This window comes from Piliocolobus tephrosceles, chromosome 7, assembly GCF_002776525.5.
Source record: "Piliocolobus tephrosceles isolate RC106 chromosome 7, ASM277652v3, whole genome shotgun sequence".
Taxonomy (NCBI): domain Eukaryota; kingdom Metazoa; phylum Chordata; class Mammalia; order Primates; family Cercopithecidae; genus Piliocolobus; species Piliocolobus tephrosceles.
Window position 1 is genome coordinate 96,983,469 of NC_045440.1, and position 126,822 is coordinate 97,110,290.

The 126,822-nt window shown below is 42.4% G+C and overlaps 3 protein-coding genes across 6 annotated transcripts; 1 reads left to right on the forward strand and 2 right to left on the reverse strand.

Annotated features, from left to right (window-relative positions):
* Window positions 1-9,210: 9,210 nt before the first annotated feature.
* Window positions 9,211-14,345, reverse strand: LOC111520885 (cytochrome b-c1 complex subunit 7). 2 transcript variants are annotated; one of them, XM_023183978.2, is made up of 4 exons: window positions 14,228-14,345; window positions 11,821-11,892; window positions 10,494-10,660; window positions 9,211-9,835 (listed from the first exon to the last, which is right to left on the reverse strand). In XM_023183978.2, the coding sequence occupies exons 1-4, from the start codon at window positions 14,244-14,246 to the stop codon at window positions 9,758-9,760; spliced, it is 336 nt and encodes a 111-aa protein (XP_023039746.1). In that variant the 5' UTR covers window positions 14,247-14,345; the 3' UTR covers window positions 9,211-9,757. The 2 variants fall into 2 exon arrangements, with proteins under 2 accessions (XP_023039746.1, XP_023039747.1); XM_023183979.1 differs by lacking the exon at window positions 9,211-9,835 and adding an exon at window positions 9,981-10,328 and having other exon boundaries at window positions 14,228-14,315.
* A 4,110-nt stretch (window positions 14,346-18,455) lies between these two features.
* MTERF3 (mitochondrial transcription termination factor 3) lies at window positions 18,456-49,918 on the reverse strand. 2 transcript variants are annotated; one of them, XM_023183965.2, is made up of 8 exons: window positions 49,783-49,918; window positions 46,590-46,933; window positions 45,204-45,356; window positions 30,960-31,149; window positions 25,690-25,837; window positions 25,243-25,314; window positions 23,310-23,471; window positions 18,456-18,723 (listed from the first exon to the last, which is right to left on the reverse strand). In XM_023183965.2, exons 2-8 carry the CDS (start codon window positions 46,921-46,923, stop codon window positions 18,529-18,531), a joined length of 1,254 nt encoding a protein of 417 aa, XP_023039733.1. In that variant the 5' UTR covers window positions 46,924-46,933; window positions 49,783-49,918; the 3' UTR covers window positions 18,456-18,528. The 2 variants fall into 2 exon arrangements, with proteins under 2 accessions (XP_023039733.1, XP_023039732.2); XM_023183964.2 differs by having other exon boundaries at window positions 49,658-49,908.
* Window positions 49,919-49,967: 49 nt separating this feature from the next.
* PTDSS1 (phosphatidylserine synthase 1) lies at window positions 49,968-119,589 on the forward strand. Of its 2 annotated transcripts, XM_023183966.2 has the most exons (13): window positions 49,968-50,502; window positions 61,664-61,755; window positions 72,555-72,599; window positions 75,477-75,601; window positions 83,605-83,763; window positions 88,185-88,336; window positions 92,531-92,672; window positions 94,736-94,848; window positions 97,852-97,917; window positions 104,443-104,542; window positions 114,669-114,737; window positions 115,483-115,552; window positions 118,497-119,589. In XM_023183966.2, exons 1-13 carry the CDS (start codon window positions 50,324-50,326, stop codon window positions 118,604-118,606), a joined length of 1,422 nt encoding a protein of 473 aa, XP_023039734.1. In that variant the 5' UTR covers window positions 49,968-50,323; the 3' UTR covers window positions 118,607-119,589. The 2 variants fall into 2 exon arrangements, with proteins under 2 accessions (XP_023039734.1, XP_023039735.1); XM_023183967.3 differs by lacking the exon at window positions 75,477-75,601 and having other exon boundaries at window positions 50,163-50,502.
* The last annotated feature ends 7,233 nt before the right edge of the window (window positions 119,590-126,822 follow it).

The window sequence follows — 126,822 nt, forward strand, 5'->3', positions numbered from 1 at the left end:
AAAATCTTGATGGTCTGCTAAACCTGGCTTTATCCAGGCTGATGTAGAACATGCATTTGAGACGCTTGAGCTGAGGAGGTCTCTCTCCCTTGCATGACAGGGAGCCTTAAATGATTTTCTCCCCTCCCTACCAACCATGTTTCCTGACTCAATTTTTTAAGCCTTTGGACTCTATCCTACCAAAATTCAAAAGCACAAGTGCACAAAGATATTCACTGCAGCACTGTTTGTAATAACATTCAATTGGAAGCAATCCAAATGTCAATCAACAGGCAAGTAGTTGAATAAATTGTGGTACATCCATAATCCAAAGTTGTATGCATTTCTTAAAAAGAATGAGGTAGTTTATACGTACTACTTGCCTTATAATCATATTTCACTGTTAAAAACCCTCCAGGGCCTGCAGTTGCATTTGAATAAAATTTAAACTCTGTCTTCTGGTCTAAAATGCCCTCCATGGGGTGGTTGTGCCTACCTTTCTGACCTGAGGGTTGGCACTCTCCCTTCTCCATTTGGATTCAGCACAGTGGCCTTCTCCTTCGACTCCGTCTCAGCCACCCCCAGCTCATTCCTACCACAGGCCCTTTGCACTCACTGTCCTCTTTGCCAAGAATGTTCTTTCCTAGATCAATGTTTATCAGCCTCAATTACACATTTAGACCATCTGCATCCCAGGCTGCTTCCCAAACCAATTAATGCAGAAGCTCTGGGGGTGGGACCCAAGCATCAGGTTATTTGGGGTTTGTTTGCTTGTTTGTTTTGAAGCTTGCCAGGTGATTCTCTGCACAGCCCACCTAAAGAACCAGGGCTTCCTGTGATGGCTCCTCTCCAACATTCAAATGTCATCTCCTCAGAGACAGCATGATCACTCTGCTTTCACAACTAAAGGTTTCGTTTAAGAAATAGAGTTTAGAAAGAAAAGTATAAACAGAAGATGAGTACAAAATGGAATTGAATTTGTAAAAATAAGGGTAAGTGTGGGACAGCATTGTTGAAAGACAAAATAAAAAATAAAATAACCTGATTAAAGCATGGGCAAAGGACCTGAATAGACATCTTCCTAAAGAAGACATGAAAATGGCCAAGAGGTAGGTAAAAAGGCGCTCAATATCACTAATCATCAGGGAAATGCAAATTAAAACCACGATGAAATATTCTCTTACACCTATGAGGATAACTACTATGAAAAAGACAGGAGATAACAAGTGTTGGTGAGGGTGTAGAGAAAAGACAATCCTTGTGCACTGCTGGGGGGAATGTAGATTCACACAGCCATTATGGAAAACAGTATGGACATTCCTCAGAAAATTAAAAGTAGAACTACCATGCAATCGAGCAATCCCAGTTCTGGATATATACCTCCAAAAAATGAAACCACTATCTCAGAAGGTATCTGTGCCCACATGTTCAATGCAGCATAATTCACAATAGTAAAGATATGGAAACAACCAGCGTCTGCCTACAGATGAATGAATGAAAAAATTGTCACACACACACACACACACACAATGGTATGTTATTGAGCCTTAAAAAATAATAAGATACTGCCATTTGTGACAACATGGATGACCTGGGAGACATTATGCTAGGTGAAATAAGCCAGACACAGAAAAGGAAATACTGCATGATCTTACTTATTTGTGCAATCTAAAACACGTCGAATACATAGAAACAGAGAAGAATGGTGGTTTCCAGAGTGGGGAGGATCAGGAAATGGGGAGAGGTAGGTTAAAGGATACAAACTTGCAATTATATAAGATGAACAGGTCTAGAGATCTCATGTACGGCATGGTGACTATAGTTAATTAATTATATTGTAAACTGAAAATTTGCTAAGAGTGTAGATTTTAGGTGCTCACCAGACACACATACACACAAAGTAACTATTGTGGTAATGGATATTTTAATTTGCTTGCCTGTAGTAATCATTTCACTACATATATGTACATCAAAACACTGTGCTGTACACCTTAAATAAAAAAGACAACATAGCAATTTCAAGGAAGACAGAATTTAAGTTTCCATTTGCTCACTTGCAAAGTGTGATCTTGTACCCATGACCCAGCATCTCTGAGCCTCTCTGAAAAGAGGATAATTGTACTCACCTTGGAAAAATTTTCAAGAAATAGATGAAACCTGAAATGGCCCACAGTGAACACTAGGTAACTAGTATTCATTATTGTTAAATAAGAAATGATTGGTTGAAGCAGTAAGTGTGTTGCTAAGTCAAAGAAAACAGAAATGTCAAGTGCCTGGGGATGACAGAGCTTCTCCCAGTAGGCAGAATTTAATGTTTGTCTTAGAGTAAATCTAGAATTTAGACAAACAGAGAGCATGGTGAGGATTGCAAGTGGCATTGTGGGGGACTGAGAATAGAAGGAACAAAGGCTAGAGGTAGAATTTTGCAGAATGTGTTTGGGGAAGAGGGAGTTAAAACAGGAGGAAAGAGAACACAATGTTTTCAGAATGGACATACCTTCTGTTTTCTATCATATGGCATCTTTTTAGCACTGGCATTTACCTGCATTAAATTGTGTAGAAGAGTAAATCTCTGATTGGAAGCAGATCTATCATGGGTAGAGGCAGACAGGTGGGGGTGGTAGAAGCCAGGCTTTGGAAGGCCACTCCCTTCAACAGGAACTAGCGTGGTCTTCTGGAGTCTGACTCTGGGGCATGAGTTAGCTAACCGCAAAGAAGCAAGCTTTGGTTTTCCAGGAACAGACCACACACCAGTTCCAAGTGGCAGCACTTGGTTCTCTCATGGGACAACCCAGCCATTTTCAAGGGCAGCCCAGTTCTGTGTGAATCAGGGTCCCGGCAGGAAGGTGTGGCGCACCCAATCAGGCAAACCAAAGAATGTCCAGTGAAGGGACAATTAACAAAGGGCAGGCAAGGTCAAGGAGAACCAACTTTGACAGGGACAGCACGGTGGGGAGGGATGGAAGGGAGAGCTGTAGGAATCTTGAGAGGGGCTGCCTGACAGGAGCTGTTGCTTTCTTCAGAGGAACGTGGGCTGGGGAATAAATATCCCTGTCTCTCTCATCTGCCCTCTCTTGCAGGTGGTCACCTTCCCCAACACTGGCTGGCCAAGACCAGGCCAGAAGCCAGAAGGCAAAAGTGTCTGTTTGTGCAGTCTTTACATCAGTTTATCTCTCCTGGGGTACAGAACTGAATCCAGAAGGGACAACAGTAGATTTGGAATACGTAGCACAGCCGACATCTCACAGAATGACAAGCCCACGGAAGGGGCTGATTACCAGGCTGCATTACCCTTAACAGACCCCTGTTGGTGGAGCCCCTCTGGACCTCTCTCTTTTATCCTTCCTCACATCCACCTCCTAAACATCTAACTGATATCCAGTCTGGCCAACGGGACCTTCTAATATCTCTCAAAAATATACTCTGCTCACACCATATACCTAAACTCCACAGGTATACGGAAGGAAGGGAAGGAAGATTTATGGTTTTGTTTCTTATACCTAAAAGTACTGGATGAAACCCTTGCTGGATAGTTATGAAACCTTGGAGTAAAGAGAGGACTTCTCAAAGCATGACCTCACAGGCAAAACCACAAAGGAGAGGACTGAGAATTTGTGCTACATAAAAATCAGAAACCTCCATTTGACAAAACCCACCATGAGCAAAGTTGAAAAGGCATCCAAAAAACCTCAAATAAAATTCAAACAATGAAATAAAATATCATTTCAGCAAATTTAAGTAAAAATTTATCTAAACATATAAAGTCCTCATACAAATAGATAAGAACTGACCCACGTTTGGGAAGGGGGAAGAGGGAGCTAAGAGGAAAACTGAACAAATAAGGAAAAGGCTGTGAAAAGTAAAAATAGGCCCATAGGCAAAGGACATGAACAAGACTGATGAAAGAGAAATAACAACTTGATCACAGCATATGGAAAAAAGTCTAGCTACTCAATCCAAGAAATTCAAGTTTAAACAAGAAACTCTCCAACCGAATTCACAATGATTGTTTTTAATGAGAGCACTCAGTGCAGGCAGGAATGTAATAAAGGGACCCTCGTGATTGCTTAGATGAATATAAATTATTATAAACTTTTGAAAAGCAAATTGGAAGTCCAGTATTGAAAAACTTCAAATATTCATCCCCTTTGCCCCAACATTTTCACTTCCCAGAATCTATCCAAACACTCTGCTGCTCACAGGATGAAGTCCAGGCATCTCAATATGGCGTTCATCTTTCAAGTTGCATCTCCCATGTCTCTCCAGCTGACATTTGCTACTCCATCAGTGCAAAACTGCCTGTCCTTACCTAGACATACACCCTGCCCTTCCATGCCTTTCAGCATTTCCGGCTCATTTTCTTCTGCTTGGAAAGCCCTTCACTTTCTTCTTGGCTTGGCTAACTTTGCTTACTCTTCTGGAATCAGCCACATTATCGGAGGCCCCGATTCCCATCCAGGTTGAGTTAATTTACTGTCTCCATGTTTCCATAGTAGCCAGTACATGTTTTTTGTGGACAATTCACACAGTATGTACATATATATTTACATTTTCATGTATCTGATTACATACCTGTCTCTACCATCTCGGTTTTCCTCTGTATTCCCTACGCTGGCGGTTTTTAGCTGGGGGCAATTCTGCTCCCCCAGGGGACATTTCCAGACAATGTCTCGAAACATTTTTGGTTGTTACAATTGGAGGCGGGAGGTGTTACTGATATCTACTGTGTAGAAGCCAGGCGTGCTGCTAAATATCCTATAACATACAGAGGAGGCCCCCACAACGAGAATTATCTAGCCCCAGATTTCAACAGTGATGAGGCTGCTATATTCTACCTAGCTTCTGCCTAGCCTGGAATATAAACACATACATCAATTAAAAAACCCCACAAAACTATATGATGAACAAACATAAAATGTACTTTCAAAACCCAATTTCTTCTTCCACACAATGGGCATAATTATAGCTATGCCAGAAGGTTGCAGGAAGGATTAAAAGAGACAACATACGAACAGTGCCTAGTACAAAGCTAGTATTCCATCAATATTGGTTCATCCCAGCAATAAAGTGCGTAAGTTAAATCACAGACCCAGAATGTTTTGGTACTGAAATGAGTCTTAAAGACTTTTTAGTCAAAGCTCTTCATTTTATAGCTGAGGAAGCCAGTCTTTAGACTAATGACTTGCCTAAATCATTGGCCTCAGATCAGTGTTTCCAGCTTAGTGGCAAACCACATTTTAAATGCATGCATAAGAGAGAAATTGTAAGCTGACTCCTTTGTAAAACAAATAATTATCATTTTTTGGTTTGGCTTGTGAATACAATTGTCATAGATATGTAAAAAATTTTCTTAAAATATTTAGAATACTAACAGAATAATTATTCAACTGGATAATGTTACCAGAAGTTTTCAGGGGTTTATTTTAACATTACATTTTTACATGTATGCAAAAATAGGCACATGTATTCAAATAAAAAGTTCAATAAATAATACACTCCTTCTCTGTAGGAGATATAATCAGAATCCAGAATGACAATTTAAATAGTTTATCATAAGCCTCTGGAATATGAACAGGCTTTCTGACATCTATGCTAAAAATTAACCACCTTATAACGATTCAGTTCTTCTTCCCTGCTCAATTGCTAATACAATAAAATTTCTTAGCAAAATACAACTTAGAGGCACTATCCGACCTGAGATGTCAGATTCTAACATGTTACGGCTTTTAATATGAACACCAGTATAACCAGAATGTAAACAAATTATGGCATATAAATTAAAACATTTAAAATATTTTAACATCTATAGACTTTATTAGGTGTTCCTTATACAGTCATCTGGTATGTTTAAAGAGTGTGCAATCATATAAAAGGAAATATGGTCATAACTGATTGAAGTAATAAAATCGTGAAACTAACATCTCATAATTCATTGCACAACATATATTAGATTTCATTACATCAGTATATAGCTTAGTAGTAAATTCTCCTGATGGCCATAAACCTCTAAGGTGTTGTCATCCTGAAAAATGAAGGAGGGGAGGGAGTTGGTGGGGTGCAGAATGGAGAAATCTTCCATAGTGCTGGTGTGATGTACCGTAAGTTGTCAAGTTATAGGGCATCGCCACCTAGTGGCAGAATTTCATGCTTTGTTCTAACAAAGGGACTTCCCTTGTTTTCCAAAGAGCTATACGTCTTATTCACTTTCTAAACATCCTTCTCTGTTGCTGTCCCTCCTAAAATCCATGCCTCCTGCCATATAGTGTAAATCCATCTGCTCTTCATCCATCAAGCTGTCAAGGATTTGGTTATGACAATTTTTATGTTCACCTAACTTTTTAATTCCAAGTACTTTGGTTATTTTCAAAGCTACACACAGGATGCCCGTATTTTTCCATATTTTTAAAACTCCATCCTATTTGTGAAGGATTATTACTTTGGGCTTTGGCCCAGTTTTTATTCTTACTGCTGAATCTTTTCATAAGTCAAAATTAGTGCAGTTAATGCTTTAAAAGGGAGTCCTTAAAGTAAATAGCTAAATGAAATCATTACCAAAATGTACACTGGGATTTATTAAGATTCTAGAATTTAAAAACAGGAAAAGGTGCCATCAGCGAAAATTCCATCACTAACATTTTGGTACCACTCATAGAGCTTCACATAAATATTCAGACCATGATAGCTCAGTGCAGGAATGTTACCACATATTTCCATACAATCTGGAACCAGGACCAGAGCTGGCAATTGGGGGTCCAAAGGTCCAATATCCCTTACGCTGCTTCCTCTACCTTGACAACAGGAAGGCTGAGTGATGCTAGGTAGTGCACTACAACAGTGAACGTAAGCCAGCCATCTGTTTTTCTGCAAAGTATAGTAAAACAGAAAAACAGAACATAGACCACTTCAGAGTAAACAAACATATCCTTCTTCAAGATGTAGGAAAACCAGATATTCAAAACCAATCTCAAACTTTAAACAATAAAAGATATCAAACATTTTAAACTGTACAAAGCAAATCAGCAGGATTTTAATGTTGGCAGTTTTAAAATGTCACCCATCCAAAACACAAAACAGGGAGATAGCCAAGTCTTAGCTCCATTCTAATCAAAGCTGTCATGATAGCCAAGTCTTAGCTCCATCCTAATCAAAGCTGTCATGCAGATCCAGTTCCACTCTTCTCATCTCCAGCAGGTACTTCACTCAAGGAGGTGACACCCAAGGGGAGTAGACGGACAAGAAACAAGAGTGCCACATAGAAGGAAGAGAGGAGACCTTGCACCTTAGCTACTGGTTAGCTATTCGACTTTGGTGATATTCAGCGTTTCCCAAGTTATTTTTTCTCACTTCTCATCACATAATTTACATTATGCATACTATGTGCTAGAAACTGTTAGTGCTTGACATGTAGTCAGTTAATTTTCACAACTGTGTAAAGTAGGTTTCTATCATTAGCTCTATCTTAGGGCCAAACAAACTGAAGCACGGAGAGGTTAAATTGTATTCCTAAAGCACTACACAGTGAGCAAATAAGATTCAGACCTGTGCAGTCTAACCCAGAATTAGCTCTGAATCACTCTACCATTCTGTCTACAGGACAAGCCTGTGTATTTCCGGCACTCTCATGGTGATTTTTCGCACAGGACAGCTTTTGATAAAAGAAAGGCTCTCTCTTTCAAATGAAAGGACTTCACTGATGGATTAACAAATTCTCACCCATTCACCTATGTGAGCCAAATACTAGATCTACTTTCTTAGTCTTCATAACAAGCAGGACGATAACCATAATTTACAATGAACACAAAACATTGATACAGTGTTCAAAGAACTTTTGCACACTTGTTCTCATTTAGAAGAATGAAGTAATCTGGAAACATAGAATAGGCATACACTTTGGCTTTAGGAAGAACTCTTACAGAATCAGAGGTTGCCCTATGTAATACCACACTTTTTACCTTGAGCAGGTGGATAGCCTGGGGGTTCCTGTTATACCTCAATCTTGGTCAGTTCTATTTGTTCCCGTCCTTCAGCAGTGCCCTTAGGCTTGCTTTAAACATTAACAGCATTCATAAGCATGGTTTCTAGGGTCAGAGCCCAGCCTCCCTCCACCCACCTGGCTCCCTACACACCTTAACAGTACTCTTTGACATGCCTCAGTTCTAGTCTCCTTGTAATGGTACATGGTAGATGTCTGAATGAATAGACCAGAGTCCTGCAAAAGTGATCTTGAAATCACAATTAAAAGAGCCTTTGGAGATATCTACTCAGGAAAATTTTCTGAATAAATGCTTTTAAAAGGGGTTCTAGACAGCCCATCTTCTTGGCCTCCTTCTGCAAAGTAGGACATTAAAACCTTGTCACAATGTGACCTGAGCAAAACCATTATCAAGTAATCTTGTTGTCTTGAACCAGACAAAAGAAAATTGACATGATTTAAGGATAGGTTTAGAAAAATAATCTGACTAGCAAAAAAAAAAAAAAAAAGAAAAAAAAAACAGGGGGAAGCGGGTTCCTAGGGAATTTAAGAGGCTAATATTTTAGCAAAAATTTGAAGATACTCGTCACGATACACACATTTCTCATTGCTTTACAAATTTTAAATGTAACACAAATTTGTTTCTCACACTGTTTTGTTATTTGAGGTAAGGCATTCCTGCCACACACAGCAATGACTTGTCCTGGAAAACCAGGGAGGCTGCAGGTCCTACTGTTCCTTCTTTACTAGCTGTGGCTCCGCACTCTCACCTCCACCAAAGAAAGCATTTCAGAATTTAGGAGTGGAAATGACAACATTGAATAATTCTAATTTCCTTTTTTTTTTTTTGGAGACAGAGCCACTGTCGCTCAGGCTGAAGTGCAGTAGTGTGATCTAGGTTCACTGCAATCTCCGCCTCCCGGGGTCAAGCAATTCTGCCTCAGCATCCCGAGTAGCTGCAATTATAGGTGCCTACCACCACGCCTAGCTAATTTTTTATATTTTTAGTAGAGACAGGGTTTCAGCGTGTTGGCCAGGCTGGTCTCGAATTCCTTCCTTCAGGTGACCTGCCCGCCTCAGTCTCCCAAAGTGCTGGGATTACAGGCATGACTCACCATGCCTAGCCAATGATTCTAATTTATATTTTAACAAATTATCCTATGATCTTAAAACTTTTAACTGATTAGTATCCAACCCTTAAACTTCTTAACAATTATTTCCAAAGTGGAAAAGTCACTGGGCTATGGGGACAAGTATGATTTGTATTTATACTTCCATTTTTCTAATGTCTACTTTTTGTTTTCTAGTACACGTTAGCACAGCAGTATATATATTACTTAAGTATGCCTATGTTGGGGTGAATACATAATTTATTTTTAAATGATAGGATGCAAAATCAAATCTATTTGGATAGCAGTGAAGAGGCTATTTCTCAATCCTGGCAAACTAGGGGGTGCACTCCCCCTTCTTTTATTCAGTAGCTTCCACAAGGGTATAACTTACGGAAGTTATATCCTTCCATAAACTGATAGGCTATCCAACCAGTGAGGAAAACTGATAAAGTGGCCTCTGAGCTCCAGGTAGCAGTTAAACACAACTAAAAATATCTTGAAAGTTTGGAAAAAAATTTAACAGTAAATGGATTCAGTAGTTATTCAGTGTAAGGTTTGGAATTCAAAAACTCCAGCCATTACAATAGACATTTATTTAAAGTAAAACATCTGCAGACCAAATAAATCTTAAAATTGTTTGTTTCAAGTATAACCATCTTCATAACAGCTGCATTCACAGACTTCAACTACATGATTACTTCTTTGCCCACTCTTCTCTTTCTTTTCTTTCCCGAATAACCTCTTTCAGATACGGTTCAAGGTAGAAATTTTCCTAAAGAATGAATGAAATATTATATATTACCATCGTGTACTGATATATCCCAAACACTCAACAGGTCTTCAATAACAAGAAAAAAAAAAAAAAGTACTTTTTAATTTCCAATTTTAGAAAACATATTCTCAACCTAAGAACTATCTGCTTTTTAAAATGTCAAATCTGTGGTGATAGTGTGGTAAGTTGCTTTGATAGGTTATGAGAGGGAAGTCTTTTTGGGAAGAAAAAGAAATGAGTGTCTACAGGCCTTTGCCTAGTTTCAATGCAGTTCAAGGGGTGAGAGTTTGCTTCACAGAAGCTCTTCTTGGGATCTGGAGGGCCACTCAATGGGCTGATCTTTTCATCTAAGTAGAAAGCAGAGTGCAGAGGTAGAACAACAATGACCTGGGTGGCAACAGACCTGGATTTTAGTCCTGGCTCTCTATATTAGTGACTTGCTTAGTGATTTCAGAAGAATCATTCCACATGTAAGAGTCAATGTGGTTTTCTTCTAAAACGGAAATAACATTTGCTTTATTAACCTCACCAAACTATTGACAGAATATTTATTTGACATGACTCAGAAAACTCTAACACCATGCAAATGAACATGTTTCTCGTTTCTAAAACTCAATCCTTAATGAGCAACATTGTCAGGTAGATAAAGCTGTGCTACCTCTTCATATTTGGTCCACTGCTCTTTAGGCAAGATCTGATGCTTCAGGCTCAGGTCCAGTGCCCTCTTAATTCGAAACATCCTGTCATTATAAAGGTTCTCAGGAAGCCTTCTTATGGCTTCTTTTACGTCTTCATCCTCATATATTGTATCATCTCGCATTAACCCTATGATAGACGACAAAGTTAGATAGCACATGCATCTCAAAAATCACGTTTTTTTAAAATTAGTAAAATATCTTTATGACTTATAACTTACAACTTTTCGTGAACTATCGAATTCAAATCACTAGGTTCAATGGAAATTCAATGCACTTCATACATTAGGTTGGTGCAAAAGTAATTGTGGTTTTGCCATTAAAAGTAATGAGTAATTACTTGATACAATGGGTTATTTCTTGAACTAGACTATGGAAACAATATATGAGCCTCTTAAAATCCAATGCCACAAAATTCTTATTTTATCTAAACCATTTACAAAATATTTTAAATGTTTACTTTGTTTTTAAACACATTAATAAACCACATCTCTACTTTCTCATAGTTTAAATCTGAGATCAAGGTATTAATGAACCTTAAAACGATAGTATACTAAGGAATCAGTGACTTTTGCTTACACTTTCTTCAAGCTTCAATAGCAAAAGATGAAGTTCATGGCAAATTACAAAGTTCTAAAAAAGCTTAGGAAACATATGATCGCATGGATATGAGAAAATTTTAATATTTGAAAAATCTCTACTTTCAGTGTTTATAAAACTTAAAATTTTAAGTGGAAGGCCGGGCGCATTGGCGCATACCTGTAATCCCAGCACTTTGGAAGGCTGAGGCAGGTGGATCACCTGAGGTCAGGAGCTCGCCACCAGTCTAACATGGTAATACCCTGTCTCTACTACATACAAAAAAAATTAGCCAGGCATGGTGGCACACGCCTGTAATCCCACCTACTCAGGAGGCTGAGGCAGGAGAATCACTTGAACCCGGGAGGTGGAGGTTGCAGTGAACCAAGATTGCGCCACTGCACTCCAGCCTGGTGACAGAGCAAGACTCTGTCTCAAATAAATAAAATTTTAAGTGGTAGAGTTGGGAGAGGGGGTGTAGAAGGAAAATGTTTTACTACTTAAATCATTACCAAGTCAAACATTTTAGAGGCTTTCATCCCTCTCCTCTCAAAAAAAATTTTAAAAAGGAACTGGATTTAACATAATGTGATTTAATTTTAAAATCTTCTGATGTATACAAGAACTGAAATATTTTTTGGAACCACAGTAACACTTGTAAAAGCAATACTCTCAGAAAAAAAAGAAAAATTAAAAAGCACAGATGCTTACCCAGTTTATTGAATCCTGCAGCATTGTAATACCATTTTCGAATACCATCCAGCCACTTGCCTGATGCTGAAACTGATAATTGTCACACTGTTAGCTGCTACAATTATACTATATGAACACACTGATGGGCAAGCAACCAGTACTCAGTTATCTTGCTGATGAATGCAAACATAGAAAGAAATTTCCTTTTACAAGTATATACTATGTACAGCAAGAATTTAATCAAAAAAGAATTAGATTTAAAAGAAAAAAGTCTATAAACTGTTGATAAAAATTGCTTATTTTATTTATGAGCAAAAGTGGCTGCAGGAAAATGGTGGCAAGTCATGGAAGAAGAGGGTAAACTCAAACACTGAATGTACAAAAGATCCATAGGTACATCGTGTGCCCTTATGCCTGCCCTGTTACCTTCAGAAATGAAGGGGTGAGAGATAGGAAAAGGACTTGAAAATTTCTATCATTTGTAGTTTCATAAATAGATCACAGGAAATAATTGTAAACTTTTCATTTCAAAGGAGCTGGAGTTGTATGAAAAGAGTGAGATTTCAGCATAGGCTGGCAGGTCTAAATGACCCTCATCCTGTAAAAATTTTACTCGACATTACAGTTATTTCATTTGGCTACATTCTTTAAAAATATATGTATTTTGGGGAGGATTTTGATACCATTAGTCATTTAAACATTAATATGGATTAGTAAAAAAAGTCCATTTACCTCCACCTAAGCAACTAAGTTCCCCCCAAGGGAATAGATATTGAAAACGGATGAGAAATGGGTAATTTTAAAATTCTTTGGGGAACAGGGCTGAGTCTGATGAAGTAACCCAGCAGGGTCCATGTACAGCAGGACCGTACCTGACATTTTAGGAGAGACATTTTACAAAAGGGGAGGTAGAACAAGTTTATATTTTCTTTTAAAATTTTGTCTAGCGTTAGCCCCTTACCAAGGAAGGAAAGCAAACTCTCTTTTCCCTCAACCCTCCTTGCCTGCAAAGTCAGTGCACTACAGATTACGTGGCTTCAGCAAATCTCCTTGGAAATTAAGAGTCATGTATAAAACTGCTGCTAGAAAAACAAGTATCAGTCAACAATCTACAAACATACTTGTGGAAGACATTATTTTTAACCACCTATCAGTGACTATAATAATATTCACTAAACACTTATTGTGCACCAAACACTTTCCTATTTGCTTTACCAACATTAGTTGATTTATTTACATGTCTCTTACTACAGCAAGGGAAGCAGACTTACAGAAGTGATCCCACCCAAGGTCAGAGTTAGCTAATGGGAGTTGAGATCTGGTCTATGTAGTTCCCAAACACGCACAGAATCAGTGTCTTGAATTTAGTAAGACTCCTTCAATATCTGCTAAATTAATAAAATAATTATTTAAAAAGTCTCCCCCACCCCCCAAAAGCTCAATGGCAATTAGGTTAGCGGATGTTTCTGGCAACCTGGTGTTTCCTAACAGCTTCACAATTGCTGGGGGCAGGGAGAAAAGGATCAATATTTTTTAAAAGCTACTCCAACTTGGTTGCATTGCAGTGAGACGAGATTGTGCCACTGCACTCCAGCCTGGGCGACAAAGCAAGACTCCGCCTCAAAGAAAAAAAAAAAAAAAAAAAAAAAACCCCAATTTTCCCCCCCCAGGGGAAAGAAAAACAAAAAAAAAAAAAAAAAAAAAAAAAAACAGGGAAACCCAACTTAATGTTCAAGTTGTTTTAAATATTCCAGTAATATCTGCATTCTATTCCACAATAAATGCGTTTGAACCTACAATAAATTCAAATTTCTCCAAACCTACTGATCAAGCTGACGTTCTAGATAATCCAAGGTTAACGTGAAGCGTCGCTCGTATCCCTTGCTCAACTGTCTCTGATTCGCAGTTTGAGAAGCGCGAGGGGTGCAATGAAATTTCCAATTCTACTTCCTTGGGTCACTTTGCCTCAGTTACCTTATCAGCGTAAACGGGAAATTAATATCTCCCTCGTGGCACTGGCAGGAAAATTTATAGGGCCAATGTACACGATAGAGCACCTGGGTCATAGCACTGAGTTCATTCTGGTTGAAAGTCATCCACTAGTTATCTTCTTGTGACCTTTAACTTTTCTAAGGCCGAGGGGAAGGGCTTCCGAGCACAGGCAGCTGAAACTCCAGGGCTGTCAGAGCCACCGCGGGCACCTTCACAAACAGCGGGTTAACACCCCAACCCTATACAGGCAAGCCCGGCCTGGGAACAAACGAGTGGGGAAGCACGTCCTTTTGGCTGGACTGAAGCCGCCACTTTCCCTTCCGCGACAACCTTGGTCACTTACAAAGAAGAGAGAAAACGGAGCGAGCTGCAGCGAAAATAAACGGTGGAGCGCGACGATGCCCGCCAAGAAAAAGACCCCCCATTAACTTACCCGCCTGCTTGCCAGCCATTTTGACCAGAAAATAGAGCGTTGCCTTCTGGGTAAGTCATAGAGGACACCCTGGGCCCAGTCCGCAGGCGCGTTACGCCACCTAGCGAACCGAGAAACGCCGCTTGCGCAGGCGCAGTTCTGACGGCTGTCTTTCAGTTCCTGCGTGTGCACTTCTCGGCCAGGGTGAGGCCAATGGCGTAAGCGGGGAATTTTGCGTGCTACATTCCAAGCAGTATTATAGGTTGTGATGTGATAGGAAGAACACAGCTCAGGAATTAGGAGACAGAGGCTTAAAGCTGGGTTCTGTTACTTGCTGTTAATAGCTGTGAGAGCGTGGGCAGTATGAATTCAGCTCTTTGTGCCAGGGAGGAAGCTAAATGTTTTAAGAGCATCGTCTTATTTTCTATTGAGGGACTGATGGATGCGCCATCCCAAAAATATATGGAATTGGTACACTGATTATTTCGAGTTGAAAATGTTGGAGAATTGTAGTTTCAGAAAGGGTTTGATGACCCATCTCTTCCTGCATGCAGCAAGCCATAAAGCTTCCTCCAGGATCCCTCTGGAGTACCCTTCCCTTACCAGAGGGAGAAAATAGCACCCATCACCAGAGACTGGAAACTGGGAGCTGTTTTGGACCTGAATATACTTTCCGAAATAACCCTTATCTTCCACTACGTTTACACCCCACCACACCCACGTTTCTCCTAATGACTCCCCAAGAAATTTACTGCCCCTAGCCAGATTCCCTTTCTTCTGATTTGTAGTTCGTGTAAAAAGTATAAAGGCATCTTATATTGGCCACTTCACTCTCTTGTGAGGATCCCCATGCACATGTAAAACTAGTAAAATTAGTGTGCTTTTCTCTTGTTAATCTGCCTTGTGTCAGTTTGGTTCCTAGATCCAACCAAAGAGCCCACATAAGAACAAAGGGGTGATCTCTCACTCCCCTGCACTGTCATTTAATTCTAAAAGTACTGTAATTATCTCATTGTAGATAGGAGAAAGCTGAGGCTCAGAAAGGTTGAATAACTTGTCCAAGAGGACATGACTAGAAGAGTCCAGGTTCTTCCAGAATCTGAAAATCCAGATGCAAACTTGGGGCTCCTTAATTCTAGGGCCATATGCTACACTACTAACCCAGGAAAGACACCAAGCCTTTCAGGCCTTGGGTTTCTCCAGCTGAAGATCTACATCTAGCTATTTTAGTGGGAGGTAAGGTCAGAAAAGGTTTTGGGTTTTTCATTTGTTTGTTTGTTTGTTTGGGTGTTTTTTTTTTTTTTTTTTTGGCCACCTCTTTTTTTGTTGTTCAGCCTCTATCACCCAGGCTGAATGGCACAATCTTGGCTCACTGCAACTTCTGCCTCCGGGGTTCAAACGATTCGTGCCTCAGCCTCCTGAGTAGCTGGGACTATAGGTGTACGTGCCACCATGCTCACTAATTTTTGTATTTTTAGTAGAGACGGGGTTTCACCGTGTTGGCCAGGCTGGTATCAAACTCTTAACCTCAAGTGATGCACCCACGTCAGCCTCCCAAAATACTGGATTACAGGCGTGAGCCATCACGCCCAGAAGAAAAGGGTTTTAAAGATTAAATCTAAGATGTATTGCAGAATTTGCACACAATTTAAAGACAAAAGAGAAGTATATAGATTTGCTAACTTTTAAGGTCTCAGCCCCAACATGTGAAGTCTTAGGCATAAACATCTAGAGACAGAAAACAATTGGGGGGAACTGGCATGACTGATAGTCACTGGTGAACTTCTACCATTACTCGGTGATATCTTTTTTCCCCTCAGTTTTAAGCTCAGAGCTGGGACAATATAGAATAGAACCTTGTCTTGCCGTAAGTTCAAAAGGTTAGATTTAATGATCTTAGTCACATTCCAGTTCTAAGATTCTATTGATTTTCCTTTTCCTTCTATCTCCATGCTGCTACAATTCTTCTATTGGTCAGTCCTGTATGCAGCACTAAAGCTTATGAATGATCTCTTCTATCTTACACTAGCCAAAGTGAAGTCTGAAAGATGTGAAGAAATGCAATACATATGTACATTGGCAATTGCCCTGCAGAGGGTAGGTACTCAATAAACTCTCCTCCCTTCTACCCTTTACATTTTAGCTTGCCGGTTTCAGGTGAAGGTGACAAGAAAAGACATATCAAAAGATCAGAAACCCAAAATTGTCACAAAATCCAGCTCCTAAGGAATTAAGCTAGAGACTGAATGTTTGCTGGTAGTCATTAATGTTGATTCAAAAACTATTTTTGGTTTTCTTTCCTCCCAGCACAGGATTAGGGATTGCCTTTCTCTGCCCTCAAAGTTAGGCATGGCCATGTGATACTTCAGCCAAGAAAAATGTGATAACTTTTTAAGAGCAATTCTTCACGTTCCTTTCCTTTTCCATAGACTGGCAACACTCCAGAAATGATGGAGACAGGATACATCAACCTGTATCACTAAAGAAGATGTGGAGCAGAGCCTTTGTGGTCCTAAGAGACATGTGTAAAATAAAACCTTTTGTAGTTTTTCAATCATTTGAGGTTTTAGGATTGTTCATTGTATCAGCACAACTTGCCTATTCTGACTGATAAGGTTGTTCAGTGGGTTATTCATAAAGGCAAAATGCGGTTGTGAGCCATACAAAGAGAGGACAGGATGGTTCCATGGTGTCCCCAGCTTATTTTTTATTGTTTCCTGTTTGTTGATCTCATCCATTGGAGAACTCCATGAAAGCACCTATCTATGTCACACTCACCACTGTATTCTAGGAACTCAAATGTCGGTTGCATGAATAAAATATGTAACAGGAAAGCCACTATACCTGGCCCTGATGAATTAGTTTTTCATGAGGTTTTTTGAAGGGCATCCAGCACACCACAAAACCCTCAGCACAACAAACTACCCCGAAAGTTAGTGACTTAAAACACTTTCTCCCAATTCTGAATTCAGCTGGGTCGTTCTGCTTAGTGTAGTGTCTGCTAAGGCTGGGACATCCCAGATAACTTCTTCGTGCATGTCTGGTACTCAGTTGGCATGGCTGAAAAAGCTGGGGTTTGGCCAGACATGTTTCTCTCCACCTAGTTTCTCCAGCAGAGTAACCAGACCTCTCTATACCGTAGCTTAGGGTGCCAAGAGCAAATGTTCCAAGACGGCAAGCCCTGATGTGCAAATTCTTATCATGCCTGTGCTTGACAAATGTCCCCTGGGCCAAATCACATTGGCCCAGAGTCAGTGTGGGAGAGGACTAACTACACAAGAGTGCAAATACCAGGTGTGGTTCATGGGGGTCACCAGTGTTAACAGTCTACCCAATCTAGTGATCATAAGGCAGACAACTGAAGTTGCGATACTTCATTTTACAAATGAAAAAGCAAAGACTCAGAGATGAAATCACTTGCCCAGGATAACACATATCATAAATGGAAAACAAATCTTTGTTTACTGGTAATAAGTCAAAGGCTAGTTAAGCCTTTCACTATATCTCATTGCCCCTAATCTTTAAACTCCACTTTCCTTTTCCTGATTCTTAGCCAACTGTGAATATCTGTGTTCAAGAAGTTAACAATGTAGATAATCCAAAATGAAGTGTGTTTTGTGGCATTATCTGAGCTGTAGATACTAGATGACTAATGGAGTATGCTCTGGAAACTTGTAACAGTTCAAATGAAATAAAGCCATTTTATAATGAAACCACTTTTAAAATCCTGTTTTCATCTTCACTAGAATGACAAAGCACCAACTTAAAGTAAACCAACTCTCTCCCTTTCTCTGAACTTGCTGTATTTTCTTTTTTTTTTTTTTTTTTTTTGAGACGGAGTCTCACTCTGTCCTCCAGGCTGGAGTGCAGTGGCGCAATCTCGGCTCACTACAAGCTCCGCCTCCCGGGTTCATGCCATTCTCCTGCCTCAGCCTCCCGAGTAGCTGGGACTACAGGCGCCCGCCACCACGCCCGGCTAATTTTTTTTGTATTTTTAGTAGAGACAGGGTTTCACTGTGTTCGCCAGGATGGTCTCGATCTCCTGACCTTGTGATCCGCCTGCCTCGGCCTCCCAAAGTGCTGGGATTACAGGCGTGAGCCACCGCGCCCGGCCGTTACTTGCCGTATTTTCTAAGAAGGAAAAGGTAAACAAGAATTAAGTCACTAGGAACTTGATGAAAAATCTACCACAGTATATGTACCCAAATTTACAGTATCAAATAGTTTCCAGTATCAGTTGAGACCCAAGGCATTTAAAAATATATTCATTTATTCATATATATATTCACTTTACAATATTGCATTTTAACATACATAAAAATCTAAAGCGTTTTTAAGAATTTATCAAAGTCTTGTACTGATGCTTTGGCAATCTCTTCACAAAATATTTCATCAGGAATAGATACGAGTTTGTCCAAAGAGATGTAGTTAGGTTTTGCTGGATCATACTGTGCTCTTCCTAAATAGGTAAGAAACAAGTGTCTTTCTTTGATTTTAAACAGCCTTGTATTAAATACCTAGAAAAGAAAAAAAGTTTTTAAAAAACATTGCACATTGAAGGATGAAATATTAAAAAGTTTACTTGGCAAAAATTTTAATAGGTTAACCAATACAAAGTACTGACCATGTGTTCAGTAAGTAGGATAAATGCCAGAGGATTTAAATCCTTTATTTTCTGTTAAAAAACTAGAAAAAGGGATTCAAAATCAACATACAAAACAGTAATAAAATAATTAAGGGCTATAATGTGGGCAAAGAAGATTGAGTACTCCAGAGACAGAGGAGAATGTGTTAAAAAAGCAAATCTTCAGCCGGGCGCGGTGGCTCACGCCTGTAGTCCTAGCACTTTGGGAGGCTGAGGCAGGCAGATCATCTGAGGTCAGGAGTTCAAGATAAGCCTGGCCAACATGGCAAAACCCTATCTCTACTAAAAATACAAAAATTAGCTGGGCGTGGTAGCACATGCCTATAATCCCAGCTACTCGGGAGGTTGAGGCAGGAGAATTAGTTGAACCCAGGAGACAGAGGTTGCAGTGAGCCAAGATCCTGCCACCGCACTCCAGCCTGGGCAACAGAGTAAGACTCCGTCTCAAAAAAAAAAGCCTCACCCCAAAACTACTTAATCAGCAACTCTGAGAGCAGGACCCAGAAATCTGTCTTAACAAGCCCTCTAGATGATTCTGATATCTACCAAGTTTGAGAACCAATGTTAGAGATCAAGATGTTATTGTAACAAAAAATTATAAGATTTCATAATCTGTAACACCTCTCTCTTTTTTTAAATTCCCACACCTCCCCTTAACTAGAATCAAAATGAAATGAATCTGACCTCTGGGAGAGCAACTGGGAAAGTATGTCTTACTTGCCTCAAACTAAAACTCCTAAAAACTAGAGTGAGCAGCAGCAACTTTAGAAAGGAGTCAGAAGCAGGGAAGGCTCTACAGCCCACTGCAGAAAGGAGAGAAATGGGAGATCTGGCCAGACTTGAGCTACAGCCCTGAAGCCTGAGAGATCTGTGAGGCCCCCTAGCGAGGCACAGAGGAAGCCCTTTCAATATTATGCCTGCCTCAAACTCTCCTCTTGGCTGTTACAGACACAATGTGAACACAGGACATGATACACAACCCCTAGGCCTCTTTCCCTACATTCAAGTGAAAACGGTAACAGATCAGTTGGAAAGGACACTATGAAAAGCAATTGTTGAAAACCAAAGTACTGTGAGAAGAGTGACTAAAAAAAGTACAGGGTGCTACCTCAACATGGGATTGGCTTGCTTTTGGAACAGAACATCTCCCTTTTCAGTCTCTGCTATTCTGCCCTTGTTCTGATAATTAAATTCCCATGATCACAATATTATGGATAAATGAAGATGTAAGAAGTTTTATATATATATATAAAGTATGACTCCAATGCAGTGATTCTTGGCTTAAAAACTATCACCCAGCCAGGCACGGTGGCTCACACCTGTAATCCCAGCACTTTGGAGGCCAAGGTGGGCGGATCACAAGGTCAAGAGTTTGAGACCATCCTGGCCAACATGGTGAAACCTCATCTCTACTAAAAATCCAAAAATTAGCTGGGCATGGTGGCGGGCGCCTGTAGTCCCATCTACTCAGGAGGCTGAGGCAGGAGAATTGCTTGAACCTGGGAGGCGGAGGTTGTAGTGAGCTGAGATCATGCCACTGCATTCCAGCCTGGCAACAGAGCCAGACTCGGTCTCAAAAAAACCAAAAAACCAAAAACCAAAAAACAACTATCACTCAGCATACAGACAAAACCACAAACGGTTCTGGTGCTCCCAAACTATTACTAATTTCCTAAATATAATAACACTTCAAAGCATTTATTTAGCTTATGAGTAGATATTATGTTTACTTCTCCAGTGGTTCAAAGTTACTCCATCATTAAAGAGTTCTGTACTCTTTCAAGTCCAAAAGTTACTGCTCAGATTGAAGTGTTTCTCCCTTCTTTTTTTATGGGTGTGGTGGTGCAGGGGGAGGGTTGTTGGCCACCAGAGGCTACTTTGCCAATGGCACAAAAATTTCATCCCATTAATGACATATTAAATTCTTCGGAGTTAAAAAAGAGTGCCCCTAGCCTGAGAATTATTGGTCCCCTCTAATCCTAAGGTGGACTTCAGCTTTGCCTTCACAGAAGGTCACAGAGGAAGGGGAGAGCCAGGGTTTCGGGGGATACTGAATATAACCTCTTTCCTTAGCCTAGTGATTTCTTCACATTCATTACCCTAAAACTGCTTTTGTTATCCACTACCTTCCACGATCTCTTCTTTGAAATGACTAAATTACTTCTTTCCCCATTTTTAATTAATCCTAAGTCAGATCTGCCAACCAGGAATATTATCTGCATGAGAAAATTAGTTCCACGCCACTGAGATTTAAACACCAGCCAAAAATTTAAAGTCTATATCAGCCCGTTCGCAGCCTTACTGTCTGTTAATGTATTTTCTCATTAATAAGCTTTTTATTTTTCTGTTCTTTTTCCCCCAATAATTCCACCCAGACTCTAGGAATCTGAGAATCTCAATTTGGAAGCCACAATTCTACAATAGAGCTTCTCAGAAGCAAGGGTTTGGGGTGCCTAAAAATCTGTGTTTTTAAGTGATTTTGATACATCTGGTCAGCTTATAATTTCTTCTATTTGGAAAGCTCCTCTCCATCTTTCAAACACCACTCACTCTTCTACAGACAATTCAAATGTCACTTCTAGCAGATCCTGGTAAAAGGCTTGGGTTTTTAAACTGGACTGCTGGAGTTCTAATCGTGGTTGTGCCCCAACCTTGTTACTTGGGTAACCGTGGACAGGTTACTTAAATCTCTTTAAGCTTAAGTTCTTTATGTGTAAAATAGGGGTAATAATAACATCTACCTCACATGGTTGTTGTGAGAATTAACTGTGTTAATACAAATAAAGCAATAAAGATAGAGCTGGCACACAGTAAGTACTCGATTGCTGTTATTACTTCTATAATTCTCCTACCGCTTCTAAATCACACTGTAGGAGCTCGGATTAGGACTCTTTACCATCATATAAAGCAATTTTATTTTATTTAATTAATTTATATATTTTTTGAGACAGAGTTTTGCTCTGTTGCCCAGGCTGGAGTGCAGTGGCGCAATCTTGGCTCACTGCAAGCTCTGCCTCTCAGATTCATGCCATTCTCCTGCCTCAGCCTCCTCAGTAGCTGGGACTACAGGTGCCTGCCACTATGCCTGGCTAATTTTTTTTGTGTGTATGTGTTTTTAGTAGAGACGGGGTTTCACGTGTTAGGCAGGATGGTCTCAAACTCCTGACCTTGTGATCTGCCCAACTCGGCCTCCCAAAGTACTGGGATTACAGGCGTGAGCCACAGTGCCCGACCAAAGCAATTCTATTTTAAAACCTGTCTTCCACACTCGATTATAAGTTCCACAAGAACAGAGACCATGTCTGCTTGACTTTTGTATCCTCAGTGCCCAGTGTCTAGCACTGATGGATGCTCAGTGATATACTGGAAAAATGATAGACACCAAGGTTAGGAGGGGACAATATCATATATTTTTACCATCATCTATGGTCCCTGAATTACCCACCAACCCAGGAAAAAACAAATTGTCATTGCTTTTTTGTTGAAGATTATTTTACAATTGTTCCATGAGTCAAATTCACAAAATTGTAGGCTTCTAACACTTCTATAATGAGTATATTTACATTTGGTAAAATAGGAAAATCCTATATTAGAGACCCATTCCTCGTGAAGTATAATAGGCAAATAAATATAGCTGTATGTGAAGGAACTGGACCTAATGCAGTCTAGTTCTGAGAGCTGTATTAAGGTAATATTTCTTTTACCCATCTTTTTTCAAAAACAGGAACACACATGTTCTAGCAAATGGAGTAGAGGGATCACTTAAATAAAAATTCAGTTTGTCATTTATCCAATAAATACTGAGTGGCTATTTGCATAGGAAATAGGAAAAAAGGATTACTTTGATAAAATCCAATCATTCATTTGTTCATCAAATATTAATTGTGTGCCTCCCTTAGTGCCAGGTGTAGTTCTAGGCACTGGGGATTTGGCAGTGTATAAATCAGACAAAGTTTCTGCTTTTAAACAGTCAATATTCAAGATCAATATTCTTGTGAACAGCAGATAATATCACTCACTAGGTAAAGAATACAAGAGTTTGATTAGCTTAGAAAATATAATTACGGCTTGGACATTATGGCAAACTGGAACACTTTTATATTGGGATGGGGATCATTACAATATGGCTTATTGATTCATGGATTTAAATAAATTGTGACTAAAAAGTACATGTAGCAGTGAAAAGACCTTTAAGGAAAGTGATCTATTTCAAAGTTAAGTGGAGAAAAACATGAGAGAGACTACATTCGATTTGTTTTGCCTGATTCTAACAAACAGAACTAGAACTAGGTAGAAACTCCAGGGAAACAGACGAATCACTGATCTCTCCTCAGGAGATGTACATTTGTGCCCTGAAAGTTGTCAACTCTTCCCAGCGTACAGAACCACGCAGCTGGACAGCAGCTCCGAATGAAGTGCAATGGCAGCGCTTACAGAGAGAGCTGTGAGTGGCATTACCTGTGGGAACTTGACAATGATGTGGTGGGGAATGCTCATCACATTGTGCACAAAATCAAATGTCTCGGTAAGTTTCCTTTTATTTGCAGTTAACATCTTCGGGATTCTGGTGATCATATGTTGAATTTCGTTATGTTTAAAACCAAGTTCAAGATGGTAAACCTAAACGAAAGTAAATTTGCTATGAATAATAAGTAGAAATAGTTATTTTGGTACCATGGCAAGGCTGCGCTGATTCTTTTTGTTTTTGAGATGGAGCTCGCTCTGTTGCCTAAGCTTCAGTGCAGTGGCACAATCTCCTGCCTCAGTCTCCCAAGTAACTGGAACTACAGAGGAATGCCACCACACCTGACTAGTTCTTGTATTTTTAATAGAGCCAGGGTTTCACCATGTTGGCCAGGCTGATTTTGAACTCCTGACCTCAAGTGATCTACCCGCCTTGGCCTCCTGAAGTGCTTATAGGTATGAGCCACCGCGCCTGGCCAAGATTCTTTTTTTGAGACTGCGTCTCGCTCTGTCATCCAGGCTGGAGTACAGTGACACGATCTCAGCTTACTGCAACCTCTGTTTCTTGGATTCAAGTGATTCTTCTGCCTCAGACTTCTAAGTAGCTGGGATTACAGGTGCCCATCACCACGCCTGGCTAATTTTTGTATTTTTAGTAGAGATGAGGTTTCACCATGTTAGACAGGCTGGTCTCAAACTCTTGACTTCAAGTGATCTGCCCACCTCGGCTTCCCATGCTAGGGTTACGGGCATGAGCCACCGCACCTGGCCATGATTCTTCTAAACTTAAAATAACATTTTAAAATTTGGAGACAGCTATGCCAGTGCCTTCAGGGAATTACAGCTTCCGGCTCCTGGGGTCACCAGAATTTCAAACCCCTCTGCTGAGAAAGAGCTACACAGTGATCGTCATGAAGATCACCAATGGGGCAACCATAATTACGAGAGAGAATGAGTGACATGGGAGGGCTGCAGGTCAGAGGCATGGGCCCAACACCAAACAGATCCTTCAGCAGCAGGATCATCAAAATGCTTTTTGAGCTTTTGCTCCCAAGCACACCGACATATATGTTTGTCTGAAAAACGACATGTCAACATTCCAAGCAGAGATAAGGAACTAAACAACCAAACATGGGCCAGGTCCTCTACTTGCTTCCATAGTGTCCTGTGTGCACCCACCAAGTAACTGCCCCCATCACTCTGGATTTGATCCCCCACTAGACTGTAAGCTCCTTGGGAGGAGGAGCTGTCTCCCCAGCATGGCGCTTGGGCAGGAGCTCAATAAAGATTTCTTTAATGACTGCACTGTTCACCTCAGAAAACAGCCCTTACATAATATTTCAAATACTACTACAGCTTTATATACTAACTAGTCAGCTGCTCTTGGCTTCATGTTATTCTCTTGCAGGAAGGACAGTAAAGAGTGTCTGGTACATTCTGTGATAGAATGAGAGTTGGCAACTGGGACAGGTGCAAAGGAGAGCAATGTGTTGTCTGTTACTCTTTTCACAGAAGTCTTTTGGATCCAGCCTCCAAAACTCCCTGAGGCATACACAGACTGTCATGCTGGCCAACAGGAGTAGTTTCATAGACTGGTAACACTGCCCAGGTAACAAAGACGTCAGACTCCCACACTGGGCACAGAAACAGTTTCAGGGTACCACTTATATCCCTATCTATTGCTTTAGGATTGTGGGTATCAATGTCTGCAAGGTGATTTACTCATGTTAATACCTGGTCAACATGAAAATATTAACTGAAACAAACTGCTTGCTAGACATTTGTTAAAGACAATTTCCCATTGCTCTTTTTAGAAATAACTTATTTTAAAGTCTAGTTTTCTTTTAGATGACAGTAAAATCTATTCTCTTCAGAGGATTTTAACACTTAAAGAAACTGATTTCTCAAAAACCTAAAGTTGTCCTACCTTCATATTTTCTTTCACGGGTTCCAGACTTCCAGTTAGCAGCCTTGGGAGACGAACTACCAGATCTCTAGTCTGTAGTTGCAAACAAAACAATCTAGTATTACTATATGTGCATCTTTAACTAGTTTGGAAAATTAAGGCATTACTAACACACAAAGTTAAAACTTAAAATATGACCCAATCAGAAAAATGATAGGAACCCCAGGAATATATAATGTTAGTACTGTTTGGAAAAAAAGAAAACAAAAACTGAAGGAACCAGTTTGATTAAGTATTATAAAATGATGTAGCTCTATGTTTAAACTAGCAGGATAATTCATTTTTGTACAAAAAACACCAGAAATGTATATGATTCACATGGGCAGGGCATCTGTTAGGAACATGAGATTTATCAGCTACTAAAATGTACCAGACATGGAAATAAACAAATTCTCTCCTTTTCTTTACCTTCTTCACACTAAGTTCAAGTTCTTTCTGAAAAAATCCCAATCTGTTATCCAGTCTTTCCACCGAAAAGTTCAGCAAAAATGGTGCTTTTCTGACCATCTGTGCAACATCTGCTTTACTGAAATTTTTTGAATGCAGATAAGCCACCCTAGAGAAACATAAATACATACGCATGTGATAAACATTTACATTCTTTTTTTTTTTGAGACACAGTCTCATGCTGCTTTCCAAAATAATAGCTATTTTTAAAAAGGCTCCCACATCCTAAATTACTGACTAAATAAAAGCATTCTGTAACAATGGCAAAAATGGCAAAAACATGTTTAAAACAAAACAAGCATTCACCCAACTCTAGATGGTTTCCATTTATACTTAAAAACAGAAAATAATTCTGAAATCCACTAATAGGTATTAGTTGTGGTTTTGGCCATTACTTTCAATAGCAAAAACATGATTACTTTTGTACCAACCTTTAGATTCTCTTTTCAATTAATCTGGTTTATTACTTGGTAAGAAAGAATGAAATAGCTTCTGCTTGAGTTTTTTTTATTTTTTGGATAAGAACAGAAAAACACAAATTAAGAAAATAACACAAATTAAGAAAATTAAGGAAATAACGGTTACAACTGAGAGAAGCATTTTTTAGGTTAGTATATTTACTGAGCCCCTCCCTTCCCCTCTTCTATTCTTTTCTTTTCAGGAAGAGTGTCACTCTGTTGCCCAGGCTGGAGTGCAGTGGCATGATCTTGGCTCAATGCAACCTCCACCTCCCAGGTTCAAGTGACTCTCTTGCTTCAGCCTCCCAAGTAGCTGGGATTACAGGCATGCACCAGTAGACCCAGGTGATTTTTGTATTTTTAGTAGAGACGGGGTTTTACCACGTTGACCATGCTAGTCTCAAACTCCTAACTTCAAGTGAGCCACCCACCTCGGCTTCCCAGAGTGCTGGGATAACACTTGAGTGACCATGCCTGGCCTGAATATGCATTTTCATAAATAATTTTTACTACGGTCTTTCAATACGTATTTTCTTAACTGAGATATTTTCCTGCTAAGTTTTTGAAAATCAAACTATGTAAGTTAGTAAAATATAGAAACTTTGACTACAAAATCACATTTTTTAAAAAAATCTAAGAACATAGTAAAAGATAGTTTTACTAAATGTCTAAAATATATCAGGATATTATTTTAATTCTAACCAGAAAAACAAAAAAACTTGTGAGCCAGGTAAATTTTCCACGTTATGCTTGAGGAAACATGGATTCAGGGAAGTTAAATAACTTGTCTGAGATCATCACCTAATTACTGACAAAACTAAGATGTGAACTCAAGCATGCCTACATCTAAAGCCTATGGTATTTTTAAACTATATACCAAAACTTATATTACTTTATAATCAAATGACTATTACTCCTTTAAAAATAGTTAAAATATTTATAAATTTAAGTATATAAAAATTTTAAGTGCATGGGAAAACAAAACAAAACAAAACAAAAACACCCCACTATAAATGAAGTCAAAAGACAAGTGACAATCTAGGAAAAATATCTGCAACATGTCTCAGATACAGAACTAATTTTCTTAATATATAAAAGAACGTTTACCAAAAAAGAAAAAAGCCTGGTTAAAAAATAGCAAAGGATATATTACAGAAAAGGAAATGTAGACAGAAATTCAACATATGAAAAGATGCTCCAAACAACATTCCATGTTTCAACATTTGATGCTCCAAACCAACAAATAAAGTATTCTTTTTATCTATACAATGAACTGAAAGCAAAGTGTGATAGCACTGTATTTGTGAGGATAACAGGGAAGCTGGTACTTCTGTACACTGTTGGGGAGAGTATAAACCGGAAAACAACCCCTTGGAAGGATAATCTGGCGATATCTACTGAAGTTACAGATGAACATACCCTTTGACCTAGCATTTCCACTTTTAGAAATATGTCCTACAGAGAGACACCAATATGTGTGATTTTTCAGAAGTATACAAAGTAAGTCACTGCAGCCTTGTCCTAACAGTGGACTGGAAACATACTCCATGCTTATCAACAGGTTCTAGGGAGAGCCGCAGCATGGACTGTACTAGAGTTAAAAAGAATAGGCAGCACCAAGAAAAAATAATCTCCAAGATATAGTTAAGATAAGATACTGGGATACAGAATAGTATGTATAAATGCTACCAATTGTTATGTATTTGTATTCATGTGTGTATACATAGATATATGCTTCATAGAACATTCCTAGAAGGTTGAACAAAAAATCCTGATAAGAGTAGCTGTATCCATAGGTGGGTCCTGGAAGGCCAAGGGACAAAGTAGGAGAAAAGGAGGCATTACTTGTTGTTTTTTTGGCAGCAAGGTTTGGCATTTGATTAAAAAATTATCAAAACTACTGTCTACATTGTAATGATTTTTCCAATAAAAAATTAAAATATAAGGTCCACCCAACCAAAAAAAAAAGAGTATTTAAATAATTAAAATGCCAATTATTCATTTGAAAATTCTATAAGGATTTTTTAAATATAATTTTTTATTGAAAAAATAAGTACATGAAATCAGCTGTTATAGAAATAAGACTGCTGCATATATCAGAACTAGTAACAAAGTTCATTTAAATAAAGGTTCTCACACCCGTGCCTATTCAGTATTTTTTTTACTGTATACTCTTTTGAAGATATGTGGTTGCATGACCTATTACAAAATTCTAAGCAATTTTTATAAACGTTCTATAGCTTAATTTGATAGCCAGCCAGGTTTAGGAATCAATGGACTATGCTACCTATATGAGAATATTCCTCAATTGTTAGGAGCATGTATGGCTTGAGCAAGTAACTTAAGCTATTAAGCTTAAGTTTCCTTCAAAGAATTAAATGCAGAGACAGTATGTAGCAGTCAGAACCCTGGAGTTTGATTAACTGGAGTTGAAACCACTTATACTAATGGTGTGTAATCTTGGGCAAATTATTTAACCTCTCTGTGACTCCCATGTACAAAGGGGCTATTAACAATAACAGTGCAGCCTGGGAAATGATCCCTACCCTCCTGGTATTCATGCTTTCTTGGAATAAATCTTGAGCAAAAAGGCTGGTTTTTGACTGCAGAGGGAATTAGTGTTTCTGACAGCCAGGAAGACTAGAGCTGGATATGTCAGATGAGTTTTTTAGAATCATTCTCTCTCCCCTCTGTATTGTGATAGCCTATCTTTATTATATCAGAATATCACTCTCATGAAGGAAAAGACTGTCTCTGATGTCTAAAGTTTAGGCCAGTGTCTCGCATATAGAAGGGCTCAAATGTTCAATTTAATAAATGCGGTTTTTGTTTTGTGTTTTTTTTTCCTAATTCCGTGTAAAGACATTAGACTATGATGGTTTAAGGAACCGCAAAGCTCTCTGAAATGTAGTGAGAATCAACATCAGTGTGGAGAACAGTCTGGAGGGTCAAGACTAGAGGCAGCCCAATTAGGAGACTGTTGCAGTAATCTTGGTGTGATATGATGGGGAACTGAGGCAAAATAGTCAAAGCAAAGATTCAGAGAAATGTCATGACTGATTTGGGCTATGAGAAAGGAAGAACTGATGGACTTTCATGATTTATTAGATGTAGATGATAAAAGAAGAGAAGGCAAGTTAATACCAATATTTCTGAGTTGAGCAAAACGGTGTGAATCTGGGAATACAGACTGGCTTGGGTGACAGGTAGGGGTGATGATGAATTCAAAATGTTAACTTAGGGACAGGGGTTTTGTTCTCTGTGGTATTCCCAATGCCTAGCAGGATTCTTACCTTACGGATCAATATCTCACTGTATTTATTTTCACAAATTCAGTAATTCTTTGAATGTTGAATGAAGTACAGAGATGTTTATAACAGTGCTCTTTAAAGAAGAAAACAAGGAACAACCAAAATAGCCAACTTATGGAAATGATTAAGCAAATTACACAGTAATTTGCCACGACAATGTCAAACATCTAACAACAAAAATTGGCCAGACAAAAACTACAAAAGATCTTATCTTTAAGCATACTCTCAGATAAGTTAGCTATTCGTTGATTATTTTATTTTATTTTATTTTATTTTTTTTGAGACGGCGTCTTGCTCTGTCGCCCAGGCTGGAGTGCAGTGGCCGGATCTCAGCTCACTGCAAGCTCCACCTCCTGGGTTCACGCCATTCTCCTGCCTCAGCCTCCCGAGTAGCTGGGACTATAGGCGCCTGCCACCTCGCCCGGCTCGATTTTTTTGTATTTTTTTAGTAGAGACAGGGTTTCACCATGTTAGCCAGGATGGTCTCGATCTCCTGACCTCGTGATCTGCCCATCTCGGCCTCCCAAAGTGCTGGGATTACAGGCTTGAGCCACCGCGCCTGGCCGATTTTATTTTTTTAAGAAAAAAATTTATTACAGTTTCTAAGGAGAAAGAGTTAATTACTGACTCAGTAATAAGTTGAAAACATAAAAATAATAATGGGGCTGGGCAGGGTAGCTCATGCCTGTAAACTCCCAGCACTTTGGAGGCCAAGATGGGCAGATCCCTTGAGGTCAGGAGTTCGAGACCAGCCTGGCCACATGGTGAAACCCCATCTCTACTAAAAATACAAAAATTAGCCAGGCATGGTGGCTACCCATAATCACCCAGCTACTTGGGAGGCTGAGGCAGGAGAATCACTTGAACCCGGGAGGCAGAGGTTACAGTGAGCCAAAATTTTGCCCCTGAACTCCAGCCTGGGCAACAGGGCGAGACTCCATCTCAAATAATAATAATAATAATAGGTAGTTGAATAAAAGAACATTGTAAATAATTTATATCAAAAAAGGTCTATAACAAAAACTTTCATGTTCATTATCTCAGTAGACTCTTGTGCAGCAGAGACTTAAAAGAATAACTTCCACATATATCATATATTTCCTTCGTAACCACTTCTTGGGTTATATGATAATTTTTTTTTTTTTTTTTTTTTTTTTGAGACGGAGTCTCACTTTGTCGCCCAGACTGGAGTGCAGTGGCCAGATCTCGGCTCACTGCAAGCTCTGCCTCCCAGGTTTACGCCATTCTCCTGCCTCAGCCTCCCGAGTAGCTGGGACTATAGGCGCCCGCCACCTAACCCAGCTACTTTTTTATATGTTTTAGTAGAGACGGGGTTTCACCGTGTTAGCCAGGATGGTCTCGATCTCCTGACCTCGTGATCTGCCCGTCTCGGCCTCCCAAGGTGCTGAGATTACAGGCTTGAGCCACCGCACCCGGCTGATAATCCTTTTAAAAGTCCTACCTGATCTTCAGATTTTCAAGGTCTTCAGAGAAAATTGCATGATTTTTTGTCAGGAATGCTCCCAGTTGGTTATCCTCTATACCCACATCTTTAAGAAACAGGAGCATCTGCTTAATGTCTTTTTCAAAATCCAGTCTCAGAAGGAGGTTTGCTGCTTCTGTATGTTTTTCTATCTTGGACAAATCCACTCCTATAATAAATTATAAATACTGTTTGAAGATTACTTCTTAGTTCACCTGTTAAACTCATATACATAAGCACAAGAAATTACTGATGGAGATCAATACCTATCCAAAGGAGCACTGAGATAGATCAATAGAAACTTCTATATATTTTTAAACTAAGTTGGTTGCAGAAACAACATAGTATTTATTTTAAAAATCAAGAACAGAGGAAAATAGAGCATTTAGTGCTACATTTCCCCCCAAAACAAATTCGCTAAGTCATATTGGAGTAGGGTCATCATCTTTGTCTAAGGTGTCTTGAATATTGTTTCAGAATGTTTGTCAGTCCCTAATGAACCCCGTAGTAACTGGTAATTCTGCAGGGTAACAAACAATATGAATAAAATGTTACTGTCTCTGAAGATTTTATTATTTCCTTAGTTATAAGGATTATTTTAAAAATATATTTATGATTCCCATCATAGGGGGAATAAAAATGACCTTGTGCCTTACTCATCATCGTAATCTCTAGGTCTTTAGCACAGAGACAAGTGCCTTGAAGAAACTCAAGAAATGTTTGAGTGAGAACAAGTGAACACATAGCCCTTCAAGTATACAACAAAGCAGAAAATATACAACCTTAAACCTCCACATTTAAAACTTCTTAATGGCATCCACAATAAAAATAAATAAATCATCATATTCATTATAACTTCAAATATTAGAACCAAATGTGATTATAAATCCAAATTTCTTGATATTAAACAGGTATTGATGATAAGATGCCCATGAATAGCGAAGTAGATTAAATACACATAGACACAATGATATGGTTAGGCTGTGTCCCCACCCAAATCTCATCTTGAATTCCCATGTGGCATGGGAGGGACCTGGTGGAAGGTAACTGAATCATGGGGAGAGGTCTTTGCTGTGCTGCTGTGTGATACTGAGTAAGTCTCACAAGACCTGATGGTTTTAAACAGGGGGGTTTCCCAGCACAAGCTCCCTTCTCTTGGCTGCGGCCACATGAGACATGCCTTTCACTGTCCGGAGCCATGAGGCCCGGAGTTAGCCGACCTCTGTTGCTTGATCTCCGCAAAGCGGAGACAAAATGGCACATTTCCGGGTTCTTTATTATAAACTGCTCCCGCGCGCGCCCAGGCTTTTCCTGCGCGCGCTTAAAGCTTTTCCCACGCGCGCGCAAACATTTTCCTGCCCAGGAAGATATGCAGCCTACGGCGCAGATGCGATCCCGCGCCCGGGAAAATTACAAACCCACGGTGCATGCGCAATTGTAATTTGAGAAGACCCGGCCCCCCGTCACCGCCCTGGCCCAACCTCTTCCTCTGCCAGCCTATATAAGACATGACCCTGCATTCAATAAACGAGACTTGATCAGGCTATTTGTCTTGTCTCCATTTCTTGTGTTTTCTTGTCTCCTCCATTCCCACTCCCCCTTCCAGGGCCCGTTCGACTGTCCCGCGGGTTGGGAGACCTGGTGCCCGAACAGGGACCTGGACACGGGGGAAGAAGTGAGGAAGAAGGCACTAAAGTTGGCCGAAAGTAAAAGTGGAAGAAACTCCTCCGGACATCCGGGAACCTGCCGCGTTGGAACCGGAGGTAAGTAATAGTGTCTGATTATGGGACAAGAATTAAGCCAGCATCAGATTTATGTAGGGCAATTAAAAGAGGCTTTAAAAGCATGAGGAGTAAAGATTAAAAGTAATGATTTATTTAAATGTTTTGATTTTGTAAAGGATACCTGCCCTTGGCTTCCGCAAGAGGGAACCATTGACATAAAGAGGTGGTGTAGAGTGGGAGATTGTTTTCAAGATTACTATAGTACTTTTGGACCAGAAAAGGTTCCGATAACAGCCTTTTCTTATTGGAATCTGATCAAAGACATAATAGATAAAAAGGAAAAAGAAAAAGATCCTGAGGTAATGGCGGTGGTTACTCAGACTGAGGAAATATTAAGAGGCAGCTCCCAAACCAACCTCGAAAAATCCGTACCTAATAAAGATATAGACCTTATATCGCTACAAAGCGACGAGGAAGAGGCTGGGGTCCCCTCAATAACAAATATAGAAACATCAAATAAGGAAAAGGCAAAAAAATACCCAGTTTTACCTACAACTAATGAAAACAAAAGTAAAAATACCTTAACCCTTCAGAAGTAGACTGGGATAATTTGGAGGAAGGGGCAGCAAAATATCATAATTCTTACTGGCCACAAACTTTTACTTATCCTCCTCCCTATATTAAGGCTTCTGCCCCCGCAGTTATGGCAGTAGTAGACCCAAAAGAGGAGCTTAGAGAAAAGATTGCACAACTTGAAGAGCAAATAAAGCTCAAAGAACTACATCAGTCTTTAATCACTAGATTGCAGAAATTAAGGACAGGAAGTGAGAGCGTTCTATACCCTAAAGGAATAGAGAAACACTCACCCTCAGAGACCCGGACAGCATGTCCCAAAAGGAAGGTCGCTTGGTAGTAGGGATAGGGAGGATTCCTCTCCTCGAGACGTTTTTCCAGTAACTGAAACTACAGATGCGCAGGGCCGAGCCTGGAGACACCACAATGGGTTTGAATTTACTGTAATAAAAGAACTAAAAACCACTGTCTCGCAATACGGAGCTACTGCCCCATACACCCTGGCCATAGTCAAATCTGTGGCCGAAAATTGGCTCACTCCCATAGATTGGAATACCTTAGAGCAGTTCTTTCCGGAGGCGACCATCTGATTTGGAAGTCAGAATTTTATGAAAATTGTAGAGATACGGCCAAGAGAAACCAACAAGCCGGAAATGGTTGGGATTTTGATATGCTAACTGGCTCGGGTAACTACACAGAAACCAATGCTCAGATGCAGTACGATCCCGGACTGTTTTCTCAAATCCAAACAGCGGCTACCAAAGCCTGGAGAAAACTCCCTGTTAAAGGGGATCCAGGAGCCTCGCTCACGGGGGTCAAACAGGGGCCTGATGAGCCCTTTGCAGACTTTGTACATAGACTTTTAACCACGGCCAGCAGAATATTTGGAAATGCTGAGGCAGGGGTGGATTATGTAAAACAGCTAGCTTACGAAAACGCTAACCCGGCTTGTCAGGCAGCAATCAGACCTTATAGAAAGAAAACAGACTTAACAGGCTACATCCGCCTCTGTTCAGACATAGGGCCCTCATATCAACAGGGCTTGGCTATGGCTGCTGCCGTTAGTGGACAAACCGTAAAAGACTTCCTCGCTAGTAAAAATAAGAATAGCAAGGGGTACTTCAAGTGCGGAAAAATGGGACACTTCACTAGGGATTGTAAGGGAGAGCTAGCTAAGACCTTAGAGGCAAAAGCTCCAGGCCTCTGCCCTAGGTGTAAAAGAGGAAAACATTGGGCCAACGAATGTAAATCTAAAACTGACAATCAAGGAAATCCCCTAACACCTCAACAGGGAAACGGATTGAGGGGCCGGCCCCAGGCCCCGAAACAAGCTTATGGGGCTGTCAGTTTTATACCAACCAACAACAATCCGTTTCACAACTTAGTAGAGCAACCCAGGAAGCGCAGGATTGGACCTCTGTTCCGCCTCCCACACAGTATTAACCCCTGAAATGGGACCACAAGCCTTAGGTCCTGGGGTATATGGGCCCCTACCCTCAAACATGTTTGGATTAATCCTAGGAAGAGGCAGTGCCACTATAAAAGGCCTACAGGTCTTTCCGGGAATAGTTGATAATGATTATATAGGAGAAATCAAAATCATGGCCAAGGCTGTTGACAACATCATTGTCATTCCTCAAGGGGATAGAATAGCGCAGTTACTCCTGTTACCATCGCTAAAAACAGCTAATAAAGTCCAATCACCCCCTAAGGGGAAAGGGAGGATTCGGATCCTCAGACATCTACTGGGTACAGCCCATTACTAATCAAAAACCCTCTCTCACCTTATGGCTAGATGGAAAATTATTTACAGGACTAATAGACACAGGGGCCGATGTAACAATTATTAAACAGCAAGATTGGCCCGCCAGTTGGCCCACTTCAGAGACCTTAACAAATTTACGAGGAATCGGGCAAAGTAATAACCCTAGACAAAGTTCCAAATATCTCACCTGGAGAGATCAAGAAAGTAATTCCGGTCTCATTAAGCCATTTGTTATCCCTGATTTACCTGTTAACCTTTGGGGTAGAGATCTTCTCTCCCAAATGAGGGTCATGATGTGTAGTCCAAATGATATAGTTACTGCACAAATGTTGGCTCAGGGCTACCACCCTGGGAAAGGGTTAGGACAAAGAGAAGATGGCATTTTACAGCCAATCCCAGCCGTAGGAAAATTAGATAAAAGGGGGCTTGGAAATTTTTAACCGTGGCCATTGACATGCCTGCACCCCAAAAAAGTGCTGACCCAATCACTTGGAAGTCAGATGAACCCGTTTGGGTTGATCAATGGCCACTAACCAATGAGAAGCTTGCCGCTGCCCAACAGTTAGTGCAGGAACAATTAGAGGCAGGACACATTTCAGAAAGCAACTCTCCTTGGAACACCCCCATGTTCGTCATAAAAAAGAAATCTGGAAAGTGGAGACTCTTACAAGATTTGAGAGCAGTAAATGCTACTATGGTTCTTATGGGCGCCTTACAGCCAGGGCTACCTTCTCCAGTTGCAATCCCTCAAAGATATTTTAAAATTATCATAGACCTTAAAGATTGCTTTTTTACAATTCCCCTTCATCCCACTGACCAAAAACGATTCGCCTTTAGCTTACCATCTATAAATTTTAAAGAACCAATGAAGCGATACCCATGGAAAGTATTACCTCAAGGGATGGCCAACAGTCCCACCTTATGTCAGAAATATGTGGCTACAGCCATACACTCAGTTAGAGAGACATGGAAACAAATATACATTATACATTACATGGATGATATCCTAATAGCAGGAAAAATGGGAGAACAAGTTTTACAATGTTTTGCTCAACTCAAACAAGAACTAACCACAGCAGGATTACAAATAGCTCCAGAAAAAAATACAACTACAAGACCCTTACACATATTTAGGTTTTCAAATAAATGGACCTAAAATTACTAATCAAAAGGCAGTTATCCGTAAAGATAAGTTACAAACCCTCAATGATTTCCAAAAGCTTCTTGGAGACATAAATTGGCTTCGACCCTACTTAAAACTCACCACGGGAGACTTAAAACCTTTATTCGACACCCTGAGAGGTGACCCCAACCCTAAGTCCCTTAGGTCGTTATGAAAAGAAGCTCTTTTATCACTTAATAGGGTAGAGACGGCCATTGCTGAGCAATTTGTTACTAACATAAACTATTCACAGCCATTAACCTTTTTAATCTTTAACACAATTCTAACACCTACTGGTTTATTCTGGCAAAATAACCCTATTATGTGGGTCCATTTGCCTTCATCTCCCAAAAAGGTATTACTCCCCTATTATGATGCCATAGCAGATTTAATTATTCTAGGGAGAGACAATAGCAAAAAATATTTTGGAATTGAACCCTCTACGATCATACAACCTTATTCTAAGCCACAAATCCATTGGCTAATGCAAAACACTGAAACGTGGCCAATTGCTTGCGCCTCTTATGCTGGTAACTTAGATAACCATTACCCGCCAAATAAGCTTATCCAATTTTGTAAACTACATGCTTTTGTTTTCCCTCATGTCATCAGTAAAACGCCTTTAGACAATGCCTTATTAGTTTTCACTGATGGGTCATCCACAGGAACTGCTGCATATACCTTTGCTGACACCACTGTTAAATTCAAAACTAGTCATACCTCGGCTCAGTTAGTAGAATTGCAGGCCCTAATCGCGGTGCTGTCAGCCTTCCCTGATCAGGCTCTTAATATTTATACCGATAGTGCATACTTGGCTCATTCAATACCTTTACTTGAGACTGTAGCACAAATCAAACATGTGTCAGACACAGCCAAGTTATTTTTACGATGCCAACAATTAATACATAATAGATCAACTCCCTTCTTTCTTGGACACATTAGAGCTCATTCAGGATTACCAGGACCTCTATCTCAGGGCAACCAACTGGCTGATATGGCAACCAAGACGGTAGCCATAGCTACAAATACAAACCTAGCCCAAGCACAGGCTACTCATGCCTTACACCACCTTAATGCTCAAACTTTGAGACTGATGTTTAAAATAACTAGAGAACAAGCAAGACAAATAGTTAAACAATGTCAGACCTGTATAACATACCTGCCAGTCCCTCACTTAGGAATTAACCCAAGAGGACTAGTTCCCAACATGATCTGGCAAATGGATGTCACCCATTATTCAGAATTCGGTAACTTAAAATACATCCATGTATGTATAGATACATTTAGTGGATTTATACTAGCCACCTTACAAACAGGAGAAGCTACCAAACATGTCATAGCTCATTTACTACACTGTTTTTCCATAGTTGGAAAGCCTAAACAACTAAAAACAGACAATGGTCCTGGCTATACATCCAAAGCCTTTCAAGACTTCTGTCTTAAATTACAAATAAAACACATTACTGGAATTCCATATAACCCTCAAGGATAAGGAATAGTTGAAAGCGCACACCTATCCTTAAAAACCACCATTGACAAAATAAAAAAGGGAGAATGGTACCCTACTAAGGGCACCCCTAGAAATATCCTTAATCACACACTTTTTATTTTAAATTTTTTAAATTTGGATAACCTGAACAGATCAGCAGCCGATCGATTTTGGCATTCCGAGTCCAAAAAACAATTTGCCATGGTTAAATGGAAAGACCCCTTAGACAACACATGGCATGGTCCAGACCCAGTGTTAATCTGGGGAAGAGGCTCAGTTTGTGTTTTTTCTCAAACTCATGATGCAGCCAGATGACTACCAGAGCGACTGGTAAGACAGGTACCTAACAATAGCCAATCCAGGGAGTAATTTTCTCCCTGAGAGTACTCTTTTCCTCTATTGCAGAGATGAACTCCAACTACAAGCTCCTCTGAACCATGGTGCTGATTTGCCAAGCACTCCAGGTATATGCCGGTTTTGATAATCCCCATGAGGCCCGTAAATATATACGACAACGATACGGTAAGCCCTGTGATTGTTTGGGGGGATATGTGGCCTCCCTTCCAAATACATACATCTCAGCTGTGTCCTGCTCCGCTTACACAGCATACCTGTCTAGTGACTCTCTAAAGTGGAGGTGTGTGTCAACCCCAAGATTATTTAGTGGAGGGGATACCACAACCTGCCCTTGTGACACATTTGAGACTGCTATGCATAGTTCCTGCTACACTGCTTATCTAGAATGTACCTCTGGTGGTAAAACATACTATACTGCTATCTTAACAAGATTTAGAACCCCCACTATAGGGGCCAGTAGTGTCCCTACAGTTGTAGGAAATACCAATAACCTTATATCAGCTGGCTGTACTGGAATTGTAGGACAGCCTGTCTGCTGGAATATTCACCCCCCTCTTCATATCTCTGACGGAGGAGGACCACAAGACAAGGTCTGAGAAATTAGGGTAAACAAAAAACTTGAAGAGTTGCAAAGGTCCCTGTACCCGGAAATTCACTACCACCCCTTGGCCTTGCCCAAAGCCCGAGGGAAAGAGAAAATTGATGCCCAGACCTTTGACCTCCTCACTGCTACTCATAACCTGCTTAACAATTCCAACTCTAGCCTGGCTAATGATTACTGGGGGTGTCTGCAATCAGGAGATCCCGTTCCTCTTGCCATACCCAGCAATGACTTAACTTATACATCCAATACCCTTTGCACCATAATTCCTCCCCTTAAAGTACAACCTTTAGAATTTCCTAGTTCCTCTTGCATCTACTCCCCTCCCCTTAATAACACTTACGACCTTGATGTAGGATTCAATGAGTTTAATAATTGTTCCACCATAGCAAATATTTCCCAATCATTGTGTGCCCCAAACAGCTCAGTTTTTATATGTGGCAATAATAGGGCTTATACCTATTTACCTACTAACTGGACAGGACGCTGTGTCTTAGCCACACTTTTGCCAGACATAGACATTATCCCTGGAGATGAACCTGTACCTATCCCAGCTATAGATCACTTTTTAAGAAGAAACAAAAGGGCAATACAATTTATCCCCTTACTTGTAGGATTAGGCATAACTACTGCCGTAATAACTGGGACTACCAGTCTAGGGGTTTCTGTTACTTAATACACCAAATTGTCTCGCCAACTGATCTCAGATATGCAGGCCATCTCAAGTACTATACAAGATTTGCAAGATCAGGTAGATTCTCTGGCAGAAGTAGTGCTCCAAAATAGAAGAGGCCTGGATTTACTAACTGCAGAGCAGGGAGGCATCTGCTTGGCTTTACAGGAGAAGTGCTGTTTCTATGCCAACAAATCCGGGATCGTCAGAGATAAGATCAGGCGTCTACAAGAAGACCTAGAGAAACGACGAAAAGAAATAACTGATAACCCATTTTGGACTGGGTTCTATGGACTGCTTCCCTATCTTATGCCATTCCTGGGCCCCCTGCTTTGCCTATTGCTCCTACTCTCTGTAGGACCTTTGGTCTTCAATAAGCTCCTGACATTCCTTAAGCAACAAGTCGAGGCTATCCAAGCGAAGCCTATACAGGTCCATTATCATCGCCTAGAACAAGAAGATCACGGTGGTTCATATTCACACCCATTATGACCACCTTCCCTATGCGCTGAACTGGACAGCCAATGACGGGTAAGAGAGCATCATCTCTCACTAACCTAAGACAGGAGGGCCGTCATAAGCTACTGCCTAATCCCATGACGGGTACCAGTGATGAGATGTATTACTCCAACCTAAGATAGGCGCAGTTCCCGAGGGACAATCTTCTAGCCACAATTATATATAAAAAAAGGGGGACCTGTCCGGAGCTATGAGGCCCGGAGTTAGCCGACCTCTATTGCTTGATCTCCACAAAGTGGAGACAAAATGGCACATTTCCGGGTTCTTTATTATAAACTGCTCCTGCGCGCGCCTAGGCTTCTCCCGCGCGCGCCTAAAGCTTTTCCCGCGCGCGCAAACATTTTCCCGCCCAGGAAGATATGCAGCCTACGGGGCAGGTGCGATCCCGCGCCCGGGAAAAATTACAAACCCACGGCGCATGCGCAATTGTAATTTGAGAAGCCCCGGCCCCCCATCACCGCCCTGGCCCAACCTCTTCCTCTGCCAGCCTATATAAGGCATGACCCTGCATTCAATAAACGAGACTTGATCAGGCTATTTGTCTTGTCTCCATTTCTCGCGTTTGCTTGTCTCCTCCATTCCCACTCCCCCTTCCAGGGCCCGTTCGACTGTCCCGTGGATGGGGACATTTCACCTTCCGCCATAATTGTGAGGCCTCCCCAGCCACGTGGAACTGTAAGTCCATTAAACCTCTTCCTTTTGTAAATTGCCCAGTCTCAGGTATGTCTTTATCAGCAGTGTGAAAACAGACTAATACACACACTCACAGAATGAAGATCCAGAATAAACTAAAAAATGTTATTATACAATAATAATGCATTTCAGATCAAACAGATAGACTATTTGTTAAAATATATGGGACCACTAGCTATATTTTTTGAAAAAAAAAATTCTCTTTATATCTTATATGAAATTAATTCTAGATAAAGAATCTAAATATATATTAACTCTACTAGAAAAACACAGAATTTAAAAAAATTAAGTTTACAGAAAAGTATAAAACCTATGTGTAGAAAAAGGTCTGGAAAGCTATTCCACAAATTGGTAATAGTGGTTACTTTTAAGAAGTGGAACTGGGGATGAAGAGAGGGTAAAAGGTCCTTCTCTTATAATATCTGCACTTTTGACAACCAGATGTAATTCTTTTGTAATTTAAAAATAATATTAGTAGAAAAATAAATCCAATTATTAGATGGACAAATAAATAAGATGAAAACCAGTTCCAAAAATCTGTGATAAATGGGAGAACAGATGTTTTAAAAATAACATAAAGGGTTCAGACTTCACATTTAACTCAATATTACAGCTGACATGAACTGAAGTGCCTTGCTCAGCATGAGCTGTCACACCCTGACTGTGCTCAAACAGAAATCCTGAAAAGCTGCTTTTTTAGCAGCAGTAGGAGAGCAGAATCTCATCGGGAATGCACACTGCTCTCAATGCAAATAATTTGGGCTCACTTCATTTCATTAACTCGAAAAAACAGTCCCTGAATGCCCACTATGGACCAGGCACTTCTGTTAGGCACTGGGGTTATAAAAAAAGAATAGTAAACGATTCTAACCTCTAGGTGACCAGTCTAGTTGGGCTTTACCTCATCAGTTCAGTAATTACGAATATTACCATTGCATTCAGTTATGGTTACACATATTTAGTACATCAGTCAGGGTCTAGCAGGCTATACAACATGCCCTAGAAAGTACAAATGACGAGGACTTTAATGAAGGGACTCTATACAGCAGTGCGAGCAGCCTTAAGAGAACAAACAAGAGCCCTCCCAACATTAAAGAGACAAGGAGGCAAAATGTTACCAGGGCACAGAGGGACTACAGGCTATTAAGGAAGGGCTGCTCAAGAGAGCTGTTGTCATGGAGCGAGGCAAGTACAGGACCCAAAGAAGGGAAGGAACATGGGAAAAATATCCCCACCTGGCTCTTCCACCTTCTGTCCTATAGGTGCCTCCCGCTGGCTGAAGCTGCCAAGAAGCCAGCTGGCATAGGAACCCTGGTGCATAGGGGTTTGGCCTCCTGGGACACAGATCAGGCAGAAAATGGGTCTCAGAAGCAAACAGAGAAGCAACTAGGACTTGAGTACTCAAAAATACTGTCTGACCAAGCAAATAAGTCTCCCTTAAGTTACTATTATTTAAGTTACTTCTAACACATGCTGTTGAAGTATCAGCATACAGGTAAAGGAATGGCTGAAACATATTCCAAACCTGTAAGTATAATGTAAATTATTTAAAGGTAAGGACTGGGCCAGGCACGGTGGCTCATGCCTGTTATCCCAGCACTTTGGAAAGCCGAGGTGGGAGGAGAGCTTGAGCCCAAGAGTTTGAGACCAGCCTGGGCAACACAGTGACACTCCCCTCTACAAAAGAAAAAAAAATTAGCCGGGATGGCATGTGCCTAAAGTCCCAGCTACTTGGGGGGCTGAGTGGGAGGATCACTTGAGCCCAGGAGGTCAAGGCTGCAATGAGCCAAGACCATGTCACTGCACTCCAGCCTGGGAGACAGAGCAAGACCCTGTGTCAAAAAAAAAGATAAGACAGGGTCATCCTTTTCCTACCTCTGAATGTACATTTTTAAAATTATATTTATGGAGTACAACATGTTTTGACATCTGAATACATAGTGGAATGATTAAATCAAACTAATTAACATATTCATTACCTCACATACTCATCATTTTTTTTTGTGGTGAGAACACTTAAAATCTACTCTCTTAACAATTTTCAAGTATACATTATTATTAACTACCATCATCATGCTGGACAATAGATCTCCAGAACTTATGCCACCTGTCTAATTGACACTTTGTACCCTTTGCCCAACAACTCCCCATTCCTCTCCACCCCCGCTCCCCAGCTCCCTCTGCTCCTAAGAGTTCAACTTTTTTAGGTTTCATATATAAGTGAGATCATGTAGCATTAGTCATTCTGTGCTTATTTCACTTAGCATAGCATCCTCCAGGTTCATCCATGTTGTTGCAAATAACAGGATCTCCTTTTTCAAAGCTGACTAGTACTCCAATGTATAAATATACAACATTTTCTTTAACTATTCATCCACTGATGGACACTTAGGTTGATTCACAGAACACTTTATTTGCATCTCTCATGTAGGACTTATCACTTTGCCCTTCATCCTTGCATTAATATTTAGATGTTTCTGAGGACTTGAAGCTTCTTGAGAACAAAGGCCATTCTAAACATACAGGTAACATTTGGGTAACTGGGCACAGAGAGATGAGTATACAATTATAATGGAGTGTCATTAGTGCTAGGATCAAAGTAAGCAGGAAGTGAAATGAGAGCCTGAAGAGGGTCACTCTGTCTGCAGGGTCAAGAAGACACTTTAGAAGTTACTTGGACTTCAGTGATGTTCTCCAGTTGTTGGAGTTGGCTAAACAAAGGAGGGAAGTGGCAAGCCATGAGCTGAACAGGTAAGCAGAAGCCAAATCAGGACAAGCTTTGATGCCATAGGAAGGTTTTGAAGGATTTTAAGTAGGTCACTGACTTAGATATGCATTTCAGAAAGAACACTAACACTGTAAAGATATCAGAGCCAATACTGCTGAGGAGAAGACTATCAAGATAGGAGGCTCCTGCAGCCACTCAGTGACAAATGAGGACCTAAACAAGGTAGTGACTAAGGGATGACAGAAGTGGATGGATTTGAAAGAAATAGAGAGGGTAGCATAAATAGGATAAGGTGTTAAATTAAATGTAAAGAGGGAGGGGACAAAAGCAGTAAGAATCAAGGATAGGCTGAGTGCAGTGGCTCATGCCTATAATCTCAGCACTTTGGGAGGCCCAGGCAGGCAGATTGCTTGAGGCCAAGAGTTCAAGATCAGCCTGGCCAATAGGGTGAAACCTCGTCTCTACTAAAAATAAAAAAATAGCCAGGCATGGTGGCACATGCCTGTAATCCCAGCTACTAGGGAGGCTGAGGTAGGAGAATCACTTGAACCTGGGAGGCAGGTTGCAGTAAGCTGAGATGGCGCCACTGCACTCCAGCCTGGGAGACACAGTGAGACTCCATCTGGAAAAAAAAAAAAAAAAAAAAAAAAAATCAAGGATGACTCCCAAAGTTTCTAACAGCAAAGGTTTTTCTTTTTCCTCTCCTGTTAAAAATCAACTCCCAAAAATATGAGGAATGAGAAACAAAAAATAAGATCCTTCTCTGAGGAAATGAGATTATATCCCCACATATCTGAAAACAGATGAAGGCATGGCAACAGCCTTATCAGAGAGGAGAAAGACGACACTGAAATGCTTGCAAATGAGAATCTGGCAAGTGGTAAGTGATCAGTACCACGAAAAACTCCAAAGTCTCCAAAATTGTAGTCCCTAGAAATCTGAGAGATTAGAGGTGAGGTGCAGACTAAAAACTGGGGGATTCGGTGTGGAGAAATCTGACCTCCCCCAAATCCAGTTCCTCTCAATGCACCAGGAGAAAGGAGATTCATTATCTGGGAAAATCAAGTATGAGAAGTACCAAACCCAGAGAAAATGAGGAAAGCAAAAGTTTGTAATAAAATGCCAGACTAAAAATAAGATGACTAAATTAAAGTTTGGAGGGAGATCCCCTGGCTCCCTTCAGCTATCCAGATCCAAGTGCAACCTAATGGTCAACAAGCGAAGACAGCTATAGAGTAGGCCTAGAGAGAAACCATCCAAATCAGGAGGACAGTGGCTTCAGGAAGGAGGTCACAGTAGTGGGACAAGCAGGGAACAATCCACTCTGGAGAAATGGAATACATCATCTGATAGTGTTACCTGGGAAAAACTGTCCTGAGCTGCTATTGGAAGGTATGGAAAAGTTTAACCCCAGAAACAAACAAACAAAACAATTCATCAAATGAAGAACAAGGCAACTATTAATGCCGGAAAAATGAAAAGTTGTACAGGAAGTAAATAATGATAGCATACTTCTTGTTAGGGCAGATAGCAATATTTATAGTCATAATTTAACTACTAATGATTGATCTAAAACTGTAATTTATATTAGGAGAATTGAAAAGAAGACAGGAAAAGTACATGTGTACATACAAGAGATCAAATGATGTCTAAAGCTGATGAATCAAATAACAGCACTATAAACAATTATTTTAAAATGAGGAGGTTGAACACAAACAGAAACCGTGATACAAGTTAAGTAGATACATCTGGGGAATAGGATGCAAGATCAGCAAGGATGAGGCAGGGAATACAGTTTCTCACTAGAAGCCTTTTTATACTATTTGACTTTTGCTTATGTTTGTATACTACTTAGTATAGATTAAATTGTTAATTTAAAAAAGTAAAAAAAGTAATGAAGAGTACATACAAAAAGTACTTGTAGTTTAGTCAAACTTACCTAGAAGAACTAACTTCTGCAGAGTCTCAGAATGATCCACATAGTCTCGAAGTGTGAATGAAGCTGGTGGCAATGGAGGGTCTGCAATAATCTGAATAGCCTCCTCCTCTGAAATTGGCTGCATTGGAGACAATGGAGGCAATTCATCCAGTTCTTTGAAAGAGAGAAACAAATTAGTGCTCTAATATGCACACTTAAAACTATTTCTACAAAGACTGGCTCTTCCCTTGTTTGCTTCTTTCAATGGTTAAATCTCGGGATCATTTTAGAATTAAACAACCAAGAACACCCCAATTTTTCACCTTTTAAGAGGTAAGGTTACAACTATTTAGACAGACTAACTACTGTTCCTCCAAGATTAGAAATTTGTTGGTAAATTTCAAAGCACACAATGCCTTTCCCTCACTTAATTAGTAGGTGAGAATGCTAAAGATTACCTAACTTTCAAGCGCATTTTGAAAGAGATTGAGTTTACCATAGCCTGTTAACTTGGCCTAAAGTACACTTATGCCAACAGTCTGAATTGCATGGATTAAAGTAATCATATCCTAAAGTAATCATTGACCCAATGCCCTCCCCTTCAAATTACCCTCAAATACATCTTTAAGAGGGCTTCCATGACTGTTTCTACAACCTGTAGTCCTCTCTACAGGAGATGTGACTCTCTCTAGTACAGCGCTGATTCTGAAGTTGTTTTTGTTTTTTTAAAATCAAATGCAGTATGGAAGACACTTAGAACTACACAATACCTTAAGCTAAGGAATCAGGTCTGTGATCTCTTGTTCTGTTTTTTGCCTCTAATCATTAACTAGCCTTTCTCATCATTTATAGCCAGCATCTCCTCCCTGCCCTCTCCCCAGCTCTCTTTCCTTCATATTCTACTTAACCTTATATTATTTCATTACCAGTGAAATATTCCTAGAATAGGACCCATAGGAAGGAGAGGACTGACTAAAAAGTGACATGAGGGCACTTTCTGGAGTAATATAACTGTTTTACTTGTTGATTGCAGTAGTTGTTAGACACTAAATGCATGTCAAAATTCATAGAACTATATATCCCACAAGATGAATTTTACTTGATATAAATTATACCCTAATAAAACTAATTACCACTAGAATAATTTTGTTTTAAGAGTCTAAACAACAAAGTATTTAGAAAGCAAATGTTTTATATGTGTAGCTATAAACACAAGTTAGCCCACGAACTTTTTTTCTTAGCCAGTAAAATAAAGGCATGATAGAAGTTCATCAATAGAATCGGTATTATTCCTTTTCTTTCTTGGTACAAAATATTACCTGAAATGGGCTAGCAGAATGTAAACAGGTAGCTTGTTCAAATGGCCAAAGTAGAGAAAGGGAGACTTTTCTGAAAGTTCAGAATTACCTTCTAGAAACAGCTCAGAATCAAAGCTGGGTATCTTTTGTGTCTTCTGTGACTGTTCATCCATGGAAGGAAGCAGACTGCTTTGGGTAGAATTATTCTCTTGGCTACTTGAGCTAGTAGACTGGGAACTATTCCTTAAGGAGGAAGTCTTGTAAGTCTTAAATCCCCACTGGAGAAAGCAATTGTCAGAGGATATCTGAGGCTGAGCAGAAAAGCCATGTAACAATGTTCTTCCTGGTCTAGTAAAACATTTTGTGAGTTGTGCAGCATTAATGAGGCTCCTCAACTTAGCTGAGTTAAACCACCTGGGTATCTGTTGGGCTGACAAAGCCATTTTTCTTAGTCTACAAAGGAAAGATATAACCGTCAAAAGAAGAGAAATTTAATTTACTTAAATGTTTAAAACAGTATTCAAACAACAAAAAGTAAACTGGAAATTATTTTTTTCTAAATGAAAGGTGTTTAAATATAGTTAGTCTAAAATAGTGAGATGTTTCTTATGCACAGGAAAATCCAACAACAAGGCAATCTCAGTTACAACCCAATAGACAGGAACTTCTGAGTGGAAAAATAAAGATATACTTTACAATTTAAAAAAAAAATGCAACATCACTGGTGTAAGAAAAATACTTACACATCTGCAAATGTTCAAATGACAGCAGACCTCACTAATCTGTTAATTTAATAATTTAAAGAGAATAAGCTGATGCAATTAAGTGTTCTTGAAATTTGGTGTGAAGGATGTTTCTGCAGCAGATTGCTGATCAAAGTAATAATGAATTATTCCAATGCATTTTATATTTTATGTATATAAATTTGTCCCAAAATGAAAAAACAGAAATCTACTGTGTCCTAAATGAATCATCAAATTATTATTATTGATATATAGAACAGTGAAAGCAGTTTCTTGCTTCATTCTCAGGGCTGAACACTGTTGATTACTTCACAGATAAAGCTGTTCTTCCAAAGGGAATTGAACAAAACCAGTTTTGTCAAGTTTTGTTTCATTGTAGGAAGAAAAGAGCCTTCAGGAAGAAAAGAGCCTTCAAAAAGAAAAGGTCAAAACTAGCAAACAAAACCAAGTAACAGAAATAAATAAGCAACCTGCAATTAATACCTGTATATTTTGACTGAAAAAGTAGTTTTCAAAAAGATTTTTATCAGGAAAGGCTAGTGCTATGTTAAACTCCAGGAATATGAAGGGATTTATATTTAGCCAGCTAATAAGAAAGGTAAATTTGATGCATATAATCTTACATTAAATAACATTATCCATATAAAACACAGGATAGAGTCAGGATATAAGAAATGCTCAATAAATGGTAGCCATTATTATTGATTACACAACCAAATACAAATGAATTCTGCTGAATTAATTGCAGCCTACAACTTTATACTTTGTTTTTCTACATAGTGGAATTCGGCTTGTTTTATGCTCTAAATTAGACCAAATACTTGAGGGTCTAATCTCCTCTTGGAGATATGTAGTTTTGGGAAGTTTGCTGAAAGAGATTTTACGAAAGTGAAAGTCTCCTTTCATCCTGCAATTATTTATTATTATTATTTATTTATTTATTTCTGAGACGGAGTTTCGCCCTTGTGGCCCAGGCTGGAGTGCAATGGCACCATCTTGGCTTACTGCAACCTCTGCCTCCTGGGTTCAAGCGATTCTCGGCAGCTGCCTCAGCCTCCCGGGTAGCTGGGATTACCCGTGCCCGCCACTACACCTGGCTACTTTTTTGTATGTTTATAGAGATGGGGTTTCACCATGTTGGCCAGGCTGGCCTCGAACTCCTGATCTCACGTGATCCACCGACCTCGGCTTCCCAAAGTGCTGGGATTACAGGCGTGAGCCACTGCGCTCGGCCCATTTTGCAATGTATTTAGAAAAGAAATAAGTATTTTTGCGATGATTTTAGAAAAGAAATAAGTATTCACAATAACTTGCTGGGATAGGTGGTTTCTGTTAGATTTTGGTAGGAAATGGGCTTCCAAATGTGCCAAGTTTTCCCTCAAACCTACAACATTCATTCTCTGCACAGTAATCATAAGGGCACTAAATTGGAAGCCAGAAGACCTCGGTTGTGCTACCTTGACAAGGCTGTTTCTGGCAGCAGTGTAACAAAATGTCTAGCCCATGATGTGGCGTGGGTGTGGGGTCAATAACCAGTCTTCAAATAATGCTTTTTTTAAAAGGCTAAGGGTACAATACGATGATTCTTAAGGCCCCTATCACCTCTAACTTTTTTTGACGTCTAAGCACTTCATCCTACTTCAAACTTCTGAAATCCCAAATTCATCCTGAAGCCTTTCCACACTCAATACCCCTTAAAGATCAGGAAGATTCACTTTCAAATTTCATCCCGTCATTAAAAGATCTTTGTGCATACAACTAATGTTTATCCTTGCATTTTTATTTACAAGTGCACTATCTTCTCCACATTATTTCATTGCTGCCTAAACATCTTAACAATTGATTAACTGTTCATTCACGAGAGCAAGGCTGGGTCTCATCCCTGGATCCACCCTTCCAGGGACTATTCTCCACTCTCCCAGAGCCTTGTACTGCTCTAATGCTTGCGGAATGGAAATAAATCAATGGCAAGTACAGTTAACTCACTGGCTTACACAGTATGCAAAAGCGGGTAGGGGATGTGCAGATGTGTATAAAAGCCCTGTGAGGTGGTAACCGGAAGTCTTCTAACAAGTTCCTTTCATCAGGAAAATTAGAGAAAACCCTTAAAGAAACTCTTAAGTCTATTAACAATTCATATATACGGTTCTCAATGGCTGCCTAGTGCTTCGCTAGAAAAAGGCACTGAAATAGGGTTCAAGATTTCTACCTATGAAAGGCTATAAATGAAATCAGGAAAGAAAGGGAGGTATGGGGGTAGCTTCCTAATAAAGGGCCTCTCAATACTTCCTAGGCCATTTTAGCCCATTTCAGTTCCCCCAAACTTCCGCAGGAAGGCAGAGCCCCCTCCTGAGGCTTCTCACACCGCGCTAATTAGTCAACATGGTTGAGTTTTCACACCAGCCAGGGAAAAACACAAATCAAAACCAATCACCTTCGACTGGGCTGCGAAAACCTAAAGGCCCTTGAGGCCTTGGGGCGCGGTCTGGACGCGGGTGCGCCGGAACCTGAACTCCTGCCAGGACCGCGATCCTCGCGCTGAGACAGCTCCTGCTTTACCTGTGGCGAGGCCTGCGCCCCGTAGCGGGTGACCCCGGGACCGACCGACTCGCTGGGCCGCACGCCCCGTCCGGCAGCGCCGCACGCCGGCTCCTCAGCCTGCCCGGCCCAGCGCAGCCGCGCTCCCCGGCCCACGTGGGCTGCGGCCGGAGTGGGCGAGACCATGTGCCGGGCTGCGTGGGGAGACAGCGGGCTACGTGCGCGGAAAAGAGTCAGCCAGGGGCCGCAGATAGCCTTCTCCGGCTCGCTACTCCCTTGAAGTCCTGTGGACTTGGAGTCTGAAGGCTTCTCAAGTGCGTAGAGATGCCTCAGCCAGGATGACAGCGTGGGGACGGCCGGCGGCGCCCCTTGCCCCAGGCCGCGGTGGCGGCGCCGCGACCCCGCCCTCTCGCTCCTGTCCTTCCCTCCGCTCCCAGCCTTTGCTGGGCGCCAGACCCGGCTTCGCCGTCCGGCTATTAGCCCACTGTGGCTAGTTACCCCCGGGGTCCCGGCCTCCGCGGGCTGGGGCCGCCGCCACCGCGGCAGGACGGGGAGGCGGGCCATGGCGTCCTGCGTGGGGAGCCGGACCCTAAGCAAGGATGATGTGAACTACAAAATGCATTTCCGGATGATCAACGAGCAGCAAGTGGAGGACATCACCATTGACTTCTTCTACCGGCCGCATACCATCACCCTGCTCAGCTTCACCATCGTCAGCCTCATGTACTTCGCCTTTACCAGGTGGGGCGGTCCGGCCGCGCCGGGGGCGCGTCCAAGGGCTAGTCAAGAGGCGGGAGGCAGGGTGGCGGGGAGGGTGGCCCGGCATGGCTTTGAGTGAGGAAGTGGGCTGGCTGCTCCACTCACACGTATTGGCAGCCCGCCGCCCACGCAGCCCCTCCGCCCGCCCGGTGTCTCACAGTAAGCTAGCCTGCTCCCCCACCCCTCAGTGCCCCTTCTCCATACAGCACCTCCGGTTACACGGTGAACGCACGCGAGTCACCTAGCACGATCACCCCCCCACCCACCGCACTCAGCATCGCTCCACACAACATCACGACGCGGGCCCCTCCTCTGCACCGTTCCAGCCCCCGTCCCTACCCAGCACACCGCATGAATCATCTCCTATGCACCACTTTCAGCACACACCGCTACACATATAAAGCACCCCAATCCACAGCGCCTACAGGCACCATACACAGGCCCAGGACACAGCCTAGATCCCTTCCTGAGGAACTCCGGTATTCGGCACTATCCGTAACACATAAAAAATGCACATGTGTGCTACATACACGGTTTTTCCTGTGCAGCACTTCCCGTATGCATTGCACACAAGTCATCCATCCAGCATAACCCTTCCCCCAGCCTCAAACACTACCATCTGTACCATGGCACAAACTGCCACTCTAAACACACACATCACAGCGGACCTTTCCTTTCCAGCACAGCCCAATACCCATCATCTGGGTACATGACTGCACAGACACCAGCCCGCCACACATCACGCAGTGCATACCCTGCTCACTCATTTCCTAACATACGTACTGAAATGTGATCCTGTCCAGCAATTTTAATGGTGCCTGGTGTATACTAACTGCTATGTGTTAAATGAAACACATAAACCTCACACAGCATAACACATCTCTATTCCCCGGAAAACATACACACACATTCTAATATATACCTGTTCAGAGGAGCTGCTCAGCCCGAATCTTGAACACACCTCAGGTAACTCTGTGGCACTGCGCCTGTGGCCCCTTATTCCTAACCTAGGGAACTAATTCATCCTTGGTTCATAAGGGGGTACACACCGTGGTTCCTACTTAGAAGGATTTATACTTTCTGAATGAACCTCTTTAAAGAAAGGGAAGTCACGCCTCCCTCACCATTATGGCTTAAAAGGCCAACTTAGAGTAGTGTAGTTTTTGAGCCATACTGTTGTTTTCAAACCTGGCTGTGTGTCCTTAGTTAAGTTGCATAACCTTGCTCTGAGCGTCAGGGGCCACACTTGTAAAATGGGGATGAAATATCCACTTATATGGGGTTATGAAAATTAAATGAATGTGTGTGAACACGTTTAGCAGAGTCCCTGGAGCACAATGTACAATTCGTGTCAGTTACTTCTCTCCCAGCAATTTTATCCAGCAATCAAGGTTCTCTGTCAGGGTCAGCAGAACATGTGCAGGGATATATATATATTGGATAGTCACAAGGATTGAGAGAACTTCTAGTATTTGGGAGGGGGAACAGTTAAAGGATACTAAATGTATTGTGACATATGTGACAGCGCTGTACAACATAAAGTGAATTGTCTTCTACACAGTCGTTTGCGTACACACGCACAAGTGCTGGTGGTGCCTCCCTTGGGAATAACTGCAGTTTTTAAAATCCTCATAAAACTACTATCTTCCCACATCACACTTTTTCCTTACCTCTGGGATTCACTTGACTCTTGGTTCTTGTTATGTAAGTGTTTATCCTTTTGAGACAATCTACCTGAAGGTATAAAGCTTAACAATTACTTACTCTTTAATGATTGAGGGATCTTGCCACTATTACTATAAAATCTGCTAAGGCTGTGCAGCAGGATAAGACCAGATCTTTCCACAGTACCTGACCAGACATATTTCTAGCTTTGGAGAGAAATTAGTCATGTCCCTAACTATGGTTACTTTCAAATACTTCATTATGTTGCCTGATTTTATCTCTTAATAGCTGTGTGGCCACATACTTTTGCTAGGCCTCAGTTTCCTTATCTATGTGTAAAATGAAAATATCAATACATTAATCTGTCAGGATTATCTGTCATGAGGATTAAGTTCATCTTTTTAGATAATCTGTGTTTAGCTCAGTGCATGGGAAGTATTAAGTGCTTAATAAACATTAGTGGTTATTATGATGTGATTTCATTGTATGCTACTGTCTTCTAAGTTATATTTGTTATTGAATGAGGATGTCGTATGCTCTGTAATTGAGAAGGATAAAAGCATTGGAAAAATGGACATTAGGTAACATACATACCTGTTTCATGTTAGCTTCAGTTTAACTTCATCTTATGTGTGGGTTTGAAATAATGAAATTAGTGAGGGAGTTTCTCTGGAAATTAGAAAAATAATTATGGTATTTTGTTTTAAATCATGATTCTAGGTCCTTAAATAGATTTCTCTTCCTCTATTCTGATATAAAAAGTCACATTCTTCTGAAATTTCTTTTTACATCATATTCTGTCAAGGCAGTCAATAAATTGCAGCAGTGAAAGTATAAGAATTGAATGTGAATTTTAACAGCTTGTCCAAAATAATAGAAGAACCATAATCTGAACCTCAGACTGTGGCTTCGTCCAAAAATGTTAACAATTTTATTTCTTCCACTAATTTCATAAAGAGACAGAAATCACATAATGAATTAATAACAAGTTTCACTTTATATAAAATCATAAGCACCATTAATAGAATTAGTACTTACTAAATCTTACTCATTTTTTGTAATGATTTGTCACTTTTAAGTGGGGCATTACAATGATAGCTCTATCTTCCTCCATAAAGATGGAAAGTAACGACTTCTTAAATGAGAATTTATTCTATGCTCTTTTGTAATGATTAACTCCAGTACCTTATATTTATTTTATAAGGATTTTAGTTGGACAATTGTTCAGTGCAATTCTTTCAGTAAAACTTAAAAAATATGTCTTAAAGTTTGTTTTGCAAAGACTAGTTGTCTAAGAGAACAAGGAGATAGGATACTTTTGGGATGTTATGACATATAATGTTATGACATTATAACGAGTATGTGAGAAACAGTGCTTGGGTACTGTCTCATGCTTCAGAGATCCAGCAAGAATTAAAGATTACAGAGGATTAGATACCTTGCAGTGAAGTCTGAGACAGGTGTGGATTTGTCAAGTAGTTCTTTTGTTAGATGGCCCTTAGGCCAATTCCCTGTTAAACCGTAGTGTTTAAATCTCGTGTCTTTATCACCATCATTAAAAGTAAAGTTAGATACTACCTAATCATTTTCCTATTTGAAAAAGCTCATTTCTAGCCTGGGCAACATGGTGAAACCCTATCTCTACAAACAAAACAAAACAAAACAAAAATTAGCTGGGCGTGGTGGCATGCACCTGGAGGCTGAGGTAAGAGGATCACCTGAGCCTAGGAGGCAGAGGTTGCAGTGAGCTGTGATCATGCCACCACACTCCAGCCTCCACCCTACTCACTCAACAGAGTAAGACTCTGTCTCAAAGGAAAACCAAAAACTTATTTTCCCACATTTTAGAATAAGTAGGCTGGGCACAATGGCTTACACTGGTAATCCTCGCACTTTGGGAAGCCAAAGTGGGAGGATTGCTTGAGGCCAAGAGTCCAAGATCAACCTGGCTAACACAGCAAGACCCCATCTCTATTAAAACATAAATAGTATTTTTATAAATAAATGCTTGTGCATATGTCTTAGAAGTTTGTTAGCCAAAGTAGGGCAAGGAAAACTTTTGTCTCAAGCTCAGAGTATAATAATTACCTTTAAGATACCCTCATATTTACTCTGCATTCAGATGTTGGTAAACTTGGACATACTGAATGCCTTTAGTTTGAAAAACTCAAGCTTTAGATTTAGAAAACACCAGAATCTATTAATTCACATTCAAAGAAGCCCACCTCTCCTTAAGAGGCATCTGCCATTAAACAGTAGAATCAGCCTTTGTTAGCACTTGTCCAACAAAAATGGTTACTTACCTAGAGGAGATTGCCTTTCTGTGGATTTGTGTACTTAAGTGATCATCAATTTGTCTATGCTTCATTTCTCCTCGATTGAGAACTAAGGAGACAGACAAGGACAGGGAAATGGACAGACAGACTGATTGATTGATTGATTTGTTAATAATGATTTTTACTTAATTTCCCTTATTGGCTTTGGAACTCCAGTTCACCATCATATCATTGGGGCATACTTCTGGCCACCTGTATTGCATTGCTTATGGATACTTGCTAGCCTTCCCTGTTCTCTCCCTCTTGACCACATTAATTGCCAGTAGAAAATGTCTCCTGATACTGCTGATTCAGTTGTTTTGATCCTGTTTCGTTTGTATACATCATGTTCCTTCTCTCCCAGCAACAAAAGCCCTGCATGCCCTTGTTCCCTGACACTAGCAATCTTAAGTGCTAACTAGCCATTATGAGCTAGGATTAAACCAGCCCTGGAGGTGAGCATTGTGTCAGGTTGCACCTGAGGTCCAGTTATCAATGATTGTTAACATTTCTTTTCCCTGGTTACCATTTGAATTAAATTTTTTATTGAATTTAATGTTTTATATTTGTTCTTATACTTATTTCCAGAGTTTTATGTCCATAATACAATTTCTAATTTATTAAAGGGGGGGGGGAATGTGCCATATATTTCTTTGGGGTCCTCTGCAGTGAATGGGTACTTGGGTGACTTAAGTATTTTTTTGGCTTAGATGATGCCTCAGCTCACAGAGATTATATACCTAGGAACTGCTGCCTTTCAGACTCCTCTTTAGTAAGCAGCCTTAATTCAAGTTCATCTGTTGTGAATAAACTGTGTTTAGCATTTTAGATGTAGTTCTATTACCAGATGGAACACAATTTATCTTGTGACATCATTCCTATTGCCCCAGATTTCTGTAGAGAAGTTACAGTTTTTCAGTCTTAACTAATCCCAAAACCAGGACTAGTCCAGTCAGCCTGCACTGCTTCCTCAGCCCTGGCATCCCATTTACTTCAATTCAACAGTTCATAGTCCTCGTTGCCTCTAGCCTAGGTTTCTCCCAACCTGGAGTTCACCATCTGGTTTATCTTCAGCAGGTCTGATTGGGCCTTTACAGCTTTAGGGACTGTTCTCTTTCCATTCCCAAGCCTTTGCTCAGCAAACTCCCAACCCTTTGGGATAGCTGACTCCCAGGCCCTGGCTCCCCCTCCCTCTAGTGCTGCCCCTGTAATCTTTTTAGACAAAATCATGGTCCCATCTTTCCCTGTTTAAAAATCTCCGTTAGCCAATAAATACTTTAAAACATATCACCTTTCTCCTGCTTTAATTGATAACTTAGCTGTAATTCTTCACAAGGATTGTGACTTTCCATAAAATGAAATTAGTATGGTATGAAAGATAACACCAAAGCTAGTTGACATTGGTATTTCAGTAGATGCCTGTCACCTATAAGAAAGTACTAGCTGGACTCCAGGGTCCTTTGTAATGGAGTAAGTCTACTTTCCCACCTGTTTCCCTCCCTCCATACACAGCACACCCAACACCCAACACCCAACATGCCCTGACAGCTTACGTGTCCCACACATAGGCAGGGCTGCCATCTCTCAGACTGGAAGGCACCTCCCGCCACCTCCTGCCCACACATGATGCCACCCTTGGCGTCCTTCACAATCCATTTGGATGGTTCCCCTCCAAGATACCTTTCTCAATTGTTCCAAGAAGCACAGAGGAAGAAATGTTTATGTCCTTCCAAATACTTATTATTGTATCTCACATGTCATAATATTTGTTTCTGTGTCAGCTTCTTGAGGCCAGTAATCTTAATCATCCCAGGATAGACATCCAGTAAATGCTGAATGAATGGAATGCATGAAATCATTTATTCAATAAGAACTTTAAAATCACCTTTCTTTTCCTTAGTTGATATCTCACCCATAATTCTTGATGAGGATCATAACTTTCTATAAAATAGATGAATGTGGTATTAAAGGTAATACCTAAGCTACTTAACATTGGTCTACTGTGTAACCTGGGATTAAACTTTTTATCGGGAAAGATGATCCTTAACAGTGACTTATCTAAATATGAACCTGTAGGTCTTTATTTCAAGGACTCATATTAAGGGTAATGAGGGAGAAGATGGGAGGAGGAGAGGGACAATTAACCTAGAAGCCTTAGGAATCATAATAAAGGTTAGACATTCCTGGCTGCCTGACCCCAGGGAGAAAGACTTGTCTAAAAGATTATAGGCAAGTGAATGGAGTTTGCTTTGGTTTCTTGAAGTTACCACTCCTCTGGTCAAGTTCGTGTACTCAAATATTAAATTGAGACGGAATCGGAGTCGGAGTCCAGAAATTCTTTGGAGTGCAAACTTTTTTTTTTTTTTTTTTGAACTCAGGGCTTTCCTGACACTTTCCCTGCTGTTAAGACATTGTCTCTTTGGGTAGTTCCCTATCCTAGCTGAAACAATGCTCTGCAGAAGAAGCCAAGGTGTTTGAAAACTTGTTGGGCTTTTAGATATTTACTGATGGTCTCAATAGCCCTGTGTAGCCAACACTCTGCAAGGGGAGAGGGAAGTCGCTGCCAGTGGACCCTGTGGGTCAGGCTGAGACTCCCCGCTCATGTTACCTGAGTCACTGGCCTACTCTGCCATATCATCTTGCTCATTCTTACCACCTACTATGGCAAGTGGATGCCTGCTGTGTGCCAGGGCATTGTGCCAGGCACCAGAGCTACCTTGGGGAAATGAGGTAGGACTTGTGCCCTAGGGAGCTTTCTTACTTTAAGCTGTACATTTGGTATTTTCACAATATGTGGTCGGTGCTATGCTGGAGCATCGCCTAAGTTTAGCAGAGAGCGAGGAAGACTTTGCCTCCCTAAGCTTGTCTGTTTGTGTCCTTATTGGAGAATGTATAATAGCAGTCTTGACCTAGAGCCAACATTCCAGAAGTCCTCATACCTACTTCCACTCTGCCTCTATTTGTGTGTGACTGTGGGCAAGATAAACCAAGAGCTTAATTTTCCTCATCCTTCAAGCAAAGATAATATTTGCTCTGCCTTCCCTCACAGAACTGTGGAGCAGTTAAATAAAATACCAGCGGTGAAAATTCTTTGGAGTGTTCAGGGCACTGCAGACTGGGGCATTTTGTTGTTAGTAGCTGCAGTAGGAAAGAAGTCAAGGAGGTGTCACACACAGCATCACAATGGAAAGCTTTAAGTCTTCTTGTTTTTTGTTGCTGTGAACTGAAATATCTTAGTTGAGCAAGTACCCTTAGACCAGGAAGAGTCAAGATGAAGTTTGGGCAGCCCAGACCACAAGTCATGATCTCTCCTGAGAAGCAGGAACCACACTGCAGCCTCACAAAGCTGTAGGAGACAGTTACAACCCCACCAAGGGGCCAATCACAGGTGAATACCCGGGCTTTTTTGAGGTCTGTCAGAGACAGTTCCTATATATGAAAAACATTTCCTTCAGGGCAAGGCTATACTAAGATAATGTCTCATTGTCCTTTTTTATCTTGATCCACTCAAGAATAAGGGCCATGTCTCTTCATCTCCAACCTCAAAGAGTCCCTACCCAATGATAGGCATTAATTAGATGAAGGAATGAGTGGACATAAATGAAGGGCATTTAAACATTGTGAACTCATGATAATAACAGACACTTCCTCTATGCCAGGAACTGTTTTAAGTGCTTTACACGTTTTCAGTTATTTAATCCTCACACAAACCTATGAGGTAGAACTATTATCATCCTCTGTTTACTGAGGAGTAAACTGGGGCACCGAGAGGTTAAGTAATCTGCCCAGGGTCACACAGGCTGGTGGTCTGGCCCCAGCCTGTACCAGTCACTGCACTGTATGGTCTCCTGTAGGGGAAAGAGCTTGTACTTTGGGGCCAGGCCCTATCAGTAAAATGCAGATTATGATCATTTCCTGCTTTAGAGTGTTACGAAGATTCAGAGGGCTAACATGCAAAGCCACTAGAATATAGTGGCCGTCCATGGATACTAGATCTTGTCCCTCATTTGGGGTCCACTCATCTGGACTCTGCAGCCAAGTTCTGTTTCATGATTAACTATGGAAACCTCAGCATGTGGTTAAATCTCTGGATTATTCGGGATTCAGAGAAGAGGGACTCACAGCAGACCTTACAGAATGGCCCTGTGTGCTCAGGTTGCCCTGTGGCCAGAGGGGAGTTTGGCGTCCTCACCTGTCAGGGATTCTGTTGTTTTTGTGCACTACCACCACAGACTGGTAAGGGGCTATTCTAGATGAGGTGGGGACACCCTCTCTGCTCTCAAAACTCACAGTAGAGTGTGACATTGGGGCCTCTAGTCCGATAGGACTCACATGGCTTTGTAAACTCAGTCTCCTATCTCCTAATCTTTGATTGCAGAAGTTTGATCTTCCCATACTGCGTATTTTCAGTTTATCCAAAGACCTCACTGTCTTTCATTAATACATTTTTTTCCTAATTAGACAAATATAAAACTGCCAACTTTTCAGACCCAACTGCTAATTTATTCCATTTAATCAACAGTTTCCCCCCTCTGAAACTAGGCCATCCATTTGATCCTCTTTTTCTAATAAAATTGCTCAAAATTTACAAAACTGCCATTTCATTGGTTTTATATCCTAATATATTACCCATTTAGTTATAAATTTAGTGCTGATGTACATTTTCAAGCATTTTGATTGGTAGATAATTTTAAATAGAGACGAATTTACTGATTTGTCATAGCCATTTATTTGTGGTTAGTAATAACCCATTAATTAAAATTTTAATTAATGTTTTCAAAAAGAATGATGTATTCACATCGCTTGAAATCCAAGATACATCAAAGGGTATGTGGTGAATACCTCTCTCCATACTTCTCACCAACCCCTCATTTTTCCTCTTTGGAGAAAACCAGTGTCACCATTTTTTGGGTGGATTTCCAGTGACATCCTATGCAGGTATAAGCATACATTATAAGCTACATACCCATACACATTCCCCCACCTTGTTTTGCACAAGTAGTTGCTTATTATACTCACTATTCTGCAATTTGCTTTATTTACTTAGTGACATCTTTTAAATTATTATGAATCAGTTGATTCTTAAAAAGCTTCCTTGTTTTTTTTAATGGCTGCCTAGCTTTCCATTGCAAGACTGGACTGTAATTTCTTTACTTAGTCTCTTTTTGGTGGACATTTTGATTGCTTCCAACTTTTTAAGAATACACGTAATACCATAGTGCACAATGTGGGATATATGTCATTTTTGCATGAATGAGAGTTTATCTAAAGAATATATACCCGAAAGTAAAATTGCTGAGTCACAGAGTATATGCATTTGTAGACTTAAAATATTGGCAAATTGCCTCCATAAAGACAATTTATTTATACTGCTACCAGCAATGTATGAGCATATGCCTATTTTCCTGTTTCTTCATATCCTCCCCAGCTCAGTCATTAAAGGTTTACCTTTATCAATAAGGTAGATTTTAAAAACATTCTCTGTTTTAACTTACCATGAGTGAGGCTGACCATCTTTTCACTTCTGAGAGCCTTAGATTTTTTACTCTGTGAACGAACTCTTCATATCCTTTGCCCGAACTCTTCATGTCCTTTGCCCGTTTTTCAGTAAGGTAGGCTTTTAAAATAGTCTCTATTTTAACTTATCATGAGTGAGGTTGACCATCTTTTCAGTTCTGAGAGCGTTAGATTTTTCACTCTGTGAACAAACTATTCATATCCTTTGCCCATTTTTCAATAAGGTAGACTTTTAAAACAGTCTCTATTTTAACTTAACCATGAGTGAGGCTGACCGTCTTTTCACTTCTGAGAGCGTTAGATTTTTTACTCTCTGAACAAACTCTTTATATGCTTTGCCCATTTTTCTATTTAGACTTTTTTACTTTGTAAACAAACTTCATATCCTTTGCCTGTTTTTCTGTTTGTTTTTCTGTGTTCATTTGTTGTTCTTCCTGTTAGCTGATTTTGGGGAAAATGCTTTGCATATTAAGGAAATTAGTCTTTTGTCTTGATATGAGTTATAAATTTTTTTCCCCAAGTTGACCTCTTTTCCTTTGATTTTGTTACAGATTTCTTTGCCATGTGAATTTACCACTTCATGATTGTTGATTGCTTTGTTTTGTTTTGAGGTTCATTTTTTTTTTTTTAATTCTCCAATGTCTTCCAGTATTTTTTTGAATCTTTAATTTTAATTTTTTGAATCTTCCAGAATATATTTATTATAAAATATGAGTTACAATCAACCTTCTTTTCCTATGCAACAGTTGTTAATTTCAACCTTGCTTTTAATTTGTAACCTACATATTGTGTGTCCTGTCAATGTCTCTTATACCAACCCTGTGCCTCCTCTAACATAAGTCAGGCTGATTTAGGGTGACAGATCATTTTTTCATGAGACAGCTTGGCTTGGGGGAACAATCATTGTCTTCAGTGTCTAGCAGACCTGGTTTTGAATGCCAACTTAGCAATGTCTTACCTACACAACCTCAGACAAGTTACTTAATCTTTCTGAACTTTTGCAACCTCATTTTGTAAAATGTGGTTGATACTACTTCATTTTGCAAACTTGTGATCATTAGAGATAATGTTTATAAACTGCCTGGTCAGTGCCAGGCACACAGTGGATAGATAAATGGGAGCTATTACTGTTGTCATCATCATTCCCAATGTCAATAATGTGATGTCAGTCTGAATGAGGACATTGTGTCCCCTCAGTGTGCAGCCATTCTTAAGTAAAAATTGGTGTTCCTGGAAATTGGATGTTGGGCCTCCCTACCTAAGCCAGAAGGCATCATAAGTACCCTCATAAAGATCAGGCTGGCATTTTGAGGGCCACATTTATAACCTCTGGGCAGATATTCAATTGTTAGGTGTCTATTAAAAGTGCACTTCACTGGAAGGTGTAGTGTGTGTGATTATGTAGTCTGGTTTTATAATTAGATCTATGAAATTAGCAGTCAGCATTAGTTTGTTGGTTCCTTTTTGGACATGTAATGATCTAAGAAGTACTGTATGATCTGTATAATCTCTTACTTCAGAACCTATGTTCAATCCTGTCATACATGTAGCAGTCCCCTAGTTTTTAGAACATGGAAGTCTTCCTTCCTCTAGGTTTTCTATTTGGATCTGAAAGTAAATGCTCAATGTTGTTTTTCTATTTTCAGGGATGACTCTGTTCCAGAAGACAACATCTGGAGAGGCATCCTCTCTGTTATTTTCTTCTTTCTTATCATCAGTGTGTTAGCTTTCCCCAATGGTAAGTAACGTCATGCATTACCACATTTCTCCTATGTATTGTGCCTTTCTGGTTTTTTTGAGATGTGAGTCGTCTAGAAGATGGAGTAAAGAAATAATCTGAGTTTTGTGTAGTGGTTAGGGGCACAGGCTCTGGAGGCAGACTGCCCATTCTGCCACTTCCTAGCCCCAGGGAAGCCTCCCAAGAGTGCTGACAATGCTTCAGTTTCTTCTATAAAATGGAGATAACAGATAGGTACGGTTGTGAGGGTTAACTAAATGGGTGCACGTTAAACACTATGAACATGACTGACAAATTATAAGCTCTCAATAAATGTGGTTCTTTTTGTTGCTGTTTTTGTTATTATCAGTTGGGTCATAAAATACTCCATTACTGCTGAGTTCTTCTTTTTTGCTAAGGACAGGGTCGATGCTGTAGTGAGTATTACTTAAATAAGTTGTCCCAAGTGATCTTTTATCACCATAAGCTTTGCTGATTATGCATTTGGGATATGAATTTTCATCAGCAGGAAAAAAAGACAAGGATTACTATGAATTTTACCCCCGTCATGATTATGGAGTGAGTGAGGCAAAGCTTTTGTTTAAAAACCAAGTTTGGTGTTCTGCCATGCTCACAATTCATCCCTTTCCTCTGAATTCTTCCTTAAAAGTTGCTTTCTTTTTTCTTATTCCCTTTCAGTAACTGCCTACTAGAATATTCTCTACTTGTTCTCCGTAGCCATTTCTAAATGCTCACTCTTGTCTTATATATATATATATTTTAACACCTATGACATTTGGAAATTGTTCCAGTCTTTCTTAGGGTTATTCTCCATGGGCCGGCTCTACTCGGGTTTTAAATATCATGCTTTAAGATGCGTTTCTTCTGTAACTGTTCATGCTATTCAGTAGGCTATAATGTGTAATATAAGAAGCTCATTGTGAATGTTATCAGATGCTACCTGGAAATGTTCCATGTCAAGGCCTTCAGGCTTCCTAAGATGGTGGCAGTGGAATTTTATCCTATTTTTTTTGAGATACGAGTCATCTAGAGGATAGAGTAAAAACAACAGCCAGGTGTGGTGGCTCACGTCTGTAATCCCAGCATTTTGGGAGGCCGAGGTGGGTGGATCACCTGAGGTCGGGAGTTCGAGACCAGCCTGACCAACATGGAGAAACCCCGCCTCTACTAAAAATATAAAATTAGCCAGGTGTGATGACACATACCTGTAATCCCAGCTACTCGGGAGGCTGAGGCAGGAGATTTGAACCCGGGAGGCAGAGGTTGCAGTGAGCCGAGATCACGCCATTGCACTCCAGTCTGGGAACAAGGGTGAAACTCCATCTCAAAATAATAATAATACTACTAATAATAATGCGAGTTTTCCATCGTAATTATGAACATGGACTCTGGAGGCAGACTCATACGTAGCACTATGTTTACAAGAACGTAGTGGTTTTAGTATGTAGCAGACTAGCATAATAATCATGCTGTTAAAACCATGACTCTGAATCCCTCAGAGAATGAATTGTTCTACATAGCCAGGTTATTTGGGAGCTGAGTTTAGCTCTCCAGCCACTCAAGCTTTTAAGTTAAAAAGAATTTTCTAATGAAAATCTGCGTACCTTATGCAGATATGTCAAATGTAGTTTGGCTTTTCCATAAGGATTGATGGTGCTGGTAATACACAGTTATCAGGGTATGAAGACAAGTTGTGCATAATATGGGTAAGTCATGGAATAAAGGGGTGTTGACCCTGCTGTAGAATTTTTAATTTTTTTTTTTTATATTTAGAGATGGAGTCTTGCTCTGTTACCCAGGCTGGAGTGCAATAGCTATTCACAAGTGTGATTATAGGGCACTACATCCTCAAACTCCTGGGCTCAAGCAGTCCTTCTGCCTCAGCCTCCTGAGCAGCTGGGACTGCAGGGATACACCACCACACCCAGTTATTTTTTTATATTTTTTGTAGATAGTGATGGGGTCTCACCATGTTGCCCAGATGGTCTTAAACTCTTGGCATCAGGCAATCCTCCATCCTTAGCCACCTAAGTAGCTGGGATTCCTGCTATCAAATTTGCTAAAAAAAAATCCCTGATGTCAAACAGCTTTTTGGCTATTTGCCAACTTTCCCTTCCCTCTTGTTGAATTTTAGGTTAGAGGAGTGCTTGGGTGTTATGTAGACCCTCCTCTCCTTCAAGAGTCCCGTGTTGTATATGGCATAAGTGGCCAGCCAAGGGTGGGTTCCCTGAGCTCTGGACCCTGGCCTTTCCATACAAAGGTGGCCTAAGAATACAACTCAAAGCAAGGAAAGGGCGAACTCTATCTCAGGTTCCATACCAACACAAGGCTGACCACCACCAAAGCAGCCGTTTGGAGCCTCTGAAACATGACTAGGTGACTATTCAGATGGTAGTGACAGTTTATTCCCCTTCCCCTCAGCCATTCTGCCTTCTGTATCCTGTGATCTGCTGCCTCCTTCTTTGTCATCACTCAATGCCATGACCATTATTGGTCTGTGCCCTGTATTCTTACTTGTCTTTTATTTCCCTTATGTTCTGTGTCCTGTCTTTTTGTTCCCTTATCAGTCAATCAGAGCATGATACATGCATATGTCCTCAGGAAACTGATCAGTGCAAAGGTATCAGGTCTGTTCTTTAAGTCTTCAGCTTTCCTTGACCTGTGTTACTTGTTGCTTAGTTCTCAAGGGTTACTTTTTCATGGCTTTGACGGTTTCTTTTTGGCTCCTTTTAAAAATTTTGCTGTTTCTGAGCCCAGAGCTGTTTTAGAAGTGTGAGGATTCAAAAAGAGTAGTCTCTCAATAGCTGTGATTTTATAGCCGTCCCTTCTCTAAGTCTTTAGCAGGAGCTGAGTATTGGGGCTTCATTAGCAGATGTTTTTCTTGAGGTACAAAAGGCACTGAAGGTTAAGGGGATTAAATCTATTTGATGTAACACTTTGTGTGATTTCTTCTGGCTTTGCCTCTCTGTTCCCCAATGAAGTCCTCTAATCTTCAAAGTTGACTTTACCTGCTCAATCTCTCGTTGTGGAACCGTGCTTTCGTTTTGATTCTGGAAAGATAAAACTGAAGCTCGGTTTTCTTATCCTGGCTGCATGGACTTTACGATACACACAAAGGGAGGAGGAGCCACAGAGCTCATTTAGTTCAGTCAGCTCGGTTTACCAGTGAGAAGGCTGAAACATGCCACCATGTCCCCCAGCCTTTGATGTCAGCCTGCTGGCAGGGCACGAGCTGTGCATTTTCCTTCCGCGGTGCTGCTCTGGTCGTATCTCATATTAGGTCCACTGCGGTATGCTTTATCTCTGGCTTTCTCCATAGTATGTTTCTGTCTCCTCCTGTTTCTCTTTTTTTCTGTCAGTCTTTGGCTTGTCTTTTCCCCCAGGGTGGGGTCTTAGTTGGCCTGGACATAGCGTGCTTTGCATCCCACAAAGGAGGTGGGTGGTGACTGAGTCGATGCTCTGATGTGTTGTCTGTGACTGGCAGGAGCTGACACATTGATCTAAGCCTTCCTACTGTATCCTGTTTCTACTCTATTTCTGCCCTACCGTCTTTTTTTTTCCTCCCGGGCACATACGCGCGCGCACACACACACAAACACACCATTCACCGAAAGCCAGACCATGCTAACAATAAGGTTTCAGATGGGTATAGAAGGTATGAACAAGGAGGATGGCAGTTCAGTGTCCTGTGCAGGAGGGATTGGGACATTAGTCAGCAAAAGGAGGACTTGAATTCTCTAGAAGCCATGTATACATAGCAAACATACTGTGTTTACCTCATTTGTTTTCTAAAGATCTGTTTATTCACACCTTACCAAAGAGTAGTAAAACTAACTTTTCCACATGAAAGAATGTTACTGAATATTTTCAAATTAGGGATGGCTTTGGAAGGTGCCAGTGGAGATGGTGGGGAGTTGGGAGGGCCCTGGGCAGGGTGCCCGTGAGGTGCGTGGCCTCCCCTGTTAGAGCCCGCTCTCAGGCCACAGGCCTCCCCAGGAGCCCGTGCTGAACGGCTGCCTCTGTGACTGGAGTGTATGTGCCCCTTCTCATTCAGTCTTGTCCCCTTATTTTCCATTCTCCCCACCCTTGGCACATATTCTCAACTCAAGTAATGAAAATGAATGGGAGAAATGGAGCCCAAACGTGCCCTCTCCTTCACAGACAGTTTTGGGGAAGTGCCTGCAGTGGATAGCATGCCCGGAACAATTTTTTGGCAACTTGAAATGCATTTATCCTTGACCTGGTAAATGCTGCCCTGCATGGCTGTATATAGGCCAAAAGTGGATTGTGTCCATTTGTCTCATCAAGTATGTGTGAGTTCATATATGTTATTTATGTGGTAGACTTGGTCAACTCCTACAGGAAGGGAGCTTTGTGATTCTTTTCGAAGAGTCGAAATAACAAAGAAGGCCCTTGACTTTCTCCATAGGGTTTTATAATAGGATGCTTTTGGCTACAAGTGATAGAAAATGCATTTCAAAATGACTTAAACCCTAAGGAAATTCGTTATTTTCTTACATAACAAGACGTTCTGAGATAGGGTGGTTGGCAAGCTGACTAATTCAGCAGCTCAGTGACCTGTGAAGAGCCAGCTTCTTTACCCCTTTCTGTTCTGCCGTCTTCTAGCCTGCAGTCTGCCCTGCTGGCCTTGAGACAGCTCCTGCAGTGCCAGCCATATAGTGGCAGGCAGTGGCCAGCAGATGAAGAGATCATCTCGTCTTGTGTGTCTTTACTTGAGTAGAGACCCCTTTTCTAACGATCCTCCAGCACACTTACATGTCTTTGACTAGGACTGGGCCACATGTCTCTTCTCAATCAGTTCCAGGGACAGAAATTTATAGTGTGTAGAGGAGTAGATGTTCAACAGATATTTGTTGGCTAGAAGAATGACAGGGGACTAGGATTATCTCCGCTGGTTTAGAATCCACTCCTGAGTTATATGGCAGAGGAGTGGACACTCAAACAAAATTTTGTGTCACAATCAACAGGGTGAGTGGCAGGATTAGGTCCCAGGATGGTTCTTTGCTTCAATCCCGTAAGCAGATGTGGAGGGAGAGGACTGGCAGTGAGAGCAGGGGACGGAGAGGGTCTGATGTCCGCTTTTACACTTCTTCTCTCCTGCCCTCTTTGCCTCTTCAGTTGTCCTCTTCATTCTCTTTTGGCTTCCTTACAAAAATGTTTTAATTGCTACCTTCATCCCATTATAGCAACTGACACTCAAGTGTATGTGTAATTTTAACTATACCACCCTATCACTGGAGTGAAATTTAGAAACCTATTTGAGTCTCCAGTTGCCTGGAGATTTCTTTCAACGGGAGTCCTTCTGGTGTATGTTTCCTGTTTCTGAGAACTCTCTTTAACTGTTGTTCATCCCCTTTCCACCTTACCACGCCCCCGAAACTAGCTCAGCCTCATCTGTACTTCAAGTGCCTGGCCGACAGTAACTTCTCATTAACATATGTTGAATTAAGTAATAAATCCACCTGGAAAAAGTTCACAGAACAAGCCCTCCTTTTTTTCTTTTTGTTGTCTGCAAGAGAAACACCACTCAGCACTTTTTTTTTTTGAGACAGAGTCTTACTATGTTGTCCAGGCTGGAGTGCAGTGGCGCGATCTCTCCTCACTGTACCCGCCACCTCCCAGGCTCAAGCGATTCTTGTGCCTCAGCCTCCTGAGTAGCTGGAATTACAGGTGCACGCCACCACGCCCAGCTAACTTTTTTTTGTATTTTTAGTAGAGACAGGGTTTCACTATGTTGGCCAGGCTGGTCTCGAACTCCTGACCTCAGGTGATCCGCCTGCCTTGGCCTCCCAAAGTGCTGGGATTATAGGCATGAGCCACCTCACTCAGCTGCACTCAGCACTTTTTTAAGGTCTTTGAGGAGAGTGGAAAACTAGTATTTCTTATTTTTCCTGAGTTTATCATTGTCCTTTGACTTCTCTTTGCTAAAATAATGGTAATCATGTCTCCTTGATGTTTAAAAGTGATCCAAAAGGTCACTATCTTCTAAATTTAAAAACAAAAACAAAAAGAGTTCCTTTCTCCTTCCATCCTGTGTCCCCTGCTTCACTACTTTTTGTAAAAAAAAATTTTCCAGCCCAGCGCAGTGGCTGGTGGATCACTTGAGGTCAGGAGTTCAAGACCAGCCTGGCTAACACGGTGAAACCTCATCTCTACTAAAAATACAAAACTTAGCCAGGTGGGGTGGCGCATACCTGTAATCCCAGCTGTTCAGGAGGCTGAGGTAGGAGAATTGCATGAACCCAGGAGGTGGAGGTTGCAGTGAGTTGAGATTGTGCCACTGCACTCCAGTGTGGGTAACAGAGCAATACTCCATCTCAAATAAATAAATAAATAAATAAATAAATTTTCTTTTCCTTAGGTTTGAAAGTTGCCTAGAGATCATTTTTTTCACCTTCTCAAATTTCCCTCAAAGAACTCTAACTAATAATAATCAAAAGGAGAAGCTGACTAAGAGGGTCTGCCAGGAGGCCTCTGGCCTGAGGATACAAATGTTAGCTGTTGGACAGGCAATGTCTGATTTTTATTAAAAGAATTGTATTTCCCTAAGGTGAAGTCCTGTAAACTTAATTTTTTATAGGTATAACTGTTTCTGGTGAGTCAGGCAATGATCTTATTTTCTAATTTCTGACGTAGATTTTAAAATGCTAGCTCTTCTCATGATGAAGACATTTGGTTTCTATTTCTTTTGAAATTAATCTTGCTCTTAATATCTGATTGAAAATGATGTATTTTAGGTCAGGCGTGGTGGCTGACACCTGTAATCTCAGCACTTTGGTAGGCTGAGGTGGGTGGATCACTTGAGGTCAGGCGTTTGAGACCAGCCTGGCCAACATGGTGAAACCTTGTCTCTACTAAAAATACAAAAATTAGCTGGGCATGGTGGCGCGCACCTGTAATCCCAGCTACTAGGGAGGCTGAAGCAGGAGAATCACTTGAATCTGGGAGACGAAGCCTGCAGTGAGCTGAGATCGTGCCACTGCACTCCAGCTGCGTGACAGGGTGAGACTCCATCTCAAAAAGAAAAAAAAAAAAGAAAAGAAAAAGAAAATGATGTAGTCTAGGTGGAAGGAACAATAAAGAAAATAAAACACATAGTTTTTAAATGTCCCTCATAAGAAAACCAAAACCCAGCATTTGTTGCTGCACCACTGCCCTAAGAAGTCTTCCCCAATTCTCCAACATAAGCAAGACAGTAAGTAACCGCACCACAGATCCAAATTCTCCCAGGCAACTTTCATCAAATCCGATATAAAGCACAGATAAGGAGTAGGAACTCCTGTGGAAGGCAATCATGAGGCGGAGCCCTTCTAATAACCTCAGAACCATAACAATGGTCAGAAGGAAAGGAAGCCTGCCTTAACAAGACCACTGGGAAAGTAGTCAGTAGTCTGTTGGGAAACAAGATCTGTGAGGAAGGCATTGAGATGACATGAACGTTCATAGGATGCTACAGGTGGGGCTCATGCCGGGCAGGTGATGCTGTGGAAGGCGGGGCTCCTCCTCAGTTGTGTCCCTACCCCTGGCACATACACCCTTAGGCTCTGACTGGAGTGGCCAGGTGCAGGTAACCTAGTGAGCATAAGTATCAGGATTTATAATCTAGAACACGCCAGCCTCATCCTCGATTTTTTTTTTTTTTTTGAAAAAGTAAAATGATACTTTTGCTGCTGTCTGATGGTAAAGATTGCACTGTTAGTGTATAATGCTACGAAAATGTACTTTCTAAAATACCACTTTAAAAAATTAGAGTTTTTAAAAAAAATTCAGAGTTTTTTTCCCAGGAGGCCATGGGCAGTTATGACAAGCCTCACATAAAGATTTGATGGTTGAAATCAAACCTAGACTGGGTTTTGAAGTTAGTTACTGAAAGGCTCATCTTACATTCCAGGGCCTTATCTCACTTTTTGTAGGCAAGAGTTACCAGTGGTTCCCACCTCCCTGGATTAGGGTGGTCCCTGGCTTTTATCTTTAGAGCCATCAGTTCCCTTGCTCTTCCTGAGCCAGCTTATTGCATCAGCTCTAAACACCCCTAGCTTGTTTCTTTCCCCTCGGTCTCCTGGTTCTGAAACCAGTCCGGGCTCAACCCTCAGACACCCTCTCTAACCCTCTCCTCTTCCTGAGCTCACCCAGTTCTGTGAAAGTTCATAGGAAAGTCCCCAGGTGCTCCTTACGACTCAACCTGGTGACACAGGAGGCTCTGATGGAACTGAGGTAGATTCCATGAGCTGCATGACCTGGGGCAGGTTCCTCTGCCTCAGTATCCTTATCTGTAAAGTGGGAGTAATGATGACACCTTTGTCACTGAGTCCTTATGACACTGTGTGGGGGTGTCTCGTTCCACAGCCTGGTGCATAGTAAGTGCTCAGGAAGGTACTGCTGACTTCTGTCATTATGATTGCTCCTGAGAATAACATCATAGGATTTTTAAGTGCTGATTTTGTCACAAGCCAAATAATAGGTCATACAGTTTTAGAGTTGAACCTTATAAGAGGAAACTATACAGAAAACTAACGTCGCATTTTATGTCTAAAAAGTTAATTTTATGCTGTTATTTGCAACATAAAAACGAAGTAATATTTGCAAGCCAGGAGGCCAACAAAATGCAGAAGTCACTTACGGTGACAAGTCAAGAGCTATCACCTACCACGAGTAAAGAGGAGTATTTGGAAATGAAAATAACTGAAAAGATGACAGTTTTAGCCATGAGTTTCCCAATGACTTGACAAAACGTGATGGTTTCATATTACCTGGTGGGGGATCCTGGTTTATAACGTTCACTGTGACTTTCTGAGAAAGAAGCAGCTGATTTTGAAAAGGAATACAGGTATTCCTCACTGTCTGAGCCCTCGCTATTAGAACTCAGAAATCAAGCAGATTTAGATGAATTTTCAATAAACCCCTAACCATCTGAGTTCTCACTACCTGCCATCCAAAACACAGGGACCAAACACATTTGGATAAGGCAGAGTCTCTCATGAACCAAACTCACCATCCGAACTGCCACCTAGGAACTGATAGATATGAATGGTGGGGAGTTCTTATAACTGATTTTCGTAATAAGAACTTGACTCATCCAAAGAAAGTAGTTAAAATATGTTTCAGTGTGGTCTTTTTAAGAATATATAGATGATTTGGCCGGGCGCGGTGGCTCAAGCCTGTAATCCCAGCACTTTGGGAGGCCGAGACGGGCAGATCACGAGGTCAGGAGATCGAGACCATCCTGGCTAACACGGTGAAACCCCGTCTCTACTAAAAAATACAAAAAACTAGCCGGGCGACGTGGCGGGTGCCTGTAGTCCCAGCTACTCAGGGGGCTGAGGCAAGAGAATGGTGTAAACCCAGGAGGCGGAGCTTGCAGTGAGCTGAGATCCAGCCACAGCACTCCAGCCTGGGCCGCAGAGCGAGACTCCGTCTCAAAAAAAAGAATATATAGATGATTTTAGAATGAATTCAGAAATAAAAATTACAGTGAAATATTTGCCTCAGATAGGATTCAAGATTGCAAGCAACAGAAGCTGACTGTGCTCGTTAAAGAGCCTGTTAAAGACTAGGAGTGGCTCACAGTGTCATAGGCTTGCTTGGAAACCAGCCATAGTCTGAGCTTCCAGAAACAGGCACCACCCCCAGAACTGTTCTAAGGAGGAAACCCCAGCGAGCGTGGGCTATGGTCTGCCCCAGTGTCACTTCTGCAATGGATTCTAAGGGAGTGCCACTTTGGACGGCCACCACCTGACTACTGCCCCTACTGGCCAGGGCTAGAGAAACAGAGAGACTCGGTAGAGCTATGCCTACTCCCTTCACTGTCACTAGCTCCTGAGGCCAACACTGGCATGAGTGCCACTGCAGACCAGGCCCTACCTGTAAAGAAGGCTGGGAAACAAGCTCTGGTGTCTCTCCTGGGAACACGGGATTCATAACGTTGGAAATTCTGCAAGTGTAGGAAGGCTGTTCAAAAGGCGTGAGCAGCCCCGCACAGAACAGGTACTTACCAGAATGGTGCTTTTCCATAGCTGTGAGGTGTAAGGTCAAGGCTTAGCTTGCTTTCTTCTCCCTCTTCTGCTTTTTTACTGAAAAAAGAGAAAATATTGGCATATCACTTGTTGTAAGGGAAAGTTTTGTCCTATGAGACTTTTGTTTCAGTTGTGTGGAATCTGCTTGTGTCTGAACTGGATTGCCATGTCAGAGGTGTTTTGTCAGCACAGGTCATAATCAAAAGCCACACAGTGTTTCTTTTTCCTCCGTTATTTTTCAGTCTCTCTCTCTCTCTCTCTTTCTCTTTCTCTCTGTCTCTCTCATGCACACACACATATGCACACACACACATGCAAACGCACTCACACAATGATGACTGTGTTGTCCAGAACCTCTCTCCCTGGAGCTCCTGGACAGCTGGGACATTTTACTTGTTAAGGTACAATATGTATCACAGACATTTAAGCCTAGCCTGGTGACCCACTCACTGTCACAACATTGTTTCCATGGGAAATTATGTTCTGACTTCTCAAGACAAAGCTTTAAAAAAATCTTTGTGTGGAGAGTGGTGCCTGTGATGATTGTAGTGACAGTTGTTATAATGTGGAGAAAACATTTCAACCAAACTTTGACCTCAAAGTGTTTATGTGACAAAGAAAACAAAACAAAGCAAAAAAAAAATAATACTTTTAACAGTAGAGAGCTTTATCTTATTGTTATCTGTATGGAGATCAGCAGCACCTTAAGTTTTAGCCTTCTCTGAAACCAGTTCATTCTAACTTTATAATGTTATTTATCTGCAGGTCCGTTCACTCGACCTCATCCAGCCTTATGGCGAATGGTTTTTGGTGAGTTTTCATTAGCAGTGTAAAATGATGTTCTATTTTTTAAATCTTTTTTTCTGTTCATCACTTTAAGACTTTTACTTGCTACTCTTAATAGTTAAAACTTTATTCTAGCTTTTTACTTTTTGATGTTCCTAATATACGTGGTTTCTTAAAATTACTTGACACAAAATGAAGTGTTGATGATGACTTAAATTCTCTTACACGTGGACTGTTTCAACTCCACGTGCCTCCTTATGTTGTTGTCTCTTAATGTACACAGGATTTGACTTAAGCAAATATCTCTTGTTTTCCTTTGTGTGTTTTCGTATTGCTTTTTACTAGTGCAAGCCCAAGTACCTACTATGAGCACATTTGTCTTGTGAGCATCTGGGAGGGAACGAAAACAAAGCAATTCAGTTTCTTCAGTGTTACGAATGAGAGAGAACTCGGAAAGAGAAAGACTTCTGACAAAGAACCCTAATTTGAACTAAGGGTTACAAATAAGCATATAAATATTGGATGTCTTATTTTTACTTGATTTTATAGTCTAAATAGTGAAATCACCTAAATGGATTTAAAATGAATCTTCAGAACTTCGGATATTGGCTTCATCTGGCCTAAATAAGTCACCAAATGAATCATTTTAGGTTTGGTAAATGTAATCTTATGTAAAAATGTACAAGAACTCTAAGAAATTGCTATTTTGCTAAAGGCTGCCTATTATTCTTTCAGCCTTCAGAGCTTCTAGGTAACTCTTAGTCTCTTTGAACTGATTGGTGAGCTTTTCACTCAGCAGCCATTCACTGAGTGTGCTGTATAACAGGTGCTGCTCTGGGCCCTGAAGCCACCAGGGAAGACCAGACAGACAGGAGCCTGCCCTCAAGGAGCTGCCCTTCCACTTGGAGACAGGACAGTTAGTAAACAAACTATTACACAAATCAGTAATCAAAAAATGTCAACTATCTGAAGTTATTAGGAAGCTAGTTAAGACCGGGGGAGGTGACAGGAGCTGGTGTCTGCTTTAGCTTGAGGAGTGATGGGAGGCCTGAGGGAGTGATGCTGAGTCTGAAACTGTCATACAAAGAAGGATCCAAGCCTGCAAAGATTCTGGGGGAGGAGAGCATCCCAGGCGAAGGGAAAAGCTGCTAAAATAGCCCACAGCTAGAAACCGCTTCCAGGCCAGTGTGGCCCAAGCATAGTGAGCCCTGGGAGAAGAGTAGGAGAGAGGTCAGAGAGTCATCGGGCACAGATGTAATCATGGGGACTGTGGGCCAGGTAAAGAGCAGGGCATGAAGGGCAGGGGGAAATCACGGGAGGGTTTTTCCCAGAGTGACCTGATTCCATTTACGTTTTCAAAAAGATAGTCCTGGCTATAATATACATACCTCCCATTGATTTAATAGTGCTGTTTGAAGTTAAAAGTTATTTTCAGCTAGTTGGACACATCTGAATTCTTCCTATTTCAAATGATCTATGGTAGGTAATAAGCAGTTTTATTTCCTTCCTGAGAGCCTTTTGGGAGCATGGAGCCCTTTGATAATCCGATGAGACCTATAGATAGACCCATTCCCTATGTGTGCACCCGTGGACATTCACCATGCACAGTTCTGCGTATAGTGTCCAGGGCTTCACAGACCTCGAAGCCCAACCGAGAACTCCAGATTGAGAATCCCTGCACCACAGATTCTTTCTGTCTTAATGTAATTATTCAAGAGGATCATAATTATTAAAAAGTGTAGTGGGGGGCATTTGTGGTGAAAATCAGTAAAAAATGGGTGGTGCATAAGAGCAAACTGAAGGCAATTCTCATATCGACTTGCCTAAAAATGTGCATTCCCTGGGCCCTAGGATGCACAATTATGGGCTGGCCACATACCATCCGGGCCTCCTTTGAGCTCCCTGAGGCCTGGAGAGGGGTGGCCATTGGAAGGCCTGGCACTATAGCGCTTGCAGTGGATTTCATTCCAGCCACGGACGTGCTCTCCTCTGGAGTGGCTCACTGGAGATTAGCGCTGAGCCAAGTTTGGATGGACACTGTGATCCAAGGTCATTTGTATCACGGTCTCTAAATGTCCCACATAAACATTTTAATTCCAATGGGTTCAAGAGAAAGAAAAACCACAAAACCCCAGGTGATGGTTTCTGAAATCTCTCTAAAATGTATTGGACAGGCTTTTGCCTTCTAAAAGTGCATTGTTAACATTTCTTTTTTAAATTACACATAGTGATTATTAGGATAGCAATTATGAGATGACAGAACAATAAAATAATGCTTACAAGGGCTAATGTGGAGTGTAAGTCTCAAATAAGTGACCCTGGGCCACCTCTTGAACCTTACACCAGTAGTTCTGTCCACACACAGCCTTGCCCCCTCCAGTCCACTTAGTTGGCTTTTTAAAATGTTACCTAGATCATCTTATTTCCCCACTTAACTTACAATCAAATCTGAAACGTTGTCCGTGGCCTTTAAGCCTTTAAGCCCTGACTGTCACTTCAGGGTCACCTTGCTCCGTTCACCTCTCTGCTAGTGCTCTAGGCACATATTGGGTCCTAGACATTTCTCTTTTCAGAAACCGACCTGCACACCGTTCTCTACCTGAATGTCGCGTGCGATCCTCACACTCACCCCACACACCTTTTGCCTCGCGGTCCTTCAAGTCTCAATCTAAGTTAGCATCAGTTTCTCAGAGATAGTTTTATTGACCCCTCTCAATCTGAATTAGGACTGTGTATCAGACTATCTCATCAAAGGAAATCCCAGATTATAAGAGGAGTCTTAACAGGCTGTGCTGCAATCTTAGTGTCTGGTTTTGGCAATGCCATTCGAGTCTAATGTGTAACGTGTGTGTCTGACTATTGGATCTCTTCTAAACTTCAGCATGTTTTTGTTTCTCTCAGGACTCAGTGTGCTCTACTTCCTGTTCCTGGTATTCCTACTCTTCCTGAATTTCGAGCAGGTTAAATCTCTCATGTATTGGCTAGATCCAAATCTTCGATATGCCACAAGGGAAGCAGATGTCATGGTATGTACTTGTCAGCGGCCCCTTGGAGAAACTGGTAGATTCTTTCTTGGGTGTAAGAGGTGGTAGACTTGACATTTTGAATTGTTTCTTCTCTATATTTCCTGTGTAGTTACCTAGAAACCAGGTCTCTGGGAGGGTTGTTGAGTTGCATGGTTGTCCACAGGTGATAGAGTCCAGGGAAAGGAAATCCTCTCATTACGCAAAGGGGTCTGTGAGGAACAATACACACCTTATCGTCAGACAGCCTTGGGCGTGAATTCTGCCTCTGTTACTTGGTAGTTGTGGGACTTTGGGCAAAGTACTTGTTAGATTATTCCATTTTTTTGTAAGTTGAAATAGTAATACTTACTTGGGGGTTATTGTGAAGTGAACAAAGTAGTATTATCTGTGAGGCCTACTGCGAGGTCTGCCATGGTGCCCCCAACACCCCAGGCTCTGGGTCACGGCGGCTGCCCCTGCACCCGTCAGCGTCACCCTCAGCACCTGCACTCTCTGGCTCTGATGCCTTGGTCCTGCCCCACTGCTTGCCACAGAGAGGCCAGTTGTAATGATTTAGGCTATTTCATTTGTTACTATTATTTTTATTAAACCATACAAAAAAATTTTATTCTTGGCTAAAACGACTCTATTTTGGCTTTTGCTGAAGAGACTAATTATATGGGAAAAACCAATATTTTTCTCTTCACTGACAGTGAATGCTTCTGTGACCAGATGTGTGGGGTTTTCCCACACCAAGCAATTCTCCAACTTTCCTGACACCTGGAGTTAGCATCAGATCCCACTAGTTAAGGGCCCGTCCCATACGACTGCCCACATTTCAGATGCCATTCGCAAGTCCAGGCTGTCATCTGTGCTTCTGACCAATCAGCTACAAATCAGGGGTTCCCACAATATCCTCCTTGTGCATGATCATTTGCTATGATGACTCACAGAACTCAGGGAAATATTTAAGTTTGCCAGCTTATTGTAAAGGACATGATACGGGATACAGGCGAACGGCCAGATGGAGAGGTACCTAGGGCGAGGTCCAGCAGAGTCCTGAGGGCAGAAGCTTCTGTCTCTGTGGTGTTGGGGTACACCACCCTCCCAGCATGTGGATGTGTTCACTAACCTGGAAACTCTGAACCTGAGAGTTCAGAGATTTTTATGGAGACTATCACATAGGCTTGAACTTTTTTTTTTTTTTTTTGAGACAGAGTCTCACTCTGTTGCCTAGGCTGGAGTGCAGTGGCACAATCTCGGCTCACTGCAGCCTCTGTCTCCCAGGTTCAAGCAATTTTCCTGCCTCAGCCTCCCAAATAGCTAGGATTACAGGCACCTGCTACTACACCCGGCTAACTTTTGTATTTTTAGTAGAGACGGTGGTCTCACCATGTTGGACAGACTGGTCTCAAACTCCTGACCCCAAATGGTCTGCCTGCCTCGGCCTCCCAGAATGCAGGGATTACAGGCATAAGCCACCATACTTGGCCTTTTTTTTTTTCTGTTTTGAGATGGCGCCTCACTCTGTCGTCCAGGCTGGAGCACAGTGGCATGATCTCAGCTCACCGCAACCTTGGCCTCCCAGGTTCAAAGGATTCTCCTGCCTCAGCCACCTGAGGAACTAGGATTACAGGCATGTGCCACCACACTTGGCTGATTTTGTATTTTTAGTAGAGACAGAGTTTTAACATGTTGGCCAGGCTGGTCTCGAACTCCTGACCTCAAGTGATCAACCCATCTCAGCCTCCCAAAGTGCTGAAATTACAGGCGTGAGCCACCACACCCAGCCCATGATGAATTTTTATTTTTTTATTTTATTGTTTTATTTTTTAAAGACGGAGTCTCGCTCTGTCCCCCAGGCTGGAATGTAGTGGCACAATCTCGGCTCACTGTAACCTCCACCTCCCTGGTTCAAGCAATTCTCCTGCCTCAGCCTCCCAAATAGCTGGGACCACAGGCACCCACCACTACACCCAGCAAATTTTTGTATTTTTAGTAGAGACAGGGTTTCACCATGTTGGCCAGGCTGGTCTCAAACTCCTGAACTCAGGTGATTTGCCCTCCCAAAGTGCTGGGATTACAGGCATGAGCCACTGCACTCAGCCCCCCATGATCAATTTTTAACTCAATCTCCAGTCTTGCTCTCCTTCCCGGAAGATGGAGGGTGGGACTGAAAGTTCTAGGCTTCTAATCATGGTTTGGTCTTTCTGATAACCAGCCCCCACCCAGGAACTTACCAAGTCACCTCATTAGAACAAAAGATGCTCCTATCACCCAGGAAACTCCAAGGGATTAGGAACTCTGTGTCAGTAACTGGGGTCAAAGAATAGATATTAGAACAAAAGATGCACCTGGCACCCCTATTGGTCAGGAAAATTGCAAGGGTTTCAGGAGCTCTGGGCCAGGAACTGGGGACAAGGACCAAATTATTTATTTATTATGAATCACAACATCACACTATTTTATATAATAATACGTTGATTTCCAATGTTTTTTAATCCCAACATTTGGTACAGGTTGATTCTTTTCTGAAAAGGAGAACAGGAATTTGGGCCATAGATGGGCTTGCTTTGACAAACAAGAAGTAATACAAAGGGACTTAATAAAAGGTCCAAGAAATAATCATTCCTCCATAGTGACACTGGTGAAATCCTTCTTAGAGTGGTATTTAAAGATTGTTATCTGTAAATTTTTTAAGAGATATGCTTAAAGCTAAAATAAGAATGCCAGAAATTATTTATCAGTCTCAGGGGAGAAAGTCTGTTTTGGAATTTTTTTACTCTAAGGGAGAGAATGGCAGAGGTTGACTAAGATCTTAGCCTATCATGATGATGATAATGCAGATGACGGTTATGAGGATAATGGCAGTTATTTATTATGAATTGTCTATTTGTCAGACACTGTGCAGGGCACTTTATATTCTACGTAAGCCTCATGCATGCATGCTAGATGTTCATATCACCATTTTACAGAGGAGGAGATGGAAGCTTAAAATGCAGTATCTTTCTGAAAACACAAGCTGATGGATCTCTCTGGCGTCAAAATCTGTACTTTCCATTTGGAGTGTGCTTCCAGTATATAGTCATAAAAATAAGTGCTTTGATGCTCACAGGAGCCTTAGGAAATAGAAACTGGGAGAAAGATCCCAAATGTAATATTTTCCTAAACATCTTGCATTTTTGAGCAAAAGTGGTCACATTGCAAAGTAAACTGACTTGCAGGTGGATGTGCTTGTGTGCTTCTGTTGATCCAGTTCTCACAGCCAGTAGGAGGAGATTGAATCGAATCATAATGCTCTTGACACCTGGCTTTCTTAGGAATTTGATCTCACAGAGACATCCAGATGTCACAGTTACAGCCCCCAAGTAGCTGAACCTGGCTTTTAAACTCTATTTTTCAAGTATTAGCTAAATCTTTCTTGCCAAAGTAAAGCACGAGGCTGTGTTCAGCTTGTAGAGTTCTAACTGGTGCTAAAACAGCCTCATCTTCTCCATCTCTAATCCCATCCCTTTATACTTCTTTAAAGTTGTCTTTTGCAATTCTAAGGACCTATTCATTAGTGGTTCCTTTATGCAAGACAGATCTATAATTCCTGGCTTGCCCGAGTCCCTAGTCTCTCCACTCCTTTATGCTGCTACCCATTCCTAATCTTGATAGACCATGGTCCATGCCTGGTATCATACATTGAGACTCAGATTTCATTTTCTCTTAGAATCAATATTATAAATTAATATTATAAAATATTATATAATATAAATATTATAAATATTCATAAAATATTATAAATATAAATATTTATAAATATTATAAATCCCTTAGAATTAATATTATAATATTATAAATATTGTAAATTGGATCACTGAAATCCCATTAGAGGCAGTTTGTTTGTGTAATTGAAAACTTGCTGCATTTTAAAATATTGATTCTATTCAAAAATATGTCTTTAAATTTCAGACAAGTTTGTAGACTGGGTTGTCTTGAAGCAGCAGTCTTTGGCGAATTAATGCTGACCCCGCTTTTCTTCTTCGTAAGACACCATCCCATGCTGGAGGGAGTGGGGGAGAGGGTGGGCATGCTCCCTGTCCTCTTGGAGCTTGGAGTCTACAAGAAGGCAAATTAAACCAATAATTGTTGGCTATTGAACCCTAAGACAATTTCAACAGCTTTTTAGAATTTTATTATGAAAAATTTAAAACCTATGCAAGAGTAGAGAGAATCTATAACCTCATGTACCCATCACCCAGTGTCAGTATTATTGACACAGGCCCAAACTTATTTTACCTTTTCAGTCCACATCCTGGATTATTTTGAAACAGTTCTCAGAAATTAAACCTAAAATAGATGGGCTTTTCTTTTTTTTTTTTTTTTTTAGCATAACCACTGAACAGTGAACAGTACGCAGTGAGTGTTCACATTTCTGCAGTTGCTTTGTAAATGTTCTGTACAGTTGATTTATTCAAAATAGGATCCAGACAAGGTTTACACATTGCAGTTGATGTGTCTTTTAAATCCCTTTTCATCTGTAATTCCCCCTCATCATTTCCTGAAAGTTTATTTGTCAAAGAAACCACATTGCTTTATTCTATAGGGTTTTTCACATCTGGATTTTGCAGCTGCATTTGCAGTATCATCATTTAACATGTTCTTTTTGTCCCCCTGTATCTTCTATAAAGTAGAACTCAGGTGTAGGGACTGGATGAGATTCTAGATTCCAGATCAGTTTTTACAGTGGGACTGCTTCATAGCTGGTGCTGCGTATCACACTAGGAGGCACACAGTGTCTGGTGGTCTCTCTTTTTATAATGTTAAGGTTGGTCATGGCTTTGCGAGGTCAACATCAATTTTAAGATGCACCATCAATTATAGGTATGACTTTTTGGAGGAGAAAAAAAGAAGCCTTGGGCTGGGCGTGGTGGCTCATGCCTGTAATCACAGCACTTTGGGAGGCTCAGGTGGGCGGATCACAAGCTCAGGAGTTTGAGACCAGCCTGGTGTTTGAGACCATGTTTGAGACCAACATGGTGAAACCCTGTCTCTACTAAAAATACAAAAATTAGCCGGGTATGGTGGCATGCGCCTGTAATCCCAGCTCCTCGGGAGGCTGAGACAGGGGAATCATTTGAACCCGGGAGGCGGAGGTTGCAGTGAGCTGAGATTGCGCCACTGCACTCCAGCCTAGGCAACAGGGTGAGACTCTGTCTCAAAAAAAGAAAAAGAAAAAAAGAAAACAGAAAAAGAAACCTTACACTGAAAGTGCTACACATTGTAATATATTGAAATAGTCACCCTAATTCTCAAAACAATACAGTGTGAAAAAGGTATGTCATAGATTCAAGGAAGCACAATCATTACAAAGGGGACAGCCTAGGCAGAGGCCCTGACTCGGGGCGTGGGGGCCGGGACCAGTCTGGTACAGAAGGAGTGTAGGGATCACAAGGCAGAGGGCCCTGCCTGAGGCTAAGGAGGCGGCCAGGGCTGAGCCAGCTGGGATGAGGAGTTTGGGTTATTCTAAATGTACGAAAAGGCCATGCAAGGTTTATAAGCAGAGGAGCTACATGACCTGTGTTGATGTTTTAGGAGGTCAATCAATAATACCTCCATTTCTAGTGGAGTTTGGAAACAGAAACAAGAGTTCAAAATCTCAGCTGATTTCTTCCTGTAAAAGCGCAGTGGAGCAGATGGCTTTAGACCTGGGCTGAATTAAGCAAGCCTGTCTTCCCCTCGCCCATTAGACAACCACAAGCTTCTTCTACAAAGCAGGGCCTGACCCACAAAAGTTGCTGCATGGCTGGGGGAGCTGATGAGAACCTGTGCTGTCTGTAGACACGTAATTTCCAAAGAGGATCCAAAAGAGGTTGGATCTCTTTCTTCTTCCAAAGTCAGCAACTGCCCCAGAGAGGAGTGAACAGATAGTTGGGCTGGAGACCCGGCGTGTACAGTAGTGGAGATCCTTCTGCATTGGGATGGGCATGCTACCCAACCCCTTTCTCCCCGCCCTCCTGCCCCAGACACCCTTACACACCTGCATGCACATTCCATGATCTGATGATTATTTTCAAGATCTCTCTGTAGTCTGAAGCTGGATGTGAATGCCCAGGTGCTTATTATAGCATCATCTATACTTTGTTATATGCCTGACACATTCCACCGTTTTCGAAAGCTGTTATTACGGAAGTCTAAACAAGAAATAATAGTGGCAGTGAGATGGATAAAAGAACAACCTGGGGAGGTAAAATGAATAGGACTTGGTATTTGGTTAGGTGTCCAGCAAGCGAGGCAGAGGGTGGGGTTGCCAAGATCAGCCTAGGACCAGTTGGGAGGTCAGCAGAATCTGTCTTTACCCATCTTTTGCTCACAGACATTGTCCACTTGGCCCCCATTCCAGGCTTCAGCTCTCAGCTGTCTTTAGTTAAAGCCTGTTCCTCCTGGTTCCCAGGGTTCTGCCTGCACGCAGCTCTCTGGCTGCTTTAAACTGCGGTGCCCTGTGGCCCTTCCAGGACCAGGACCTCGGGTCTTACGATGGGGATAACTGGCAAATCTGTTCATTACTAACTATACTGCAAATAGATGGATTGGTCTTTATGATTTTTAAAGTGCCTTCCCACATGTCAAAGCGTAGAAATACTTAATAGAGTATAAAGGCCTCCAGAATTATCTGCAAGCTGTGATTACTTTTAGAGTAGCCTTCTAAAAACAGATCTTATCCCTTCCTTATCTAACCCTACACAGTGTATTCCAGAGTAAAGAAGAGGTGGGGTGGTTGAGACATTTGAGTTGATGGGATGTGGCCATGCTCCTTAACCTAATATATAACCTGCTTCAGCCTAAGGGCATGTCCCTCTGTCAGCCTGCGATTCTCTGTGACAAGAATGTGCTGTTCCAGAGTCCGGGAAGAGAATTTTCATCTTATTGCAGGGCAGTTTGTTTTTTTTTAAGCCTTATCTTGACTCATCCGTATTGAATTTTATCCTCCTTTCTCCAGATTTCCCATTTACACAGCATAATCTCACATCATACTAGTTCTCAAAAAATAGAATTCTTAAAAATGTTTGTTCAGCTTTGCAAGTTGAAACGCATTTTATCTGAGAAGGAAATCTGATGTGTGGTGGGTTTCAGAAGAAACAGGGAAGCTCTTTTGCTCTCAGAAAGTATTTCTGGAATTTGAAACTATTATAGTGTATAGGAATTTTTTTCAGCTGGCTGATAATAGGGGGTGAATATTTGCCAACTCTTACTACTGCCTATCAAATTAATTTTGGGAAGAAAGGATGTGAAATGTAGAGATTCCCGATAAATGTTATATTATCATATTGTCATGCAGTCATATGATAAGATATTAAATTACTTAGAAATATGTATAATCAAAAACAAAGATACTAGAAATGGAACCAAAATTCTTAAAAGCTTTGTAATTTTTAATATTTAAATTATGTAGTATCTGGTATATTTTGGGGGAGGGGAGTTCTCTGTTCTTTTAATTACTGAAGTTGGGTGCTTTTCTTCTTTTTTCTAGCATAACTATTTAAGGCTTTACATTTTCCTCTAAAGTTCAATTTTTACATGGTGTATTTTTATTATCATTATGGCACATTAAAAACATTATATTATGATTTCTTCTTTAATCCATGATATTTAGAAATGTGTGTTTAAATTTCCAAATCTATTGGGAATCTTGTATTTGTGCTTTAGTTACTGGCTTTAATATTGTTGCCTGGTGGTCAGATGACATGATCTATGTCATACCACTTCTTTAGGATATGTTGAGCCTTTGTAAAATTATTTTGCTTCTCATTTTAATGCAGCTTTTGCAATTCACAGCAAAGCAGTTTTGATTTATAAACTCAAATACTTGTCTATTTTCCCTCAAGACCCTTAAGTTATTAAAACTTTCTGTTTTTTTTACTGAGCAGGACTTATTAGTTGTCAAGGTCATATCTGTTCTTTTCATTTACCGGCAGAATCCTGGAAGCAAGTTGGTTTCTAGAGTTTCACTAATTATTCACTTTTTTTATTTTAAATAGGAGTATGCTGTGAACTGCCATGTGATCACCTGGGAGAGGATTATCAGCCACTTTGATATATTTGCATTTGGACATTTCTGGGGCTGGGCCATGAAGGCCTTGCTGATCCGTAGTTACGGTCTCTGCTGGACAATCAGTATTACCTGGGAGCTGACTGAGGTAAGAGGGAGGGCATTGGGGGTTCCCCAGACTGTGCCATGTGTGTAGTTTATATATAGGAAAAAGTATGTCCGTTAACAGTCAGTTAATCCATTCTCCAGCCCCTGTGGTACAAAACGTATTTAAACCATCCCATAAGAATATTTTATACTTCTGTTTAAAAAACAAGCAAATATTTTTTAAAAACCTCCTTGTTAACTTAATAAAGTGTACCTCGGTCCTGCAAGTGTTAAAGAGAAACAAATGAAACAAAGCTAAAGAATGAAGTTAAAATTCCAAGTAAAACAAACAAATGGGAATGAGGAGATCTGCTTAGAATTCAATAGATCAGTTGACCTACTAACTAGCTTCCAGTTTGAGATAATAGAATTGTGTGTTCAAGTACTATAAGAGCATCCAGGGTGTTTGGTAGCTGCAAAATGGATTCTAAATGTTAGCTCTAATATGTCAGTAATCAAAAGTTTGTTGCATTTACTTAATAAAAGAATTATAGTCTTGAAAAACTATTAGCAAAATGAAATTTTGGGAACTACCTCATTATTGTTCTGTTATTCTTAATCATTCCCAGTGAACAGCATTTGGCCACATACATAGTATGCTTCTCCATGCTCATCATTGTCCTGACCCTAACTTAGAGACGTGTGCCAACTAGATGTGGCTTCTGTTAGTGTGCCTCTCACTGTTCTGGAGGCCAGAAGTCCAAGATCAAGGCGTTGGCAGGACTGGTTCCCCCTGGGGCCTTTTGGAGCATTTGTTCCAGGTTCCTCCTCTATCTTTGTGGTTTGCTGGCAGTTGTGGTCCCTGGGCTTGTTGATGCATGGCCCCTTCGTGGTCACGTGGCGTTCTCCCTGTGCATGTCTGAGGCTTCATGGTGTTCTTTTTTTTTTTTTTTTTGAGATGGAGTCTCGCTCTGTCGCCCAGACTGGAGTGCAGTGGCGCGATCTCAGCTCACTGCAACCTCCGCCTCCCAGAGGGTTCAAGCAACCTCTGCCTCAGCCTCCCGAGTACCTCCCGAGGACTACAGGCACGTGCCACTACACCCAGCTAATTTTTTGTATTTTTAGTAGAGACAGGGTTTCACCATGTTAGCCAGGATGGTCTCAATCTCCAGTCCTCATGATCTGCCTGCCTCAGCCTCCCAAAGTGCTGGGATTACAGGCGTGAGCCACTGTGCTCAGTCCCATGTGTTCTTTTTCATAAGGACACACGAGCATTCGCCTTTATAAGGACACAGGTCATATTGGATTAGCAGCTCACTGTACTCCCTATAACCTCATCTTAACAAAGTACTTCTCCAATGACTCTGTCTCCAAATAAGCTCAAATTCTGAGGTATTGGAGGTTAGGGCTTCAACATTGGAGTTTTAAGAGGACACAACTCAACCGATCCATAATAGTGCCCAACACTTTACATATGCCTTCTAAGTCCTCACAACAAACCGGGAAAGGCGGTGTATACAGATTCCCACTGTGCAGGTGGGGGAGCTGGAGCGCACTGCCTTGCTTCCTTAGGTGAGCCAGGATTGGATTCCAGATGTGAAGCCCACATTCCTGCCCTTACACCACATTCCGCCTCTGAATTCCAAGCGTCTTTGGAACCCGGCTGCTGCATGGGCTTGTGTCAGGCACTTGGCCCTTGTCGGCCTCACTTGCTTCCCCCTTGCACTGCAGACTGGGCATCTGCTGTACCTTCTTTCCCTACTTCCCAGTGCCTGTGGTCGCCAGGCCCTATAGATTTCTGTAGAGTCTTCTAAGCACCCAGTAATCCACTGACGTCTCTTCAGACCTCTGCTTCCACTTGTCTCTAATCCACGGTCATCTCTGTCTGAATTGCTTGTCTCTTTACTATTTATTGCCAAATGATCCTCTTTAGACTCCACCAGACCAAGGCTCTTTCCTCCTCAGAGCTCTTTAGTGTTTGTCATTACTCTTTTTTGAGACGGAGTCTTACTTTGTTACCCAGACTGGAGTGCAGTGGTGCGATCTCGGCTCACTGCAACCTCCACCTCCCGGGCTCAAGCGATTCTCTTGCCTCAACCTCCCAAGTAGCTGGGATTATAGGCGTGTGCCACCACACCCAGCTAATTTTTTATTTTTAGTAGAGATGGGGTTTCATCATGTTGGCCAGGCTGGTCTCTTAACTCCTGACCTCAAGTGATCCGCCTGCCTCAGGCTCCCAAAGTGCTGGGATTACAGGTGTGAGCCACCATGCCAGGCCTCCATTACTCTTAAAATAGAATCCAAACTTCCATCCCTGCCTACGAGGCTCCAGGTTCACCGGCCCCTGCCTGCAGCCTCAGCCTCATCATGCCTCATTTTTGCTCTTGGTGCTGCAGCCGCCTCTGATGTCTTCCCTGCCGCAGAGTCCTCCCCACTGCTCTTCCCTCTCTTCTCGCCCTTCACCTGCTAACAAGCTGTCTCCAGAGCTCAGCTCCAGAAGGCTTTCCCTGCCCCTCCAGTAACTGTGCTCCATCTTCATACAGCTGGAAACAGAACACCTCGCCACTGTCCTTTGAAATGCACCTCACATGTTAGACACTCGATAAGTGTCTCTTCTGCTAAACCTTGTGCCTCAAGAGGGCAGGACCCATGCCTGTGTATTCCCAGACCCAAGAACTTTGCCTTCTACACGGCAGATGCTCCACAAATCTGTAGTGAATGAAGGAATGCAGCCCCCTCCTCCTTGGGCTTGGGTCTGTCGGGGGCCCATCTCACCCCCAGAACCTGGTACCTTCAAGGAAAGTTCCTTAGGCTGAAGGATGCCCTCCACATCCCACTTTCTCTTGCATAGTTTTCTTTCAGCAAATATGTGTCATGGACTTCTGCTGAAGTTTCTCTCTTCTCTAAGGACAAGAGTTAAGATTCCATCTCATGGCTTGGAACCTGGGAATACACTTCAAGGGTAGTACCAGGCCCCCAGGGTTAAGAATGCAGCCACAAGCCATCACACACAGCAGCTACTCTGTAGCTTCTTGACAGCAGGTTCATTAAGAACAAAAAATTCCTCATATTTATAATTTGTTTATAGCTTATAAAATGCTTTCATAAATACTGTTTTATCTTTGCAGTATTTATTATATTGCTTCAAAGGTTTATAATTACAGGCTTGTCTCTTTCCAGAGAACTCCCAAGCATTGTCCTAATAATTTCACCTCCTTACATTGGACCTTCACACAGCAGGGCATGCTGTTCTGAACACAGCAGATACGTCCTTTGTTTTGGACAAATTGATTTCCAGAGGACTTCTGTTCCACCCTTGATCTTACTGTTTCCCTTTCCTGGAATGCCCACATCTTCATCTCCATCTCATGAAATCAGTCATTCTTGTCCTTCATGTTCCCACTCCAATATGTCTTTCTTGCAGAAGCTCTCTCCAGGAAAGTTCCAGAGGCCAAAGAAACCTTCAGCCTCAGTCAGAATGCATGTTTTTTCCACCATACTCCATTTATGTCACCACTGTAACACTTTCCTCAGTCTATCATATTTTGTGGTTCTGTTTATCTGGATAAACATCTGATCCCAGCACTTTGGGAGGCCGAGGCAGGCAGATCATGAGGTCAGGAGTTTGAGACCAGCCTGGGTAACATAGTGAAACTCTGGCTCAACTAAAAATACAAAAATTAGTGGGCGTAGTGGTGTGTGCCTATAATCCCAGCTACTTGGGAGGCTGAGGTAGGAGAATTGCTTGAACCTGGTAGGCAGAGGTTGCAGTGAGCCGAGATCACAGCACTGCACTCCAGCCAGGGCAACAGAGCAAGACTCTGTCTCAGAAAAAAAAACCAAAAATATAACATCTGACTCCTCCCCTTGAAATCAAGACCCTTGACTTTCTTTTCTCTCACCACCTTGCACATCAATGGGCACTTAATAAAAGATTGTCATTATTGTGAATCAGTTGATGTGAGATTTCCTATTAAACTGTCATGCTTCCTACGTCGTGTCATCAAGAGCTAACTGTTCTTTTACAACTTACTCAGTGTTTTACCTAAATATCTAGGGGATATTTTTGAAATGCACAACTTGAATTCTCAAGCTGCTAATTTTGAGAATTATGACAATGCTTTGTTGTCAGGGTTGGAAACTTTTCTCCTTTTAACCTCCCAGATTCTTGTCATGTTGTCGTTAGCCAAGATAATTAAGTGGTAGTATTTTTCAGGAGAGACCATCCTTTCTTTAAAGCCCTGTGTCAAAAAGAGAAGAGCTGTTTGGATATGTGCTGTTTGTTTGCAAGCCATCTGCAATATAAAAAATAAGAAACAGATTGCAGAACCTGTTACTGTTGGTTATTTTCTATACATTAGGAAAAAATGAAATGTCAACGACTTCTTCTGAAATAATGTATTATTAAAAAGGAAATGTATCTATCTGCATGGTAACCCAGTTTTGTTTATTATTTCAACCATGGGTTCTTGTGTTTCTCAGCTCTTCTTCATGCATCTCCTCCCCAATTTTGCCGAGTGCTGGTGGGATCAAGTGATTCTGGACATCCTGTTGTGCAATGGCGGTGGTATTTGGCTGGGCATGGTCGTTTGCCGGTTTTTAGAGATGAGGACTTACCACTGGGCAAGCTTCAAGTGAGTTGCCTTCTTTTTGGATATTAGTCACAGTTTTTCATGACATATATTTAATTGTTTTGGTAGGAATCCATTTTAGTATGGTCTTTGATGATAAGGAATAAATTCCATGTTAATAACTGAAACTCATAAATGATTATAAACCTGATTTCAAGCATTTGTTCAGAAAATGCTCAAACATTTATGATTTTCTCTTTCTCACCCTGTGTATTCAGGGGGTCCTAACACCATCCTCTTAATTCAAAAGATTTCTCAAATCTACCCCCTCTTTTTTATCCCAACTGCCTCAGCCGTCATTCAGACCCCTATCCCTGGATCAATTCGTCTGTTTCCAGGTTAAGTCCTCCAGTCCTTCCCACAGCATTGCTTGAGTGATCTTTTTGAAAACATCAGATTCATGATGTCATTCCCCTGTGATGGCTTCTCATGGTCTTTGGTTATGGTCAATACATCCATTGCCCCAATAGGGAGATCCTTTCTCTATACCCTCCCAGGCACCCGAGGGTCTGTTTGTGCACATGCTCCCCTCTCTTCACCTGAGACTTGGCCTGTGTACCCATAGGCCAGCCTGATCATCCTTTTCTTCGCTGACTCAGCTCACTTGCCACCCAGGAAGTTCTCTGACTAGTTTTAAGTTGCACGCCCCACTGTGCTTCCAGTGGAAGACAGTCACACTGCTGGCATTGCTTTATCCTGCTTTGTTAAACTTGCTTCTCAGTTTGCAGCAGGAATCATGCCATTGATAAGGAAGAATAATGGTAGTGATAATGAAAGCTGTGGTTGCTTCAATTGTGTTTAAAACTTTGTTTACTTTATATAACAAAATAGCATTTTCCCCCATCATTAAATATTCTTCTAAAACATGATTTTAAAGGGTTTCTTTGTACTTCAACATATGGATATACCATGTAGTATTTAACCAGTTCCATTTTATGGGCCTTGAGTTGTTTCAAAGTTTTGCTTTTATAAAGAAGACTGGAGTGATCATTCTTGGACATATATCTTAGTGTGCATCGTCTTGTTTTTTTTTTGGTAAATAAATTCTTAGAAATAGAGTGTACCAATTTATAATCTCACCTGTAATATATATGTGTATCCATTTCACTGTTTCTTTGAACTGCATTTTTAAACCTTTGTCAAATTTATCGCACATAAAATTGTGATACTGGATTTCTATCAATTTCTATTGGATTTACCCTCTTTTATTTGTGCTTTCTATAGATTAAGCTTATTAACACTTTGCCATAAATGTGACTTTATTTTCCATTTTGTCATCCCGGTTTTTTTGTTTGTTTTTTTGAGATGGAATCTCGCTCTGTCGCCCAGGCTGGAGTGCAGTGGTGCAATCTCAGCTCACTGCAGCCTCCGCCTCCCGGGTTCAAGCAATTCTCCTGCCTCAGCCTCCCAAGTAGCTGGGACTTCAGGTACATGCCACCACGCCTGGCTAAGTTTTGTTTTTAGTAGAGACAGGGTTTCACCATGTTGGCCAGGCTGGTCTCGAACTCCTGGCCTCAGGTTATCACTTGCCTCGGCATCTCAAGAGTGTTGGGATTATAGGCATGAGCCACCATGCCCAGCCTGTCATCCCCTTTTAAACTAGTTTGTGGTGGATTTTTTATTTAAACATCAAAAATACTGTTAATCTTTTTGTTTAGGTAAATTTTAACTAGTATTTTCTTGTAGTTTCTAGTTTTTTGGTTTTTTTTTTTTTTTTTTTTGAGACAGTTTCACTCTTGTTGCCCAGGTTGGAGTGCAATGGCACGATCTCGGCTCACCGCACCCTCTGCCTTCCAGGTTCAAGCGATTCTCCTGCCTCAGCCTCCCGTGTAGCTGGGATTAGCCACCACGCCCGGCGAACTTTTTTTTTTTTTTTTGTATTTTAGTAGAGACGGGGTTTCTCTGTGTTGGTCAGGCTGGTCTCGAACTTCTGACCTTAGGTGATCCACCCACCTCAGCCTCCCAAAGTGCTGGGATTACAGGCATGAGCCATCGTGCCTGGCCTTTCTTCTAGTTCTTTAATGGTTTTTCTTGTTTTAAGTGTTTAATCTGTCTTAAATTTATTTTGGTATATGATGTGAGGAGGGGATTTCACAATGTTTTTTCCATTGGTTAACCAGTTTTCCCCATCCCTTTTATTACTAAACCTTTCTTTGGTCACTGACTTGCAAGGACACTTTTTAATATATTTAATTTTATTCTAATTTTTATGTATTTATTTTTTTGAGACAAGAGTCTTGCTCTGTCGCCCAGGTTGGGATGCAGTGGTGCAATCTTGACTCACTGCAACCTCCACTTCCCAGGTTTAAGCAGTTATCCTGCGTCAGCCTCCCCAGTGCCTGTAATCCACAGCTGGCATTACAGGCATGTACCACCACACCCGGCTAATTTTTGTATTGTTAGTAGAGACAGGGTTTCTCCATGTTGGCCAGGCTAGTCTCGACCCCAGCCTCCTAAAGTGCTGGGATTACAGGCATGAGCCATCATGCCCAGTCACTTTTTAATATATTTAAGGCAGCATTTAACCTAACAAAAATAGTAGCCATGCTTCAAGTATTGCTCCAAGCAAGCTTCACAAGCAGTATCTCATTTGAGCCTTGCATCAGTCCTGGGGGTAGACACTGTTATTCTCTTCATTTTAGGAATGATGTGATACTAAGGCTTAAGTTTAGTAATTTGCCTAAGGACACACAGCTAGCAAGCAGCTGAGTCTGAATTTGCACCAGGACGTCTGCTTTCCTTTTTGTTGTTGTTGTTTTTGAGACAGAATCTGTCGCACAGGCTGGAATGCAGTGGCACAATCTCAGCTCACTGCAACCTCCGTCTCCCAGGTTCAAGCGATTCTCCTGCCTCAGCCTCCCGAATAGCTGGGACTACAGGCACCTGCCATCACACCTGGCTAATTTTTGTATTTTTAGTAGAGACAGGGTTTCAACATGTTGGTCAGGCTGGTCTCAAACTCCTGACCTCAAGTGATCTGCCAGCCTTGGCCTCCTAAAGTTCTGGGATTAGAGGCATGAGCCACCGCGCCTGGCCTCAGGATGTCTGCTTTCTTAAACACTGCTACAATATACTTCCTTGTTTTCTTATGTTTATTCTTGAAATTTGACTTCAGAATCATTTTGTCAAGTTCCCAAGACATAAGGCCAACTAATAAACAACAACAACAAAAACTCATGTTGGTGGTTTTTTAAAGTAATATTAAATGTATAAATGAATACAGGTTAAGTCGAATTAACCTCTTGGCTGTATTAAATATCCTGATTCTTGATCACGCTGCATCTCTACTTATTCCCATTTTCTTTTCAGTCTTTCTATGCACTTTGCTATTTTTACAGTACAAGTCTTTTGTAGTTCTTGTTTATTTTTGGATGGTCTCTATTTTTTGCTGCCAGTGTGCCGCAGATCTTCTTGCTGTGATGTTTTCTCAGTAGAGTTTGTTGGTGGACAGGTGGGTGGATGAAGGAACAGCCCTGGTTTCCTATCACTCTCCCTGCTCCCATCCAGTAGAACAGAAGGCCTGACTGGTTGGTGCTTCTGCCTCCAAGCACTTAGCACAATGTTGGAGACATGAAAGTTCATGAAATAATATTTGTGGAATTAAAGACTCATTACCAGTTATTAAATAGTATTTATTATACCTTGGGTTTTGGCTCTCCTGGACTAGGACAGGAAGGGCTGGAATCTATACCCATCCCTCATGCTGAGTGTGCCAGCCACTTGCTGTCTCTGAGCCTTAATGTCTACATTTGTAAATTGTGGGACTGTTTAGTTCTTTCATGGGTGTATGAAACTTTTGAGTAATTTCGAGGATGAAAATGAAGAAAGGTTAAATATCACTGTTCATCAACCCAAAGTGTTTACTGCTCTGGGGAAGAAATAGGGTAAAGAAGTGATGTGGGTGATGCAAGAATTCGGAGTGTGTGCAGTTTTACCTGGGAGAGAAGCAGTGGGTGAGAACGGTCTCCTTGCTGCCCTGTGCCTGTCATCAATAAAATTCCCCATTGAGTGTGCTTCTGTCACCTGCTTTACCTGTATAAATAGAGAGACCTTTGAGACACAATTCAAATAAAAAGCAGTCTCTTTGTCCTGAGCATTTGTTATAAAAATCATCAGCGCACAGGATTTTTTTCTTGTGGTTTGTTTTTCCCCCTGCCTTATCTCTGGATTTTCACTGGAGCCATTCTCTTCTTACAGGGACATTCATACCACCACCGGGAAGATCAAGAGAGCTGTGCTGCAGTTCACTCCTGCTAGCTGGACCTATGTTCGATGGTTTGACCCCAAATCTTCTTTTCAGAGAGTAGCCGGAGTGTACCTTTTCATGATCATCTGGCAGGTATTTTTTCAGATGCCTAGAAGTTGGGAGGAAAACAAAGACTAAAATAAAAACTTTTTAGGAATTTAGAGTTAACGTTAGTTTACATTGCTTTTCAGCTCCATACTTTACAAGATATAATATTCTGCAGCTGGCATGTAGAATAATTAAGCAAAGTGATATTATTATGCTAAGGTCTTGCCTCATTGTGAAGACAGTTTTAAAATATGGATCTTTGAATTACAAATTAGAAACAGATTAGATTCCATGAAATAAATTGTGTCTAGCATCCATCATCCAATGAGTTAGGTATTGGATTGCTTTTTAGAATGATCATTTTTAAGACCAAAGGAACAAATGAGAAGGCTTTTCTTACATTCCTAATTTAGTGTTTATTGGTTAAAATTGTTCCTCAGCTGTTACCACTTTGGGTAATCTGTAGGGTGCTAAATGAGTGCCAGGGAATTGGAGCCTTTTGCTGAGTTCTCCATAGTGTTGTCCTCCGTGGAGAGAAGCTGTATTTCCAAGTGGCCCACTTCACGACGGAAGTGATTCCGACAGCCCAGGGTCTTGGCAAAAGATTACGAAGCATCTGTGTTTCTGACAGACAGCGATTTTTTCTGATGCTCCTGGCCCCAGGTTGTTTCACAACTTTTGGAGAGTAGCCAAGAGAAACCAGCTTTTGCCTGAAGAGGATCTTTCAGAATCATCAGAAATCATGTTTTGGACACATAAACACAAAATACTCCCAACATAAGGAAAACATTAGCAGATATCACTTTTAGGACAGACGATCTTCCTTGTTCACACAGAGACAATACCCATCTCAATAAGTGGAGTTTATGCATACAGAAGTGTATGTGAATAGTTAAGTAAGTAGTCACCATGGTTTGGAGAGGTCAGTACCTTTAAAAACAGTTCCGTAGATGGGCTGGGATTAAGCTTTGCCTTATCAGGCCCAATGTCATGGAAAGCAGAAGCTTTCTTTTATTAGAAGGAGGAATGATTGGATTTGTCAAGGAGGGTAGTATAGTGCCGCTAGGGTGGAACCACCTGGTGGTGTGCGATGGAGCACACCTGGATCCGGGATCCAGCCAGAGAACAGCCATGTCCCAGCCACAAGATAGTTTGTGCTACTCATCATGATGAACTGCATGAAGATGCTAACCTCAGGGAAAAGGACTACTGCTCCCAGCTAAAACTTGGACCAACCCTTCACACCCACTTTTAAGGACTGCCTTTGGTGGAGGATCTGCTCTGTCCCAGGCATGTGCTGCACAATTCCATTGTCATCTCTCAGACGTGTCTCCAGCTTCTTCTTTTGCTTTTTTTTGAGATGGAGTTTCACTCTTGTCACCCAAGTTGGAGTGCAGTGGCATGATCTCGGCTCACTGCAGCCTGCAACCTCTGCCTTCCGGGTTCAAGCAATTCTTCTGTCTCAGCCCCCTGAGTAGCTGGGATTACAGGCGCCCACCACCACGCCTGGCTAATTTTTGTATCTTTAGTAGAGATAGGATTTCACCATTTTACCCAGGCTGGTCTCAAACAACTTACCTCAGGCGATCTGCCTGCCTCAGGCTCCCAGAGTGCTGGGATTATAGGCGTGAGCCACTGCGCATGGCCTCAAGCTTCTTCTGATTATTAAAGAGCTTACTTACTACAGTGGGAATTCTCTGAGACCTGGCCTGATTTCTGTAAGGCAGCATAGGCATTCCGTGGCACAGGTTTGCTTTCATGATTTCTATATGCTCAAAGCATTTCTCTCCTGACAATCCCAGTAGATCACATGTGTGAGCTGAGTAACAACCATACAAACGAGGAAACATGACAAACAGCTGATATCCTGTGCCCCTACGTGCCCATCCACCACCCCCACCACCTCTCCCTGGGCCTCCAATTGGTCCCTGCCCATAATGTACTGGCTGTTAACTAGTTTGAATAGCAACCCTTGGAAGACCACATCTATTCTCCGAAAATGCTTTGAACATACCAATTATTTCTAATTGTAGAATGTCTATTTAAGGAATAGAGGATTTTGAATTAGCATGAGGTACCAGGTTGACTAATTTCTCCGTCTTTTTCAGCTGACTGAGTTGAATACCTTCTTCTTGAAGCATATCTTTGTGTTCCAAGCCAGTCATCCATTAAGTTGGGGTAGAATTCTCTTTATTGGTGGCATCACGGCTCCCACAGTGAGGTAATTCTGCACAAGCCCGACTGTCATATGAGAACATGAACTTGCTTTAGATTGTCCTGTTTAGCATAAGGAAAGTCACATAAACTAGCAGATTTTCCATGAAAATATCATCATAAAGAATTATACATCCAGAATATGAAGAAAATGTTTTGTTCTCAGATGTCAGTAACACCAACCAGACATTAAAAAAGGGAAGCACTTGATCAACACCACACCAATAGTACTATCCATTATCATCAGATTCCTTTACAGTCTTGGACTGCTGATCTTTTTTTCTCGTATAACATCATATTAGAAAAAAAATAACAGCATAGTGATGCTGAGTTTTTTAAAAATGAGATTACTGGAAAAATGCAAATGTTTTTATGGTAGAACTGAAGTCATAAATGACATTATTTTTTGAATGAGACTTTTAGCTTTTTCAGACCCAATTAATTTAATTTCCTTTTAAAAAGACCCTTCCTGCAGTCCTCCAGGACAACTGAGATAAGCTTGGGTGTTCCCGCCATTATTCGCCTGGATTCATGTGGGGCCCTAGAGGTGAGGCTTATTCAGACACCATCCCTCAAGTAGGCTGGTCCCAGTGCAGTTCAAAGCAAGCATTTTCATTTGTTTCATTTTTCCTATTTAGAAACGGCATTTGGGTTTTATAACTAATATGGAATACTGGCATTAATGAGTAGCAACACTAAGAATCTGCCAAAGGTACAAATATAATCTAAGCAGTTAAAAGAGTTCGCTTTTCAGAAGTTGTAAGATTGCTTATTTCATTATTTTTAATGTCCTTGCAAACTCCTTAAGCAGCGGGCCTCACTTGCCAAGGACGGTAGATCCACACCTTGGTCAAACAGACCTTCTAGCCAGCACCTCTTCTTGTTATCATTCATTATTAACAACAACAACAACAAAAATCTCCAGATTCTGGATTCAGCAAACCAAGTAAGACATGTCCAAGTCCTGAGGAGTTAAGCCTAACATTCCCATCTGTTCTTTTTGTTATGACCAGAATGGAAAAGAAGAGTGAGTAAGCCAGCAGCCCTTTGAAACTTCATAGATCAGTGGTCTATTGCAGTCATTATCTCATAAATCCTGTTTTTTCTTAATGCTTTAGGGTCCCCATTTAAAATGTAATTTAATTCGAGACTTTACAATTTTTTTCAGGAAATATTCACTGCAGCTCTTTCATAAAATTAAGAGCAATCAATAAAGTCAGTAAGAATGGAAAGAAGTTTCTTCTTAGAACAAAATAGCAAATCACATATGATTTATCATGAAATTTCAGTATTAAACATTCCAAAACAAAAACTAGACACTAAAAATCCAATGCTTTGAACTCTTGAGAGATCCTCAAAATTTTACAATACCCTATAGATTTCTCCACAACTCTCTTTGTTTAAAACATCAGGCACTTCCTGTGCTCTTAACACTGTTTGAGGCAGTTCCCATATAAGGAGGTTCTTTGACAAGTTACTTGGAAAGATGGACGTGCTGCTAACGGATTTTAACACAGCCACCCCATTTAGCAAATGTTAGGTCCCAAGAGGAGAGTTCAGAGGCTTCAGTGTAAGTCGTACACACCACATCTCCAGCTTCTTCCTTCTTTATTAGACTTTCACACGAATCTGCTTTGAGAAGATATTTGAGTGAACATGCTTTTAATCTGATAATATAAAGTACAATATAAGGAAATGGGTCCAGTTAGAGGGTAAAGTAGCTAAAATGGTCAAGATATATTAGGTCATGACAATATGAAGTTAGAGGAAAAGCTACATTCTTTATAATTAGAATTCTTCACTCTGGTCTTTGGGGTGAGGAGACAGTAGTTTATGGATGAGCTTCAGGTATCTGTGAATCCCCTGAACTTAAATGCAAAGTGCTATGCCTTTATCATGGCTTTCGTCAACTCCTCAAAGAGTCAGTGACCCCAAAAAGATGATGAGTTTCTGGTTCAGATGCTGCTGCTGAAGGGGTGGCTTGAGTTTCAGGGGTACTTCCAAGACTCCAAAGCCATGCTGTCCCACACAGAAGCCACTCCCCACCTGTGGCTGTTGAGCACAGAGATGTGCTCAGTCCACAATGAAACGTGCCGTGCATGGAAGCTACCCACCAGACTTTGAACAGTTGGGGCCAAAACAGAATATAAAATACCTCATTATAATGTTTTAATATATTTGTTTAAATATTAGTTCAACATATTAATAAAATGGATTTTATATGTTCCTTTTTACTTTTTTAACACATCTACTGGAAAATTTAAAATTGCATTTATGGCTTGCATTACATTTCTACCGGATGGTGCTGTTCTGAGCCTTTCAACACCATGTCATTGCCTGTTTTTTTCTGAACTTGTCAGTAACATTCCAAGTAATGGGCACTCAATGGCAGTGAGATATAGCTGGGGTCCCATTCCAGTTTCTGAAAGCCAAAAATCTGTGTATTTTTTGCCTGGTTACAATCAGCAACCTTTGTCCTGGAGAGAAGCAGAGGAGACAACCAATGGACAGTGCTGCTCACTCTCTGGAGTCACCTCCACGGAGCTAGACATGGACACACCCAGCCGGGGCTGCTTTGGGCAGGGCTGTGGAAGTCTTACTGCTGAATCCGGACTGCCTTTGCCAATCATCTGGCTCTTTGTAGGTTTTTTTTTCTTTTTTTTTTTATAAGGCTACTCAAGTGAAGCAGTGGGAGTGGAAAAGGAACAAAGAAATCTGTAAATGGTTGTGATCAGTTAGTTGCAAACACCCTGGCACTCAGACCAGACAATAATCTGGCTCTTTAAATGATGCTCCCCAATCCCTCCAGCCTAACCCAAACGCTGAATCTCTTACAGGAATGTTGCAACAGGCACTGGCTTTCTCTTCTCTTGAACAGAACTAGACCAGGCAGCCTGACATGGGACACGGAGGGACGTTTTTTACATTCACTCTGTCAGAGTGATTTAATTATGTCCTGACTTGCTGGTCTTCCAGCAGCTCTCAATGAATTCCAACTTTGTTCTTTCAGACAGTACTACGCTTACCTCACCGACACACAGTGCAAGCGCGTAGGAACACAGTGCTGGGTGTTTGGGTGAGTAATCTGTTATTGTGGAGATTTAAAAACCACTGAAGCCCTAAATTTCTTTGGGTATTTCTTGACCCTGTGTTAACAGCCTTTCAGTATAATTTTTCTGTGAAGGCAGGTGGACAAGATTTTATTTATATGTATGTGTATATACATATATATATATACACACACACACACACACACACATACATACACCCATTATAGAGAAGAAATTACTTTTCACAGATATTTAAACAGTACATTCTCCCAATTAAAAGGTAATACATGCACAATGATAAAAATTCAGTAAAGGATCTAGAAGGAACTGAAGATCACCCAAAGAAGTCAACCATTTAGAGATAATTGTTGTTAATATTTTAATGTCATTCCTTTCCATTTTTCTGTGTGTGTGTGTGTGTGTGTGTGTGTGTGTGTGTTTCCAGCTGTCATCTAGATTCTGAAGGGCGACATAGTTTTAAAGGCTAAAAATGTTGATACTCAGGTTAGATTTAGGAAGGTTCCTCCTGACCCCTAGAAGACTAAGGGCTATTGTCATTTGTTTCTCATAAGTTCTGTGTTGTAAGCTTGATTTTCTTACCCAAAGTGGTTGCAGCATAAAGCGTGATAAGATGCGTTTGGTTTCCTTTGTTCATGATATAGCAGGAGGGAGGATTCACACATCTCCCAGATTTCTGAGAGAGCAGAGGCAGTGCTCCTGCTTCTTGTGTGAGGGCCCTATGTCCTGGAAGAAGGGATGTGGGCCGCTCCTTCTAAAGGATTGTCCAAGGAGGAAATGGGCTTTCCTGCATTTGAGCTCTTCCCTCCCACTCACACATTCTTTCCACGTGCATTTTGCTTTCATATTTAAAAGTCTTTAGCAAGGTCTTATTATTCTGCTGTGGAGTGGATTTCTTTTTCCACAGAATTGTGTCGATTTACGTGTTGAGGAAAATAGGTGGGTCAGAGAGAGAGGTTGTGTCATGACAAGTTTCTTTCTAATTGGACAACCATAAAACACCATCCACACGGAGGGAGAAATGGCAAAGGTAAACTCCACTATGGCAGCTCATGCCTGTAATCTCAGCAATCTAGGAGGCTGAGGTGGGAGGATCGCTTGAGGCCAGGAGTTTGAGACCAGCCTGGGTAACATAGCAAGACATTGTCTCCACAAAAAGTGTTTTAAGTCGGCCAGGCATGATGGCACATGCCTGTAGTCTGCGACTCTGGAGGCTGAGGCAGAAGGATCACTTGAACCCAGGAGGTCAAGGCTGCAGTGAGCTATGATTGTGCCTCTGCAGTCCCACCCGGATGACAGAGCAAGACCTTGTCTCTCTCTCTCTCTCTCTCTTTTCTTTTTTAAGAAAAAGAAAAGAAAAAAGTAAACTATGCCGAAGAGTGATAAACACTGCCCCAGAAAGTTGTGGCTTGTTTGAAAGTGATTAAAATATAGTGAAATGCCAAGGAGGGATCATTGGGCTAACTTAGTGTGCTTTACTGAGAATTGAGAACTCCCGGAACAGTGTGATATCAAGATTGATGAATCTTGTGAGAACCAGTGAGCTGTGCTGAAAAATAATAAAGCCCTCTTCATAAATCACACCCAGTGGATCCTCCTGTGAGCGTGAACAACCGTGAGAGCTGCCCCCTGCACGGTCCACACTGCCAGCTAGGGAAGGTGAAACAGGAACCACAACCTCCCGCTCTCCTGACCCCGGAGGCCACCCACTTCCTTCCTCTGCCCCAGCTCTATCTCCCCAGCGTTTTGTCATTATTTCCTCTCTTATCAAAACAGAAAACACTTAAGTGTGTGGTTTCCTTTAATCACTAGTAGCTGCTTTATAGCTTTCTTTTCACTAATTTTGGAATGATCTCAGACTTTGGTAAGGTGGAGCTTTCATCCCCCGGATTCCTACAACAACCCTGCTACCATGCCTGCTTCACTCATCTCACCAAAGAGCTCCTGACTGTGGGCTCTGCATTAACATCATCTTTTTTCCCACCTTGTGGAGCTGGCTCCACAAATCGGGGATGCTGGGAGTACGTGCGCCAGTAACCAGCCCTAGGTCAGGAATCTCTAGTGCCTGCTCCCAGCAGTAGCACCTCAGGCTGCCCAAATGTTTATTTACCTTTTAACCTTGCTAAATCAAGATACAGGATGGTGGATGGCACCAAAGGGAATGGAGGCCCTGACTGAATTCCATTAAGCCACAATTTGGCCACCTAGCTTATCCTGGGAAAGTTCAAAGAGATTTAAAGTTGAACCGAGTAAAGGGACCTATTGCTGAGCTGTGCGGAGGAACCCCCAGCCCCCCTGGGGGTGAGGAGATAGGAGGAGGTAGGTGGTCTCACACTGGTAGGCTTAATACAGGCTCCCACTGTGCTCAAGCCTTGGGCCTCAGCCCTAAACTAGCCACCCTCTGAGTCTTGGTAGAAAAGTAATGTTAGCCTTCTGGAAGGATGCTATTGATTAGGACTCCCTCTAGTGGGCCAGAGGTAATGGTGGGGGCAGTTGCTGGTGGTTACAGGAGCCCATGTGATCGTTGGGTTCTCACCACTTCTCACCATCTCCACAGCCCCAACCTGAGTCCCCGTGTCTGGATGAGTGCAGTAGCCTCCCTGCTTCTGCTCTTGTCTGCTCACACAGTTCTGTTCAGCCAGCAGAAGATTTTCGAATATTCATCACCATGCTGTTCACAATAGCAAAGACGTGGAACCCACCTAGGTGTGCATCAGTGGTGGACTGGATAAAGCAAATGTGGTACACAGACACCATGGAATAATAGCCATAAAAAAGAATGAGATCATGTCCTTTGTAGCAACATGGGTGCAGCTGGAAGCCATAATCCTAAGCAGGAACAAAAAACCAAATACCGCATATTCTAACTTAAAAGTGGGAGCTAAACATTGAGCACACACGGACATAAACATCAGTGTCATAGACACTGCTCACTACTAGGGAGGGATGAAGCGAGGCATGGGTGGGAAAACTACTTGCTGGGTACTATGCTCACTGCCTGGGTCCAATATACACATGTAGCATTCCTCCACATGTACCCCCGTATGTAAAATAAAAGCTGAAAATTAAAATATATATATATATATATAAAATATATATTAAGCAAACTGACTAGGCAGGGTGGCTCATGCCTGTAATCCAAGCACTTTGGGAGGCCAAGGCGGGCGAATCACGAGGTCAGGAGGTCGAGACTATCCTGGCCAACATAGTAAAACCCCTTCTCTACTAAAAATACAAAAAATTAGCCAGGTGTGGTGGCATGTGCCTGTAGTTCCAGCTACTCGGGAGGCTGAGGCAGGAGAATCTCTTGAACCCAGGAGGCAGAGGTTGTAGTGAGCTGAGATTGCATCACTGCACTCCAGCCTGGGCGACAGAGTGAGACTCTGTCTCAAAAAATAAATAAATAAATAAAATTACACACACACACACACACATTTATATATATATGGAGAGAGAGAAAACCATGTTAAACCCTCTGCTCTAGACCCTCTAGGATACCCTCAGACTAAAAGCCAAGCCTAAGGGTGGCCTTCTATGTCCATGTTATCCTGACTTCAACTCAGCCCTTTCCCCTGATTCCTGGCCCTTCCTTGTGCCTTTCCTATGCCCAGGCCTCAGTCCGGGACTCTCCACACTTACATAATCCCATAGCCGACCCTCTCACCTCCTCCTAGCCACCTTCTCATGAGATGTGCCCACACACACGGACAATGGCTTAGCTAATTGAAGCAAATCATATCCTAAAGTCGCTAACTCAAAAGCACTGTTCTTCAGAAAAAACTTTAGGTTGCCAGGTGCAGTGGCTCATACCTGTAATCCTAGCACTTTGGGAAGCTGAGGTGGGTGGATCACTTGAGCTCAGGAGTTCAAGACCAATCGGGGTAACATGGCAAAACCATGTCTCTACAAAAATACAAACATTAGCTGGGCGTGGTGTCGTGAGCCTGTAATCCCAGCTACTTGGGAGGTAGAAGAATTGTTTGCGCCTGGGAGGTGGAGGTTGCCGTGAGTTGAGATCATGCCACAGCATTCCAGCCTGGGCAACAGAGTCAGGGACAGTCTCAAAAAATTAAACAAAAAAATAAAAATAAAAAAAAACTTCAGGTCATTATGAAGCCAATGATTGGGTTCTGGCCAGTATTTTCTTAAAATGAAATAGAATAGAAAAATATCAGAATAAGGATGCAAATTGTCTTATGAAGCTTTTGTTTCAGTGAGTGAGTGTGTGTGTGCACACGCTCCTGTATACTGAATCACAGTGAAAATTGTGTTTCTTGCCATGGTTCTTAATGGGTCTTAGATCACAAAAGTTTGAGAAACACAGCTTTAGTAGGCCAATCAGCATGCTTTTAAAAGGGGCCTCAGGCTGGCTCATGCCTGTAATCCCAGCACTTTGGGAGGCTGAGGTGGATGGATCATTTGAGGTGAGGAGTTCCTGACCAGCCTGGCCAACATGGTGAAACCCTGCCTCTACTAAAAGTACAAAAATTAGCTGGGTGTAGTGGCACGCACCTGTAGTCCCAGCTACTCAGGAGGCTGAGGCAGTAGAATCGCTTGAACCAGGGAGGCAGAGGTTGCAGTGAGCTGAGATTGTGCCATTGCACTCCAGCCTGGATGACAGAGCTAGACTCCATTACAAAAAAAAAATAGGGGCCCTCAAGTCTAGTTGAATATTCAGAAATCTTTCATAATAAACTCAGGTGTTCTGTCTGGCTTATGGGTAGGTAATCACACTTATGTCCTGGGCTCAACACTCCCAGCATAGGAGTTCTTCAGGAAGTCCCAACCAAAGATAAAATCATCCTTTTTATGTCTCCTCACTGCACAGGCTGGAATACCATACATGTAACTGCCACCTAGCCTCTTAATCACAGTCTATGCTTCAGAAGTACAGTGAAAAAACCTGGCTTCCTCCGCTGAAATGATGCTTTCTTACATGTGATATGTTTTGTGGAGCAGCGCTTTAAAGATTCAAGCCAACCACTCTTAAACCTTATTTGGTGTGGGCTAGGGGAAAAGATAGCCACAGACTCTCTAAAGACACATTCAGGAGACTTTCTGTTGATTTTTCTGCTCTGCTGACGTGGTTCTAACTGCAGGCATTCAGGCCTTCAGCTGTTTAGAGCCATCTGCACTGTTGATGATGGCAGTGACCACTGTGTCTGCCAGTAAGCTGGGGTGCCAAAGGCCTTCTTAGCCCTTCTTGCCTTTTTTTTTTTTTTTTGAGACAGAGCCCCACTCTGTTGCCCAGGCTGGAGTGCAGTGGTGCCATCTTGGCTCACCACAGCCTCCCCTTCCCAGGCTCAAGTGATTCTCCTGCCTCAGCCTCCCGAATAGCTGGGACTACAGGTTTGTGCCACCACGCCTGGCTAATTTTTGTATTATTGGCAGAGATGGGGTTTTACCATCTTGGTCAGGCTGGTCTTGAACTCCTGACTTCAAGTGATCTGCCCGCCTCAGCCTCCCAAAGTGCTGGGATTACAAGTATGAGCCACCATGCCCTGCCCCTTCTTGCCTTTTTAGAAAACATCTGTGTGAGTACACCATTCCTGGAATGTCCAGATCTTATCTTGAGCAAGGAATGCATAAAATGGACTTGTCTGAAATCACTATTCTTATGCTGCCTGGGATCTCATTGCCAACTATGTCAACCTCACCTCATCCATTCTTACCTCCAACTCCTGAACCTTTAGAAAAGCCCAATTTTTATAGCCATAAATGAAGATACAGAACACAAGAGTGGCTTTTTTAATGCCTTAAAGGGGAAATATGAAGTGCGTGGCGTTTCCTTAAAAAAAAATTGTATTTAGCACAATCTTTTACATATCAAGAGAAGGTAAAGGGTTTATATTGTCACCAAAAACAGGGGCTATTTAATCTGGAAATTCTTAGAAGGCAGGGAAGGAATGTGATTAATGCCTTCAAATTATTGAAGGACTCCCTTGGAAGGGTCAAACTCACCCTGTGTGGCAGCCAGCTAGCCTCTTAATCACAGTCTAGACTTCAGAAGTACAGTAAAAAAGCCTTCAGGGTTCCTCCACTGAAATGATGCTTTCTTACCTGTGACATGCTAGGGCAATGTCAGGACCCAGGGTAGGAGGTATAGGAGGCAGATACCAGCCTGAGACAGAGAAAAACTTTCTAACTGCTAAAGAGTTTGACCAGAAAAATAAGCCATCTTGCAAAGGTAGTAGGTTCCCTGTGCCTGAGAGGGTTCCAGCAGAGGCGGCGTGATCACCCACCCTTATGGCAGTGGAGGGGCTGAGTTAGGTGATGCCAGCGCCCCTAGCTATTAAAATTTATGAGTCATGATTTTGGTCTGGGAAGAAGGCAGAGGTGAAAACTTCTTTATTATTTCCGAAGTAAATGCCGTTGGCTTGAACAGTGTTATTTTGTGGGGTACCTGCTACCAGTGTTCGGGGCAGAAATCACATGATGAGTTGAACTTTTTGATTCAATCATGCATATTTTGGATAATGTGCATACTCTGGTAAGATGGATTAATACTTAACCTCTGTTCTCTGTCTGATTAGGGTCATTGGTTTCCTGGAGGCCATTGTTTGCATAAAATTTGGACAAGATCTCTTCTCTAAGACCCAAATACTCTATGTTGTGCTTTGGCTTCTTTGCGTGGTAAGTCATTACATTTTACCCAAAGGCATTAGCTAAACTCTCATAGTATTGCTTTAAACAGAGGGGGAAGAAAAACCTTCTTGTGTATCAAAGTTCCTTAGAATTTCATAAAAAGATGTTCTGTTGTAATTGTCTGAGACTGGCCACCAGCCTAATTTCAAGAATAAGACACATCTACACAGTATCTGAAATGAGTCACCTGAGCAGGTTACAGTCCAATGCCCTCGTCAGGTATACCCCATGTGCATTTACTTCACTCATGGGAATCTGTCTACATGGGCTACACATTTAGGGACTGCCATGAAGGGACAAGAAAGATCACAGTGCACTTTGCTTTCTCATCATCATGACATATACATCTTAACATACGTATCATTGCACATGGATTTATATATAAAAGGACATATGGTGATTCATAGGCAATAAAATATGTTTTGGAAGATAATTCAGTCCTGCAATTTCTGCCTTCCAGGCCCATGTTATAACCCAAGTCTGGATATAACCTTCCACTCTGAAGGGAAGAGCCCGGAGGGACGCCGGCCTGAGCCCTGGTTCTTTTGCCCTGGGGCTCTTCCCTCACCTTTCAAATGAAGTAAGATAGTACCCAGTTACACATTTTGTGACTGCCATTCTTCATTTAAATATTTGAAGTTAATTATTTTGAAGAAAAGTTCTTATTTTATATTTAAGCTTAAGATTTTTCACTTAGTCTAGAAAATGTATTGGGCTTTCTAAATAATCATGGAACATTTCAGCCATGTGCAAGTAGAGAGAATAGATGGCCCCTCATGAACCCATCATCGGTTATTAACTCAGGGCCAATTGTGTTTCCTCTTGTGTTGTACTCACAGCCCCAACCCCTAACTTATTTTGGAACAGATCCACCTTTAATATTTCAGGATGGATCACTAAAAGAAGCTCAGGATGCTTTTTAGGTTTAATGCAACCACCCTACCATTATCATATCTGAAAAAGAATTAACAGTAATTCCTTAATATCATCAAGTACCTAATCAGTGTTCAAATGACTAACTTTTTCTTAAAGCTTGTATTTGCTTAACAATGTATTTGAATCCACATTCACCCATCGTGATTGGTTGGCATGCCTTTTAAGTCTCTTAATCCATAGGTTTTCCTTCTGTCGCTAACCCTCTTTCCCTCATAATTTATCAGTTGAAGAAAGCAGCTCTTTTGTCCTATAGATTTTCCCACAGTCTAGATTTTACTTATTTTTATCCTATCTTGTAATTTAACATATGTCTTTGTCCTCTGTATTTTCTGTAAGTTGGTAATTGGATCTAGAGGCTTAATCACATTTGGGTCTAATTTTTTCTTTTCTCTCTTTTGGCAAGACTAACCTTTGTATTTTTAATGTGTCTTTTATCGCCTTTAACGGGATCTATTTTTAGGGTTACTTGTTAGAAATCCTAACTGTGCCAAGGCGCAGCGAGCCTGTTCTGTCCTGTTTCATCTTGAACAATAGAAGGGAATAATGATCTCCTTTGTATTTAAACTACAGAATTAATGCCCAAGTATATTTTTCCATGTCGGTGAGACTAAATGTAAGGAATCGGTTAGGGAAATGTGTCAGAAGTGCCCAGAGATTTTCACCATGCTTCTCTCGGATATATCTCTGGCCTGTGCACCTCAAGTCTGAATTGTAATAGGACCTGACTGCAGGGGGCAGAGGTGGGTGCCCTTTTCACTGGGTACCAGAGAACCACCTGCCCACAGGGAGGGTGAGATAGGCAGTACTCCCAAGACAAGACAGACAACCCTCCTCACCACAGCAAATCACAGGCATCCCAGCTGCCTCCCTACCACTGCCCCCCAGGCAGCAGTGACCAGAAAGGTCTTCTCAGGCCACCTACCCAGGCAGTCCTCTCTGGTCCCTGTCTTAGTCTATTTTCTGTTGCTACAACAGAATACCATGGGCTTGGTAGTATACAGAGAAATTAAATCCCAGTACTTTATTTGGCTCATGGTTCTAACAGCTGGGAAGTCCAAGAGCATGGTACCAGTATCTGGCAAGGGTCACCCCATGATGGAAGGGCAGAAGGTAGAAGTGAGCATGTAAGAGCAGGAGGTGGGCTGGACTCACCCTTCTTATCAGGAACCCACTCTCACAATCACTAACACACTCCTGTGATAACAATCCCACTCCTGCAATAATAGCATCAATCCATTTATGGGGTGCACGCCTCATGATCTAATCATGTTTTAAAGGCCCCACCTCCCAATATTATTACATTGACAGCTAAGTTTCAACATGAGTTTTGGCAGGGACATTCGAGCCATAGCATTCCACCCCTCACCCCTGCTTCTAACGTACAAAATACATTGATTTCATGCTAGTAGTCCCAAAAGTCTTAACTTGGCCCAGCATCAACTCCAAAGTTCAGAGTCTCATCTAAATCAGATATGAGTGACAGTCAAGGCACAATTCATCCTGAGGTGAATTAATCTCACATGGACACCACCACAGTTTCTGGCCTATACCTTCCAGAGTGGTAGCCCAGGCCACACCAAGGTCCACTTGAGCCACAGCCAAGTAGAACTATGCCAGCCATGAGTGTGTGAAATCAAACAGGTCATCTACTTCCACAATACAATAGTGGGACAGGCATAGGATAGACATTGCAAATCCAGAAGGGAGAAATAGGCAAGAAGAAAGGGATAAGCAGTCCCAAGTAAGTCCAGAACCCAACAGGGAAACATTACATCTTAAAGCTGGAGAACAATCTCCTTTGACTCCATGTTCTGCATCCTGGCCTGGGGCAGGAGTTGGGCCCCCAGGCCCGGCAGCTCCACCCCTGTGGCTGTGCAGGGTTCGGCCAGTGCTTCAGTTCTTCCAGGCAGGAGTTGCACACTGGCGACCCTACAGTTCTGTGGTGTTGGGGATGACCCTGCTGCCACTGCTCCTCTCTGGTGGCTCCAACCCCACATTTCTCCTTGGCATTGCCCTAGTAGTGACTTTCTGCAGTGGCACTGCCCCTGTGGCGGGTTTTTGCCTAGTCTTCTAGGTAGTTCGCTGCATCCTTTGAAATCTAGGTGGAGGAAGCCATGTCCTCCACAGCTCGTGGATTTTGCATACCTGCAGAATTAACACCACATGGACACCACCACGGTTTATAGCTTATCCCTCCCAGAGTGGTAGCCCAAGCCACACCAAGGCCCACTTGAGCCACAGCTAAGGCAGCCAAGAAGCGCTCTGCTAGAATGTGGGAGTAGAGTCCCTAGGTAGCCCTGGTCAGTGAGCCCGTGGAGGGCTCCCCAGGCCTGTAACCAAAAACCATTCTGCCCTCTTAGAGCTCTGGGTCTGTGATGGGAGGGGCAGCCTTGAAGATCTCTGAAATGCTTTTGCTTTCAGGGGTCTTCCTCCCATTTTCTTGACGAATAGCACCTGGTTTCTTTCTTTCCATGGTAATCTCTTTAAGAGTCACATGGCCTTACCCTTAGTGTTTGGAATATGCTTTTTCACTCTTTACATGGCCAGGCTTTGAATATTCCAGATTATTCCATTCTGCTTCCCTTTTAATTATAAATTATCTTTAAGTCATTTATGTCCTCTCGAATTTCATTGTATGCAGTCAGAAGTAGCCACACAGTAGCCCGAATGCTTTGCTGCTTGGCTGTCTTCCACCAGATATCCTAGTTCATTGCTCTTAGGTTGCACATTCCAGAAAGCCTTCAGGCATGGACACAATTCAGCCAAGGTCTTTGCTACTATATGACAAGGATGCCCTTTACCGCGCTTTCCAATCCTTGCTCCTCATTTTCATTTGAAACCTCATCAGAATGGCCTTGACTGTTCATATTGCTACCAGCATTCTGGTCATGAACACTTAAGTAATCTCTAAGAAGGCTGAGGCTTTCCCTCTTTTCTTCTGAGCCGTCACCAGGATCGCCCTTAATGCTCCCTTTACAGCAATACAGGCTTTTTCTAGCCTGTGCCTCCAAATTCTTTCAGCCTCTACCCATTAGCCAGTTCAAAAACTGCATCCACATTTTCAAATATTTGTTATAGTAACCACCCCCACTTTTTGGTACCAATTTTCTGTCTTAGTCCATTTTCCGTTGCTATAACAGAATACTGCAGACTAGGTAATTTCTAAAGAAAAGAAGTTTATTCCACTCATGGTTTTGGAAGTTGGGAAGTCCAAAAGCATGGCACTGGCATCCAGTGAGGTCATCCCATGGTGGAAGGGCAGAAGGCAGAAACAAGTGCAGCAGACAGAGAGGGAAGTGCCAAACTCATGCTTTTTATCAGGAACCCACTCCCAAGATAACAGCCTGAATCCATTCATGAGGGCTTTGCCCTCATGACCTATCACCCCTTAAAGGTGATACTTTAATATCCTAATACTGTTAAGTTGGCAGTTAAGTTTCAAGGAGAGTTTTGGCAAGGACATTCAAACCATAGCAGTCACCCAGACTGTAGGGACCCCTCTAATTTCTCTTTAAGTTTTAGAGACTTTCTGTTACTTATTTGACACTTAGAATATATCTCCTTACATGGGTAGCCTTTGTGTCTTTGTGATTGTAACTTATTGAGGACATGCACCATTTCTTATGCTCCCATTGACCTCTGCTTCACTTGGTGCAGACCTCTTAGTCCAGGCTTCATTCACAGTTGCTGAGTGCTCCTCCGTGCTGTGCCTGGGGCTCTAGCCACACAGAAAGATGACGATGATAAGATTTACTGATGCCTACTATATGCCAGAGACTATTCTAAGCACTTTCATGAATTCCATATTTGATCTTCACACTTTGAGGGAAGGTATTTTCTTAACCCTCTTTTATAGATGAGGAAACGAAGGCACAAAGAAGCTCGCTAACTTGCCCAAGGTCACATAGGTAGTTAAGTGGCAGAACCAGGACTCAAACCCAGACATTCTCTCTAGGGAACTGCTGTTCATCACTGCCCTCCAAGGATCTGTGAGTTCAGATGGCAATTAGACATGCAAATTAATTATGTTAATATGTGATAAATACTATAAAAGATGGTGTGCATAAGGCTAAAGGATACTTAGAGCAGCAGACATGCTGGGGGTTAGTGAAGGCTCCTTGGTGATATGTGAGCAGGATTTTTAAGGGTTGCAGTGCATGGCTGGCTTTCCCCCAACCTCTCAGGCCCCAGCTAAAAACCTGGAGGCTGCTTCCTGTCCTCCATCACTCTTCGAATCAGCAAGTCACTAAGCTCTGTTAATCCGACAATGTAGCTGAACTCCGTCTCCTCTCCATTCCCACTGCCCCTGCGGCTGTCAGAGCACCCATTTTCTTGCCGTTCTGCCCTCCAAATCCATTCTCCTTGCTGCTGTCAAAATGATCTTCCAAATTCAGAACTCAATCTCTTTACCCTGCTAAGAACCATTCTCTCTGGCTGGGGGCTTGAGAGGGCACAATAACACAATCTTTTTCCCCACCTGAATTAAAAAATAAGTAAGAGATAAGCAAGATAGAGGAAAGATATGGGGATCAGAGTAGCATCTTCATTACTGAGAATTCACCTTTTTTAGGAAATGCTGGCTTCTTTAGAGTTACCAGTCAAGGTGTGACTCCTCCCCAGGGAAGGAGTGAGGGATGGAGGGAAGCAGTGAAGCTTCCTCCACACACGAAGAAACTTCAAGAAGGAAGAAGGCTCCCCACCATGAAACCTCCCAGTGAATTATGAAATCTGCTCGTGTGTTCAGGACCTTCATAGTGGGAGCATGCCATCACATCTACCCACGTGTACTCTATTCTCAGGCTGCACTTGTCTGCTGGTAGTTACCTAAACAAGTCATCCTTTCAGACTTCTTTTGCCCTTCTCATGCTGTTTTCTCTGCCTGATCTGAAAGACTTTCCCTGCCTTATCTACCTGGTGAAACTTACACTCCAAAACCAACTTAAACATATGCCCCCCATGAAATATGCTCTGACTTCCAAGGCAAGTAGATAGCTCCCTCCTTGGGACCAGTAGCGCTTTGTATGTAACTCTCAGTTCTAACCCCAGTGCAGTGGAATTTGTTTTGTTTCTATCTGTCTTCTCCACACTGCACTCCTTGCTCAGAAAGAATAAGTTGAGTCATCCTTTTGGCCCCACTGTCTCAAGCACAGTGCCCGGTGCGTAGGAAGCACTCGGCAGCTTCGTGGAGAATAAAGGAATGAGTTCAAGAGACAAAGACTTGCGACATACAGGTGACCGGTGGCCGGGGGACAAACATACAAAGACAGGAAGCTGTGAGAGTGCCCAGCGGCTCACAAAGGTGGTGACCTGTTTGAGGAGTGACAGGGAAGAGAACGAGTTGGATGAAGAGTAGGACAGGGTCCCCAGCTCAGGAAGGGCTTTGTGCGGCTGTGGTTGGAGTCCCAGTGATTTTTAAGTGGGGAAACAATGTGGTCTGATCTGTGTCTCATGGAGAAACACCATGGAGGCTGGGAGAGTCTAGACGGAAGATGGGTTGGGGGCAGGAGGTGCAGTCAGAGGTGCTGCCAGGCCTACTTGACAAGTAACCGAAGCTGAACCAAGGCAGAGGCATGGAAGATGCAGAGGAAGGGCTGGATCTGAGAGTTGTTTAAGGAATCTGCTCAACAGGATGCCGTTCCTCTTGTGATAGCTGGGAGGCACTTGAGTGCCACTCCAAAGGTTCTAATTAGTGCCACTGGGTGGCCACCAGTGCTAGTGACAGATTGGAGGATATAGGAGAAGCCCATTGAAAGGAGGAGGTGAATTTGGTTCAGGGGATTTGGGTTTGAGGAACCTTTAGAATTTACAGGTGGAAGTGTCCTGTTTGATGGGAAATTCTAATCTATCAGTAACACTGGAAAGATTTATTTCCACGTTGGTGGAAATAAAATACTTGGGAGGAGCCCATGTGGAGGGCATGGTTGGAGTCCTGGAATTAGGTTGCGAGCTCGGGAAACATGCCTCTGGGAGAGGAGCTGACTGAGGCTGGGATTCCTTAATAAGAGGTCAGGCCGGGGACAATGAGCAGGATTTTGAAGACAAGCAGAATCTCTGATTAGACTTACCAGTGATGAGACATGAGAGAGGGACCTGGCCTGAAAAGAGGCCCTGAGACGGGATGATTAGGGGTCTCCACTGCCTCCCTTTAAAGAAGAGCAGAAACAAGGTCCTGGCACTTTTTTAATATTCCTGACCTTTATTATAAAGAGCAAGATTGATCTCAGACTTAGGAGTAGAGGCGAACATTATTAAATAAGAGAGCTTCAAGTTACACTATGACTTCTGCACCACTCAGAGAAGCAAAGCCCCTAATTTCTCCCCTGGCCTGGTAAGAGAACGCACACGGAGGAGCTTGAGATTAATGCAGAAGCAAAGATCCCGGGTGCTGGTTAGTAAGCTTTTCCAGGAGCATGGTTGTCTGCTCGGCTGTCATTAATTTGAATGCTCATTACCATAATGTAGAAGCCAAGCTGGGGTCCTGCGCCCTCGTTGCCGCCAGCCCCTGTGGTCCTGGACAGCGTGGCTGTCATCCCATGTAGTTTCTTCTCGCTCCCCCGCCCTTTCTTTAAACGACGTGTGCAACTGCTATTTTAAATCTGAGCCTTGACATTTTCAGTGGGTACGTGCCTAGATTTCCACAGGTGTGATTGCAACCTGTAAATTACCGGCTTCCGTTTCCTGGGACAAGTGTAAAATGGGCCTCTTTGTACGCAGGTGAAGTAGATTTGGCAATCACAACAGACCCTCTGTGTGACGATTGTGATAAGCACCTGTCGTTCTCCACTTGCCTGCCGTTTGCCGCTGGAGGGAGCGGCAGCTGCCACTGCCTGTCCTATTGGGCCTGGGGCTGGGGAAGGGAAGAGTCTCGCGTGCCTGCCCTCTGGTGGTCAGAGTTTGCAATGACATTTCTAGTGGAGGGACCCACCTCCCCACAGCCCTCTGGTTTGGGGAGGTGGAACCTAACCCCCCTGCCCCCTGTGTGAAACCCAGAATGTCCTGTTTTGCTCTTTGTAAGGGGCCTAACGCATACACAGGCTTACACTCTGCAAATCATTTCTAGTCCTTCCCACTCTTTCCATGCCATGAAAATGACACACTTAACGTTGGTATATATAAGAAATCTGGGCAAGCATTAGAGTATGTTAAAGGTTGGAAGTCATTTTCACTTTGTAGTTTTAATGTATTCATTCGTGGCCTAATTTTTTGATGGATATGAGCTTTTTAAAAAATCCCTTTGGGAGGCCGAGGCAGGTGGATCACGAGGTCAGGAGATCGAGACCATCCTGGTAGAGATGAAAAACCCCGTCTCTACTAAAAACTAGCCGGGCGTGGTGGTGGGTGCCTGTAGTCCCAGCTACTTGGGAGGCTGAGGCAGGAGAATGGCGTGACCCGGGAGGCGGAGCTTGCAGTGAACCGAGATTGCGCCACTGAACTCCAGCCTGGGCGACAGAGCGAGACTCCGTCTCAAAAAAAAAAAAATCCCCTAACCTGTAGGTATATGCCAGTTTGCACGAGGGTTTAATAGGAAATGAACCAGTGGCGTTGCTTGTGCTTCTCATTCTGTCTCCACGCTGCCACTGTTCCTGCTTCCACATAACTGGCACGGAAGAGGATGGCTAGCCGGAGTGTTGCTCTCCTTTCTTTTTTGCAACTAAGATGGCACTGTGTATCCGGCAGCTACCAGGAAATGTCGCTGATAAAGGAACTGGGCCAAAGCTAGACTGCAAGCTGCCATGATGAGAATTCACAGCCCCTGCCTTCCCACCCTACCACCAGACTGTGGCCGTGAAGAGGGGAAGTTGCTGCTGTTCGCTGTTCCCATGATGCTTTTCGTCCTCAGGGATGGATACATGGATGGAGAAATAAAGCTATACAGGCATAAAGCCAGTATTTGTATCAATAGCCATCCCTTAAACTCAGATCCAGGGGTTTCAAGAGATCTGAGTTCCAGCTCCAATGTTCACCTCTCTGAGCTTTCATTCTTCTGGAAAATGAGAGGCAATGGAGTTAATGGTCTCTGAGGTGACCTTTTGGATCTAAAGTTATGATTCTTAGAACTAAAATTATTTCCTTGAGAAGGTCCCTCCATGCTCTCACAGCTGTCCCCACAGTTGGTGCAAGATGATAGGGGTCCAGGAAAATGACAGGTGCCCAGGTGTCCACAGGAAATGCAGGGGGAGAGATGGAGGCTCGACAGCCGGGATGGCTTGATGCGAATGGGTTTCTAGAGCGAGGAATTCGGAAGGAACAGGCAGTTGCCTTGTTTTGTTCTGGTTGCTTTGCTTGCAGTGGGGAATGTGAGGCCAGGGAGATTCATGGCCCTGCTCTGCCTGCTCGCCCTCCCTCCCTCCCGCCTTTGGTATGCAGTCTAGGCAGCCGGAGACTTTTCCCAAGCTTTGATTTTTTTGACATGTTTTGAAACTTTGGATTCTTGTCTATGCTTTTCTTTCCTTAAATTAGGGTATAATTTGGGGCGTGGGGGCAGGCCCAGTGGGTGGGGCACGTGTGGAGTAGAGGTTGTCCCTGCCTCTGGGCACCCACAGGCCACACCCTCCTCATTCTACTCAGGACCTTACAGAGCATCTTTATTTTCTCTTTGTTTTCCTATCCATATAACCAAGAAAAACAAAAACTGGGGTCAGAGTAGGGTCACTGACACTCAAAAGCCTGGAAAAGCAAGGGCAGCCCTGTCCCACTGAGCTCCCCACCCTCTGCCCCGGGAGTGTTTGTCCTCGGGCCCTCAGGTGCTGTTGTGACCTCTTCCCCCTAGAAGCTGACACACTGAGTCCTCTTAGCGCTCTCATGTGATGGGGAAACCGGGAGAGGATGGGCCCTGAAAATCAGAACTAGAACATAGAATCCTCTATGTCTTCTTCAACAGAACCCACAAAGCTATCAAAACGCATCCCACCACATCCCACATCTGAAAATGGTCTTTCTTGCTTTCTGATAGTAGAGTCACAGGTAGTAACAGTGGTCTCATCATAACCCTTGTTGTTAGAAGCTTTGGGTGTGCACCCTCCCCTTGAGGTCTGATCTCTGCCATGTCCAGCCGTTTTGTAACCTGCGTCCAGATGGCAGAAATGCATTGAGCCGTCCTGCATTAATTCCCATTGAAACCCCGAAGTTCTGGGCAATTGAATTTTTTTCTGCAGCATCATTTGTTTTTCTCTTCCAGGCTTTCACCACTTTCCTCTGTCTGTACGGCATGATTTGGTATGCAGAACACTATGGTCACCGAGAAAAGGTATGGAAGGAGAGGCAGGGATGGCCTTTGTTTAAAATAATCACCCCGGGCTCGGCAGGTTAGCTCAGAGCACATGCCTGTAAGGATATGGCGAGGCGAACACTGAGGTCAGGGCCTCCAGTCCTGCCACTGCAGAAACTGCATGTCGTAACTCATTCCCTAGCAATTGCTGGCCCTGCTTGTGACTGCTCTGTTCAGTAGATCAATATTTTTATCTAACTTTTGTTAGATTAAAAAATGTTATGTTTGTCTGGAGGAAAAAAAAAAGTGATAGGAAAGCCATGGACTGGCTTTTGGAAGCTGGGTTTTCTCCCCAGCTCTTGAACTGTGTGGAGGCCTCTTCCTGTGTTCTGGCCTATGGCCCTTCTGGGCAAACGCTTGCCCTGACCTTCATTTAGTAGATATGAGGACACAATAGAAAATAGACATGAATGACTTTAAGACACGATGGCAGTCTGGTAGACAGTAATATTTTTTTTCAGTAAAAATAACAATTTCATCCTTTATTTACACCTTCAGTCTAAAGAACTTAAGGCATGTTGTGGACGACTGATTCTGCATCACCCGGGAGAGGAAAGAACCTGGTTTTTATAGCCGAGAAACATAAGCACAGGGAGGTTCTGTCACTTGCCAGTGATGATCCCAGCCTGGGAGAGGCAGGGACGCAGCGTGCTCACCTTTTTGCCCTGCCACTTCTCCCAGGGAGTTTCTGAAATTCCTGCACTAAGCCTGTCTCTCTCCCTAGACCTATTCAGAGTGTGAAGATGGCACCTACAGTCCAGAGATCTCCTGGCATCACAGGAAAGGGACAAAAGGTATCTTCTTGTTTGTTGTTTAAAATTTTACTGGGTCCTGGCCGGGCGCAGTGGCTCACACCTGTAATCCCAGCACTTTGGGAGGCCGAGGCGGGTGGATCACAAGGTCAAGAGATTGAGACCACGGTGAAACCCCGTCTCTACTAAAAATACAAAAATATTAGCCGGGCGCAGTGGCGGGTGACTGTAGTCCCAGCTACTTAGGAGGCTGAGGCAGGAGAATGGCGTGAACCCGGGAGGCGGAGCTTGCAGTGAGCTGAGATCGCGCCACTGCACTCCAGCCTGGGTGACAGAGCGAGATTCTGTCTCAAAAAAAAAAAAAAAATTTTACTGGGTCCTTGAGATGTGGAATTATTACTTATTCTTTGAGTGGAGATGATATAAGCCTTGAAGGGTCTCAGGCCTGCCTGTCGAATGTCTCCTGTCACTTATTAAGAAGCATGCAGTGGCCGGGCATGGTGGCTCACGCCTGTAATCCTAACACTTTGGGAGGCTGAGGCGGGCAGATCATTTGCGGTCAGGAGTTCAAGACCAGCCTGACCAACATGGTGACACCCCGTCTCTACAAAAAAATACAGAAATTAGGTGGGTGTGGTGGCAGGCACCTGTAGTCCCAGTTACTCAGGAGACTGAGCCAGGAGAATCGCATGAACCCAGAAGGTGGAGGTTGCTGTGAGCTGAGATCATGCCACTGCACTCCAGCCTGAGCAGCAGAGTGAGATTCTGTCTCAAAAAAAAGAAAAGAAAAGAAAAAAGAAAAAGAAACATGCAAAATGCTCACAGGATCTGAGTGAAAAACTTGGTTTGTAAGAAGAGGCTCCATGTAGCTTTGCCCTTCGTGAGGGCCCCACACTGTTTCAGCCACCCTGATGGGAACGTTCTTCCTCTTGGCTTTCATCATGAGTGAACAGGAAGAATTGTATATCCGGCCAGGCACAGTGGCTCACGCCTGTAACCCCAGCACTTTGGGAGGCCATGGCAGGATCATTTGAGGCCAGGTATTTGAGACCAGTGTGGGCAACAGAGCAAGACCCTGTCTCTACAAAAAGCTTAAAAAATTAGCCAGATGTGGTGGCACATGCCTGTAGTTACAGCTACTCCGGAGTTGGAGATAGGAGGGTCACTTGAGCCCAGGAGTTTGAGGCTGCAGTGAGCACCACTGCACTCCCACCTGGAAGACAGAACAAGACCCTGTCTCTTAAAAAAAAAAAAAAAAAAAAAAAAAAAGAATTGTGTGTCAGAAGGAAAAGCCTTTCAAAAGAGGGGGATCATTTAATGGCATTTATTCAAGAGGCAGAGCAGTGTAAGAGATTTCAGTTGTGTAGTTAGGGAGCCTCCACTGGCCTCTAAGGATTGCTTTGGGAAGATTTGGGGCCACCTGGTTATTTTTTAAGAATTACACTTGTAGAACAATGACATTGAAGTGACTTCATTGGACGGTAATTCCTTGTCAATTCTTATAAGCTGATTGGGAAGCTTGGCTGAGGAAAGAAAATTACAAATACTAAAGACTGAATTTTAGCTCACAAAATTGCTCAGAAACGGTGGGCCAATGGAGAAGAAAGCGCTCTGTTGTAGTCATTCTCCGAAGTTCTTTTGGCATCAGGCCCATTAAAGATCTCCCAGGGGAGATACTAGCATACACTTTGCTGAGTTGCTGGCTGCCCTTTTGGGGAATTTCTCCTGAATCACAGAATTGATCAGTGAGCGACCCGTTGTGAAATCTGATAGAGATGGGCAGAGGAGCTCCCCAGGTATCTTATTTAGAACCATGCCCTTACAAACAACCTTGGCACTCACAGGTTCTCCACTGAAAAGAATTAAGCAGTAGTAGAGATGTATTTACTAGATGGAATAATAAAAAAAGAAAACAGGGCCGGGCGCGGTGGCTCAAGCCTGTAATACCAGCACTTTGGGAGGCCGAGACGGGCGGATCACGAGGTCAGGAGATCGAGACCCTCCTGGCTAACACGGTGAAACCCCGTCTCTACTAAAAATACAAAAAATTAGCCGGGCGAGGTGGTGGGCGCCTGTGGTCCCAGCCACTCGGGAGGCTGAGGCAGGAGAATGGCGTGAACCCAGGAGGCAGAGGTTGCGGTGAGCTGAGATCCGGCCACTGCACTCTAGCCTGGGCGACAGAGCAAGACTCCGTCTCAAAAAAAATAAAATAAAAATAAAAAAAGAAAACAAACAAAAACAGAAGTCTTCTGAGTGGGGAAAGAATCTCTTAGTCTAAGCCAAATACTACTTACAGTGGAGACAGTAACTCTGGTAACTTTTTTTTGTTGGCAGCCTCAGGTGGCGATTTCCTATGGGGCTGGATCAGAGCCCTGGGGCAGAGAACCCTTTGGCTTGGCCCCTAGGTCAAGCAGGGGCTGAACACAGGCTCAGCCGGAGGGCAGAGGCTGCCCAGTGCCCTCCATCATGGGCAGCAGGGGCCTGGATTGTAAAGATGTTCTCCAGATCAAGTGGTACAGGGCGTGAAATAGCTCTGATTTTATAGTGTCAAGAATCTTTCCCGACGTCGGGTTTAGAAGGTGGTGTGGAGCAGGTGAAGGGATGGGAAACCCTGGGTTGCAAGGCAGGATGGGCACCGCATGGTGTGTGTTCTAATTGCCTCTCGTTTGGGCTTCCGTTTCACTTGTGCTCTCACTTCTGGTCCTCACCATCATGACCATGTCCATCATACACAGGGCAGATGTACATACGCTTTAGGAACCACCCAGACTTTGGGGGGCTGTTGCCTTGAACTCCCCGCCGCGGCGTGTACCCCGTCAGTACTAGTTCTTGGAGAGCCTCGCCTTCATTCATGAATGAGGCCACTAGGGGGAGTGCACGTATCAGGGAAGAACCTGTTCCCCGGGAAGCCTCGGGCGGTCTGGAAAGGGACAGCCACCAGTCTCCAGAGCCCAGGGTGACGGTGTGCTCTGATTCCTTTGGCCAGGTTCTGAAGACAGCCCACCCAAGCACGCAAGCAACAACGAAAGCCATTCTTCCAGGAGAAGGAATCGGCATTCCAAGTCAAAAGTCACCAATGGCGTTGGAAAGAAATGAAAAACCCTGGTTAATCAAAGATGTTCCAGAGTGCCTAGAACTGAGAGGGAAACGGAACTCATTTGGATCTCCCTGTGAGGAGGTCGAGGCGCACAGGGCAAGCAGGAAGAGGCGAGGGCACTTGGGGGTCATTATTTGAGATCGTAAGTCTTGTTTCCCACAGACCTGGCCGCGTCAGGCAGCTCATCGCCTGGGGGCCTTTGCCAACGTGGGGTCTCTTCTAACTTCAGCACTTGGCATGCGGTCACCGGTAGCAGTGCGGTGTGTTGGAGGGAAACGGTAGCTATTCATTACCGGTTGCCAAGAGCAGCTCCTCGCCTGCTGTGTCGTGGATGCAGCATAAACATCTTCCTTCAGACAAGGCATTAACCCCATGGTTAATGGACTGGTCGCCAGTTTTTATTTTATTTTTATGAATCTACCTTTCCATTGATTGATTTAAGTTCAGGCCACTTTTCTGTCTTTTATTTGGTTACTGTTGTTATTTGTTTTTAAGTTAGGATGCTTTTTAACAGCCTTTAGAAGCCGCTGCTGAAATTGACATTGGGGGAAGGGTTCCCCTTCCTTCTAGAGCAGAAAAGGGAGAGAAGTGTTGCATTCCTGTTTGGTACCTCAGTCTCCTGTAAGACCTTCCACCACATGGCGAGTGTACACCAATCAGGAGAGGGTAGCTGCCTGCATAGGAACCTTGCTTCCGATTATTCCCTTCCCAGTGTTACTCATCCGGACTTACCCACAGTGCACAAAAGCAAACCTGATGGAGAGGCAGTGAACACCACAGCTTCTCCCCAGCCAGGTGCCTTTTACGTCGGGTTTGTTCTCCTTCCATGGTGTGTTGCTGACATTGTCACTGAGTCCCATGTGAGGTGCTGGTGAGTATTACCTTTCATCTGTGCCATGCTCTAGAACCTTGACCCTGATAGTTCACCACCTCTGATGGATCCCTGTTTTAAATAAAACAATTCACGTTAAAGCCTATCAAAGGTCTGTCTGTAAAATGCTCATTTTCTTGCATCCTACTGGTATCTTCCATTGATTGTAAGCAGTCAGTGTGTTTTTCAAGTGACTTTAGGACAGTATATATGTTTTATATAGTGAGAAGAAAAAAGAAAAGATGTGTATTTTAAAGGGCTTATGGATATATATGTCCTACTTCTTAGACCTCCCAAGTGACCAACAGGAAATGAACAACATAGTCATTGTTTTTTCCTGTGGTAATGGTTTCCAAGTTGGATTTTTTTTTTTTTTCTCTAACAAGAGGCCAGTACCCAGTTGATTAGCTTACAGATACCAACTCACTGAAAGTAATCTCTTTTGTTCCCTCATTTCACAGAGCACAAAGGTTCTTTTCGATGTCTCTTCTTCTTTAAGGAAATCTTTAACCATAGAAGTGTCATGTTTTTCTTTTTCTACAAAAGAATTCTGAGATGAAGGGGTTGAATGAATCATGCCAGCCAGGGTCACATCCTGTCCTCGGGGGGCCCAGGGCTCAATAGGAGATTCTGCTGGAGTGGAGAAGCGTCAGTGGCAGCTCCGCTCCCTTGGCAAGTCAGGGGTTTGGCCGTGATGAGCCTCAGCTCCAAGCTCTCAAATGTCCTCCAGCCAGCATCCGCCTGCTTCCCACAAAAGGATAGAAGAGAGGCAAAGTGCGTGTTTTATAAAACCTGCCTGCACTTTTATAACCCATCAAAGAGGCCATTTTTAAACATAGGTACAATTTAAACGTGATCATACTTTGCAAATAAATGTCTTTTGTTTCATCCTGTGTTCTGTATTTGTAAGCATGACATACTTGTGCCCATTGGACACCTGTCTCTTCTTTCTCGTGCCTGTGGTGCCTCACTGAGTGTTTCCGGGTTCATTTTCCAGGAGCGCTGGGCCTGACACTTTCACACTCGTCTGCCTGTAGCCTTGGCCCAACTGATGGAGCATGTGTGCTTCCTCCGAGGCCAGCCTACAGGAGGCAGCTGTTTCGCAGGTGGTGAATTCGACTTTACTGTGGCGTTGTGAAGAGCAGGGTGCACAGGAGACAATTTTTTCTCCATGGCTTTGTAAGAAACAGCCAGGAAAGTCCTCAGATACTTTCCATGCCCTTTCTTTGAGTTGAAACTTCCTATTTCCCTTCAGTAAGAGCTCTTTACTATAGTACGTACAAAACCCAGTGCTTTCCATGGCTGGCCAGAACCACAGCCGCCATTCCTTTTAGAAGCCATACTGCTGGGTTTGGTCTGCTTTTTTCACCATTTGTGTGGAAATAGACCTCACATTGATGGAAATAGAATGCATGTTTCAGAATCATCATTCAATATCTGAAATGATTTGATTGTAAATTATCTCACGTTCTCTGTTTGCAAACCTCCCTCTTAAGAGACAGCATTGTTTTGGACCGAAAGCATGAAGAACGGTTTATGTGTTTTTTCCTTAAGTAGCATTGCATTGAGTGTTAGGTTCTTTTGCCTTTTTTTCATTCTTGGTCTTCCCAAAGCTTCTTCCCACATTTCTTGTGTCTGTTTTCACCATTCATAGAAACCTTGGCCAAACCACTCTCACAGCAATGCTAGGATGTTTCATGGACCTGTTAAGCATTTTGATGATTAAGACATCCTACCAATGCCAGTCTTATTTTCACTAGGACTCTGCTTCTACAGTAAACTCCTAAGGTGCTCACCCAGGAGAAAATAAAATTCGTTCCCAAATACAACAGGTTCAGCCTTCTTGGTCTTCCCTCAGAAGCCACCGTGTAGCACCCTGGAGTGATGCCTCTTTATGCCAAGGCCCATCCTTTGGAATTGGGACAGTTTTGGGTAGAATCCTGCACTTAACAGAGGCCCTCGGGGTCATTGAGAAGTGGAGGAGGTTGAACACAGAAGGGGAGGCTAAACACAAGGTAGGGAAGAAAAAATGTAACCATGGGCAGCCAGACTGAAGCGAGCCCTTTAAATACGGGGTTGGGGGGTTAACATGCACACTCTTTGGAATGTGCTCAGTGACTGCTGCAGAGTTCCTGGGCCCACCCTAATGTTTACCAGGTGGGCATTGTTTATATGGTTCTTATTGTTATGACAACTGGAAATCCCACAGTAGACCAGATAGTGCTCCATACCATTTCCCATTTATAGGATTGAAATCAAGATGTAAGGAGAGCTGGCCGGGCGCGGGGCTCACATCTGTAATCCCAACACTTTGGCAGGCCGAGGTGGGTGGATCGCCTGAGGTCAGGAGTTTGAGCCTGACCAATATGGTGAAACCCCATCTCTACTGAAAATACAGAAAATAGCTAGTGTGGTGGCGGGCGCCTGTAGTCCCAGCTACTCAGAAGACGGAGACAGAAGAATTGCTTGAAGCCGGGAGGCGGAGGTTCCAGTGAGCCGAGATCGCGCCACTGCACTCGCCAACCTGGGCGACAGGCAAGACTATCAAAAAAAAAAAAAAAAAAAAAAAACAAAACTGTAAGGAGAGCTAAGATGTCTGTCAGTGTTCCATTACATAGTACACCTCTTTCCTTCACGTGCGTGTGCACATTCCCAGGATTATATTAGAGATTTGGTTCTTTGCAAGGGTCAGTATGAGTAATGACTGAGACTGGTGGGCTGCAGTCATGTTGCTATGCCATAAGAGGTTTTTACAGCATTTTCCTTATCACACTTTATTCTAACCTGATGATGGGCCTATCTCAGGTGAAGATTGCAATAGTTTCCTTAATTGAACTTTGGTATTTGATGCATTAAATAAATAAGGTTTTTCAATTTTCCTTTCTTCTGTGAATTTAAAGGAATTATTTCATTGATGTCTACTAAAGAAGAGAAAAAACAGTTGGATGTGAAATTGTTTTAGTTTATAGGAATGCTGAATTGTAAAAATCTTCCTTTTCTTCCATGTTCACTAAAAAATGCCTTTAGTCTATTTCAGAAAGTTCATCTGTGACTTGGCCTACTCTGATATCCCCTTTCCTGCAGCTTGTTAGGTGGAATTTTGAAGCTGCTTTTCCTGCAAAGAGATATTCATTGTCACAGTCTAACAGTGTTCAAGGGTTTGCAACAGGTCCAGGTACCTCCAAGGCCTCACAGGGCTAAGCTGAATTTATCCCTTGTAATAACACCCTGATACTCATAATACTCTGGTTGAAGCCTGGTCTCTACCTCCATATTCAGTACACCCGGCTGGGGAGGCGGGTGACAGCAAGCTTCCTGCCCGCTTTCCTGGCAAAAGGGACTCCTAAGCCCCAGCATTGTTGTCCTCTTGGACAGAGAGGAGAAGGGTGTTGGCAGATCCCTTCCCCTCTCATAACCCCAGTGAGGACAGTAACATCATTCAGAACATAGAATTTACCCAGGGGTTTTGCTTTCACAGCTGATGCAACCAACCACCCAGCCTCTTTAAGTGATCTGGGCTCACGCTTGTACTTCTTGTGCCCGGGAGTTAATTGCTGGTTTTTCTTTGGTACTGGAATGCTCAAGACATCACCCTGGCCAGGGTCTGCAAACTGTGGGCACCGACAGTGCCCTGCGGTGGCAGGAAGATTTGCTCAGAGCTGCGACCTCCTGCCCCTCGGTGCAGTCATCCCGGGGCGTCAGAGCCTGGTGTTCCAGCATAGGGTGTGGCCCCTTTCTGGATGCTGAGTAAAGGAGACTCTTGTGGCTTTACAAACCACAGGAAATGAAGTTTGTCTGTCTTTAAAAGAAAATTGGTTTTCTAACATTTGAGACTAAAAAAACCAAAATACTTCATTTTCGTGTCTAAAGTATACACACAATAGCTTTCATTAGAGAGTCAAATTACAGGCAAGGTTTATGTAACAATCCATACTGGAAATCTGGGCTGTAAGCCTGACTGTTCTCACCCGCCCGACAAAGGGCTGTTTGGGCTCATTCTCATCTCTCCAACTGTATACGTCATGGACTGATTAGGTATTTTATGAGTGCAGCGTGGGAAAGGCTTAAGAAAGATCTTCAGCTTTCAAAATGTTAGGGATCCTCCACCTCTCTTAGAGTGGATGAAATCCAGACCAGGAGCAGGGGAATAAGAGTTCACTAGGGCCACTACTAACATGACTTCCAGACAGAGGCATTCAGAGGATTGGAGCCTTCAAAACACCCCTGTGTGGGGCTCTCCGCACCCCTTCCCTCTCGTCCCTGAATCCTCCCAGCAGCCCAGCCGTAGTAACACAAGCTTGCACGCAGAGCACATGGCCAGGAGGGGCCGGAGGGGGAGCCGCCAGAGCAGCACAGCCTGAGGCTCTGTGCCAGGCTCTTCCCCTGGATTCTTGTGCACATGTCTTAGTCCCATCGGCAGACCACAGCCCCATAGATCCTCACTGGCCCTAGAACTGGCAAATGGATGGCAAGGAGCTAGTTTCCTGGTGACCGCCACACCTTTGCTCCTCCTCCTTGGAAGGAGACTCAGATCTCAGGTGCTTGCTTGATTAGAGATGGCCACACCTCCAAGCCACTCTTCAGATGACTCTGGGGGTGGTTGGCTGGTTGCGTGCTCTGTGGACGGAATAACTGGTGTTGGCCTTTATTGTCTTTTGTGTCCTGTGAGTAGACAGACTCCGGCGTTGACATCCCTGTGTTTCTGTGGCCTGAAATCAGTCGAGATGCCACCCTTGAACAGAGTCCCCATACTCCACGTGGGTTCTTTTCCCAGTGTTTTGACGCATTCTGCAAACTGTTGGAAGGCAATTTCTCTCCCCTGTAGCAGCTCCCTCTGCCCTCAGGAATGTGATTAACAATCTGATGAGGCCATAAACCTCTACTTTTCACGTCTGAAAAACAGCAAAGTATGGGAAAGAATGTAAATTATAAATACTGAATTCCTATGGTCAGCAATAATGGAATGGCCTGGGTGGGTTATTTTTTTAATATGGTATGCATATGGCTTTAATTTCTAAGGGGTTGGGTCCTCCCCCACCACTGTATTTCTTGGGAGAACAGATAACAGCAAAATGCCCTGCTGTGATACAGTGTTTTTCCAAAATGAAAAAACAGCATTTTTCTGATGACTCACTGGCCAAATACTTTGAAATGCCACTCTTCGTGGAGGGGGATGGGATGGTAGGTGACAGTGACATTTCCATACTTACCACCTTGGTGATCTGGTGTCTCTCCACCCCAAAATAACCCCCAATGTTCTCACTTGGCAACCTCCTCCCACCCCACCTTAACTTTCTAGGAGGAGGTTTTCGTATAAGATTTTTGAAATTCTCTTCCCGTCTCTCTTATCAGTCAAGGCTCTGCTCCCTAACTGGGAACAGACTTCTGATTGCCGCCACGAGCAAGAAAGACAGCCACAAAGCAAAGAGGCTGTGCAGGTTTGAGTTTCCGTTCCAGCGGTGGGTCAGCGCCTGGCTTAGATTTCACACCCTGGGCAGCAGCAGCCCCGCACTTTGCTGAGGTAGGAAAGAGCCGCCAATCACCGCGTGAATTCCTGCTGCTGTTCTCAGACCACAGAAGCCAATGTGTGGTATTGCTGTGCTGGTGTTCAGCATTTTCCCCCTTAAACCCTCCCTCGTCCCAGTTCAAAATGATGGGTGAAAGCTGAAAAAACACCCAGAGCCCAAAATTCCCAAACTCCTATTATAACAGCCCACGCCTGCCGCAGCACCTATGAAAGTGAATAGGGCCGTGTTTTTCTTGGTGTGGTCAGTTAAGTATGCTGACGGTGGAGGAGTGTGCGTGAGAAGAGGATGCCTGAAATGGCAACCATATCCCACAGAAACACATAATCTCACAAACACCTATTCACTCAACACTCACCCTTTGTGTCTTCTGCCGCTTTCTGTGGACCACATTTGAGTCACAAAATCCCAGGCTCAGCTTGAGTGCAATCATAAATGTATCCACCTACAGAAACACATAATCTCACAAATACCTATTCACTCACACACTCACCCTTTGTGTCTTCCTGTCGCTTTCTCTGGACTGCATTTGAGTCACAAAATGCCAGGCTCAGCTTGAGTGCAAGGCTAGCCAGACCACACATAGGGCATGAAGGAGAGGCCGTTGCGGTTCTCAGTAACATCCACATATGTTTATGCTTTGGCCACCCAGATCACCTCAGCTGCAGGTCCATTCATCAATACTGTGTGTCTGCCAAAGAGTTTCTGTTTATGTACATCTAAGAAATTCCAACAGAAAGGAGATAAGCCCAACACCATTATCCATTAAAAAAAAAAGTATGCATCTTGTTCTCACTTATAAGTACACTGGCCAGGCGGGTGGCTCACGCCTGTAATTCTTGCACTTTGGGAAGCCGAGGCGAGTGGACCACTTGAGGTCAGGAGTTCAAGACCAGCCTGGCCAACATGGTGAAACCCCATCTCTACTAAAAATACAAAACATTAGCCAGCCATGGTAGCAGGTGCCTGTAACCCCAGCTACTCAGGAGGCTGAGGCAGGAGAATCACTTGAACCTGGGAGGCGGAAGTTGCAGTGAGCCAATATCGCACCACTGCACTCCAGCCTGGGTGACAGAGTGACTTCGTCTCAAATAAATAAATAAATAAATACCCATTAAGCAACGGGTGTACATGGACATACAGAGTGAAATAATAGACACTAGAGACAACAAAAGGTTGTGGGGGAGGGTTGAGGAATTGCCTGTTGGGCACAGTGTCACTTCGGGTGATGGGTGTACGGAAAGCCCAGGCTTCACCATTCCTTCATACATGCATGTATGAAATCTGCACTCGTACCTCCTAAATACACACATTTTTAAAAAATTAATAATAAAGGCCGGGCGCGGTGGCTCAAGCCTGTAATCCCAGCACTTTGGGAGGCCGAGACGGGCGGATCACGAGGTCAGGAGATCGAGACCATCCTGGCTAACACGGTGAAACCCCATCTCTACTAAAAAATACAAAAAACTAGCCGGGCGAGGTGGCGGGCGCCTGTAGTCCCAGCTACTTGGGAGGCTGAGGCAGGAGAATGGCGTAAACCCAGGAGACGGAGCTTGCAGTGAGCTGAGATCCGGCCACAGCACTCCAGCCCGGGCGACAGAGCAAGACTCCGTCTCAAAAAAAAAAAAAATTAATAATAAAAAGTTGGCTTAAAAGCAACAGTGGCAGCCAGGCATGGTGGCTTACGCCTATAATCCCAGCAATTTGGGAGGTCAAGGCAGGTGGATCACCTGAGGTAAGGGGTTTGAGACCTGCCTGACCAATATGGTAAAACCCTGTCTCCACTAAAAATACAAAAAAAAAAAAAAAAAAAAAAAAA

Excerpts from the sequence above, each read along its gene's own strand:
- MTERF3 (XM_023183965.2), bottom strand. The coding sequence starts at position 46,923 with ATGGCTTTGTCAGCCCAACAGATACCCAGGTGGTTTAACTCAGCTAAG. Across the intron at positions 25,838-30,959 it reads CTTGAAAATCTGAAGATCAG|GGTGGCTTATCTGCATTCAA; the intron begins GTAGGACTTTTA and ends ATGTTTCTCTAG. Across the intron at positions 18,724-23,309 it reads TCATTGTCAAGTTCCCACAG|GTATTTAATACAAGGCTGTT; the intron begins GTAATGCCACTC and ends TTTCTTTTCTAG.
- LOC111520885 (XM_023183978.2), bottom strand. Across the intron at positions 10,661-11,820 it reads TGCAGGATTCAATAAACTGG|GGTTAATGCGAGATGATACA; the intron begins GTAAGCATCTGT and ends CGTCTATCATAG. Across the intron at positions 9,836-10,493 it reads AGTGGACCAAATATGAAGAG|GAAAATTTCTACCTTGAACC; the intron begins GTAGCACAGCTT and ends TTCATTCTTTAG.
- PTDSS1 (XM_023183966.2), top strand. The coding sequence starts at position 50,324 with ATGGCGTCCTGCGTGGGGAGCCGGACCCTAAGCAAGGATGATGTGAAC. Across the intron at positions 61,756-72,554 it reads TGTGTTAGCTTTCCCCAATG|GTCCGTTCACTCGACCTCAT; the intron begins GTAAGTAACGTC and ends ATTTATCTGCAG. Across the intron at positions 94,849-97,851 it reads ATCACGGCTCCCACAGTGAG|ACAGTACTACGCTTACCTCA; the intron begins GTAATTCTGCAC and ends TTGTTCTTTCAG.